At 47.6% G+C, this 119548-nt stretch overlaps 2 protein-coding genes and 1 pseudogene across 5 annotated transcripts in view; 1 reads left to right on the top strand and 2 right to left on the bottom strand.

The window, feature by feature from the left end:
* Positions 1-16888, top strand: part of Etfa (electron transfer flavoprotein alpha subunit) — a 70222-nt gene extending 53334 nt beyond the window's left edge. Inside the window, exons 10-12 of the mRNA XM_004628704.2 lie at positions 9314-9379; positions 12829-12909; positions 16632-16888. Coding sequence (XP_004628761.1) covers positions 9314-9379; positions 12829-12909; positions 16632-16670 — 186 coding nt within the window. The 3' untranslated portion in view covers positions 16671-16888. The remainder of the gene's footprint in view (positions 1-9313; positions 9380-12828; positions 12910-16631) is intronic.
* An 8226-nt stretch (positions 16889-25114) lies between these two features.
* Positions 25115-82572, bottom strand: Tmem266 (transmembrane protein 266). Of its 4 annotated transcripts, XM_004628703.2 has the most exons (11): positions 82505-82572; positions 74522-74654; positions 71446-71634; positions 58203-58357; positions 55471-55544; positions 49718-49774; positions 48452-48590; positions 45104-45219; positions 35425-35614; positions 27011-27073; positions 25115-26135 (listed from the first exon to the last, which is right to left on the bottom strand). In XM_004628703.2, exons 1-11 carry the CDS (start codon positions 82536-82538, stop codon positions 25555-25557), a joined length of 1731 nt encoding a protein of 576 aa, XP_004628760.2. In that variant the 5' UTR covers positions 82539-82572; the 3' UTR covers positions 25115-25554. The 4 variants fall into 4 exon arrangements, with proteins under 4 accessions (XP_004628760.2, XP_023568466.1, XP_023568468.1 ...); XM_023712698.1 differs by lacking the exons at positions 74522-74654; positions 82505-82572 and adding an exon at positions 59008-59415 and having other exon boundaries at positions 58309-58357; positions 71446-71524; XM_023712700.1 differs by lacking the exons at positions 74522-74654; positions 82505-82572 and having other exon boundaries at positions 58309-58357; positions 71446-71633.
* Positions 82573-117577: 35005 nt separating this feature from the next.
* Positions 117578-117678, bottom strand: LOC111816103 (annotated as a pseudogene).
* Positions 117679-119548: the final 1870 nt, after the last annotated feature.

Raw genomic sequence — 119548 nt, 5'->3', positions numbered from 1 at the left:
GGCTGGAGTGTTGTGGGGATCGAACTACAGCAACCTGAGGCTGACAGCTTTGTGGAAGCAGCCACTTAAACAACTGAGCTAAGGCCAGGCCCCCCCCTTTTTTATTTTTTTTAAACTGTCTTATTGAGACAGGTTTTTACTATGTGTTTCAGGCTGGCCTTGAACTCACAGTGATCCTCCTGCCTCAGTCTCTTAAGTGCTGGGATCACAGGTGTGTGCCACCATGCCACTTCCATTCATCTGTTGATGGATATTTCCATTGTGTTTTCCTTTTGGCCATTATGAATTATGCTGCTTTGAATATTTTCATACACATGTCTGTGTGAGCTTCTGCTGTCAGTTTTCTAGGATAGCCAAGAGTGGGAACTCGTGTGTCATTAGTCATTCTGTGCAGACCTTTTTGAAGAAGCACCAAACTTGTTGCTTTGTAGCTCTTATGAAGTTCTTGCCATAAAAATTATCTTAGTCATGTTAGATTAAATATGAAGAAAGACTATAAACATTGGCATAGCTCCTATTAATTTTTCTAAAGAGGCACCTTAGTAAGTGGTCAGAAAAAGACTTGCAAGTCAGGACCTTCAAGTCTAGAACCAGTTCTGTTTTTTGTGGCCTAAAGTTTTTCATTGATAAAATGGATTATGTACATAGCAGCAAAAGTTCCATAGAGTCCAAAATTTTAAAAAGTATATATAATTTAGCATATTTTGACTTGGATCAGTTAAGAAACTCACTGATAAAGGTTTTGATAGTCAAAACAAACTTTGCATTTCACTTGCTAAAGTACAAAGCTTTGTAATAGACTTGATAATATATCCAAGTATTTTGATATTATATACCTACATATTTCAGTGTGAATTAGCTGTCTGAAATAAGTTTGGCCAAGGATATACAATGCTCTATTTGGCTTTCTATCATATCAGGTATACATGAAGTATATTTCTTCACAATGAAAAATCTGTGAGGTAGTATAGATGCAAATGAGGTCAGTGCAGAGCATTTAATTGCAAAGTACAATTGAATGTTAAATATTTATTTAGTTTTGTAGTTCTGAAGACTGAGCCCAAGGCCATTGCACTCAGCCACAATACCTAATTCATTTTTGTAAAATTTTGAGAGTAGGTCTTGCAGAGTTACCAGGCTAGACTTGAATTTAGGATTTACCTGCCTCAGCCTATCACAATGCTGGGATCAGCCTCCCAGAATGCTGGAATATACGAATATGCGACTATCCTTAGCTTAAAATTGTATTTTAATGTGAACATATTCTTGGGAAAAAATTTAAAGCCAGTGTAATTGAAATCTGCAATTAGAAAATAGTACTAAAAGGTCAGGGGTCAAAAGTGCACTGAAAGTACTAAAAAGGTCACTTTTTTGGTATACATTTAAATTTTTGAATGGCATATCACAGCATAGTTAATATTTGTGTTTTTAGAAAAGTTACTTGTATTTGAACAACTGGTTTGTTGAAATAGACATAGTGGACCACACAGAAGTGGTATAAATACCCATCTGTTTTTATGGTATTATAACCAGGATATTTATGAAAAAAGACATAGATTGATCTCCTATAGCTCTGGAGAGAAAAGTACCTCTGGGGAGAAAAGGTGGGCTGCTATAAACAATATGGAGGGATTTTTGTCTGTGGCTGAACTTAGGGTTTCAGAGCATCTTAAACCATAAAGTCTACTGTATCTACATGTTATCTCTGGTGAGTAAGCACCATGCCTAACTCCAGAGCTATGATGTCTGCTCATGTGAAAAACTTTTGAGAGGCTCAGTGATGACTTAGCCTTTTCTTTCAAGTAAATCTGACTTCGCTTCTAGATGCTTTCCTTCAACAGTTTTTTTGGGACCAGGTACTTACTTCATTGCAAGCCAGGTCAGAATCTTTAACCAGGAAGTGTTAGCTACTTTTCAATACGGGTTTCATAAATTCAGACAAACAGGCATCATGAACAACAAAAACAGTGATTTCTGAATCCTCCCTGACCGTGCCACCTCCATGGCTCTGCACACCGAGTGCCTGCCACAGGATGGAGGGGGCAGGGTGTTATGACCAACGCATAAGCGTCTAGTAGAAGAGTACTATAAGGCTAAAGCACCTGTTTATCACCAGTGTTTATGGTAAGCCTGGATATAATGTATCAGTTCACAGTATTTCTAGTGACATAGGGTAAAGTATTAAAGTTGAAGTTCCTTTATAAATATAGAAATATTAGCCCTTCATTGAGCACATCTTATTTTAGGGATTTTTCCTCTAAAATAAATGTATTTGCTGGGATTTCAGTAGACCTGCACTTTGGTTGCAACACTACCAATACTGTAACCAAACTGAATTGTCTGGGGTATTGTGGAAAGAGTACCAAGTTAAAACACTTAGCCTCAGAAGCTGACCTTCTCTGAGGCAGAGAATGGTGGTTGTCAGGATCAGTGGAAATGGAGTGATGCTGTTGAAAGGGTACAGAATTTTGTTTGTGCAGGATGAATAGTCAAGGAGATGTAGTGTACATAATGCTGTGCTTTCTATTATGTGAAACGGGAATGATTTCCATGCTGTGGAGTTGTCCTGGTTATGTAAGATCACACAAAGAAACAGCAGTGTGGCTGCTGGCTCAGTTACACGTGCATAGATAGCACATGTAATTGTGGTGCAGGAAGCTGTCTTGACTCTTGCTGAAACAGGAGTCAGGCGTAATACAAGGGAGAATTGTATATAATCTCTGCTTTAAACCAAGAATGTGAGTGAAATCTTCCATTCATTAAAATGCAGTTTAGCCAGACTCCTGCTAAAGTTTCATAACACAGGCAGAATGCTGTTTGAGAAAAGAGCCTCGGATGGTTGTGCTCTGGGTTTTGGGGCCTCTTCCAAAAAGAAGCGTCTTAAGCACATCTTGGCAAACAGAGGAAATAGTTTGGCCTTTTAAATGAGCAGCAGGATGAAATACAGCAATATTAATGCACAGGAGGCTCGCAGTAATTAGAAAATATAGTTCAGTTAATCTTCACAAAGAGGCATTCATTATTTGCAACGATAAATTCATTTAACTCCTAACCTGGCATTTGTCCTATGTGTGTACATTATGTCTTAGCTGATAGCTGCTTAAGGTTGTGCTTCCAGTCTGTTGAGGAAGAAGACTGAGAAAGTATTTGCTCTTTGGTGGACTCTTGTCCTGTCTGAGGCAGCTTGGGCTGTTGTTTCCAAGCATGTAACATTGGATCTCGGAATTCTAATAACTACTTACAGGATGTGGTTTAAAATTTTTTCTTTAAAGAAATATGTTGCTTCATGTTCCTTTCCCAATTCCAACTTTATCTTGAGAAACTTGGTAGGAAAAATTAAAAATTTTTAAACCTGATTTTTTTTTTTTTTTTTTTTTTTTTTTTTTTTTTTAGAGAAGAAACAATATTGACTTCATTTTTCTGCTCCATATGCTCCAGGTCTAACTCTGCGCTCATATCCACATCTCATATAAACAAAAAGTAAATGTTTAAATCTCTCCACTCTACATTGTTTAAAGAAGAACAGATCTGAAGTTGCTATGCGCAGAATGCTGCTCCAACTCTAGAAAGAAGTGAATTTCGACTTTACATGTGTTTTTCTTTTTTTTTTTTAAATGTGGCCAGCTTGATATATCTTGATATCTGCATCTGGGCCATGTATCTGTGTGAAAATCACATAAGAGGTTTGTAAAAGCATTCATCTTGACTGCCTAGGCCAGTGCTGTCTAGGTACTTAGACAGAACCTACCTTAGCTTACTGATTTTCTCATCTGTATTTAAGGTTATAAATAAGTAATCACTTTAGGCACATCTAACATTTTAATGGACCGTACCTTTTTTGTTGTGTTAGTCCAGGTATTTTTAATTTCTGTTTTAATTTTTTGACTCAGATACATTTCGTTGATGGCTATTATGGATTGTTTCTAGACATGCCACCAAATCTCTTGTGGTCATAGGTTGGGTTTTTCAGAGGTGGCTGCATCTAGATTGTGTGATACTGGCATTGATTCATGGTGCAGTGCTAGGATTAAGGGCACTAGTATTAAGGGTATGAGCACTACCCAACTTTAGGGTGGGTAGCTTGCATAAGATACAAGGGACCAAAAGTGGCTTGTGACTTGCTTGTTTTTGCTGCTTTCTACCATGAACTATTTGTCTTCTGTGATGCTCCTGTCTTCTGTGATGCTCCTCTGCCATGCTGCCCTGCCTTGTAACTGGCTGACTGTGAAACCTCTATAAACCTCTACAAACTAGGAACCAAATAAAGCTTTCCTCCCCTAACCCTGGGTGTTGGGTATTTTGTCTCAGCAATGAGAAAAAGTAACTTAAGACAATGGTGAACCTTTTAGAACTTCAGTGATAGCAAACAGCACACGACAGCTTTTATGCCATAGGTTTGCCACCTTTGCATTAGGTGCTTATTTTAAGAATTTTGGTTTTTGAAGATAATTTTTCTAGGTTATTTTATAGTTGTAAGGAAGAGATGTGTAACTGGCTAGGAAACAAACTTTGGTATTTGAGAGTTGTTTCGCAGGGTATAAACTTAGATATCAAGCAGGAGTGCCTGCCTACTACTCCAACCCTCCCTCCCTGTGTATTGGATTTTCCTCAGCTCTGTGGCTGTCTCCTCAAGCTAGTTCCTGTTGGATCTCTTGGACTCTAATGCTTGTCTACTGCTGATTTTCCTTTTGGGCTCATTGAGTGTAAGCCGACCTGGAGATGGGCTTCTCCAGAACCAGTGCCCACATTATGTGTCTAGGTCCTGGTCAAGCCTTTCTGTGATCAGGTAGGGTATGTGCGACCCATCTCATAACCACAAGGCCATGCCTGGCTTTGGATGTGAAGTGTCTAAATGGAGATTATCTTCTTAAAATTAGTTTGCTTGTTTTACTTTGACATGATTACTAAAAATTTAAAATGGAACAGGCTCCTTATCAGTGCCTTCTATTGGCATCCCAGTGTTGACTGAAATGTTACCTGTGGTGGGGGAAGCTCCCTAGAGCTGTGCACTGTGCCCCTCCTGCTTTGGAAGTAGGGCTCATGATGACTGGCTAGAGTTCTGGAAAGACATGAGGCCTTCCTTCCAGTTTTCCTGACATTTCCAGGCATGTGCCTTGGTCATCCAGTCAGAGTCAGGAAGGAGGGCAAGGGCAGGAGCAGGGGACACCTGCTGCTGGACAACAAGGTGGAGACCTCATCTTCTTGCTCCCCAGCCCTGTGCACTGCTTAGGGAGCTGCAGCACAGGGGCAGAGCTCATCTGCTGTCTCACCATTGAATTGTAAGCTTGTTCAGGACAGGGAACAGAGATTTAGTCATCCCCCAATGCCTGTAGGGTGCAGCAACAATACCAACAACAGGAAATCAGCTCACCAATGTCACTGAACTGTGTCTGTTATGGCACAGTTAGAAAATTACAGGGGCATCTGGCTTCCCAACCCTTCAGATCCTTACAGTACCTCTCTTACTTAAGACAAGTTCCTGTACTGCCATCTGTTGGAGAGTATCATAATAGAACTGTAGGTCAGTAATGACTATTAAGATTGCTGCCTTCCTCCCTAATTGTCAGTGTACAACCTACTCAGCTGCCCGTGAGCGTCCTGAGACTGGGCCAGTGGGATGCGCAAATCAATATTTGAACAAATGTTCCCCATGAGAGAACAGATGCTGAGGACTGAAGCCTCAGCAGTGGCACTGTGAGGTTGGAATCACTGTCACTGTTTTCAGATGAGCTAGCAAGGCAGGGAAAAGTTAAATAACTGGCTGTCAGCTGGCTAAGCTGGACTCTGATCTAAGTGGGGAGCTTTTGGAGGGTGGCTTTTTAACCATAGCAATGCACCCCTCTGGCATCCCCACTAGGCCACGTCAGCTGTGACAGTGTCCGTCCAAGTTCAGTGTGGATCTCAGAGTTCTTCGCACAAGTGCATGGCCATCCTGTCTCTTAGGTTGTGGCAGTGGAAGATATTTATGTTCATTTCTCCAGCACTTGTTTGCCTGGGTGAGTGCCATGCTGCTGGCCGCTCCCTCCTGGGGCTACTCTCCCCCAGCTGCCCCCACTTTGACACCTGGACCTGTTCTGGTCCTGCCCTACTAGATTCCAGCCTTTGCCAGAGCTGGAGGATGGGCTCCAGGACTGCGTTCTCTTTCTGTGTCTGTTCCTTCTTTAATCCCACTCTTTCTGACTCCTTAATTGCCATCCTCCCCTCCAGCATCTTCTCTCATCTTTTCTGGCACTTATTTTACTGGTTTGGAAGGAAAGCGCCTCTGGCAAGGATTGTCTTGCTGTGTTTTGAAGCTGGTACCTAAGTGCTCCATAAATTAGCATCTGCAGAGAGTTCTGTATGTACTAATTATTACTATTGAAATACAAAAACACTTTCTAAATGTAGGCAGCATTCTGGGATATTAGTCTGTTTGCCTGTCTGTGCTTTTAAAAGGAAGGAGAAAGCCTCTCTTCCTGCCTGAGAGAAGCATCAGCCCTCAGCTGGGCAGCCCCAATCCCTGGGTTCCTCCTGGGTTCTTGTTTTTCTGCTTTTTTTTTTCTGAATTTTTATTCAGGGATCCATGTTTGTGAGGCAGTAAAATAGAGTCCTCTTGGTCACATGGACCCATCAGGGTTACTTACATAGTTGGAAAGGTAGTGATGGCCCAGAGTGCTTGCCCTTAGTTGGCTCTGACCCAGAATCTGTTATTTCCTTGGTGCAATGATGGTTAGGGTCAGTGGGATTTGTTTTGGGGGAGGGCAACAAGTTTAAAGTAGATGTGTTTATGTTGTGTTTATATTTACTGTCAGAGTGAATCTACATTTTTATTAGCATTTCAAGATGCAGATGGAGCTTTTAAGACTTGTGAATTTTCATGTGAATGTATGTCAGGAAGCCTCCTTAGAGACTATTGATCTTTTCCAGTGCTTGCTTACTAACCACCTAGAGTGGTTAGTAGTGGGGTTTCTGTGTATCTGAGTAACTTGCTCTAAGAATCTCTGTGTTCAAATGTGTTGGCCTGCTTCTCCTGAATGTGAGCTTCAGTTAGGACATACGCAGTAATACCTTGGCTCATGAATGCTTTTGTTTGCAAAAAAAGCAGTTGGCAAAATTTTGCTTCTGTTTGAGAGCTCTGCAGTGGTTGATGAATGTGAATTCAGCTACTTTGTCCAGAACCCTGGAAAAAATTAAGTTTGTGAACAGAGGTGCCACTATACCTGCATTTTAATGACTGTTTACAGATGAAACACTAGTCAGAATAAATTGAAATGACCTTACTGTTGTCAATTGAAGTTATCAGTACTTTTAATAGAAAATAGTGGTGCATCAGCAAAGGGAAAAAGAATGTCCATTTGTGAAAAGGTAGTCTGAGAATAGGGCCTCCCCATCTGTCCAGGTGTGAGCAGTCCTCGTGGACACAACAGACGCAACGGATATGTTCAGGGTCGTGTGTTAGCTTTGTATCCTCATCACTACATCATATTTCTGTACAGACCTTCCCACCCTCAGATAAGATCTCTAAACCGAATAAGATAGCTCTTAGCTATCTTAGGTCATTTGGGATAAGTGTAGAATAAGCAGAATCAGAAAACAGCTCATGTTTATGTGATTAACTGACTTTGGAGGCCAGACTTTTTCCTTTTCCTGGTAACAGAGGTACCCTGCTCTGGAAGCAGTGGGATATTTTATGCTTTCAGAGAGACGGCCAGGGATGCCCAACAGCATTTTGGGCAGAGTGGCAGGGTTCAGACTCCCAAGGGTCCTGTCTTTGCTTCCTTAGCTCTGGCTGCTTTTCAGAGCATCCCAATGAGCTTTTGAAAAAAATACCCACTGCTGGTGCTATTCTTGCTCTGCTGACAACTTGGGAAATGGAGGCCGCATGAGGGGAACTGACTTGTATATGGCCACATAGACTTAGGTGCTGTAGAAACTCCTGGTATGGGCAGGCCATGACATTACCCCAGGGTCCTGGTGGAGGTGCTCACTTTCTGTGGGGTGTGCTGCTGTTAATTAGGCCCAAGCAGTGCTGAGATAGGTAAAGCCCTGACCCTTTGGCTTTAAAAAACCTGCCATCTAAAGAAGGAAGGCAGTGTGACCCAGCCATTGCTCATGTGAAGAAGCCTTTGCTGTCAGTTGTCACAGAAGCACAGCATGCATCTGCTGCATGCCAAATGCACCTGCCCAAGCCAGGACACGTCGGTTGGGTGAAATGTGGGAAAGGCTTGCAGGTGAGGCTCTAATTACACCTGCTCAACAGAATACAGCAGGAAAGCTCTTTTAATTACACACTTGTTGAGTCAGTTTTCCATGGTAGTGTGTTTTAATTTTTAAACATAGGTACTCCAAAATTTTTAGATAAGGAGATGTAACAGGAGTCAATCATCATTCTGTTCTAATTACTGGGGACAGGAAAAGGTGCAAATGTTACCAGCAGCATTCACCAGAAACTGCAGTTGGGGCCTTTTGTTAGGTACTGGGCATTCTCAGTCCCTGCTTTTAAGAAGTATGTGTGTGGATGTGCCTGTGTGTTTGTCTGTAAAACTTCTTGACACTGATTCTCTGATTTGTATTTCTAGGCTTTCTATATAAGAAATTTAATAAATATATCCTATTTACCATTTTCACACATACCCTTTTATAAGAAGGCAAACAATATAGAATCTTTTTCTTTTTTATTTTATGTATTTAGTACAGGGTCTCACACACAGATCAGACGTGTGATCCTCCTGTTTTCAGTCTCCCAAGCACTGGGATTACAGGTGCGTGCCACCACGCTTAGTCTCAATGGCCTTCTCAGCCACCTGGGGAGCAGGGCCGGCACTGCAAGCCAGGTCGGGGAATAAACCTCGGTTCCTGCGGCTGCCTAATCAGGCTTTTTAATCGGCTGAGCTATCTGGCTGGCCTTCAGAATCTATTTTAATATGTTCAAGCATATATATTTATATACCAGAATATAATTGTGTGTGTGTGTGTGTGTGTGTGTGTGTGTATTGTGAACAGGTAGAATTGTGACATGATATCCAAGTGTGTGCCACAGGTGAAGAGTGCTATGTCACAGATAATCACTATAAAATATTTAGCTCAGGTTTGGTACATAGTATATACTCAATAATCCTCAATATTCATCTGCCTATTATTATAGCACCACTGGTGCAGGAATTCACTGAAGAAGATCTGGGTTCAGAACATTAGGAAAGAAAAAATAACTTAAGCAGTGCATATTGTACCTGCCTTACTTAGCATATCATTTGCCTAGAATTTAAACTGCTAATGGCAAACACTTAAAGTATTATATAGTATAAATATATGCTAATGTGGTCTCTTGTTTCAGGAACTTTATATTGCTGTTGGAATCTCTGGAGCCATCCAGCATTTAGCTGGGATGAAGGATAGCAAGGTAATTGTGCACAGTAGCATGATGCTAAGAGGGAAGGTTTTCACACTTTTAAATCTAGGCCTTGCTGAATGTCTCCATGTAGTTACCGCATACATAGTTGTACCTTGCATGTTCACATAGATCTGGAGCTGAAAGGAACAGAAGCTGTTCTTCATTCCTGCTGATGTTGGTGGGAGGTCGTGCTGTACTGGGGAAGCCTGACCTCAGCTCCCAGCTCTCAGCTCATGGCATGGCAGATCCTTCCTGCCCATCAGTTTGCCTGCCAAACACAAGTGTTGCATGATGGTCACCAGTGCTCCTTGAGCAAAGTGTGAGGCTTATACAATTTGATGAGGCCCTGACCATCTGACTGTTTAATGAGGCTCAGGTCCCATTCTCTGTTTGCTTCACTCTGGGTCCTCAAAGCCCTCATATGTCAGCAAAGCCCTCATATGTCAGCAGGGCCATTCTTCTGCATTACTACCAAAGTGTGACTGACACATCTGTGTTAGCACACCAGGCCATCTTAATACCTTAGTGATTGTCATAAGTGCACTGTGGACAAAATACTTGATTTTAACTCAGCCCTTGGACTACATCAAAAGTCCTGTGTAATGACTCCATGAACATATATTTCAGAATGTGACACAGTAGCTCATGCATAACAGTGTACAGTTTGAATTATGAACTTCTCTTTCATGAAGTCAGAGATGCCTCTGACACTCCTGCATTTATCTATTCAGATGGAAGCATGATATAAAGCATAATAAAACTTTTAACAGGTTTAACTTCTTGAAGAAATGCACGCACCACCTCTTCGTAACTTCTAAATGAATGGGTGCAAAGCCAGTCAGATTTCACAGTTGAGTGGCAGGTTCCTTTACTGAGCTCTGAAAACAGCATTGCCAATGGGGAAAATGTGGTTTATGCATTAAAAAAAAAAACCTTCCAACACCAGCAGCCTTAAAATATATTTTCAGCTAGACCAGCTCAGACACATCTAGAATTCTACTTCCTTAACTACAAGATTCTACATGTCAGGAAGATCTTGGTGAAAATTCTTTACCAAGGCCAACAAGATTAGAGTGTAGGAGTCAGACTTGATAGTGTGTAGGGAATCATTCAGGTCAGGAGTCCAGTGTTGGGGGATAATCCATGAAAATAAACTTCAACCAGCATTTGTTTCTCTAGTCACCAAATGTTCATTAAGTCCTTATATGAGGTGCCAGCATTGGTTAAATGAAGAAGGCTGCCCCTATGGTCTTGCGTGGGAGGCAGTTTCCAGTTATAATTTTGGTTGAGTTCTAAAATGGGATATTCAAATGGCTTGAGTCTGACAGTGGTATTACCTAGAAGCTACAATTTTAATTAGCACTGTGATAACACTGAAGAATGCAAGGTTTGATTGTTTATCAAATGAATCAATATAATGAAGGCATTGTTTGAACTGTATACATAATGGTATGACTGATTACAATGTGCATTTCAAAGCTCTGTTAGAAGTTTGAATTCACAAGGAACTACTGAGAACTCTAGAGTACAAGCAACATTTTATCATAATTATTTACAGTTGGTAATTCAGGAATATAATTTTAGTAATCCAAGAGGTCTGGGGAGATGGCTCAGTAGAAAAAAATGCTTCCCTGGCAAGCGCAAGGGCCCGAGTTCAAGTCCCTGTTCAGAAAAAGAAAAGAATAATAATAATAATTATTTTAGTAATCCAGAAAACTTTTTTTTTTTTTTTTTTTAATGCAACTTGCCTACAGTTATGTGCTGTCTTTTAAAATTAACTTTTGGAGGGCTGGCCTGATAGCTCAGTGAACTAAAGCGCCTGCTTAGGCAGAGCACAGGTGCTGGTGTTTGATCCTGGTGTGCCATGCCGGACCCGCCCCCAGGGTGCCCTGAGAGGGCGATTGAGACTGGGTGTGGTGGCACGACTGGGCGTGGTGGCACATGCCTGTGATCCCAGCGCTTTAGGAGGCTGAACACAGGAGCATTACTACTAATTCAATCTACATAGTGAGACCCTGTAGACCCAGTAGACCCTGTCCTAAATACATAAAAAATAATAAAATAAAATTAACTTTTGGGGATATAGCTCAGCAGCACAAGCACCTGCCTGGCAAGCACTGAGTTCAAGTCCCATGTACCTCCCAAAATAAAGTTAACTTTTATGTCATGAGATAAAAGCATTCAGATCAGGGCTGGCCAAATAGTTCAGCGGATTAAAGTGCCTGCAAGCAGGCGCATGGGCCAGGGGTTTGATCCCCGGGCCTGCTGTGCTGGTCCCACCGCCACGGCACACTGAGACAACAATTGAGATGGGGTGTGGTGGTGCTCGCCTTTAATCTCAGCACTTGGGAGGCTGTGAACAGGTGGATCACTGTGAGTCCAATCTAGTAGTGAGACCCTGAACACCCTGAGACCCTTCCCTAAAGTTAAAAAAAAAAAAAAAAAAAAGGCATTCAGATGAGTAAACTGTCAGGTATTTGACTAGGTGGCCTTGAGAAAAATCATTAACCATCATGTGTTCAGTCAGCTCTGCTTGGAACTGGGAAGCAGGCTGCACAGTCCCATAAAAGAAGCACCTCAGTGACAACACCCAGAGTTTAGGATGTTTGTCCTTAGGATGTTGAACATGAGCCTGGACCACACTGTGTTCTAGACTCAGATGTTGTGGCATAAATCTCTTTTAGGTTGTGTAGTCTGTTCTTTAGGTCAGACTACATCAAAGTGCCTTATGTATAACACTAGAGGTTTTCTCAAGATATACCAATGGGCAGAAATCTTCTAGAGATTCTAATGATCACAAGTCACTCTCAAAAACAGTAGTACATTTGAATCAAAACTTAACTTGGTGGTACTAGACATACCTATGTGGAATGCCAAACTGGTTTTCTTGTTCAACTGGTTTTTTTATTCTGTTAATAATCTGGCATAATTTCATATCTAAGACTAGTGTTCTAAGAGGTAAGATAACGGTTAGTTTCTAAAAGAGATATAGTAATTTGCTTATTTTGTTGCATATATTTGCTGCATACATAAGGAATAAAAAAAAAGATAGTTCTCTTTTAACAACGGGCTGACAAGACAGCACTTATATTCCCAGAACGTACCCAAGAAAGTAGCTCTGAAATAATAAGGGGATGGTGCAGGTGGAAGACAGAGTGGTTGGAACTACAAAGGCTATGATTTGTTACTTTGTTAATCTAAAATCTAACTTTTTTTCATGAATCGAGAGAACTTTTAAAAAATAATACTTAGCTTTTTACACTGAAATGGACTAGCAGTGAGTCGCAGCTAGTTTTACCATATTCTAAACTAGAAACTTCTAATGAATTTATCATATTGGCATGGAGGCATCAAAGTAATCTTATTTGGTAGACACATTAATAAGAGAGAGGTTAAAATTGAGCCATCAATCTGTGTTGGTGTTTTCTTCATAAAGCCATGCTCTTTTTATTTCACAGACAATTGTGGCTATTAATAAAGACCCAGAAGCTCCAATTTTCCAGGTGGCAGATTATGGAATAGTTGCAGATTTATTTAAGGTAAGCCAACTTTGAGAGACTTCTTACCTAGATTGTCTGTCATCCAAAGACCTCTTGGAGCTGTTGTGTCCCTGTGTGTGCTGTTATCATGCTGCACAGCTTTGACTGACTTAGGTTACCCTACTGTGTGGTAGGAATCCAGATTGTCTAAGATAGCAACCTGGCTCTGGCATCTCACATGACTCGAGTGCTATAAACTGGACCCCTACTTGGCAGACCACTGAGGAAATACTGTGGAGCTCCCCCACTGGCAGAGGGTGCTGAGCTCTTCAGAGAAGAACAGAACTCTGTCCAGGTTATTTGGCTCAGCAAAAATACTCTTACTCTGTTTGTGCTTGGACACTGAAGGCTGAAGGCTGTACTGGGGGATCCCTTAGGACAATGGAGGTGAACCTGTGGCACATATGCCACAGCAGGCATGCAGAGCCCTCTTTGTTTGCACTTGAGCCAGATTGTCTCAGCAACCTTGTATCAAATATTCAGATTCTTTGCAATAAATAAGTAGGCTTTGGGTGGCAGTTTGGGTACTTCGTCTCTGAATGTTTTGCTGTCACTGGCTTAGGAGAACACTTACTCCACAGTCCTCTACCTGATGCTTCCTTCACACTTGCCATCCATGAAGAAAGTCACCTGAGTCCTCTTGGCTCAATGAGCTGTAGGTGACACATACCTTGGAAGGTCCTCACTCATGACCTGGCCTGTACCTGGCCCTGCCAGCATTGATGGCTCATGTGAGAATTGACAATGCAAGTTGCCTCTGACCTAGAGAAGTGGGTTTGCTGAGTGAAGACCCCTGACAGAACCATGTTGAGTGGTGGCCTCCAGTGTGGCCTTGAAGGATGGAGGGAGGACCCTTCAGCTACTCAGAGGTGCTCAGTAAGGCTCAAGTTTCCTGGATCTTGTCTTGGGAAAAGTGTGGCCCCCTACCAGTGACCGGCTGTATGAAATATGGGTTCTGTTAGGTCTGCTGCTCCCGTTGTCTGGTGTGTAAGAGCAAGCAGCGTTGGCAGTCATAGGTCCCCTAGGTTACCCCAGTGGGAGAGGAAGCTGGTGTGGAAAAGAGCTTTTCTATATCTCTGCACAACAGTAACTGTTCTAGAAGCAAGGATTTATTTCTTATTAGGTGTAAAGAGAGGGGTAAATATTCTTACTTAAAAGTGAAATTAAGCTAGGTATGGTGAGAACCACAAATTCAAGCTCAGTCTGGGCAACTTAGTGGAACTTTAAAAAAAAAGTGTTGAAAAAGGGTGGGGATATAAGTCAGTGTGAAGGCCCTGGTTTCAAACCTCAGTCCTGAAAAAAAAGAAGGTGAAATTTAACACCTCCCCCCCAAGGATATACTGTCTTGAAATGTTTGCAAATAGGCATCTGCTGTAATTACTTTTTGGATATTTTAATAAACTTATGTTGTGCTCCCTTCAGCAGCATGTATCCTAATAAACTTACATAATTTTGTTTGTTTTGAAGTATGTATTTCTCTCTGCCTGTACACTCTGTTTTACAGCTCACATGAGAAACTTAAAAGATAAATCAAATCAATGAAGGTTAAGTGTTAGAAACTTAACACTTAGTGTCGTGTCGTCTGGTGGATGGTGTCTGCCTTTGGGGGAGCATCTTTGTAGTGGTTGCTGATGGTCTGGTGCCCCACACAATGCCTCCTGTACTAAAGGCAGCATGTATGTATGGGCATGTGCTCCACTATCTGAGTGAAAGAGAATCCAGAGGTTGCAAAGTAGAGAGGGATCTAAATAATCCAGTCAGCTGATTTCCATCTGAAGGTTCTAGAACTAGTTGTAGAGTTTTAGGAAGCCTACGCGTGACTACAGAGAGCCTGTGTGGACAGTGGCTGCCTCATTTTAAAATAGTTATGCCTAGGATCTTTTTTCTACATTGATGTTCTGAATTTTTCTAACCCATACTGGTCTTTTTGTATTTAGTACAGGGTCTACAGGGTCTCACTGTGTAGATCGGACTAGTAGCGATCCTCCTGTTTTCAGCCTCCCAAGTGCTGAGATTATAGGCACGGTCCACCACGCCCAGTCTCGGTCACCATCTCAGTCCTCCCCGGGGGCAGGGTCGGCATGGCACGCCAGGGATCAGCTGCTGCACTCTGCCTCAGCAGGCACTTTAGTTGCAGAGCTATCTGGCTGGCTCATACTGGTCTTTTTTTTTCCTCAAAACTCCTCAAAGTTTGGAGCATTTCATGCTCTTCTCATCCTCCTATACTGCAGAATAAAAGATGAATATTTTTTTATGGGTGACTTGTAGGCCTCTGTTTCTTTTTCCAGACTAGGAGCAGGTTTCTCTGTGGGTCAGAATCAGGCCTGAACCTTCTCAGGCCCACAGTGACAGAAACCATCTCTGCCTCCTCCTTTAGTACTTCCATGAGGAGGCACTATGTGAATTGAGTTCATCAAGCAGGGAGCTCTCTGTGGAGTATCCAGAAGAGAATAGAAACAAAATTCAAGTCTTTTTTACGGCTGGGCTACCAGACAGTGCACTGAAGCAAGCCTTTGTTTTCTCCGTAAGAAAGCTCTTGTGGCTTCCTTGGCAAGTCCAAGGTTGAGCTACTAAGCAGAATAAAATGATGGGTGAGAAGGGACCCTTGGTCCTCCCATGGGAACATGGCAGGAAGGAGTTCTGGAACCTTCTGGAAAAGAAACTGGGCTCCAGCCTATTTTTTGTGGCATGCACAGGTCCAACATGTTATGCGTGCGACTGGCGTGAGCTCATGGTCCCTCCACTGAGGAAGGCAGGGGACATGGTGCCAGCACTTAATGCCACCCCTGAGCAAATGCCTGTGGCTCCCTGGTAAACATGGGCCTTTTAATAGGCTGGAGACAAAGTGACATTCGGAAGAAACAACATGTCGACAATTTCCTTAATAAATTTTGTACGAGCACATTATTTCCACCTAATGGAAATGTAGCTCTCTTAAATAATTGAGAAGCTGCATTCAGCAGTGCCGAGTTCAGCGGGGATCTCCATGCACAAGGGCCGTCGGCAGCTCTGCAAAGCTGGGAAACTGATAGCGTACACAGGTGGCTGGGCCGGTGTTCTGGAGGCCCATGTGTCATTCCCCCATTGTCCCCTCTGTGGTCTGGGAAGTTACAAAGCAGTGCTGAACTACCCGCCAAGATGAACCATTGGGTTAGTAATCGATCATTTTTAGAGGAAAAGTGGACTCAGTTTCCCTTCTTGTGGTTTCTCGCTGGGAGTGCTTACAGCTGCCACACTTACCTCAGCCTTGCATTTAATGATGAGTGGTGATACAGAAGTGTCATGTTCACTTCTGTGTGCTGAATGACAGTGTGCTGAGAACACAGCCCAGGTCCTGTGGAACTCGGTGAGTGAACAGTGCGAGAAGTAGCCCCGGAGGCATTTGGCAGGGCCTGGCTGGCAGAGGGCTTAGGAGGGAACTGTGCAGGGGGTCGGGCGTGCAGGGCATGGGAAGGGTCCTGGGGAGAATACCAGGCCAGAAAGACTGCTTCTCTCAGCCAGGCCAGAAACAGCCCATTTCAGTGTATCTAGAAGAAGCGCCCCTGCCACAGCGCCCTGTGCTCAGGTGCTCTTGTCTCCCCTGGTTAAGGTGGGAGGGGACATAGTGGGGGACCTGGGCTCTGCAGTGAATGTCATCTTAGGCTCAGGTGCCCACCAAGCACTGCTTCCAACCTTAGGAAGGCAAATTCCTTGCTTAACTGTTGGTTGTTGTTCTTTTGTAGGTGGTTCCTGAAATGACTGAGCTATTAAAAAAAAAGTGAATCATGATTGTGCCTTAAGAAGAAAATCTGTGTGAAAGTATTCAGCTGAAGTCTGAAATTTATAAGTTGAGGGAAAAAAATCCTAACAGCAGCCAGAATACTTTCCAATGGGACTATAATTGTGTTTCTTTTTAATTATTTGTGGTCACAAATGGAGATTTTCTCATTCTGTAATAAGCTCTATAATAAAGCTTGCCACTACTTTGACATTGTCACAACTGTCAGAAATATGCTTAGTTTTTCTTTTTTCTTCACCTGCCTTGTTGTGGAAGGTGTATTTTAGGCAAGATTGTAAACCTAGAGTTCCCAGGAATAACTGTCCTAGTCCACTGGTGGTGGGTGAGGGATTAAGGCACAAGCTCAGACTTTGCAAGGCCCAGTTAATGTGACTGTTACTGCTCCGGTCCTTAGCATACTGCAGCTGACAGAAAACAGCAGCCCTGGCTCAAACCTGACTTCGCTGAGGATATTCAGTTGGCTTAAGGTAAATTTAATTTTCCTTTCATTTTAATGTATTGTCAGTTTTAAGGTTTTATGAGCTCTGTGTCCATAAAACAGGAGTGGGGAAGGAGAGGGAGCTAAACCTCATACACAAACAGTGTGACATTATGGCCACTAATGTTTAAAGCCCTGCCTTTGAGTGGCCATAGTCGGTGTCACCTCTGGCAACCTCTGTGTGCCCCAGGGCACAGCCAGGATCCACGTGGCACCAGGAGCTGTGGGCAAGTGGGATGTAGTTGGGAAGGCAAGAAGGGCACCTCTGGCCAGGATGGAGGGGACACAGGCAATGGCCAAGGTCCTAGGAGGGCAGCGGTGCACCTGGAGACTAGAGTGCAGATGTGACCCATCAAGGAGGGTCAGAGGAGTTTGGACATCTGGAGCCATGTCTGTGGACCCTTCATGTGAAGCACCTTTAGAAGTTGACCTTGGGTGTGTCACCCTCCTTTCAGTGACACAGGAAAGCAGCAAAGGGTCCTTTTTTGCAAGCAGTGCTGTGGGAATCCTGGAGCTCTAGGCCCTCAGGCAGTGTGACTGCTTGGCCCACCTTGATGTATGTTAGGGACATGGGCACAGAACAAACGAAGATGGCAGAAACCCGAGTTACATCAGGAAATTAATTCCTGTGTCTTTGGAGCTTTAACTGAGGGGCTCAGCTCACCCACGTGTCCTTCTCTCAGATGCTGCCATTAAAAGCAGAGGAACCATGGCAACATTGGAGCCTGCCAGCCCATAGCAGAAGGTGGCTGGCCTGGAGAGGGCATCCCAGCCAGTGGCCTTGTGTGGTTCCTTGTCCTGAGTTGCCCTGGTCAGTCTTCCTCCACTGCCTGTCCCCACTCCATTCAGCTGTCCCATTAGCCAGTGTTTCCAGGGTCAGCACAGCAAACACATAGCTTAGTGATGGGCGGTGCTCTGGGGCTGTGCTGCACTGGCCCTGGTGAGCACACGAGTGTGTACGCACAACCTACACTGGCTGTGCTATACACTTACAGCTGCCAGCATGGGAAGTTGTATACACTGTGTGATGGGAATTGTCCAGCTCCATTGTAACCTCGTGGGACCACTGTCACATGTGTGGTCCATCACTGAAGGCAACTCTTCCTTAGGCAGTGCTCTTGCCGTGTGCCTGGCACTGTTCAGCACTTTACATATTCAAAACCCTTCATAGCGGTCTAGGTTTGATGCCATTGTTCCTCCTGTTTTACAGATGGGGAAGAGAAATTCAAGGCTCAAAGAGATTCTGTAACTCACCTCCATTCTAAAGGCTTGTAAACAGGGTCCAGGATTTAAAGCCAGGAGCCCTGGCTCCACATCAGTGACACCTCCAAGTTATGGTTCTGCTTCATCTCAGCTCAAGGGCTGGGGGACTCACTGCATAGCAACCTCAGGGTCAGAATGACAGATGGGCGGTGCCTTCAGGACCCTGTAGGGAAGGAGAGTCATGGTGTAGTTTCCCAGGCAGGATCCCCTGCAACTCAGAAGTCCCCATTAGGTTCCCTGAGGATACACGTTCAAAGGGCAGTTGAGGAAGGGGAGGGCAAATTATTGAAATATAGTTTGCTAGAAGCAACAATTTATGGTACTGTAGTTTTTTTTGTTTTTGTTTTTGTTTTGTTTTGTTTTTTTTCCTGGAAAGCAAATGGGCAGTTTCTATGGTCCGTGCCCCACCTCTGGCCCTTGGGCTCTGCAAATAGTTGAGGGAGGAGATTAAGGCAGCCTGTTGCAATGTGTATGTTTCTTGCATTTCCTACCTGAGTTTTTGAGGCCTCTGGTTAACTTCACATAGTCTGTGGGGCATTTGGTGGCCTGGTTATTTTAGCAAACTCCCAAGAAGGTAGGACCATCTTGTGGAATAACAGCTCTCTGAGGGCAAAATGAATAATCCTGGGCCCAGCAATCCAGGGCAAGCCAGTTGCTTCCAAGGTGGCCTTGCCCAGCCTCCCTGCAGCTAGGCAGATGCCTGAGCATGTTTCCCTGGCTCCTGCGTACTCTCAGCAGCACTGTGGCAATGTGGCTTGCTATGTGGGTGGGAACTGGGGCAAATACCCTGGAGATTTGCCCTGGCCACTGCCTGGGGTAGCCTAGGTCTCCACAGGAGAGTGGTCTCCTGGCTGGGATCATGGGTGTTGAGACAGTTGCTGCTCACGTGGGTCCTTGAGGCCATGAGACAGGAGCAGGCTGGCACATAGGCTGAGGGTGGCAGTAGGTGGGGTAAGTGTGTAGAAGACATGGACAGCTAGGAGGACTTTTTCCTCAGGAACCAGGGGAAACTGCCTCCAGAAACAGTTGTACCTCAGAGGCTGGGCCAGCCATGGTACCTCAAGAACCACAGCATAGAGAGCTCTTGATCTGCAGGAAAAGCACATCAGCAGAACCGTACCATTTGTCTTTCTTGCATACTTCTTCCTAAAGCTTTCATGGTTGCTGCCCTTGTCTTCTGGGGAGCATGAGCAGATTCCAGTGGACAAGAGCACGTAGATGCTAACAAAGGAGGTCAGCAACCACCGCCCTGCACAGCTGTTTGGTCCTTGGGCATAGGGCATAGTGTTGAATTCTTAACTCATGAACTTCGGTATACTTTCTGCTCCTGTGTGTCACAGAGAAATGTGTCCAAGCCCAAGTGTTCCACAAGCAACTACTCGGCCTCCTGAGGCCCTGTGGTCTGTATGAGTGCCATGCTCCCTGGCCCTGGGAGCCCTTGTGTATCTGAGGAAGGCCCATCAGCAAACCTAGGGGGCAGCCTGTCCTAGTGTGTTCCCCATGATTGGGGGTAAGGAGGAGATGGATGTGATTAGAGGGCTGTGGCAGGAATCCTCTGGCTGGCTGCCTAGATGGATCTGGCTGGAAGCTCTTCATCTGTGCAATGGGTCCTGAGAGACCGGAGATGGGCCAGTGCCGTGGGTGTGGCTGGCAGAGAGCAAGGCTGCTTCTCCTGGGATAGTGAGGTAGCCGTGCTGCCGCCAGGCCTGGGCCAGGCCAGACATCCCCACCTTGGGTGTGCTTTGTGCTTTCACTCTTAAGAGAGATGGTCAGCCTGGTTGCATTCAGTGCTGTCCCTGCTGAGGGGTTTTGTTTTGGTTGACATTAGTTGGGCTGGAGAGACTGGGAACCCAGAAAACCCTATTGATTATAACAGATGGTTCTAGTTAGCTGGAGGCCTGACTGGCAGCCTTATAAATGCCCACGCTAAGTGACCTACAGCCATGATTTCAGATTGTTTTTTATCTTTGTGGGGAGCCCATGCAAAGACTTGCTGATCCTCCCTGGCTTAAGCAGCACATTCAAAAGCATCATCCCATCAGAGAGAAAGACTATGAGATGTTCAGGCATTGTGCCTGGGAGGAAAGGAAGCTATTGGCCCCAGATTACAAAGCAAGGTTAGAACTGGGGCACCTGTCCTGAGTCCTCCACGGGAGCATGGAGACACCAGGCCTAGCTGGCTGGTGGGCAGAGGCAGGGGATGTCTTGGCCTAGCCAAGCACAGAAGGTGCCATCAGAGTAGATGTATCCAGGGCAGGACGTGTGACAAAGCTCAAAAGTGCTCAGAAACAATAAATTCTGCTCTTTCTGGGGGGCCTGTGGAGACTGGATCCTAATTCCCAAGACGTCCCTGTCCTGCATCCTCCATTCTGAACTGCTCTGCTTAGGCAGCAGGGTCTTCGTCCTGTGCTGGGTGCAGTCCAGACACTACTCTGCAATCCTGGCACCCAGGCCCTTTTTAGCAGTGAAAGCAGAGGTAGGTCCCCTCATCCTGAGGCTTCGATGGTGTTGAGGAGGCTCCTGCAGTGCTTGGTACAAAGCACCCTGTAAATCCCAGGCCTGAAGACTCCTGTCCCATCTATCAGGGTGTTTAATGCCCTGACTAATCTCTGGGTAGTCAGTCCCATTTGCTTGTCTCAGGATGAGTAGGCAGCCTCTCCCTGTGCTGTGCCTGGGGCTCTGTGCAGAATTATGTTAGCTTGCAATAAATTAGCAGTAAATGTTCCATCATTTTCTTTGGATAATTAAATTAATTATTCAGGAGACAATACCAAACTTTTCAGTAGTGAAGCCAAAAGAAAAAAAGTGCAGAGTGGTGGTGGCTTCCCCACTGGTGGATGTGGGAAAGCAGGTTGGGGCCAGAACTAGGAGAGGGAGGGAAGGTTGGGAACAGAAGTGTTCCTTGCCTTACTTGTGTTTGCTGGTGGGCACTTGAGAGCCCAGTGGGCTCCAGAGCTGGCTGTGGGGTCCAGGCAGGGCACACACACACCCCACTATGCCTCCAGTCCTCCCCAAACCATAATTGTACCCCTCCTGGCCCTGCCCCGGAAGTGCTGAGTGCTGCCGCCGCACACCCTGGGTGTGTATTATTCATGAGGCTGCTTTCCAGGCCTCCCTAGACACATCCTCAGAGGGCTTTCCCTACCATTATGTCATTAGTGATCCCACAGCCTCTGGGCTGGGGCCCACAGGAACCATGCTCTTGTTGTGTGGGTGGGAGGGGCTCCTGGACTCTGCTGAAAGCCACAAAGCAGGTGGAAACAGCTGGGTTGAGGATCCAGCCAAGGCTGGGAGGCGCCCTGGGAGGGGACCTAAGCTCAGAGCCCTGAGGTGTCCATCTGACCCGGCTTTGGCTGGCTGAGCCCAGAGTGGCTGGCGGCCATGGTTAAGCAGCTCTGCACAGGTGTTGGGGGGCACAGTTGCGCTGCAGGCCTGGACCTCCTTCATCTGGGGCTCTGGCCCCATGTCCTTTCTTTAGAGGCAGGCAAGCAGAAGGAGCAGAGCTTGAGTCTCAGGATTCTGGTTCCGGGAAGGGAGTGTCTTGCAGGGAAAAGGGACTCATAGACTGAGGGCTGCATGAAAGGAGTGAACACCACATGGAGAGAAACCTAGGCCACAGCTGTGACCCATTCTAGGAGTCTGTGACAGCCCTGCCCCTCACTGACCCAAAAGTCAAGCCTTGGGGTAGAGGCCTGGTCCAGGGCTGGGCAGGACTCAAGCAGGGCGTCATGAGACCTCACTGCTCCTCGCTTGGGGGCGGCAGGCCAGGGATGCAGTGGTCTCCTCAGTAGCCACTGGGCATTCCTGGCCCAGAGCCATAGGACTGGGCAGGAGGCTGGGCCCTGAAGGCCAAGGGGTGGCACAGCCCATTTCTGTCTCTGGCTTCCCAGGCAGCCAGATCTGAATCACTGAACACAGTGTGGCATCGCTCCAGGTGGTCCTAGGTTTGAATCCTGCCCTGGCAGTTCATTAGTCCTGTGCCCTGGGCAAGTTACTGAATTAATCACTCTGTGCCTGTTTCCTCCCCAGCAAAGCAGAGAAAAGAGTGCTCACTTTGCAAGTCTCTGTTAGGGACAGTGAAGAGCATCTGTCACTGCAGGAAATGGGAGCCATTACTGCTTCTGCAGGAGGTGGCAACTGTTACCTCTGCCCTGTGGGACAGCCCAGATGGCTCCCCAGGGCCCTAGAGTGGCTCTCAGAAAGGTGGCTGGGTAGCAAGTGCTCAGGCCCCGTGCTCCAGACCCAGCTGTCCACTGGTCATCATTCCACTCCCGGCGATGATGCCCAGAGGAGCTGTGGAGCAGCAGCTTTTCTACTTGTGCCCCAGGCCCAGAAAACCAGGCCTGAGACCTGCACTGCAGTGGGGTCTGGCAAAGGAAGGGGAGCCAAGCCCACAGCAGGGGTGGCATGCTTCCTCCCTGTGCCCTTAGGGCTGGGTGGCTTCTCCTCTCTGGCACCCTCCCATAACTCCACAGCCAGGGTGCCAGGTCTCTCTAACAACTTGGCCTGCAGCCTGGCCTTTCCTCCAGTGCTGCCTCTACTCTGACCGTTCCCCTGCAGCTACCAGAGGACGAACAACTGCCCAGCCTGGTGAGCAGAGCCTTAGTGACCTTTTCCACACTGTCCCTGGCACCGCGTCTCCTCACAGTGCCCTGTCCCTCCCACCTGCCCCACCTCCCACGCTGTGGCTCCTGCATGCACTGTGGCGCTGCCATCCTTGCAACACTGCCATTGCTTTTAGTGCTTGACACCTGGCTTTAAGTCAGGGACCCCATCAAGATTCTCTGGTCATGTTTCCCAGAAGTGGGTCAGTTCTGCAGCTGTGTTGAAATGATAGTGTAAAAATTGCTTTCATAAATCACAGACTCAGAGGAGTAGATTCTACTGTTTGTTCTTTGAAGATCCTCCTCTCAAGGCTCCCTCTTCTTAGAGGTCTTAGGTGCTCACAAGCAGGTATCTTGTAGGTTGTGACTGCTGGGGATTCCACACAGAGAGGCAGGGCCACCTGTGACCTCTGTCTCCGTCCTCATCTAGTACATGCAGTCAGCAGTGAGAACAATTTGTAAGCACTCCCAGAAAAGTTGAGGTCTTATAAAACAAAACACAGCAAGCAAATGGAGAGGGAAAAACATGGAATCCTCTTAGCCCCTGTCCAGGTGGGGAAGCTGTGGGAGGGGCTGGAGACTCTGGCTTCCACCTGCCCTGGGGCTCCTCCCTGGAGCGTTGGCACTTGCAGAGATGTGTGCCCCCACCTCAGACTTGCTGGGAAGCCAGTGTGGCTCAGGAGCTGGGTGGGCACTCAGCGAAGAGGAGGTCCCCGCTCAGCTAGGCCTAGCTGGGGAAGACATTTTCTAGCCCTGTGGGTGTAGACTGCTAGTTATAGACAGGACCCTGCTGAGTCCTGTCCTGCAGATTGTAAGTCCAGCCCATCACAGGTCAAAAGCCAAGTGGTTGCTTTCTTCTGAGAGCCCCTGTGCAGGCCTGGGCTTGTTTCCCAGCCTTCCTCACTAGGCAGGTTCCTCACCCTCTCTGGCCTCCACAGGGGCTCAGGAGTGCAAGTGTGACCATGCTGCTGGTGACCTGGGCCCTTGGGACAATTGTGTACTTCTTGGTACACAGCTGCCCCATGCAGCTCTTCTAGCTTAAGAGTGGCCCAGTTGGAAAGAGCAACCCCTGACACCTTGTTGTGACAGCTGCTGATCTGACTCACTGGGAGGGTGCTCTGGGTCTGTACATAGACACTCCCTTCCCTCCTGCAGTCCAGTGTCTTCCAGAGTGGCAGTGCCCAGGCCTGTGGTCTGGGTTCTTCTTCCAGCAGGGGGTTGGCAGGGAAACAAGCTGGCCACCCTATGGAAAACCACACGGTTGGGGTGAGCCTGTGGGGACTTGGGAGTCAGGAAGAGAGCAGGCCTAGAGCAAAGGGAAGTGGGATACTCACATGTGGCCACCACCCAAAGTGGAGGCAGAAGGGACAGATGGGGAAGGAGGCTGGAGCCAGCTCACAAGTGCGTGAGCCTGGCTCGGGTTCCTCATTGGCAGCAGGACCCCACACACACATAAAAAGAAAAAACGGTCATAAACAAAACCACTCCACAGCTTCTAAATGGGGGAGGCCTAGCAGCCCAGAGACCAGAGGAGGGGGAACCAAGGCTTGGCCTGGTGAGCTGATGGTCAAGGATGGATACTTTGGGAGAATGGCCAGGTCCAAGATACTTCAGGGGGTACATAGGGCCAGGCCCCGTCCGTCCGTGTGTGTGTGTGTGTGTGTGTGTGTGTGTGTGTGTGTGTGTACTAGGTGGACCACACACCCCAGCAGGGACCCCAGGAGGAAGGAGGGCAGGTGTGAGCTAAGTGTGAGGTCCCCTGGGGTAGACTTGTAGAGGGCTGCCTGGGGGTCACCAGGGAGGACCGTCGAGCTTCCTGTCAGTGGGGACAGGTCCAGGGCCCCTCTACAAAGGCCTCAGAGCTGCAGGAGGAAGCTGGGCCCCCTGTGGGCTAGTCAGGCAGTGCTGGTCTTAGTGAGTCATTCTGGACAAAGCACCCAGGTAAAGAAAACCACATGGGTGTTTCAGTGCAGCTGGTTTTTATTATTAAAGCCGAGGTTGGAAAATGGCTGTTTCCCTACCCCCAGGGCCCCTGGTTCCAGACCTATCCTCTGTGTGAGAATGTGAAGACTAGGTTTGTCTTTAAGAGATCAGAACACACATGCCGTAAAGAGAATGGGGACAGATGGGGGAGGTGTGGTCCCCACCCAGGATGCTGGCAGGACCCTGGGTTGGGGCTGGGCCACCCCTGCTCACAGTGCTGTCCCCGAGAGTCTGGGGTGGGCATCAGGACGAAGGCCACAGTAGAGGCTGAGCTGGCCCGTGCTCTGCCCTGCGGAGGCTGGGCTGCCCGCTGGCTTTGTAGAAACGGCTAAAACCTGGCCATGAGCACCACCCTCCCGAGGGGAGGTGCGGCTCTGGGCCCTGAGGTCTGAGGCAAGTGACCTCCTGGCTTGGGTCACCTCCCTGGAGGCTGCAGCACCCTGAGGGAGGCCAGGTGGGAACCCTGCCCTGTGTGTGTCCCTCAGTGGCCTGGGTTCCGGGCAAGCTTTGAGATGGCTGTCTCCCTCTTCTCTGCAGGCTTAGGCCTCTGGGACCCTGTGCAGTGGATGCTCTTTGGATTCCAGGGACCTGAGCTTCTCCTCCAGCGCAGGGCCAGCAGGTGGGAAGTGCAGGACAGGTTGGATCTGCACCACAGCGAAGCTCTCCCGGTTCTTCCTGTTGAACAGACAGACCCTCCGCTCCAGCTCAGGGCTGGTGTGGCCTGAGCCTGCCACACTGGGCTGTGTGAGGGGTGCTGGGTCCAAGGCCTGCTGGGGAGGACAAGGGTCCTCAGAGAGGGAGGACACCAGGTCCTGGGCTGTTGGCTGCTGGGATGGCAGCGGTGGCAGGGCCAGGGTCGTGGGCTCTGAGGACAGCTCCTCCCGAGCCATGCTGCAGTCCGTGGAGGAGCCCAGCGTCTGGCTGCTGTTGCTCTGGGCCCTGGTCACTGAGCTGTGTGCAGAGTGGGAGGCGCTGTCTGAGGTGGCACTGGCGCAGGTGCTGTTGCCACCAAGCTTCAGGGGTGCGTCTACTGAGAAGAGGTCGGAGGAGATGTTGGGCTGGTGGATGTCTATGGCGGCTGTGGTGACCACACACACCCCTGGCTCTGGGACGCCGCTGTCTGCAAGACAGGAGGCCACGTGGTCAGTACTGGCCACAGTCTGCTGGCCCTTGGTGAGGGCAGCAGGCTTTGGCACTTTTGTTCTATGGATTCCAAAGCTCTGAGGGTCTAGGGAGGTGGGGACAGAGAAGGGTACAAGGATGGCTTTCTGAGGGTCCTAGAGGAAGGGGGTGGACAGCAACCTCAGAAGAACCCAGCTCTACCTCCCACCCCTGTTAGTTAAATAGTTGCTGAGCCCAGCTCCTGTCCACAGGCAAGCGGGCCTGGCAGCAGGCCTTGACAACCTTCTGTGGCCTTTGTGGCATATGTAAACCACTGAGAAGCCAGGCCTAGCCTAGTCCACTGTCTCTGGTGCTGTACTGGGACAAAGGTGACTGACTGGCTTCTGGGGATGGGTTGCTGGGCAGACAGTGAGCACCTGTGGGGCTCTAGGTGAGATCTTGGGCAGGGCCACAGATCTTGGGCGAGGTATGGGATGCTTTTGCCCCAGAGCTGCAGGGGAGTGGACAGGGGAGGTACTGAGCCTGGAACTAGCAGACTGGTTGGTAAGGCCTAATAGTCTTTAAAACAAGGGTCTGCTAGAAGTTAAGGGTTGTGAATCTCACATGGAAGGCCTACATTATCAGTAAAGAGAAATAAGATGCTAAAGTACTGGGTGCTAGTTTAAAACCCAGTCTTTCCCAGGAGTCAAAACCGCTAGGCCTCCCTGTGACTCCCCAGTGTAAGGAAACTTGAATCAGGAGTGACCGTCTGTCCTAGCCTTGGAAGCTTTCTTGTGGGTCAGTGATCAGGGGCTGCCCCCACAGACCTGGCCCCGGCACCCCACTCCACACACTTGCCTCTGCAGGTGCTGAGCCAAGCCCACCCACACTTACCGCTGCTGGGCCCATTGTAGTACTGGCTGATGTAGCTATTCATGTCATCGTTCACAGCTGCATCTGAAAGGCATGGACACAAGGACACAGAGACAGTTGTCAGTCTGAGAAGGGGCTGCAGCCAGGTCACACTCTCCAACCTCCTCCCACCCTGCAGCCAGGACCAGAGGCACCTGTCTCCCAGAAGGCCCTGCCAGGGACCCAGGGCCTGAGGCTGCAGCTGCCTGATAACCTGACCCGGGCAGGCTCTCTCCTGCTGTCCTCAGTTTCTCTGACTCTGAGGTGAGCCAGGAACAGCAGGACTTTCCCTGCCTAGATGCCTGTATCTCTGAATCTGTACTCAGGGTCCCAAGAAATGCTGCCCTCAGTGTGGGTGCCCTCAGGTCCTACTGGCAGGAACCTGTGGCCAGCCACAGGGGTTGGGGGGTGGGTCATGACAACACCTTGAGGCCTGGTCCTGCAGGGGGCTCTGGATTTCTGTCCCATAGAGGAAAGGTCCAAGTGGTGACAGGGATGTCCTCCCCTGCTGAGTCCCTACAGGCAGTGGGTGCACAGTAAAAAGCTAGGGAGGGAATAACAGATAAGAATGTGAAAAGCTGTCCAGGTCAAGGGAGGAGATGGAAACAGTCTAAAAGAAATACAAGAGGCTGAGGCAGAAAGGTTGCAAGTTCGAGCCCAGCCTAAGCAACTCTGTGATTTAGTGAGACCTTCCCTCAGAATAAAAAAAGGCTGGGGATGGAGCTCAAAGCAAAGGCCCTGAGTTTAATCCCCAGTACTTCAATAACAGAAAGAAAAAAGAAAAGAACTAAGGACATTTTTGTTCTTGTGACTAGGTGATTAAATGAATTGGTTGCTAAATGAAGAGCTGTAGGTAGTAAAGGAAATGGTCTAAGGAAATTCCAACCTGGCGACTTTGCTTTTATTTGGATAACTCTCGCATGCAGTACTATAACGTACAACAGAACATAAGGCCACAGTACTATTCTGTACAATCAGCACAGCTTAGAGTCCTGTATAAACAAGGTGCATTGTACCAAAAAAAGATACTGAGGTGCTATCAACAAGATACACAGAACTGTACAAAGCCCCAAAAGGACAGGTTGTGTGAGCAGCGGGTAGGTCGTAAGTCTTGGTCCTATGTCAGAAAAGTGAAAAACCAGACAGGTCGTTAAACAGGAATGTTTGTATTAGACATCATGTTGTCAATGAAAATGATATTTTTCTTAAGAACACATGTTGTCTAACTACATTTTAAAATAAAATACAGCAGCAACCAACAAATCATAGCATCTGGGTTCAGGCAATATGGATGGATCCTGCATATGTCAGAAAAGGCAGGAATAAAAATTATTCAGAAAACCCAGGAGGGATTCTGATATCTGGTATAGAAAGTGCTCAATGATTGTGACTGCAAAACAGATGCAATCCAAATATGATCTTCAGCAGATCGATGAAGCATCTATTCCTGTATTTCTCACACACCCTCTCCTGGCATCTTAGCAGCTTCTGTGAACTCTTCAAGGTTACAGTGATCAGAGTTGGTATTGCTGGAAGCTGTGTTTTGAATGTGAAATTTGGGCTCATTAAGGAAAGAGCTTCTGTAGGTCATTACAATGGACTGATGAAATGAAAATAGATAGTACTGGTAAGATATCACAGAAGCATGCCCTTGCTTACCTCAGAATCCCTGGAAATGGACAGCATTTTTTTTTTGGAGGGGGGTTGGCTCAGGCTCCTTAGGGGCAGGTCTGGGGATCAAACCTCGGTATCCAGCACCTGACTGAATTTGCATAAGCAGGGCTTAAACAACTGAGCTAATCAGCAGGCCCCACAAAAGTTGAGAAGGATTTTTTTTTTAATACCCTTGACAGTGCAGCTGGCATGGATGGAGCCCTGCTTTACCAGCCTCTGCAGTAAATATGTGGGAGGACAGAAAGACAATGTAGTGAAGGAGCAGACCAGCCAGGAGGGTTAGGCGAACATTAAACACATAAGACAATGACAGAGCCAAGAGTTTCCTGTGGCTCAGAAGTGTATACATAAAACCCTTGAGAAAACATGTGCTGCCCTATGAGAGAGTTCTATGTATCAAAAAGTTTCAAAGGTAACACCAGACTCTACAGAGTTTGCTTATATCTGAGAATTTATTTGCCTTCACATGAATCAGGTTAATTACCACCTGAGGAACTGTTGGAAGCCAATAGTTAGGAGTGAGCCCCCTAAAGACAGAGTACACTGATGGATTTTTCTGGCTTGCTGGCACAGCTCTTCTGCTGTATTGTATGTGACTGACAAGCCTCGAAGACCATGCACCAAAATCACTCTCCTCTGTATCAAAACAGGAAAACCATATATATTTTGGATTTTGAGGCTTTTTTTTTTTTTTTTGGTCTCAATATCCAAAAAAATCTCAGGTAGCTTATTTTCCTCCAGTATTTGGCATTATAGAAATCATACATATTTTGTGTTTATTTGTGCAGTATGCTTAGTGGCTGTGCTTAAAGTACAGTAGCTACCGGAGCTCCAGGTTAAATGACTGAGCGCCATTATGGAGGCTGCTAAATGAAGTCGCCAAATTGGTTGCTAAACCTGGAATTGTAGGTAGTAACTACATTGCAATATTCAGAACAAACAAATGGTCAAAGGGAATGTCAACTTGATGACTTTGCTTTTATTTGCATAACTCTTCATGCAGTACTGTAATGTATCACAACATGAAACTACAGAACTGTATAGTACAGTCAGCAAAACTACAGTACAAGGTATACTGTACAAAAAATTCTGAGGCTGTATCAATAAGATGTACAAAACTGTACCCCCCCCAAAAAAAATGGCTGAAGTCTGAGTACGTTCCCAAGTCCAAACAAGCTGCCTTCCTTTGCAAGTCGGAGCAGTTGCTAAACAGGCAGGTGTTAAAGGAGGAGGCCTGCATTGGAGTATCCTGGGAGGAGTGAGGTGGGGTAGCGAGGAGGAAAGCTACAATTCTGAGGGCCTGGGAGCAGAAAGAAAAAGCAGAGGAGGCTGAACTTCATTCTCAGGAGGGCTGCCATGCCCTGGGGGCAGTGAGATGTAGAGGGGCTGCTCTCATAAAGTCATGGGGAGCGTAGTGTGGAAGGCACCAGAGTTCAGGAAGGAAGATGAGGTGCAGCTCCCCATGGGGGCAATCGGCCTGAGGGACAGTGGGGGCAGGTGATGATCAGGAGGGTCCCAGCAAGCCCTGCAGAGGACAGGACAAGCACTCCAGGCTCCTATGGCAACCATCAGGCTGAGCTCGGGCCTACTCCCCAGCCCACCAGATCCCAGGGACAGAGAAGGCTCCAGACCCCAACTTCACCACACACAACCAAGTGCCCTCCTCAGCCTCCATCCCTGCCTGAAAGTGGGGGTAATGACACCCACACTCATAAGTCAGAGATGACAGGCACTCAGGAGCCAGTGCGTTAGACTCCTCTGGAAGGCAGGAGTTGCTCTAAGACTGTCCTAAACCCCAGCCTGCTCCTGGGCTTTGGAGGCACTGAGGTTGGCAGGAGTCGGACATGACCTTCCTGACACAGGATGCTACGGGGGCCTGTCCAGCTTATACTATGTGCATGTTCACAGGCTGGCTCTTGAAAGTGTTCTTGGCTTGTGCTCTCTCTGTGCTTGTGGTCAGGGGTGTGCCTGGCACTGGCTGCAGGGCGTGCCTAACCTCAGCCAGCAGCATTGCTTTGTAGGCACCATGATGGGTGCTGGAGATGCTGTCACCTTGTGGCTGCCCTGGTATGGCCACTCCCACTAGGTACAGGGTCAGGCAGTTACCTGGTCACTTGTTCTGGGTGGGCCTGGGCACTGCCACTAGCCAGTTGTAGGAGCCCTAGTAGATCCCATCCCCTCTGTAGGGCTGTTTTTCCATGTGCACTAGGGATGCACTGGGGAGGCATTGGCGGCCTTGTTGGGCTGGGCTAGGTGGTTTCACAGCTCTAGGAGGTGACACAGATGGGGGCAGGACGGGCATCTGAACCATCTCCCAGCCCCTAGTAGAGGTCACGAGCGGCTGCCTCTCCTCCGCGGTCCTCTCCACTCCTCCATGGCCTCTCCCCCATATCTGTTGTCTTCAGTGGCCCTCTGCACTGTGGCCCACACCCCCCTGGGGATGAAGCTCTGACTTAGTGCAAAGCAGTTCTGAGAAGGGGCTTAGAGGCAGCTTCTGTCCTCAGCCCTCAGGGAGGCTGGGAGGCTGCAGGAGCCTCTGCCTCAAGGGAGCACAGCAGAGACCCTGGGGTCTGCTCCATAGTGGACCCAGCCTTGAGCTTGTTGTCTGAACGGCCCGCTGTGTTTAGAGCTGCAGGGCCTGCCTTCCTTCTACCTTCCCTCTCTCCTGAGCTACCTCCATTACTGGGAGCCTCTGCCCAGCTGTGCCTTCCTGATTTCCAGGGTTCTTTTATGCTGAGGAGCTGAGGGAGGAGGAGGTGGAGGTGGACGCAGAGAAGGGAGCTGGTATTTATCTTTTGCCTTCCCCACTGCCCTGCAAAGCCTGGAAGTGGCCCACATGCTCCAGCAGTCCCTAGGGACTGCTCCTGGTGGGCGTCTGGGTCTCCTCTGCAGGCTCAGGGTGCAGGCTTATACTCCCCCATGAGGGCGTCTCCTCCCTCCATCCTGTGGGCAAGAAGAACCCTGGGCTTCAGTCTGAGGTGGGGCCCCCTGACGGCTTTCTGAGCTGGGGATCCAGTCTACTCCTGTCTCTGTGTTGTCTGTGTATTCAAAGTGCTCACGTCCTCATCCCAGCTGCTAATAAGAAAATAACCCAGCGACCTTCAGCCCAGACCTCTCTTGGGCAATGACCATTCTGGCCACTGTCCCTGGACGTCTACTGGATGACCTCCAGCCTCCTCTACCTCAACTATCTGCAATAGAACTTGGCTTCTCCCTCTCACCACATCCTCCACCTTGGCGACTGGCCCTCCTGTACCTGGGCAGGGCCCAAGCTGTTCCTCGGCACCTCCTTCCTTTCCCTACCAACACTCCAACTCCTGCGGAGTGTATGAGGACTCCAGGGGCCTTGGACCCTGTGTCCAGTCTTCAGCGGGCATCTGCCCCACTGGAGAGGCCCCTAGATTCTTCAGCCACACACGCCAGCCCTGTCCACCTCTGGCTCACCCAGGGCCTGTGTGTCTTCTTCTGGAACTGAAGCCTGGGCTGGCTCATGTCCTCACCCATGGAGCGGTTTCGGAGCCTCTGGGGCACCGCAATGGCGCCTTGCCCTGCTCCTGTCAAGGCCAAGCCCTGGTGCCAGCCCCGCTCCCTGCCCTGCCTGCTATGCCTGGCAGAAGAAAGGCTGGGGTGGGTGGACACAGGCTCCCTTGCGGCGGCGGCGGCTTCTCTGGACGCTGGCACAGTGTGGGGGACGCCAAGTTGGCGGTGATGGACGGGGGAGGCTGTGGCACGGGGGCTGTAACTCATAAGTTGTAAGAAAGCTTCAAGACTAATAAATTTGGGAGCGAAGTATTAATGACTACACAGGGGCACTGTGAACTTGGCAGGCCCCATAGCCTGGAACTCTGCAGCCCAGGTTTTAAAAATGATTTGTGCTGGAGCAAGTCTAAACAGAAGCGGCCGTGTCATCTGATGGGATGTGACTGCTGGCAGGGCTGAGACCAGAGCCGCTTCTCTTCGTGGGCTGGGCCAGCACCCCACCCTCCCACCAGTCCCCCACTGCCCTGCCTGAGCGACATGCCCCCGGGCTCCCCGACTGTCTCTCAGAGTGCAGGCTAATGCCCTGCTGCGCTGTGTTGGGCCTGAGCTTCAGAGCCAGCGCCAGTGCCGCCCTTTCTCACCCATAGCTGCTCTGGCAGTCATTTCTAACGTCATGAGACCCCTCCCTGCCCACAGCCAGGGCTACAGAGAGACCTATAGGGGCTGCCCTGAGTCCCTGGCCTACCAGAGGCTGCGAACCGTGTGCTCCTGCTGCCTGGGCTCTGCCCTCTGCCGTGGGGTCTTGGTGCTACTGCTCCAGGGGTGGCTGAAGTGACAGACGGGAACACATGTTGTATGACAGGAAATGGGAGACACTGGTAGATGTCACCAAGGAGGTAGCAGGAGCTGAGATGGGGTCCTAGGCCTTTGTAGCCACTCCCAAGGTGTGCGACTACACCTTATAGGAGGCCTCCAACCTGTGCCAGTGCCCTGGAGGATGAGGGGTCAGCACCAACCCAGTGACACTGGCTAGGAACACACAGTGAAGGTAGGCTGTGACCTGGACCCATGTTCTCCCTTTTCTTTCTGGGAGCTGTTCTTCCGGATGGCCTTGGCTGCTAAAGAGGAGCTGGGGGACCAGCAGTGACACCGCTCTGTTCGTGTGGGGCTGCGCAGAAGGCTTGGCTTTGTGCTCATGGCTCCCTGTGGGCCCAAATGTGGCACTTGGTGTCTAGTGTCTGTTGGTCACTGGATGAGGACAACACCCATGCTCTTTACCTCCCAGCCAGGGACTGTGATGGTAGACAGGAAGCTACTGCAGGGCAACTGTAAGAGCTCAGAGCCACAGAGCAAATGGCACCAGGCACTGGGGGCAAGACCAGGCTAGACTGGGTTCTCCTGTCCTTGGGAAGCTGGACCAGGTGGCACTGTGCCCACTTCCAGCAGGACTTTAGTGGGGCATCTACAGCCCCAGTCTGGGCCTCCAAAGCCAGCAGTAAGCTCTGCAGGAGATGACTGCTTACCAGGGGACATGTGATATCCCAGAGGCCTCTCTGTTCCTCACCAGTGATAGACTTTCAGGATCTGTGCAGGGAGCAGGTGATTTCAAGATCCATGCAAGAAGCAAGGCTAGGTGGGACTGGAGCTGGCCTAGAGAAGAGGCAGGACTGCAGCCAAGGCTGAGCAGGGGAGCATCGAGCTCTGCTCAGGAGTCTAAGCACAGGCTGTAGAGACAGGGGTCAGCAGAGTCATGGGGGACAGACAGCGACCCGGGGCAGTACTGCATGGATCTCAGTCCTGTGGCTCCCTGCCCTGGGCCTACAGCGCCCCCTCACCCCCCAAAATTGCATTTGGTTTAGAAACTCCTCTGAGAGATCACTAGAAGTCTGAGCTGCATAGTGAGACCCTGTACCAAATGAAGAAAAACGAAGGAAGGAAGGAAGGAAGGAAGGAAGGAAGGAAGGAAGGAAGGAAGGAAGGAGCTGCTGCTGCTGCTGCTGCTGCTGCTGCTCTGAGAGAGATCAGAACTCAGCAAGGACCTGGAGAGTTTTGCCCTAGGAAGCAGCCATGGCATGTAGGCGGTGTCCCCAGAAAGCAGTGTCTGGAGGCAGGAGATGGCCTGGGCTGCCACTCCTCTGCAGAAGAATCTTGCTGTGGGCAGAGCCCTTGCAGGAGGTGGCTGTGGGCAGAGGTCAGGCACCTGCTCTTAGGAGATGACTTATGACCCTGGCCTCCTGCCAGTCACAGCAGGGACTCTCATGGCAGCACAGGGCCTGGCACAGCAGCCCCTCCTGGCCCCAGCTTCTATGGTTCTTAGATCTGATGCTCTCTCAAGGCATCAGAATAGCAGCCTCTTATCCCCCAAGCCATCCACAGCTCCAGAGCTTTCTCAGGCCCATTGGCTCTGCACACTTCCTGGGAGGCAGAAGGGGCTCCAGTGTGGAGTCCATGTCACAGAAAGCCATACTGAAACCGAGGCGAGGCAAAGCCTCCCCACCTGATAAGCCTACATGGATGTGGCTGCTGCCCTAGCAATGGGACATAGCTGAAGGGGACATCACCATGGGTTCAAGCTGTAGTTTCTGGTCCCACTCGGCCCAGTACCACCATGTCCTGGCCATGTGGCCCTATGCAGTTCTCTAACCTGCCTGACAGGAGGGCTTGGTTTTGGCCGCATCACAGGCAAGGCTGACAAAATCCCAGTCCAGAAAGGCTGAATCTCCATGCCAATGCAGGGCATGCAGTTTGGAACAGATCTGAAACCTCTCCCTCTGAAGAGTGTCTTGCCTGGGTCATAGCCCCCATTGCATACCCTGTCTCCATTTGCTCCCATTGCAAAAGTTAGGCTGTGGGCTGTGGCTGGCCAAGGCCTGGCCCTGTCATTTGCTCCCTGGGATGCAGAGTCCAACAGAAATGTCCCAGTGTCTAGTCTGAAGCCTGGCACTAAGGTTCAGTAGTGATGAGCCATTGGGTGGCTTTCTGGGCAGCTTACCTGGGCCACCTCCCGGGGTGAGCAGACAAGGCACAGCCTGGACCCCCACACAAATGAAGCACAAGGGCCAAAGATCATTTCTAGTTGGGTCAGGGGTTCCAGACTCATTGTTCACGCTAAACTCTGCAAAGCAGACCTGAGGGCCCCAATCTGAGGTCCCCCAATTGTAGGCAGAAGAGGGGCCATGGCAGGTCCAGGACCAGGAACCCTGAGCTCTGGGGGCTTCACTGGACTGCAAGATTGGACTCACCTTGTGAGGGCCTGAGCTCCTCCACAATGCTCTCGGCAGCCGTCTCCTCATCCCACGCACCAGCCTCCACCACCTTGAAGCGGCTTCGTGGCTGGCTAAGCACGTGCGGGGCCTGTAGGGCAGCCTCCCGCTCCGCTGCCAGGTCCAGGTCCTGCTGTGCCAGGTGGGCGCGCAGCTGCCGGATCTCAAACTGCAAGAGGCAGAGGGACAGGTGAGTGTGCAGGAGGGATGGGGGACCTCAGTCTGATATGGGGCCTCTGGATGTGGGGAGGGATCACGGGGAGAGGGCTGGGTAGCCAAAGCCTGCACACTGTGCTTCTTAGAAATCCGCTGGTGCCACACACTCAGGGGACTGGACTTCAGGTCCCACATCTGGTCATGTGGCCTGAGACCTGCGCATTCCTTGGCTTTGTTTTCTTTGAGGATTTGGGCTGCTTGCTGAGGGCTTTGTAAAAAACCTGCAAACTTTTTACACATGGTTTATTTTTTGTTGGGAAAGCTTCTTACAAAGCCTTCCAGATGCCTCTCGGTTCATGGCTGAGACGGCTGCTCACACTCAGCTTTCCCAGAGATCTGGGTGTAGGCCGAGAGTGGGTTTGACATGGATGCCTCGCCATAGCTCAGAAAAGCCCTCGCTGCCACCTAGTGCCCCAAACAGGCGTTGCACTGCTCTGTGCAGGGGTGCAGAGGGCAGGGAGAGCAACAGCGGTCAGAGTGGGCTCCTCCCTTGGTTACTGCCGGCCATGATTCCAGAAGCTCGCTCAGCCCTGACCTCTCCTTGAATGCCACACTCGCTATCCCAGCTGCCTAATGGACAGTGCCACTCAGCTCAGGGAGGCTGCAAACAGCTAGGTCCACCTGGGTGCTCCGGGCCCCCCAACATGTTGGGACCACAGGAGTCCACCTCCTGTTAGCTGGAGCCACATACACAGCCGTCTGCCTTGCTTTCTGCCTTTCCCTTGCTCCAACAGCCAGTCTTTTCCCCCATGCAGCCCCAGCCCAAGTGCTTCTTCACGTCTCCCCACCTTTGCTGCCAGCTTGTGTCTCCTACTGTCATTCTCAGAAGCCAAACTCAGACCACTGCGGGCATTCCCACAGCTCAGCATCACCACTGCCTTGGGAGGAAGCCCGCACTCCTCACTGGTCCTGCCCATCCATCCAACATGCTCTGCTCCTCCTCCATTCCCGGCTTCCCCCTGCCCCACAGGGACACCAGACACGCAGTCTTGGGGCACTTCCTGTGCTGCTCCAGGACTTTCCCGACCCCAACTATGACAGACCCTCATACGCCAATGTGTCTGAATTCTGTGCCGTTTTTCCTACTTTCTGGTATTTTCATGCATTTTACAAAATGTCTATTTTAAGATAGTAGATGAATATACAACTTCCTAGTGCTGGGCTGACCAGGTGGAAAACAGGCATTAGCACTTTGCTGATGTCTGTGTCTCATGTGTGGTCTGGGGACTGCTCAGGTCAGGGTCATACCTGGGGCTGCCAGAGTAGAGCAGGGTCTGGGGTCCAGGGTCACACCATCACCACCATGAGGGGAAGGACTTTCACTGACCCATGCTTCTAGCTCCCTGCATCTCTCGCAGGCTCCTGCCTAACCCATTACCCATGTGCACAGCCCTGCAGTTCAATCACTGAACATGGGCTCCTCTTCTGACCATGCAGGTTTTAGAAAGGGCCTTAAGGTTTGTGAATGCTGAGAGCGGACTTTTAGCCATCCCACCCTGCCTCACACCATATCCTGTGTTCATCCTAGCAATGCTCAGGGGAAAATCAACCTCTCTCTCTCCCTACTGCTTTGTCTGTTTTCCTCAAGCCTCCTGAAAGCTCTGGTGACTGGACAAGAGACAGCTTCTTATCACTTATCCCTCCCTTTACTGTCATAAATGGAATTTGGGAAGGAGATCGGGTAACTATGAGTAGTTCTTTCCCCACTTTAAGTAAGGACTCTCTATGGGCTTGCTACATGCCTTTCACCACTGATAGTATGCTGAGGGAAAAAAGCCAGGTTCTTCCCAGTGCCTGCTAATCGCTGCAGGACCAGTATTCCCACTGTGGCTGACATTAAGCCACTAACGTGGAGTCATGGGCATTCTGGAGCAATGGGTGCAGCTGGCTCTCACTGGTGGCAGGAACACTGGCACATGTGCCACGCCTGCCCTCCAACAGAACGGGATAGCAACCTTGCCATGGTGTCACCTGGCATCCTGGAGGTGCTCAGGCCATGGTAAATGAGTGAAAAAAAGTCTTTTTTTCAGACTGAGCCTATCTCCAGCCTCAACCTGCCCCCCAACCCTGACCCAAAGCTGAGATAGAGACTGAATCTGATGCTGCTCAGACTGAACCCCAGCCACACGCAAAGTCCTGAGGCTGATCTCATGCGGGGCTCAGACCCTGGACCCTGCCAGCTCAGCACTTAATGGGGCTACTGGTCTCAAAGTGTGGGAGAGTGAGGCTGGCCTGTTCTGGGGTGACTCCTGTGCAGGAGGAGGAGAGGGTACATGCCACTCCTTGGTACCACAGCCTCTAGGTCCTTGAGGGCCCATGGAGCAAGGCCACTGAGCTCATCTAAGAGGCCTGAGAGTGTTGGGTCACTCCACTCCCTCTGGATAGGAAGTTTGTAGAGGAAGAGCCCCCTCCTGCCCAAGCTGATCTGAACTTCCCCTGGGCACCCTGGTCTGCTTTCTCTAAGGCCACGCGTCTGGGCCTGCTGGCCCAGCTAATGGCTTCCCGGGCCACTCTGAAGGGATGCATTATTGATGGCCTGAAATTGATACAGAGCTGCCCTAGAAAGTCCCACTGGAATTCAGGCCAGACATCTGGAGGCCGAGACTCGCCCAGCTCCAAGTCCACATGTGCACACAACGGCTCACACACAGACACAGGTTTCCAGATAAAGATGTGCTCTGACTCACTTGTTCAGTTACTGAGAAGATGGGTAGAGTCTTCAGGGGGCCACATGAAAACTCTGTTATGTATTTTGTCATGAAAACACATGCCCCAGCTTGAGGGTGATTCCTGGGTGGCCCTGGTACAGAGGAGGCATGGAATGTACTCAAGATGGGATCAGTAGATAAGAAGGATGGAGGGGTCTTCAGGGCCACACAGGCAGTGTATGTGGCCATGGCAAGGTGTCTGAAGAGCAAGAAGCCATGGAAATCCTCAGAGCTGGGTGGGTGGTAGAGGTGGTGGGTGGTGGCCCAGGGAACAGCTTGAAGGACCATGGTAGCCATAGAATAGAGACTGGACTGGATGGCCCAGGGTGGAGACAGTACAGGTGGGGAAGAGGAGGACCTAGGAGTGTGGCTGTTGGCAGGGAGCAGGGACTGAAACACAGTCAGAAAAAGAACAGCCTGCTTTGTGCACACAGTTTTACAAACTTCCTGTCTGGAGGCAGTGTAGTGGCCTAACACTTGGATGAAGGTCTTACCCTAAGAAATAGTGACTCACCAGAGGGGCACTGCAGCGGGGTCACCTGGCTCTCAGCTCTGATCACGTGGCTGGGGCAGCCCAGGGGTTCTCAGGATGTTCCAGGGAGGCGCTCAGAACCTGGCTCTGACTTCTAACCCTGGCCACACGTGCTTCTTGCTGCCATCTGAAGGGCTGCCAGGGGTCCCAGGAGGCTCGATGCTGATTAGAGGGAGCTGAGTTCTGGGGCGGGGGGGAAGGAGCCCTCTTAGCAGGGAGAGGGCAGGCAGAGGTGAGAACCCCATGTGCCTCTGCAGCAAAGCGGGGGACACAGCCAATGACTGGCTTCCAACCCAACGATCTTGTCAGGGGCTTCGTGATACCTAAGTGGACAATGACTTAGCAAACACCACAGAGCACTTTGGTGGCTGCAGGGCCAGGAAGGAGCAGGAGCTCCCCATGGGGTGGGGGAGCTGCAGGAGAGGCAGGGGTCTGAGCTGCTGCCTCTCCCTTCCCTGACTTTGGGTCTATCATTTAGATGTGTTGTCCAGCATGGCAAACAGCCTTGCTGAATTTTGGGTCTGAAACAGATTCAGTGCTGTCTCTGGGGTGGGGATGCCAATGCCAGGGGACACTTGGTGTCGTCTTGATGCCACCCCCTGCCTCCTGCGGGGATGTCTACTCATGGGACCAAGTCTTTAGAGAAAGCCAAATCCAGAGCTTCCGAAGTGGATCATCAGCATCATCTAGCATGGAATGTGAACCACCCACTCATGCAAGTAAGCAGGTAGAAATCATTGACTATAGAGATACAAAGCAATCAGTAGGAGCTAACCTACATAAATATTTTGCTGCAATTAAGAAAAAAATGTAAGAACGTCAAAGTAACTATGATTAATGTGTTAAAGGAAAATAAGGGAAAAGATGGACAAAATAAATGTAGCATTCCAGCAATGAATTAGAATCTCTGAGAGGAATCCAATGAAACTTTCAGAGCTTTCATATACAATATTTAAAATTAAGTACTCTACTGATGGGGGTGACAGCAGATTAGACATTATAGAAGACTGTTTTTCAACAGCCCAATAAATATATCAAAACTTACAGCCTGAAGAAAGAAGAGGGGGAACGAGGGAACAGAATAGGGTATAAGAGTGATAAGAGATGACATAGTTGGTCGGCTTGACACAGGCGTAAAGCCCCAGAAAAGAATGAAGAAATCTAATACAAGCAGTAAGTCCATCAATCTCAAGGCCAGGGGTGTGGTTCCATGCAAGGGTATGTGGGAGACCTTGGTCCAATCCCTAGAGTCAAAACAAAAGAAATCATGGCCCCAAACATCAGCTCATAGTTCAGAAGCTCAGACACTGACACCCTGAGCAGGTTGAACATGGATAAACTAAGACATGAGGAAGTCCCCACAGAATAGACACTCTACACCCAGGCTCCCTGGGAGAAGGCACAGGGGGCTTCAGTGATGGAAAGAAGCAAATTTTCCACCAGCCAACTTGACCTATTGGGAAAAAAAGTCCATCCCAGGCTGGGAAAGAATTCAAAGTGGAGACACAGCCTCACTAAATGCAAGTCATTAGCTAAGTATTTCTAATCGGATAACCGACCAGATGGGCTGGGGTCCACAGGGAAGCCCGAGGTGCGCATTACTGAAGTGGATCAGGCCCCTTCTACAGACAGTTTTTAATGCAGGGCCAAGTGGGCTGGGCCCATCGGAGGCTGGGGCCACACCCAGCACTTCTCTGCCTCTAATGGGCTGGGTGTGGAGTCCACTTGATACGGGTCTCGGTCCGATCAATGCACTCCTGGGCCAGAGCTCGATGGTATCTAATGCAATAGCAATAATTCTGCTCCATCCTATTAGTGCTGTCTACGCAGACTGCCCTGCCTTCCACCCCAGCTGCTTTTGAGATGGCGTCCAATGTTTATTTCCATTAGTTCCACCATTGTTGGTAACAATAAAAATCAAGAGGCAGTTGCAAACTCATGATTTAGGGCCAGGGTGAAGCTAAGACCACCCTTGGCCCCTTTCCATCCACTACGAAGATAGCTGGTAGTTGGCCATAAATTTAAATTATGGCAAAAGGATAACATAAGTTATTTCTCCGATGGCTAATTTTATCAACTAAATAGGCTTGTCATTAAAACTATCAGCTCTTTTACAAATCGCTTCCCATGTTAATTTTTTTTTTAAACCTCTTCCTACAGGGAAGATCCTGAATAATCCAGGTAACAAAGGCAACTGGGCTGACCTGGGACTTGTGGCCTTTGCCAAGAGCCAGTTCCCTGGGATCCCAGTGTGAGACCATCCTGGAGCCAGAATCTGTCCCCACTGTTTTCCTGCCGCACCTGCCCTGTTGCCCATTTCTGAGCTGTACCCCCAGCCTCCAAGGTGAGCCATTTTTGTGTATAAATGCTGATAGATGTTCTCTTGGGGTATAGAGATTGGGGATGTGGGTGAAAGGCTTCCTACCTACTAGGTTTGCTCTGACCCCAGCACCAGGGCACAAGGGCAGAGTCCTCACCCTCTGTCACATTCCTCTTCCAGACACCTGGTGAGCAGAGGTCAAGATTATTGCCTGTTTCTCCAGGAAACAGGCAAGGAGATGCACCCCAGGATGTGGTGGGGAGACTGCTCCTGCCACACGGGGATGGGGAGAAGGTGAGGAGGTCATGGTCCATTGGCCTGGTTTATGGATTAGACAATTGTGGAGGTGCCTTTCCTCTTCTAGGGCACAGGAAAGGCTCCTGTGGCATCTGGCCTGGCTACTGTGCAACTGAGCCTTGCTACTGAGATGGCAGAAGCCACGTTACCATGTCGGAGCTTGGCAGTATAGCCCGAGCCCAGCTCTCCACACCCCTTCCCTGCACACTAGCTGAATAAAGAAGACCCCATGGGAACAGTCTGGGGACAACAACATCCTCCCATGCAGCACTGTCACAGCCTGTCCTGGAATGAGCTGTGTGACAAATACACTCTTCTCATGTTTGGTGACCGAGATGGTCGGCGTCATCTGACATTGCTACTGGAGTTTCCCACCCTCAATTGTGCCTCATGCACAGATCCTGTTATGGTAAAAGGAAAGGAAGTTCTGAGTCTGTCCCCAGCCCTCTTGTGACAAACTGAACCTGGACAAGAACAGCCCCTCTACACCTCAGCCTTCTCATCTGTGGAGGGGCCCTCATCTGCCAGCTGGGACCACCAGACTCAGTGAGCTGAAGTATACGGCAGTGCAGGCTTGGCACTAGCTCACAGTCTCCACTCCCCTTGCCTGCTGAGAGCCCCCGGTGTGTACTACTTGGTTTAATGTGACCCTCACAACCTCTGCAGGAGGAGAGCTTTGTCTCCCTTTTTCCAAGGAGAAAGCTGCTACCTCCCAAGTCAGGGAATCCCCCCGACCCCATGGGTTCCTGGGTTCTACTGGCCTTCCCACAGGCTGGACCTCCCAGAGGCTGGGTTTCAAGATACCCTAGATGGGATCCCATCCCTTGGGATTTTGCCAACTGCCTTGGGGTAAAGGGTACTGATGATGGAGAACTCAACTTCCCTCTGTGCTTCCTGTGGGATTCAGAAGAGAAACGAAATTCCATAGCAGATCCATTCTGATCACATGATTTGGGACCTAACGCTATTAATGCTTAGAGGGCAAAGGGCAGGAAGTCCAGACACCCAGCAGTAGAACAAGATCCTGGGCCTGGACCCACATAAATCTCCTGAGTGGATTTCCAAGATGAGTTAGGATAACAGGATGTTGCACTGAATTAACCAGTATGTCCGAATAACTCTCGTTTGTGGAGCAGCCAGTACAGAGAGAAAGACACAGACAGACAGACAGACAGACAGAGACAGAGACAAAGACAGAGAGACAGAGACAGACAGACAGACAGACAGACAGACAGACAGACAGACAGAGACAGTGAGAAACACAGACAGAGAAAGTGAGAGACAAAGACAGTAAGACAGAGACAGAGACAGAGAGACAGAGACATGGAGGGAGAGGCAGGAAGCAGGGCAGGCAGGTAGGGAAACAGACCGACTGAAGGACAGCTACAACCAGCGTGATGATCTCTTAGGGAAGTTCTGGCTGAGATCCACACAGAGAACAAAAGAAATCTGAGAGGGAGGAAGTTCCAGATGCAGAATGAGATTTGGGACCTGAGGCTTCCTGTCTTACAGGGCAGCGGGCAGAATGGATAGAGATTGCATAGGGTGGCCAGGGCCTAGGGGAGGCTGGACTAACAGGGGAGACATCCTCCCTCCCTGGCCCTCCCTCTCTGTGTCCCTTGGAGGTAGTAATCTTGGGGCTGTGCACAGGGATCAGGGGAGAGCATGGAAATGAGAAGCAGTGAATCCCATCTCCCTTCCGGACAGAAGAGCCATGTGGCCCTAGGTGTCCTGCAGGAGACCCCACTGCCCTCCTAACTTCCAAGCTGCTCTGTGGCATTGGGCACACCACTCCCCTTCTCTGGGCCTACAATGCCCCCTTGGCCAATCCTGGCTCAGGCAGATGACCTCTAGGGGCCTTTCCTCTGCAGTGTGAGGTGTTCTGGTCACCACGGGTATGGCTGTTGGCAAGCAGCGTCTGTCAGGTGACACAGAAGACGAAATGTCCAAGATGTTCATGTCAACTGGCAAACATGTCAGCTAAGAGGAGTCTGCACAGCTGCCGAAGAGGCAACTTAACCTCTCTAAGCAGCAGTTACAGGGAAAACCTGACCAACACCAAACACTGCCTCCACCAGGAAAGACACCTGGATCCAGCCCAGGCTCCGAGAGCCCTGGAATGCCCTGTGCTCTTGGGTGAGTCTCCACCATGGGTATATGGGCCAGGCAGGTGTCATGTGGGCCTGGTGGGCAGGACAGATGAACACCTGATGACAGGGTTTATCACCTGCTATGTTTTACGTACAGCAGCCCCACCTGGTCCTGCCAGGGTTTTGTTATCATTCCATTTCCAGATGAGCAAGACTGAGGACACAGAGGTCCCAAAGCACAAGCGGCAGGGCTGGCTTGGGCCCTATTGTCCTTAAGGTCCATTACCATCCTGGGCTGCTCTCCAGCGGGATCTGGCCAGCCCTCCCACATGCCCAGGTGACTCACAAATCTGGTGTCAGCTCTGGACAGCAGCTCTCTGGTTTCCCTGCAGAGGCCTGAGGTCAGGCCTCCTCAGCAGCCCCCCCCCGGGGACCCAGCCCACCCCAAGCTTTCTGCTGTCTTAACGGGGATGACAGGCTTCAGGTGGTTTTTGAATCAGGATGGTTGGTTTGTGTACACCTCTTTTCCAGATGTCACTAGCAAGAGGGATCAGTCTGTATTTATTGGCTCTTTCCTGTGCAGAAGCACAGCAGCCCTCCTCTGGCCTGGCCCCCGGGGAAGGTAGCCACATGTGGGCAGCGACTGAGGGTATCAGGATGGGGTCACTGTGGAGACATGGGGATGGGCCTGCCACTAGCATTTCCTCCTTGGTCACCTGACATGTGTACTGCTGACAGGAGGCAAGAGGCAGGGTTGGCGCATCCCCTGCCGGTCAAGGAGGTGCACAGAGGCGAGGCGGCAGCAGCCTTCTCTTGCTCCCTGCACAGGCAGTGCGTTTGTTTTCCTATGTCAAGGTGCATCAGGATCCACCCCAGCCCCTAGCCGGATTCTGGATGCCACCCAGAGCTGTGTTCTGTTCTGGCCTTGACAGTCCCCTCTGCACAATCCCAATCCTTCAGCCCAGTGGTTGCTAAGTCTCTCCGGTCCCCTGCCCTCTCCTGCCTGTCCTTCAGTGTAGTCAGGAAGAACGAAAGCTCACACTGGAGTTGACACCTCCCTCCCGACTTCCAGCATGGTTTCTTCCCCAGATGAGGCCAGCCAGGGCCCTGTGCAGCCCCTCCAGCCCTCCTGCCGCCCACCCCAGGGGCACAGGCCTGGCCTCTGGCACCACACTGCTCAGGTCAGGGCCCTGTCAAGAGCCTGCACCCTGGCCTCTGTGCCGGACAAACCCCAGACAAGTGTGGCCTGGTGTTGATGGGCACAGTGGTGCTCCACAGCCCTCAGCAGACAGATCTGTGCCTTCTTGGGGACTGTGCCCCTGTGAGTGCCAGAGAATAGACAGATGACATGGCAACTCAGCCGGAATGACAAGGACTACGCCTGGGGCACCCTGGCCTCGTGCCCCTGTGTGCTGGTGTCCTGGGTTCTGGGAATCCCAGTGTCCCCACTGGGCTGCTCAGAATGGGCAGCAGAGCTGCACTGCATGTCACCTACCCCCTGCTCCTGGCAAATCTGCGTCAGCCTCTCCAGCTGCTCGTCCTGCATGACTTTGGCCTTCTCATACTGCTGGATGACCATCTCCATCTCTACCTTCACCGGCAGCACGTACGCTGGAAGACAGATAGCCATGAGGCACAGGCAGCCCCTGTGCGAGGTTCCCTGGGGATGGGGATAGGGTGGCCAGACACTTGGCGGCATGGGAAAGCACAAGGAGCTACAGTTGAACTCAGGCTGCTGGGGAGAACTTACTTGCAGGGACTTAATGTCAGCTGTTGTCACACCTTCCCAGGTAATGACTGCCCTACAGCCTCCTTTACAGCCACGAGTGGCAGGGGACACAACCTGGCCAGTGAGTGTAGCACAGAGGACCATGGCACCTGCCTTAGAGGAATCAGGGCAGTAAGGTGTGGTGGTGGGGACTGTCACATGTTGCTGGCATGTGGCCAAGATGGAGAGCAGCTTGGCAGCCCCTCAGCATAGAAACCTGTGTGGCCGCAGTGCAGCAGTCCTATGCCTAAGTGCCTGAGAGGACTGAAAACACAGCCCCGGGGTGGAGACAGCCCAAATCTCCTCTCACCACAGAGGGAACAGAGGAACACATGCCGAGGGAGCACGCACACACTCTAACAGCATTTGAGGGACAGATGCACGGGTGACACAGGTGGGCCCTGAGCACACTGCAATGAGTGCAAGAAGCCAGACCCCAAACCCCCTGGGTGGTGCAATTCTGTCTACAGGGCAGACCCACCATGGGCTGCTCTGCAGAGGTGGGAAGTGGACTGGATCCAGCCTGGAGCAGGGGACAAGAAGAGATGCTGGCGAGCTCCAGGGTATCTCCTGGGAGCTGACAGCGCTCTGCCCTTAGGTCTAGTGCTGGCTGCACAACTCTATTAATGTACTAGAACTCACTGAAGTGAGCACTGTAAATGAGTGGATTTCAGAGCACATGAAGTAATCTCAAGGAAGATATTAAGGACAAGGTGGCCTTGTATGCCAGTCTGACACAGAGACTGGGGCTGGACCCTGAGCTCCAGGGGACATCCCTACCCTGGGTCCTTACCAGGCTGTGGGAGGCAAGGAGAGGGTGAGACTGGAGTTGGACTAGGAAGGGTTCTGGCTGCATGGAAACTGCAGCAGGACCATGTCAAATATGAGCTGACCTCAGGCGCAGCATACCTGTGACACACCCCACTGCTGCTCTGCGAACTACAGCTCCTGAGCTGGCCAGAGACAGCCAAGATGAACCAGGTGGCAGCACCTGCCTAACCGATCCCCACAGACCTTTACAGGCCAGGAGTGCACCTGAGTTGGAACTGTTGCATCTCACATTCCAGCTGCCTGGAATAATGGCTTCCCCAGTCACTTCTGCGGCTACCATTGGGCTTGGGATGTGATGGTCGGCACTGTGGGAGCCATCTTAGACCCATGGCTCTGGGGCTGGAAGTGGCTTCCAAACAGCATGATCCAACACAAAGAGAAATGAAGCCAATGAAGGACACTGGGACGGGACAGAGGGACCTTGGATAAGACACGTTCCTGTTTTCCTGTGCATCACCTATATACTCATCTAACTCCCCTCCACCAACTCCTCTGTCTCTCACTGTTAATAAGTATCTGAGCAACTATCACCAGGGGAGAAATCAGTACTGCGACTGAGTTTCCATGTTAGGCTCCATGAGGAGGTGGAAAGACTGGGGCCTTGGAAGAGCAAAGGGCAGTGGCTATCACCTTCCTAGACAGAGAACTGTGAGGTCCCTGAGGCACAGGGAGGAACTACAATGCACAGTTCTTTCAGTTTCTGGAGATAACCTATCAAAACAAGCTGCTTCTCCACATAGATGGATGACAGACAGGCAGACAGACAAATGGCAGGCAACTGGGACTGTCCTCTTGTTCTTCACCATCTTCCTTTCTCCTCCTCCTCACATTGAAGATGTGATGGCTGGCACTGGAGCAGCCATCTTAGACCATGAGGTGACACTGAAAAGTAGGACATGAGTCTACAGCAGTGGTGGTGAACCTATGGCACACATATTGTTTTTCTTTGAAGACAAAATATGTTAATGTATGAGTTGTATTTTTTAAAAATAAAACCTCAACATTCACATCTAACAGCAATGTTGGCACTCTGTGATACACAAGTGGGTTTTAGGTTGCAGTTTGGGCACTAGTCTCTGAAAGGCTCACCATCACTGGTTTACAGTGACACAGCAGCAGGACAGGGATCCTACCCACTGGAGCTATGCCATATTACCACCTGCTGCTGCCGCTGCTGCTCATGTGAGAGAATTAAGCGGCTGCTTTAAGAATCCTAACTATAGCTGACATGTGCATGGTGAGGCGTGGAAGAGAACCTGGACTGTGAGTGTGGGGGCTCCTGAAATCTCCCAGGCAGCAGCATCCTGCTGTGTGTGGCAGTTCCCAGGCTCAGCCTCTAGGGGCTCCTTAGAAACCTCAGAGTGAGTCTCGCCCTCAAAATGATGGGCTCTCCCAGAGTGCCTGTTCCCCTCAGGCCACCTAGCCCATCCTGATCAATCCCCTCACACAGAGGGGAGACCCAGCCTCCTTAGTTCATGTGGACTTGAGGGCAGCGCGGCCTGACCTGTCTGGAGGCCCAATGGCTTGGCTCACACTCCTGAGGGACACCTGCCTGCTCACCGCAGTCTTCATGGTAAGGCTCCCGGCAGGGGTGCAGCGGGGAAGGGGCTGCACCAGGCTGTCAAAGCCCATTAGTGAGGGGTGTGGCTGTGCACAGCTGGCGGGAGGAGCCTGGACTGCTGGTCACTCATCTGCAGTGTGACCTTAGCTGTCCTTAGCTGTCCTGGCCTCAGTTTCCCAGTCTGTCAAAGGGAATAGGATAGATGGTCCTCCAGACAGAGCTGGAGCCCAGCACACAATGGTTCCACAATCCTGAATGAAGACTGAGTGGCAAAGTGCTAGGCAGAAACAAGACCAATGCTCTGAGTCTCCAGGTTGAGGTATGGGCTGGGCACAGGGGGAAGCTGCTTCAGGGGATGTACCTGGTACCCGCAGCCTGCCTGGCCCTCCCTGAGCAAGCACTGCGGAAGACACTTGGGCCACAGGGCTATCATTTAATGTAGGATTCAGACAAGGGGAGGGCACATGGTGGCTCTGGGCCCTTCTGCTCTCAGTCAATCTGCCTTGCACACTGGATAGGCTTTTGCAAAGGGAAAGAAAAGCTTGGAGTTATTGGGGCTGGACAGGTTGGACAGGCGGGGCCGGGCCTGGCTTTCCTCGTTCAGAGTCTCACTCACGTCCCCAACCCCTGGTCGCGGCTGCTACCATAGCCCTTGCCACCCCAAGGACCCCCAGGCCACTCACCATCAATCACTCTTTTCACCCGCCAGATCCGGAGCATGATGATAAGGCTGATGGCATCCCAGGGGCTCCGGGGTCCGTTGGCCACAGTGGATGCCACCATAGGGGCTAAGGACAGGATGATCACTGCCCCATCAAACACCTGTGGGATGAGGGGTGTTCAGAATTCTAGGACCAGAGAGAGCCAGGGCTGGGCTGGCATTGGGCTCAGGGCTTGCTCCCTGTGGGTAGCAGGCATCTGGGGCTTGTGTGCCACCTTGAACAGCATAGCCCCCAACCCCACAGAGACAGGGCAGGGGGCCTGACTGCACAGTGACATTCTGACTGACAGTGAAATTCTGGGCCCTGGACAATGAGTCTTGCCTGTGCATGCAGAACTATAGACATCACAGAGGCCAGCGTGCCTTGGCCCTGCCCACCACCATCAGCTCCTTCCAGCAGAGCAGAGCGCAGGCCCAGCCTGAGAAACACGGCTACAGTTTCCCTGCTCAGCTCCCTCACAGCTCGCTGCATCATATCAGAGTGGATCTATTTGTTTTTAAACGAATCTCAACAACTTTTCATATTGAGTTCAGAAAACCTTTTTTTTTTCTTTCTTTTCTTTTCTTTTCTTTTCTTTTTTTTTTTCCCAATGTTAGAGATAGAAGCCAGGGCTTTGTGGGCTAAGCACTTGTTCTACCACCAAGTTACATCCCCAGCCCAAGAATATATTGAAAAATGGTGTGGAACTTCAAGGAGAATTTTTTTTTTTTAAAAATTTTATTTATTTGTGTGTGTGTGTGTGTGTGTGTGTGTGTGGCCAGCTCAGCCCACCAGGGGGCGGGGCGGGCTGGCATGTGGTGCTGGGAGATTGAACCGCGGTCCCTGTGCTTGCTAAACTTGTCCTAAGTAGGTGCTTTAGACCACTAAGCCATCTCACCAGCCCCAAATATGACCAGCAAAGTTTTTTGGTTGTTTTTTTTTTTTTTGAGGAACCTGGGATTGAACTCGGGCCCTTGCGCTTGCCAGGGAAGTGCTTATTCCACTGAGCCATCTCCCCAGCCCCCTCAAGGAGAATTTCTTAGAGCACCCTCTGGCTAGAAACCAGGCCAGGGTAACCCTTCCCCACTTCCCTCTACCACATATGGCTGTCAGGCCTGGGATGGGGGCAGAGTGGAAAGGGCTGGCTTGGGGATGGGTTTCACCTTGGGATGGGCGTGACAGTGATGTCTGCCAGCTCCCAGGACATCTGGCCAGCGGTTAGGGGGTGGGTGGAACCTGGATCCTTACCTCTACTTTGTTTTCGATGTAGTCCCAGATTCCCAGTGCCACAATCCTCAGGACAGTCTGAGGAGAGAAGAAGAGCTTACTGGTTTCCAGTGTCGCCCTCGTCCCCTAAGCAGCGAAGAGTCCCTGCTCAGCCACATAGTAACACGCTCCTCAGCCCAGTGCTTTCCTCGTCCCCTCCATGGGTGTCCAGCTCCAGGCCTCTTGACCTACCTCTGTGCCAGGCCAGCTTTACTCAAAGTCCTTCACATCCAACCCCAGAAAGGGATCCTCAGGACCATGCTTTCCTCTCCAACACTGCCATTCACCTCTTCCCTCATGACACAAAATTACAGATCTTCAAACACTCAAACTCCTCTCCTTTGTCTCTGCATATGGTGAAGGCCAACAGCTGATGCCTCTCTTCTGTTCTACGGCATGGCCACCCAGCTGAAGACTACATTTCCCAGCCTTCCTTGCACCCCAGAGCAACCACAGGATGACGCTTGGGCCAATGCCCAGGTTGTACCCATGGGCTCTGCTATTTTTCCTGCTTTCTTTTCCCCAGAGGCTCACTGTGTGTGAGCAGTCCCAAGACATCTCTAACTGGGGAGGGCTGAGAAGGATACAGCATCCTGTTAGTTGCCAACTCTGAAACCTGTCCTCCTGTGACATTCATTAACTCTCCCATTTTAAGCTCCTGCCCTTAGGGTTTTGTTACAGCAGGATGGCCTGTGTGCTCTAGCAGGACACTGTCCCATCTTGTACTTCTGTCCCTAGCTCACTTCTGTGGGGCCTTCCCTATTACTCAGGCTCAGGGGGTGCCCTTTGCTTGGATCTGTGTGGACTTCAAGTTCCCACCCAGCTCCATACCCTGGTTTCTGGGGCCTGCAGGACACTGTCTGACCACTCCTTCTTATCCCTAGTCCCTAGCATGCTGTAGACACTGCATGGTGACACTGGTGACAGTGACAAATGCATGCATAGAGAAATCCCTCAGCACCATGGCCTCCAGGAGTGCCTTCCTCACTAGAAGGATGTCTCTCCACTGAAGATTCTAGAAGACCAGTCTCCTCTGACACTACTGCGTTTGTTTATGGTCCTTCCCTGAGCCATCACAACAGTTTCATACCCAACAGTGACCCTGTCCCTGGGGACCACCTTCTGAGCTCAGGGACACTGCAGAGCCCTTGGGTCACCACCTACCCACACTTAGATGCCAGAAGTGACCTGGCTGGTGACATCACTCTTCTCCTTAAAAGACTTGCCTGACTTCCACGAAGGACCAGGAGGAAGGGCCTGGTGGCAGGCAGTGATGATCTCTCTGAGAGGAATGTGGGCTGCCTGGCAGCCCCTCTATGGCCTCGCAGTCTCTGAATTGGCAGCCCACAGTAAGCTGTAGGAAAGCAGCCAGGCGGGGAGAGGTCTGGGTTGGGCCTGAGAGGCCCGTGGGTTACATACAGCTCAGTCCTGGACTGGCTGGGTGACCTTGGGCAAGTCAAATCCCAGCTGTGCCCTATGCTGGTTGCCCAGGATGCCTGAGGACTGCAGACATAAGACTTGTCCCCAGAGTGGCCCGCAAGTCTCCCTGCCATCTCCCCAAGGCTACTGCTTTGGGACCTCACTGTGCTGCCTGGTGTTGTGTGGCTTTGAGTTTCCCACATGTGACACTGCATGGGATCTGAGCAGGAAAGTAACTGTCCCCTAACAGCCCAACAAACACCCATCACACTGCAGTAATTTAGGGCTCGAGTGCATTCACAGAAAAACCCTCAACTCTGAATCTTTTCTATGGTAATGTTCATGGTCTTGTTCTCCTTACTAGTGTGTCCCCAAGTTCATTGACATAATGTTTTGATTTATTAAAAACATACTAGGGAAACAGCATTAATTCAGCTCTTCCCAAAGTCAGCTGGATGCCAGCACCCCGTGGCTTTGGTGTGACTGTCCCATCCCCATCTGACAAACGCATATACTGTTCTCAAATAAGCTGATGATGCCAAGGCCGTGTCTTGCCTTTTAGAATAAAAAATGGTGATGGTTTTAAAATGTCAGTAAATCAGTCCAAGGATGTCAATATAGATTAATTTAGAATTAGTGTATAAAACAGTGTTGCCGAGCACCACCAAAGCCATTTCTAGCCGGGTTTCACAGTATAAAATATATTAGTAACATTAAGCTTCAAAATTTGAAAGTCCATTGAAGGCAAGGCAAGGACATGCAAACTACATTGAAATTTCTCTGCTCCAAAGTGGCAGAGAAAGTTCGACCAGACGCACAGCCTCTCCCAGACAAAGGACAGGGAGCAGGTGGAGAAAGTGAGTGGTGTGTGCAAGTGAAAGATGGAAAAGCCTTAAAAACTGTGGGGAAGGTTCATTCACCCAGCACAGCCCCGGTGAGCATAGGTGTGGGCTAAGGAAGACGAGGACGTGGTGGCCGGGGGGACTGTCCTCGCAGGCCATAGCCTGAGCTTGGGCCCTTCAGAGTAAGGGCCCAGGGCTGGTATATTGGTCCCACTTGTGCCCCCTCTGTGTTAGGGAGCTGGGGTGCCCCATCCAGGACACACCCCTGCTGGAACATTGACTTTTGGAAACCAGGCACGTCCTGCAGTGTCTAGGAAACAGTTATAATAAATCAACTGTGGGGTTCCCTGAATCCTCTCCGCCATCTCCACCACTTTACACCTTGACACTCGTTTTCAAATAACTTCTGCGCACGCTCCTGGGTCCAGTCAAGGAGAAGCTTCTGGCAGTGTCACTGCAGGCTGGCTCTGATGCCAGCCCCCTGGAGGCAGGTAGCACAGGCTGAGGACCTGGAGCCTGCTCGGCAAGGCTGACCCTGTGAATCCTGACCCATCTCTGTCTTCCCAGTCTTCAGGCTCAGCCTGCAGGGTAACAGGGAAGCCTCCGTCCCCCGATGGAGGGCTTATCTGGGACTCAATTCTCTTATGCACTCTGAAATTTGGAGGGTAGGGGTTGGGGGATCTCTCCTGAAGCCCATAGGGAAGGAAGGCACAGAGAGGAGCAGTGACTGCCCAAGATTGTACAAGTGACTGCCCAAGATTGTACAGTTTGACCACTCGGGTGGTCAAGCTGGCTCCCTCAGGCAAGCACTGCATGGAAGCCAGCTCATCCTCATCTTTGAGAGCATAAAGTACGGTGCCAGGCCCTCACCTCCCCTTTGAGGTGGCTCCCAGGGCTCCTGAAGGACATGCCACACCCTGAGGATCCCATATAGGCCAACTGTCTCCTCCTCTTTAAGGAACAGCCAGTGGCCTGAGCAGTTCCACATTCCACAGTGGGGGATGCCACCCCAGGGCCTGTCCTAGTGGGCCCTGCCATGAGGTGACCCAGCCTCAGCCAGGAGGTTCCAGAGTTCTGGTGGCCCTGGCTCCAGTTCCAAGTGGCCAGTTAGGCTGGGTCTCTGCAAGGGGTGGTGCACTTTGCAACTGTTTTCAACTTGTCCTCGGATCCCACAGCTCTGCTTGCTCTGGGGCTGCAGGCCACATATCAGGGTGGGACCCCGCCTGATCAAGCACAGGAGGGCCGAGGCCTCTGTAGTACCCACTCTCACTGTGGACCCTGCTGGCCAAGAAGCACAGCCTGGCTGCTCTGAGAAGTGCCCGTGTCTACCACAGTGGCCAGCTGGAGCCCAAGCCAGCCTCTCCCTCCCTGTGGACCCAGCACTGTGCTCTGGGGCTGGACACACAGCAGCTTTCTTCCCTCAGCTGCCTGCACAGCTCTGGGATGGGTGAGGGTCACATCCAGCTTCCTCTGAAGTTCCCATAGAACTTTGGGGGCTTTTTACATGCTCTATGCCTCTGTTTCCCAACCTGTCCTGCACCCGAGGCTGTCCCAAGGCTCTGCTGATAGGGTGTAGAACACTGCTCAGGGCCAGAGCAAGGGCTCTGGGGCAGCAGGGGGCTCTGGGAAGTGACTTCCTGGATGATGCCAAAACACAGCGGCTCACTAGGCCCAAGAAGGGACCAACCAAGCCTGGCTCTCGGCCACTTAGTGGAGCAGGCACCAGCAAAAGAAGGGCCTGGATCGGAACAGCAACCTCCACATCCCCAGGTGAGGAGGGAGGCTGGTCGTTCTGGAGCCACAGTCAAACCTGCTTTCTCCATTCCTGGCTCTGGTCTTGGTCTTTCCCAGATGCTCCCTTCTCCTGAGCTGCTGGCTTCAGGCCCACAGCAGGAAATCAGGGATGAGGAGGCAGAGCTGAGTCAAGCAGGGGCTGTAACTGGCTGTGCAACCCACGCTGCGCCCCTCTGTGGGGTGGTTTTACAAGGTCCCCTGTGGCATGATGCCTGCCGAGGGGTGCTGGCCCCTGCACTTCCTGCTGGCAGTGTCCCCATCACTGTGAGCAGCACAAGCAGCTCATACATTTCCAAATCCTAGGAGTGGGGACACTGGGGCTTGGTCCTCCTGGTGCTGGTGAGGCTGCCAGGCCCTGAGCTCACTGTGCTCCTTGTTCACAGTGGCCTGGGCACTGGCAGAGGCAGGGATGCCTGCTGCTCATGCCAGGATCCAGCTCACTTTTGCCTTCTCCATAAGGCCCTGCCCTTCTCCCCAGCTCCTGTGCCCAGCTCTCTAGCTGAGCCTGCGGGGAGCTCCAGGCCCTTCCCCATGTCGGGGGATGCGTGAGGGGCACTGTCTGTGATTCCTGTGCACAGGGCCTCAACTGTTTCAGGTGGTTTGTCTCCGGCAGTGACAGGAAGGGGATGCCAAATTAACGCTGGGTAATAAATTCTGCCAAAGCCAATAAAACCAAAGCAGAGGGATGGGGGGAAAGAACTGCAGCAACTGATTAAACATTTTTGTTGGCAGCCACAGACGCACTGTGCATTTTCCAAGGTTTGCACACCAGAGCCATCTGGCCCAGACCCTGAGTCTGTGGAATGAGATCCCAGGGTGCAGAGACGGGTGCGGGAGAGCAGGACCCCATGGGGGCATCAGGCCAGGAGCAGGCACATTGCTTTGGGGGCAGCAAGCTGGTTGAGGAGCTTCCCAGAGGACAATGTGGGACATGTTCCTACTGCCTGAACCCCAGGCCCAGGATAGCCAACTTCAAGGGGTCAGGAAGCAGGGCCCAGGAAGGCAATATTCTAGAATGCCTGCTCTATTCCACATTCAAAATTCTGAGCTCCAGGCTCCAAGCCCAATCCTCTCCTCTATTTGTAGGGAGAGGGCCAGCAGACCTATAGATCAGCAGGAGCTGCCCACAGGAGGGCTGGGAGCCTCTAGCTAGCTTCTATGATGTGCAAGACATCCACGTCCTAGGTTACCACTTGGGAAACACACCCTCTGCCCACCCCACCCCAGGGAACATCTCGGCCTCACCTGTCCCCTCTGCCCAGCCCCAAGAGCACATCCTCTGCCCTCTGCCTCCTTGGTCCTGTGGGTCAGGCCACTGAACTCTCACTGCTTCTCTCCTTCAGCTCCCTGGGCTTCAGCCTCACCTGCTGTTTGCTCCTTGCTGGGCACCAACCACTCCTGCTCCTCAAAGTCACACTCAGTCTCCCCTCACAGTGCCATGGCCACCCTCACCCAGATCCCATCTGCTTATCCTCTGGGTCTCCTCTTAGCAAGTGACCCTGCTCAGAATCAACCTTGCAGCAGGAAAGGCCCAGCTCCTCCCCGAGCAATTCCAATGGCAGTACTGCCTGCAGCACAGGGGCCAGCAGAAGCCCTGCCACCAAGACATGTGTAGGAAGCAAAGCTTGGCTTCCCGTCGGGAACCGCCCTGTGGGGCTCACAGCCTGAGCCCTCACCTACCTCTGAGAAGAACACCGAGAGGATGACCAGGCTGACCCAGTGAATGACGCCGGCAAACTGCAATGCACTGGAAACTGCAAAGAACAGCAAGGGCTGGCTTTAGGAGTAAGGAACTGGACGTGTGGGTACTGAGCAGACCTCTGGGACACTCTGATGTGGGAGTAGTAAGCCTGGGTGACAGTGGGTCAGACAACAGGGCAGCCCTAACTGTCTGCAAGGAGGTGGTGACAGGCTTGTGTTTAGTGGTGCTATTCATTCTTGTAGCAAAGCTTGGGCCTGTAGGACAGGAGGGGACTCATGCCAAGCAGTCTCAGTGAGGCCTGAGGAGCTCCACCCCACAACTCAGTCACCCCAAGTGCTGCATGTGACCAGTGGGCTCCAGGGCAGCTTGTCCTGATTTCTTATCCCAAGAACTGAGTGGTAGAGACAGCAGTACCCAAGGGTGTACTGGAGATGACTGGAGGAGCCTGGAAAGGGGAGCAGGAAGTGGGGTGACCATGGCAAGGCTGAGGCTGGGTAGTCTAGGATGCCCCTCCCTTTCAGGCCTCCAGCAGGAATGAGGGTGCTGTTGGCTTCTGCCAGTGCCCACCTCACCTCATTCCAGCCGTGCTGGGACTTGTAAACTGTCTCTGCTAGGCCTTTTTAATTGATCCCTAGCAGGGCAGTTTCCCAGCAAGGAGGCCAAAGCAGGGTGATGGGGCCAGGAAGAAAGCTGGGTGAGCTTTGAGGGGAAGGGTGCTCCCCAGAGCACAGAGATTGGAGGGCATGCTGGGGCGGGGACAGGGGTGCCGCTTCAAAATGACCTGAGCTGTCTCCCTAGCGAGCTTGCTGGGGCTGCTCCTCAGAATGCCCAGGGCCGTCCATAAGAAGAATCTGGAGCCTTTCCCTGCATTCTGGGACATGCAGTCCCAGGGCTGGGTGAAACCCAGGCCTTCAAGTGAATTCAAGCTGGGGGAGGCTGGGGCCCCTTGGCTTTGGGCCCCACTGACCCTTGGAGAAGGAGCCCCAGAGATGCTAGGGATCCCTCCCACCCTGAGCCCCATGAATACCAGCAGGAACCAAGGGGCGGAGGCTTGGGTGACTCCGCAAAGACCTCCGGATGATTCTGAAAACATAAAATCTCTCCCCATTATTTCTCAAATGAATTCCTGTGCCTTTTTTTATGGTTTGCTTTAGAAGAGCAATAAATCTCTGATTGTGCGTTTTATGGAATTTAAGATGCCTTTTATGAGCTGCTATTGGATCTCCCACCAAAATCAATCTCCTCGATACTTAATTTTAAGCAAAATTCCAGCGTCGGCTGGGTTCTTAGTTCTACTCGATGGCTGTCACAACCTGAGTGGCCAAGGACCCCGACGGCAATCCACCGTAAGGGAAGAAAGGCCCCGTTATGGTCAGACCTCATAAAAAGGAGACAGTAAGGACGAGTGGGAGGGAAAGTCTACAGCATGGCTTAATTGAAGACAGGTTGAGTATAAAACCAGTACCGGTCACTTTATGCTGGAAGATATTTTAATTGGAACCAAGGGGTCCTCAGCCGCATAAAACCCAACTAGGTTTATCAGACAAAAGCAATTCTGTGTCTGCTGTCACCCTCTCCTGGAGAACCAGGAGGTGGTGTGACTTGGGGGGATGCCTCACAGCCCCCGAGCATGGAGGACCCTGAAGAGGAATCAGGGTGCTGGAGCATATGAGCCCATGGTAACCACATGGGCTTGGGGGTGGCAGAATCTATAGTTCTGGATTTTGACAACGGCAGGAAAGGAAATCTCTCTGGAGCCAATAATGACACTTTTAAAAAAGTCTGCACCTGAATGCTCCACTTCCTAGTCAAGGAGCTGGGGGAGTAGAACCACTCACTCCTCCAGAGACCCTTGGTCCCCAGCCCCCGTAGCACTGAACAGGTCAGTAAGGGAGGTGACAGGATGGGCCTTCCCTTCTCACAGCTATACTTCCAAGAGACAACTTGGGTAGAAGAGGCAGTCGACAAGCTTCCTGCTGCCACACACATCTGGCTCCCATAAACATGGAACTGGGATGAACCCCAAGAATACCATCAATGTGAGAGAACTGGCCAAGCAGATACATAGACTGGTGGCTGGAAGCTTCCCTCCAATTCCTGTGACATAGGGCACGTCTCCAGCTCTAACCTCAATTTGCTCTGTCTAGTAAATGGGACTGTACAATCCTGCCATCATGCAGGGCAGCTGGTGGGACAAATGTGTTGAAAAGCAAAAACTATGGCAATGTATGTAAATAACACTGCCAACTTATAGCTGGTGTATAGACAAAGGCTCTTAGCAGCTTTGTGGTTGCTGTCATCATTCATTATGGTAAGGCCATGTGTCTACACATGGGAGTACCCTTTAAGCTACAAAAAATTCCAATCTGGAAAATTCCAAGTGGGAACAGTAAAAAAATGTGCACAGGGGTCCCCAACATTTTTTTTTTTATCTCATCAGTTTCTGCTTATGGTATACAGGGGGAGGAAAGTGAAGAGGCCACATTGGGCAGAAAGGGGATGCTGATTCTGGGTGACAGAGGAGCTGCCAGATGAGTCCCTCCCCAATGGCCATCCATCCCCATGAATCAGGGGACCAGTGGCTCAGCCATGGCATCAGGTGGGGGGCCCCTTGCAGCCTGCCTGTTGGGGACCCCTGATGGTTGAGGATAGATGCACAGTGAATATCGACATCATACGTATTCGCATAGGTATCTCTCTTGCTACTCACACTGGAGAAGCTTTATATCTATTAGAAGTTCCAGAGTCAGGAGAATCACCACCAATATTACACAGGCTACCAGGAAACTGTTGAGACTTGCACTGAGCAAAAATACCTGCCACACGGCTGCTCTCTTCCCACAGCATGGCTTCAGCCAGTTAGACCTGCAGGGACAAAAGCAGGAGAGGAGCGCTGAGGGTGATGGGCACCCAGGCAGATCCCATGCAGCTCTACCTCATGCCCACTGGCCTCTCTCCTCCTGACTTCCCAGGCTCTTAGCTTCATGATGAGCCACTACTGTATTTAGGAGATGAAAGGGTAGAATCAAATGCATCCTGGGAAGGGGACTTGCATTCTGAGTTCTGGGGAGACCCTGAACTCAGTGACCTTGCATACTCATAAGCAGACATAAGGTAGGTCCTGGAAGACAGACTCCTTCCTGAACAGGGTTCAAAGTGGGGATGGAAGCTCAGGGCTGGTCAGGTCCCTTGGGCATTCGGTCCTCTCTCTTTTGGGGACACAGTGGCACCTTTGAGGGAGTAGGGAAGAGGGATGACAGTGCTGAGGTCACCTTGCTGACCAGGTTCAGGTATGAGCTAGACTGCCTCTTCCTTGTATGAGGAAGGGTGGGGCATCCTGGAGAGGCTGAGACAGAGCCAGCCAGTAATTCTTTACTTCTGGCTGTGCCTTCAGCTCCCTGGGGCCATGTGTGAAGGCCTCCACCAGTCTAGTACACTGCCTCTCTGTCCTAAAGCAGGGCTGGTGATCCTAGCTCACAGGGTCATTAAGAGCTGGATGAGAGAACACATCTGACCTGTTGAGCAGAGTGGCTGAAATGGCTTGATGACAATGATGATGAGGGTGGCGGTGATGAAGATGATGGTGATGAAGATGGCGATGATGGCGACAGAGTCTGATAGCTCCTGCCCTTGGCCATCACTTGGCCGGCAGAGGGAACCCGTCTGTGGCAGCCTGCAACCATGGGGCCCAGTGTCCACCTCCTGCAGTGCCGGGGGGTATCACTGGGCTGGGAGGGCAGCTCCCCTCTCCCCAAGGAAGGCCATGAGTGTTCCAGGTCAAGGTTTCTTCCTGGCAGTCCATCCTGGGGGAAGGCATAGGACGGAGCTCACAGCTCTTCAAGAACCTGGCGGGAAAGTGGGCTTGTTCAAGTCTTTCTGGATTCCCTTTACTACTCACAGGAATGCAGGCCCTGGCCTTGGCTCTGTGGGAACAGAGAGACAGGGGTTCAGCCCCTAGACTCAGGAAGCTGGGCCCAGGAAGAGAGACAGGAGGATTTTGATAGGTGATGGAGCAAGAAGAGGTTGCTTTGGATGCAGGCAGTTGATAGAAGCCCTTACATGGCCTGAGAGTAAGAGCCGAGGGATGAGGGCCCTGGCTGGGTCAGAAGAGAGGGCTTTTACAAAGAGACCTATAGATTTCAGGGAGAAGCCCATCCTCCTCGCTCCTGGTAGATGGCTTTCAAAGAGCATGAGGAACATTTTTTCCTGTTTTCTCCCAGGCTCCTGTGGGCTGACCCATGAGCAAGAGGCCACCAGGTTAACCTCAAGCTGCCACCATAGGAGCTGATTCACCATATAAGCACGGGACTTCCAAATAAGTTCTAGTTTCAGATAAATTAGTATGACTGTCCCAAACAATGCACAGAATACACTTAAATGTAATCTGTTATGTATCTGAAATTTCAGTTTAATCAGGTATCCTGTCCTCTTATTTGCTGAATCTGGGCCCTAACCTCTGAGCTAAGGGTCTCAGAGAAGCCATGTGAAGACGATGGATTTGGTCAGAAGGATGCAGTTAGAACCACAGACCTGCTCAAGGAGTCAAGGTGAGCGAAGGAAAGCCTGTGAGAGGCCACCTGTAGCAGTGCACAGTGGGCCGGATGGGGTTGAAGAGGCCTCACCACCCACTTAGGGGCATGGCCTGTGCCTTCTGCTCATGGCCTGGAGGCTGAGGCCGAGGCTGCTGCCGCCCTGCAGGCCAACACTTGAGAGAGCTTCTGTGTGTGCACCAGAGACCTTCGAATGTGAGACTCTTGGTGACTCTAGTCCCTTGGCCGCCTCTTTCTCCTGATTCACTTCTTGCTTCACTGCCCCGCCCCACTTCTCTCCCTTAGCTGTATCTTTCACACCTGAGGCCCTGCCTCTGGCAGGCTCCCACTTGTGGAAGCTTGGTGACTTCTTCCTGTGACCACATTGTTTCTTCAGGACTTTCAGCCAGTCCAGTCCCATGTCCTCCCAGAAGACCCCTCCAGTGTCTGTAACCTTTACAGTGGTGCCATTTTGCTGTCATTTGAAATTGGAACCTTTTGGTGGCTCCGGGCAGAGAGGCTCAGCCTTATCGCAATGGCTGTCTACCCAGATGGAGTCCTGTCTGGAGTGGGAACAGAAGGCCTCACCCAAGGTTCACAGAGGCAAGGAGCACTTGAACCTTCTTCAAAACACTGCTCATTCTCCCGCAAAAGCAGAGCCCGAGGGGGAGGGGAAGGACACAAAGCATTCTGTCCAGTAGCCGTATTTCTGCCTGTTTCTTCCCTGCAGGCAGGAGATTTAGTCTCCTGCCTGCAAGTTCAGCCCACACTGCTGCTTGAACATTAGCACGCTGACTTCTCTTTTCTTTTGACAGAATGAATCTGTCTGTCTGTCTATCTATCTATCTATCTATCTATCTATCTATCTATCTATCTATCTAATTTCTTGTGACGATTTCTCGTTATGTTGCCCAGGCTGGTCTTTAGCTCCCAGGCTTAAGTTATCCTCCTGCCTCAGCCTCCCAAGTAATTAGGTCTACTGGTGTGTACTTCCATGCCCAGTATTTCCTCTTGTTTTGAAAAGACACAGGCAGGTGTGGGGCGTCACTTGTGATTCTGAAGCCAGCCACTGGGTGGCCACACCCTGATGCCCAAGCCAGGGAGAGTAACAGGCAGGTGTCTGATTTACAAACAAGTCAGACACAGGCCTAGAAGTCACATGAACATGGGAAGCCCACCATGGTAGAGGGCATGGTGGTTAAGAAGCAACAAGAAGAGGCAGCTCTCAGGCTTTTAGGCAGTGTACACTTCGTGGGGGAGACAGTCACACTGGGAGCAGCCCACAGGGACAAAGCAGAGAAGGTAGACAGGTAGAGGGGTCAGGATGTAAAGGGGGAATTTTAAGGAAGACAGCAGGAGTCAGCCTCACCAAGAAAGTGACCTTTGAGAAAGTGGAAAGCGTGAGGTGTGTGGGAACATGGGGTGGGCAATCCAGGGAAGGCTAACCCAAGCAAGGATGGTGACTGAAATTCTACTCCACCTATGGAATGGGAACAGGAGCTGGCCTGGGTGTGTGCATCCCTCAACCACTCCCACCAGGGCACTGTGCTTGGAGGAACTGATGAGGCACCCAGAGGTCACCAAGGCAGCTGCAGTATCAGGCCTTGGGGCTCTGGTCCTGTTACTTTCCACCTGTGCCAGCTTGGATGTCCTTCCTCTACCTGCCTGGCCTCTGGCTACCAGCCTCTAGCTGTACCAGCTGGAAGTGAGCCCACAAAGCTCCAGTCCCAGAACTTCAAGGGCTGTGCCTTGCGTCACACTCTTGGTGCACTCACCCCTTTGCCAAGGGACCCCAAGGCAACATGCACAGCTATGGAGGCCCATGCAGATGGAGAAGACACCAAGGAAGACATCAGGCCAGGAGCTGAGAGTGTCAGGGATGCCACAGTGTGGGGATGGCCACCTTGGGTAGGGGCAGGATCAGCACCCAGGTTGGCAGATCTCAGCTCAGGCTGTGAGTAGAGCCATCCAACACCTAGGCTGCAGGTCAGATCCCTAAACCGCGAGTATGGGGCAGGATGCAGGCTTGTGCCCCAAAACACCCTGAGGCGATTCCTGTGTGTCATCTGGATCCAGAGCCACTGTCCCCAGCCTTGGTAGCTGGAGGGCTCTGAGGACCAAGGCACTCAAGACTGTGGGAACTGTGGGAGCTAGCACTCCTCACCTACGCATGAGAGGCTGCCCTTCACTAAAACTCCACCTGATGAAGAGAAGCCAGCACTCCAGGTGGCACAGGAGGCTGACACTCAGCAGGTGAGTAGGGTGCAGGAAGGGGGATGGATGCAGGAGATGAGCTGTGGGGTCCCAGGGCCTCTGCCAGCCTGGGGTGGTACAGGGCTGTGTGCATCCCTAGGGGACCCAGAAAGCCCAGCGCTGTCAGCTTCTCCTGGATCCACAGAAACAAGGCAGAGCTGCTGTACTGTTGCAGGGACACAGACCTAGGGGCCCAGGATGGCGTATTGGAGGATGGTTGGGGATGTGGGTAGTGGTGCCAAGGTTGCAGGTTTTCTGGCTGACCCAGTGTTTGGAAATCCCAAGCTGCTAATAAGATTCCTTCTAAAACTCAAATGACTCAGGCATTCTTAGGAGATGACATCTTAACAGCAAAAAAGAAGGTGTCATTTCCAAAAATCCTTATATAGTTAACTAGCACCTCGACCTTCGTGGGACCTAGGGCAACCCAGATCGGCCCGTTTCTTCGAGGTACTTTTCTCCTCAGTATGACCCTAAGCACCTGGCTGACTTGAGTGGTGCTGTGCTGTGGTGTCCACCAGAGGGCAGGCGTCTCCAGGTTTTAACCAGGAGGGCACAGCTCTGGGGCTACCTGGGTGGCCAAGGTCCACACATACCAGTGGCCAGATGGTGCTGCACGGCAGGCGGACAAGTGGTTCTGCCAAGCAGTCCTGAGACTTCAGGGACATCCGGGTGGAAGACAGGCCGAAAAGCTTTGCTGCTCCTGCTGTCTACTGTCAGCTGGACAAATGAAAGCTTAGGAGGGCTCATTCTGGAATATGGAAATGGTCCTGCAACCTGGCCTGTCCCTCTCCAATATCCAGCCATGCTCAGAAGAGCCCTGCTGTGGACAGGGGTGGCCACACTGACTTTGCCAGTGTGGACCTGGGCCCTCGGAGATGGCTGGGACCTTCTTAGTATCCGCCAATGAGCTTGCATGCCATGGGGAATCATGGTGTCCCCAGATGAGGCACAGATCATCACAGAAAGCCAGGAGATACCAGGAGATCCTGTACCCCAAGCCAGGATTGTCACTCTCAGCTCTTCCAAAGACAGGAGCCCAGGGAAGTTCAAGAAGCCTGGGAGCTGCATGGCAGCCACAGCTGTGATGACATCAGCTCTGGCCTGCCTGTCACTGGGCTGCTTCCAGGAAGCAGAGCTCCCTGATATTTCCTAAAACAATGGCCTCTACCCCAAAATGCAGACAATCACAGTAGGCTTCCAGGCCCTCCAAATCTCACAGGTATCTCTTTTTTCCTTTTTGCAGGAGTAGAGATTGAACACCAGGGTTTTCCCAATGGGCTACATCCTTACTCCTTTCTACTTTTTTTTTTTTAAATTTTGAGACAGGATCTCACTAACTCACTAAGATGATCCAGCTAGGTTTGAACTCAACCCTCCTGTCTCAGTCTCCCTAAAGGACTGGGATCACAGGTATGTACCACCTCACCTAGCCCAGGTAGAACATCTGAGGAGACTTGGACTCCAGGTTAAAGCCCCAGGATGGAGTGCACTGTGGCCCCTCTTGCCTAGACATTCCAATTCTATGATTCTGAATTCTCCATTACGGGGATCTTGGCTGAAAATGGTGGTTTTAATGATCAACAGTATAAGCTGGGCCCACTTTCTTCTCTTCACTGTATTTATCCTGCAAGATTCAAAGTATTTTTGGAGAAGCCTATGCAGCTGACTCTAATCTAACTTCTCTCACTGGAGTGGCCTTTATTTTTTTATTTTTTGCAGTACTGGAGCTTGAGCCCAGAACTTCACGTATTTGAGGCAAATATTCTACCACTGATATATAGCCTCAGTCCATTTTATTTTGTAGGGGGCCTGGCCCTAGCTCAGTCCTTTCAATGGCTGCTTCCACAAAGCTGTCAGCCTCAGGTTCCTGGAGTTCAAACCTCACAACTCTCCCGCTGGCCAAAAGTGCCCTGAAGGCATTTGAGGAAGGAAAAAAAAAAAAAAAAAAAACTTATTCCATTTTATTTTGTAATCAGTCTCCCTAAATAGCCCAGGCTGCCCTTGTACTTGCAATTCTCCTGCCTCAGCCTCCTAAGTAGCTGAGATTCCAGGCATGAGCTACCATACCCAACTTAGGCTTCAGGTTTATTAACAGATGTTTACGTGACATATACTGGGTATCAGAAGCTGTTCTATGCACTTAAAAATGTTAAGTTGAACTCAGTAGTTACCAAAATGTCCTAGCTGGGTGTGGTGTGAGGCAGGAGAGGCACAAGTTTGTGTCCTGCTTGGGCAATTTAGTTGCTTAATGAGACTGTCTTAAAATAAAAAAATGAAAAAGGGCTGGGGACATTGCTGAGCATGAAAGCCTTGGATCAAGACCCCTGGCGTCACGAAACAAAACCAAAAAAGAGAAAGAAAAAAAGGCAAGGCATTCTGCTTTTCCTGCAGAAATGCAGACGTTCCCATTTGTTCAGCTGTGGTGGCAAATGAGTGTCTCCAAACGACAGCCCCACAGTGACCGGATGCTGTGAGCCCTCTTTGAGTCTTAACTTTCCTAATCACCAAATCAGGGATCCTGAACTCCGCAGGGTGTTGGGAAGGCTTGAACTACTGAAAACTGCACATCCAGGGCACAGCACATAGTTTACCACCGGGCATCTGTGGCAGTGATGATTCCGACTCACAGATGGTAGGGAGCTACGGGTCCATCTCCAGGAAGCCTCATGTGCCCCCCACTCACTTCATACCCAGTCAGAGTGGACCCCTAGTGCCATGCACTGTGCCCAGGGGACATGGGTGGAGGGGGCCCTGTCCTCACGGAGCCTGTAGCTCCCTGAGCAAAGAACTCTGGGTCCTGGGCCACTTAAAAAGCAAGATAAGGTGGCAGGTGAAGGAGGCGGGGGAACAAGTGCACACGTGTGGCCTCTCCAGCAAGCGCACAACCCAGCCTGTGAGACCTCTGTGAATGTCTGGGGCTGGTGGAGGTCCTTCTCACCACTGAGGGGGAATCAGAACAGCTTCCCTTTTACTGCTCTCTGCTACAGGAGCCAGTCGAAGCACTGCACACAGACCCCAAAACATGCATGCATGCTTCATGCGAGAAGAAGTGACTCTCATGCCTCCTAGGGAAGCGAATAAACACGGACCCCAGGCAGGCAGTTTCAGTTCTGTGGCTGAGGTAAATGTCCCTACAGCTGACACTTGCTCACCCGAGGGCTTCAAGCTTCTTGCATCCTTGGAAATGTCAACTCTGGGAGCAACAGCGGGGTATGGGGGCAAGCACACTGCAGGGACTGCCACTCTACTTGGCATTTGACTGAGCCTCCTGGGGAGATGCCAGCCAGCACACACTATGGCTGGCTGTCCTTATGGGGAACCAAAGGCACCCTCCACACCATGATAGAGGGTTGTAGAGGTAGGATGTGGTCAGCAGTGGCTTCCACACACACGGCAAGTGCTCTAAGCTTGACTTAGGGTGATGTGAGCTACTGACTGAGAGCTGAAGCCCTGTCTTGAGTTTGCTCATTCCGACGCAGCCTGGGGATTTGCCTTGTGCTGTGCCACAGGGACCTGGCTTCCTACTCTATGGGGACAGATGGCTACACTCTGCAGGGAAACCCTGCCCCTAAGGGAGTCTCCTGGGTTGGCTGAGGTTTGGCTGCCCTCTCTCAGTCATGCTCTCTTCACCTCTTTGGCCAAACTCTGGATCCCAGGTGCTTGCATAGATAAATGAAGCCTCCATATCAGACTCCATGAATTCAGCTCACTTTCAGGGGTCAGGGGCTGTCAGTGTCCTTCCTTCAGGGGGCTGTGATCAGAGGCGCGCTGCTGCCATCTAGTGGCCCCGAAGGCTGAAACCCTGCCTGAGCCTTGGAGTCAGGGATGACAATGCTTCCCTGAGAAATGGATCTGTAAATTTACTGCCTTATTAATCGATGAAAAACCTTTGAGATTCCTGGACCACTGGCAAGTGGGATGGCTTGTGTTTACCCCTAAAAATATATGGGATGTCATGGATTTGTAGGGCCAGTTGTGGTACAGGGACAGCTATGATATTGGAAGAAGGGTGGTGCTTTCTTACAGATAAATTTCACTGGCATCAGAAAATGACTGCATGAAGCTCCACATCTCCTCTACCCTTAGAGAAAAAGTAATGTAAAAGATTTCATAAATCCTGTAATAGATAACCTCAGGTTTCACAGTGGTTGGGCATGGCTGGGGTGGGGGGTGTGTACTTGTTAACCCTGAACCTCAAAAGACTTTTCTTTCTTCTAACAGGACACTAGGCTTTTGATAGTGGAAGCCAGTATTTTCTGAGGCCAAGCTCGTTTATTTCATTTTTCTTTTGTTTTTCTTTTTTTGTATTTTAGGGAAGGGTGTTCAGGGTCTCACTACTAGATCAGACTTGGAGTGATTTACCTGTTTATAGCCTCCCAAGAGCTGGGATTACACAGCGTGCCACCACGCCCAGTCTCAATTGCCATTTCAGCACATCCCGGGGGCGGGACTGGCACGGCAGGCCTGGGGATCACACCCCTGGCCTCTGTGCCTGCTTGCAGGTACTTTAATCCACTGAGCTACTTGGCCAGCCCTGGTTCATTTCTTTTAGTTTGATTTTGTGGGGGGAGGGGGGCTACAAAGCGAATCAGCCATAGACCCCAGCCTTGACATCTAGGCATGGGAAATCCAGTCTTCCCTCTCCATGTGGCTTCCTTGACCTCACAGACTGGCAATCGCTTCTCTCCTGGGAAACGGACCCCCCTTCCAATCATTAAGTCAATGCAGCACTCCCATTCACTCACTCATTCATTTACCCAATATTCCCTCCACTTCTGTCTGGGGGAGCTCCTGGTCCCAGCACCTCGGATAGAGTAGAACCCAGGGTCACTCTTTGATGCAGTGACAGGTGTCAGCAGGGGGCTATTGGACCTCTGAGGGGAGCCCCAGCCTGAGCAGGGTGGGGGACAGAGGCTCATGCAGGAAGAGGTCTTAGGTCAGACAGTCCAGGATGAGAGACAGAAGTTCAGGTCTGTGGCTCACAGGTTCCTGTGTTCCCGAGCACACTTATCCCACCATTTCAGTCACTTTCTGAAGCAGGTATAGAAGTTCTCTTTTAAGAGTGTCTTTAGTTGTGCTGCTGTTGCTGCCTTTAGGGCCTGAACTGATTCTAAACATTTACCTTTCATGGATATTTTGAGTCTGGGGAAGACCCAGAAGGCACAGAGAGCCAGATCCGCTGAATAAAGTGGATGAGAACACAGCATTATGTTTGCACAAGCCTTTCCATTCAATGGCACTCAGCAGCAGTATTCACTGTATTTTTGATCATATTGCATAAAGGCACAAAAGAAGACTTCCAGAACTGCTTCAGAAAGTGGCAAGAATCAAGTGAAAGAATTAAGATGGTAAGAATAATAGAAGAAAGTCTTCAGAGGGGATCAAACTTTCCCCAAGTGCTCAAGTGTACAATGAGGGGTGGGTGAGGCTGTAGCTGATGGAAGGAGGGTCCTCAGGCTGGGACTAGAAAGTTTGAATGAATTTAAGATCTTGTGCTGTATTGAAGGCTATCAATGGAGAGTTGACTCTTAAAGGCTGTGGTGCATGGTGGGTGACTGATTCTCCCATATCCACACTACCCATATCCCACTGGGTAACAGCAATGCATTTTGGGAAATGCTACAACTCAAGGAGCAGGCCTGATTGGCCTGTGGAACTTTCCTGTATCCCTTGCCATCTAACTCAATTCTAGTCAATGAGACTTCTGGGAAAATTCCTAGTTTCTCTCAAGAGGATGAGAGGCTGTCACTCTCTCCTGATAGGCATGAATGAGGAAAGACGTAGACTGAATACTACAGACAGCTCTCTTACGGCAGTAGCTACCAGTTTCAAATGTTGAAGAAAGGATAATATAAAGATCCTAGCAGATGATTATTTGCCCTTGAGGAGGACGGAGGACAGTTCCTACGGCTTGGAGGAGTCTGAAGTAGATGGAGAAATGAATGGGAGCAGCGAATGAGAAATAGTAGATATTGATGAGGCTCCCAAGAAGTTTGGCTGCAAAGAGAGGCAGATGGTGGGGGCCTCTGGAGATGTGGCGCTGAGGGAAGACACGAGAGCCTCAGGTGTGCAATGAGGTGGGTGAGGCTGTAGCTGATGGAGGGAGGGTCCTCAGCTTGGGAGGGGGTGGGACAGAGCTCAGGAGATGGGACAGGACCTGAGGGGTGTGGTACAACCACTTGGGACTGTCCCTGTTCTCAAAGGGAAGGAGAAGGTCATCTGCTGAGGGCAAGAGAGGACTGAGGAAATGGAAATGATGATAAAGAGCCACCAGGACTCTCCAGGATCACCAAGGAGACATAAACCTAGAGCTGGAAATCAAACCAAGCTGGCGAGGCTAGGGAAGCACCAGCTTTTCAGCCTCCCTGCACCCTTGAACAGCACAACTGTAAAGGAATAGGGTAGACTTTGGGTAGCTGTTGGTGGGGTGGGCTGTTAGGTAGGTGAATTCAAGGACAAAGGGATCCCGGGAGAGCCAAGGAGGCTGACTGAGGCTGCACTCATCTGGGGCTGGGAGCTAAGCAGTGAGGGTGACTGCTCCTCCTCACATCACAAGGTTCACAGGGACAGGTCCAGAGTACACTGACACCCCCAATGGCCTCCCACCTGTCCAATAATGGAGAATAACAGGTGTCAGGGAAGCTGCGGGGAGTGGAACACTGTGTGCAGCAGTGAGGAGGGAAAACAGTGCAGCTACTGTGGAAAAAAACAGTGAGGTGGGGCCTTGAGAGAGTAAAAGCAGAACTGCCACAGGATCCAGCGAGTCCACTGCAGGGTGAGTATCTCCAAGAAGTGAAAATGGGGTCTTCAGAAGATATTTGTGTATCTGTTCATAGTGGCATCTATCATATAGCTAAAATGTGGAAGAAATCCAAGTGTTCATGGACAGATGAATGGGCAGGCAAAAACATGGTATACACAGACGATGGAATATTTGAAAAGGAAGGACATACTACAGCATTGACGAACCATGAGGACATTATTCTTATTGAAATAAGCCCATCACAAAAAAGGCGAATGCAGTATGAGTTTATAGGTATGAGATGCCCACAGTAGTCAAATTCAAAGGCAGGAAGCAGAAAGGCAGATGCCAGGGACTAGAGGAGGGTGATGGACACAGAGTTGGTTGGTTAATACATTCAGAATTTCTATTCTGCAAGGTGAGACTTGTAGAGACCAATGGCAGTGACGACTGAAGGGATCTAATACCTCATGAGAAGTATATGCTGAAAACTGGAGAAGACAGTAAATGTTGCTGTATATATTTAACTACAACTTGAACATTTAAACACACACACACACACACACACACGGAAGCTAAAGGCATCCATTCAGTGGAGCGGCCTGGTCATGGTAGTCACCCGGTGTGGTGAATGTAGGTTATCTAGAATCACGACTGCGACACTATAAGGGTCAAGTGATAAATGGAAGCCCAGGACACTGTCTGGATCAGCGGCCAGAAGATGAGGCCGTTCCTAGCTCTGTGACTGTGTAACTTAAGCAGGTTCCTTGTACCCTGGGTACTTGTGACACCTTCCTTTCTAAAGTCTCCTTCAGCCCTAAGAGTCTCAGCATCAGGGCTAGCTCCAGGGACAGGCACTTAGAGAAAGGCCCCTTCTCATGCTGTCCCTGAGGGCTGATCCTTACCCACAGTCTGCTCATCTTTCCTGGGTGTGACTGCTTGCACTGAGATCATGGAGAGCACGGACTCTTCACTTTGGGTCCAGTGCTCCAGAAAGGACCAGCAAATAATGCCCAGAGTCAAGAAGCCGGAGGAGCAGGGTGCTGCCTTCTATAGCTTTGTTTGCCTGGTTTCTCTTGCCTGCATCTGGCCTGCTCTCAGTTCCTCCAGGAAGTACTCCTGCTGCCAGCTCGGTCCCTTGACTCTGTTTTTGTTGGGCCCCAAGCAGCAGCCTTACTTGGGTTCAGGTTGAGCCTGGGCCTTGGGGCCTCGCAGGCTCTGCATGGTACTTACTGACTAGAAGAAACTTCAGAGGCAAATGAGATGGGCAGGAGGGGTCCCCATGGAAGAGGTGCCCCAGTATGGTCACTTTCAGTGTGGTCCCATGCAGAGGAGAGGTGGACCTCACTCTGACCACAATCTCTCAATGCCACTGGACAATGGACTGGAAAGGGCCCAAGGTGTGGCTTGCTGTGTCTGACCACCAGAGTGCAATGGCTGGGGTCTCCTGGGGGTGCAGAGATGGACATTATAAACTGGAGTCCAAGAAGACAGTTACAGAGCAAAGCAAAGCATGGGTCCTGACACCTGGGCTACACACGAGGCCTAAATCTAGCCTTAACCCTGACCTATCCCTACCCTGGCTCAATCCCACCCTTACCCCAATCCTACCTGTAGCCCTACCCCTACCCTTACTCCTAGCCCTAACTCTATTCCTACTATCACACCTAATCCTCATCTTACCTGTAACCCTAAGCCTAAACCCAGGGCCGCAAGCTGGCGGGGATGAGGTAAGTTGGCTCTGTCATTAGACAGGTGGGACAGTGCCCTGGGCTGCTCTGCCATCCTGCTGACTCTGTGCCCGAGGCTCCAGACATACTACGCTCTTAGAGCAAACCACCAGGGCATTGTTTCTGCAAGCAAAGGCATGCAGGGTGTCTATCTTGGAAGGAGAGAGGCCCTTGGGCCCTGAGCACAGGGAATCCAACCTCTCTAAGTTTTAGCTAAGACTTGTTTGCTGCTAAAGTACCCAGCAACCCTTTGTGTTTATACCCAAAACATCCAGCATGTTTCAAAATGTTTATAGACACCTGACAGGGTCACCCAGGCCAGTTCCCAAGGCCCTGGCCTGAGTTGCAATGATGTGTTTAAGTCAGAAGTCTGGGCTGCTGTGTGACCCTAAGGCTTGTGCCTATCTCTGGTCTCTGAATTTCTACATCCCTTTGGATCTCCTGGTTCCCAAGCATACTAAGAGGGATTATTCTGTCCCTAAAACAAATTTTATGCTTCTCTGAGTTTCAAGCAACTGTCACCTAAGGCAAGATACTGTGGCAGTGACAGTGGTCTGTGCCCAAAACTTCTTGAGCAGGCTGATGTGGGCCCCTGGTCCCAGCTATTCAGCACCTCCAGTCTCTGTGATGCCTCTCAGGAGGGCCCCAGGATGACTCGGGAGCCACCCAAGTGCTGCTCCATGGCCTGAAGCCTACCCTTCTCTTTGGTATTCCTCGTCAAGATTCGACAGGAGCTGTGAGCCCGCTGTAGACAGGTCGACGGCAGCAAGGGGCAAGTCCCGATAGGCAAAGTTGGCCAGCTGCACAGGAGCGAGGCTCTTGGTTTCTTCCTCAACTTGTTGGGAGATGATCTCAACTTCAGAAATTCTTCCTTCAGTGGCAGGCCTGGAGGGACAACAGGAAGGAGTGGGTCCCAGAGTGAAATGCTGCTTTGGTTTCTTGAAGGGAGAAAGAAGCACTAGAATCTGCTGTGCTGGGAAGTTACAAGGTTGTCACACATGTCCCACTGGTATCCCCAGGACTGGACCAATGCCCTGACGAGTGCCCTCTTCATGAGTGCCCCTGGGCATTTAGGATTCTGGATCACTGCATTCTACTCTGGAGCAGATACTTCTACATCACCTCATGGTCCATTGAGGACCTTGCATGCCTGTCAACTGTCACACAATGGGGAAAGAAGTTGCTACTCATCACTGGGTACTAGGAGTCTAATTAGAGAGGTGGAGGGACCTCAGCTGCCTTGGATGGGGAGGACATCTGGAGTTGCTATTAGAACTGGTCCTACCAGGTTGTCCTTTTTAAGGGTGGAGTAGAAAGTGGAGTTCATTTGATCAGATGTCTGAAGCATCCTAGATCTCTTCTTATGTCACTGCAGGATCACCCTGGACATTGAAAATAACCCACAACTCTCCTGGCCCTACAAGAAATCCCAGCCAGCCAGTCAGGGGCAGTGCCACTTCCTGAATACTAGGGATACTTGGCAGTCTGTAGAGACACTGTTGGCAGTTGCTGCTGACAATGTAGATGAGATTGGGTGTACTCAGGGTGAGGTGGCCCTAGAGCACTGACGTTTGAACAGGGTGGGAGGATACTCTCTCTGCAGTGTATTTAACATTGCACACAGTGTTAAGCAGGTTGTCCTACTACGATATCTAAACCCTGGTTGGGTAACTGCTTTTACTCCCTGCTATCTTTGGTCCTCCCACAATTCTCTACCCCATCTCCTGTAGAATCTGGGCTTCAGTCTTGTTCCTCTGGCCAGACATTGAGCCTTAGAAAAGACAATAGCATGCATGGGCAAGAGAAAAATTTAAATATTTGAAGGAACATCTTGGGTTGGTGTCCTGTGTAACAAGAGGTCGGGTCTGACACGGAGGCAGCAGTGCAGTGTGCTGAAAAAGGTCAGCGCCAGTGCCAGAGCCACCTTCTGTGGGGCTCCTCCTTGGCCTCAGTTTCTCTGAGTTAAACTCAAAAAAGTTAATATAGGCGGCCTGGGTGACAGTTCTCATCTTATTATGGTATGAGATGGATAGAATTTTGGAGCAGTGGCAGAGCAGCGCTGGAGCAGCAAGCCCTTCAGGGGGATTGGGGACCTCTACGAAGGGATTGGGGACCTCTACAGCCAAAGCTTTTCTAACCACCACTGAAACCTAACCCATAACACTTCAAGCCAGTTCTCAAGGACACTCTGAGCTGAATATATCTATTTTTTTCTCTCTTGGATTATCCAGATAATGGAGAGGAAAATGGAGTTTTTATTTGAGTGCCACAGGGGGCTGCCTAGTCTATCTGACTTTACTAAGCAATTCCCAGTGGCCCACATCTTGTTTGTAGGCCTCAGTTAAACCTTTGCTTTTTGCTACCTGTCAGGCGTAGATAATAGCACTCATCATTGTGTGACATTTACAAAGTGACTCAAGATCCTCAGACAGAACAGAGGATGTGCAGCTTCTGAATTGCTCAACAATTGATAGAAAAGTGTGGGTGTTTATGGGGGGAATCCCAGATCCTCTAGAGATTTCCTAAAAGGCACAAGTTGGGTTGAATGTGTTCTCTTTTCTTGGCGACTGTTCAGAGAAACAAGGAATTTCTGAACTGAATAAACAGATCACTCTGATCAGTGGGGAGCTCAAGGAGGGCTGGAGAAAGTTTCTGAGCTTAACAAAATATGGTTCTGAGAAGCACAGAACAAGTTATTTCTGCCTTCCTAACTTTCTGGCCTCCTGGTCACTTTTTGCCAACAGCCATGGTTTCCCAACTCTACTGCCAGTCATATAGCTATTTCCACAGAGAGACAAGGTCTCCATTTCTCAGAATGAAGGTTCCACAGTTCATGGTTTAAGTATCCTCTTGGATGAGGATCAGCATGGTTAAAAATGTATTTATTAATAGTTCCGGTCCTTGCTCCTCCTGGAACGTAGGCCTTTGCCATGTGACTTTGCTGCTCCCTCATTGGCATGAAGAGCTGTTTTAAAACCCTTGAGTCTGTTTCCAGTCACATGACTTGTCTTGGCCAATGGGATGTTGGTGAATATGATGTTCTCAGGGTTCTTGAACCCCCATGTCAAATCAGAGGGGTTTGACATGGTTATGGAAGGAAGAGCAGACAGAGTCCAGTCTCATCTAGATCTGCTGACCGCCAGCCCAGCCTCTCCTCAATGGGACCCCAGATGAGATCAGCAGAGCTATTTAGATGGTTAGTCAAGATATGCGAATGACAGTTACCGTTGTCTGCTACTGAGGCCGGTTGTCCCCAAGCACTACACTGGTCATATGGATTCATTATGCATCAGCTAAGTAGCCAGGCCGAGGGGCCTAGGGTAAGAGAAGCCAGGGGAGTATGGTATTATAGATGGACTGTCATTCTCATTTTAGTAATATTGTTGCCAAAGGGTTTCAAAGCACAAAATAAATTAAAAACTGGCTACACCATGCTGGTACTTGGAAGGTGAAGTACTTGGTCCACAGACAGTACTTGTCTTTGGTTTGGGGAACTGCAAGCAAGACTCCCTTAAGAGCTCTACCCCAGGTTTCACAGAACTTTCTTTTAAAAATCATGTCATGTTTTAAGTTTCCTTGCAATTCCTGCTTGGTTCACTCATTCCAGGTACTTCCTGAAGTTCTGAGTCTTGGTTTTGAAAGATTCTTCCCATTTTTCTGACCTCTTGCTAAAGGAACTGTGCATAATAGTTGCCTGAATCAGCAGGACCTTTTCTTGTGGCAGACTGATGGTGACATTCCCACTGCACAGGGCTGGTCCCAGGATACTCACTGTGGATCTGTCATGTTGAAAGGTGCCACCAGAGCCATGGGTTTCCTGATGTCTAGCGGGGCTGAGCTGTCCAAAAGCCCGCTGTCAGCATTTCCAAGAGTAGTTTCCACAAGACTCGTACCAAAATAGTGCCCTGAAAACAAAAATAGGAATTTATTACCTTCAGATGCAATCCAAAGTTCTCCTAAGCACATCTAAAATTAGAAATTTCTCCCACTTTTCCACACAGTAATGTTGAATAAATTCTTCCAATAATCCATATGGGAATAACAATGGGTATGGCTTTTTTTTTTCTAAGAGACAAGATGGAACCAGAGTGAAAAAAATAATTTCCTTTCCTCCCTCCCTCCCCTTTTCCCTTTCCTTCTCTTTTCTCTTTTACTTTCCTTCTCTTTCTTTCTCCTTCCCTTCCTTTTTCAGCATTACCAGGGATGGAACCCAGGGCCTTTATATTATGCTACATCACCAGGCCTTTAAAAAATTAGTTTTTAATTTTGAGATGACAGTTTGCTAATTTGCCCAGGATGGCTCTGAACTTGCAATACTCCTTCCTCAACCTCCTGCACTGCTATGATTACAGGCATGTGCCAACACACCCAGCTCAAAAGTCAGTTCAAAGTGACTTTTCTGTGTCACACAGTGATACAGGAAGGGGAAAGTTAGATCCTCAGTTTTCTGATTTCTTATCCACAGCACTTTCTGCCAAGCTGCTGTGGTCCCAAACCCAGCATAACTCATCTGTCTTTATTTTTCTAGGCTTTACTCTGTGCCTCTCAACTGGGTCTTCAATGAGAGGCAGCAGAGAAGCTACAAGGATGAGGAAGTCTGAATCAGATTTCCATACTTACCCTTCTGCTCTCAGCTTTCCCACCTGTAAAATGGTGACAATAAGAGAATCCAGTGGCACAGTGCATATAAGGAACTTAGAATAGGACTTCAAACATGCCAAGTACAACACCAGTGCTGGCTTTCATTACCCTAAGTATGATGTTTTCTAAACTAAAACTGCACAGAATGTTGAACCTGGGCACATCCCAAAGCATCCAAATGGTTGAATATAAGATTGTGACCTGAAGTCTGATCTAGGTAATGGAATATCCTCTTTCAACCAACCCAGTGGTACCATTTGAGAAAGTCCCTTGGAGATGGCACAACCCAGCAGACAAAGCGACAGAGCCTGGTGTAGACGGCTGTGAACAAGTCTTAGGGAGGTGACTAGAAGGAAGGCGCAACCCTTCTGTAAGCTGATTCTATCACAAACTGCTGCTTCTCTAAGAAGCCAATGTAAGTAAAGCCCTTTCTTCATTCAGCTTGGAGGGACAGTTCAGCTAGGGAGACAAGGACAAATGGGCAGTTTGCACAGGCAAATCGCTTCAGGCTGCAAAAGCCCATGAGATGGAATGTCAACGTGCCAAGCTCTGTGTAATGCACAGCAAGAGTACAAACTAATGATGGTGGAAGAATCTGGGAAGGTCTGAGTTTGCAGCCATTGAGAAAATGACAGGAAAATCAGAAACCACTTAATACAGAAAGCAACCAACCATTTCTACACCAGAGTTTTAGAGGAGTGAGGATAAAAAAAGCATAGAGTTAAAACAACACCAAGGAGAATTTGGCCTTCATAACCATTTTGCCTTGCTTCAGTGGACCTCAAGACAGGGGGTCTAAACATTAAAAACAGAGCTCTTCTATGTGGGGTTCAGGATTGTGTGCTAACTATAGAGTAAACACTATACAACTGTCCGTCCTACAATGCAGATTTAACCAGTCTCGTTTTTGTTGTTGTTGTTCTTGTCATACATTCACAAGTTAGCAAAGTCTTCCTGGTATTAAGATGGGTCATGTACATCGTCTAATCTCAACAGACAGTAATGCTAGGACTGAGGTTCAGGACTGGAGGACAGGCGGGCAATGTTCCCTTCCCATATTAAGATATGTCTTAAAAATCTGTGTTCCCAATTAGTATTTGATACATGACATTAGGCACTAGCCCTGAGGAGGGCTCAATAGAAGGTCTTGCATTCATGGATCTTCCAGTTTATCTGAGCAGGTTTAAAACACAAAAAACTCCAAAATTTTTGTTCCCCTTAAATAGCAAGGAACAAACAAAAACTGATAAACCTATACTTAAAAATAATAAATATGAGCTACTACATTAATATTATAGCCAACATAAAACACACTGAGTAGAAATAAAAATGATAAAAAAAAGTATTAATTTCATGTTTAGGGAGGAAAATTTCAAATATATACAATTTTAAGGAATTACGTAATAGACCTCCAGTTCTCCACCACCCAACTCCAATAGTTATCAGCTCTTCACAGTTTTTTTTTCTCCATATCCCTGACCAATCCCTAACCTTCATGCTTATTTTGAAAAAAATCCTAGGTATCACCTCATTCATCTATAAATATTCAGTATGCAGCTCTAAGAAGGACTTCTGATGAGAGACAACCACAGGACTGTCATCACCCTCAAGTCAACTGTAGTTTCTTAATACCATTAAATATCCAAACCTTGTTCCCTGTTTGTCCTGTAATCATGTAAATGTTTGTTCAGTCTGAACCCAAAGTCCACAGATTAGGACCGGTTAACATGACCCTTGAGTCTCATTTAATCCACAGGATTTCCCTCCTATCCCGTTTTCTCAGGTATTACATTGGAAAAATGGATCTCACAGTTTTCCATGGTCTGAATGGTAGTGTTCAACATGTTCTTCTGTCCCCCGTGTTTCTTGTAAAGTCTACACAGACTTTAGATTCAAGTTCATTTTATGTTGGCAAAACTTTATGGGTGGTGTCACAAATATGTTCTTGGGTTCCTTTCATGACACTGACAGCCACTGATGATCTTGTTCTAGATCCATTTATTCCCTAAAGTTTGCAAAATGGTGACACATTAAGTTCATCATTTTTTATTAATAAATAGCTGTAAAGACAAACTTTCACCAGTGATTTGACTAGCCTAGGGAAAGAAGTGTAAAGGCTTAATGTCTTTTTTTAATTACTGGTTTTCATAATGATGACTCAAAATCTCATCACCTTCCAAAGTGATTGGTGAAGTGTCTGCTGTTGTTGCACAGCACCCTGGATTCCTTCACTCAGTCTCTGAGGGACATGGGGAACAGAGTCCCTGGAAGTGGCAGCAGTTTCCTAGAAAGGAAACATGGATATTGGGAGGACACGACTGGCCTTTCCAGCACAAGGGCAAAGCTAAGGAGTGGATGAGGATAAGGTCATCTTTAGATATTTCAGTAATGAGTAACTGCTTCTGCTGGAGGTTTGATTCCTAACAAGCAGCACAGTGTAGAATGCTACCTTAACATAATGGGACTGCTTAGCCTGGATGTTATTTAAAAATAATATTTCCCAAACAAAGCCACCCCCAGAACACTAGGCTAGCACAAAGCAGGTGTCGTCTAGCGCTCTATAAATGAACATCTGAAATACAAACCTTCTGCCTCATCAACCTGGTAAAAGGCAAAGAGAAAACCTGTTTTGGATTTTCTGGTCAGGTAGAGAGGCTGCTTTAGAGATGTGACTAAAATCCTAGTGTCTTCTACCTATGTCTCATGCATCTCTACTAATATCATGTTTTCTTGCTGCATCCAGATCTGCAAAGTTTGATTGTCCTCAGCTGGTGTCCTTGGGATTTGCAGGTGGACAAAGCTGCAATTCAGTTCCGCTGTCCCTAGGAGCCCCTAGCTCTGTTCCTCACCCCTTACTCATCTGATGGCCCTTCATATACACTGCCTGCATTCATGGCCACCTCACTGTTTTCCATGTTTGCCTTTACTCAGACCTTTTGGGAGATACAGATTAATTCATATGCTACACTGCATAAACGTGAGCAGAATGCAGAGGTGGAGCCTGAGATATGTCAGTTCTCCCATGTTTCTGACAACAGCCACTGCATGTGACTCTAAATCTGTCACTCTTAAATCTTCTCATCCACCGTGCTCTCTGGGCTGCGTATTAGAAACTATACTTCTGGGTCCCTCCACGAAGTTTCTAATGGAGTACAACTAGGGTGGGCATCTGAAAGTTGATCTATCAAATTTAGAGGATGCCAATCGGTTGAGGCATAGACCACATTCTGATGTGTGAACTGGAAGGTTTATAGGAGGTGAAGTAGGTATTTGCACCCTTTGTAAAGAAAGTTAAGTGGCTACAAAGCTACTTGAGTAGAATTAGCAGAACCAATGGCCAGGCTGTGGAACCAGAGAGGTGAGGCCTATTAGGAGTGCTTTTGTTTGTGCAACACAGAAGGCCTCAGGGAAACTGAAGCTATGAAGGTTGCTACTATGCTTCCTAGATCAGGGACTGAGGAAAGAGGGTCTGGCAACTAGAGCTATGGCCAAAGGATACCATCAAGGTACAGTTTTTTCACTCAGCTTTCCTGAGAATGACTGACACACCGAAGTTACATATATTTAAAGCACAAAACATGTTTTGAGCTTCATGGAGTGGTCATGCCTATAACCTTGCTATTCAGGAGGCTGAGGTGAGAGGATTGCCTGAGCCTAGAAGTTAGGAGCCTGGGCAACACAGCAGGACTAGGTCTCAAAAACAAATGTGGAGGGCTGGCCAGATAGCTCAGTGGATTAAAGCACCTGCTTAGGCAGATGCAGGGGCCAGGGGTTCGATCCCTGTCCTGTGGTGCCAGTCCTGCCCCCGGGGCACACTGAGACACGATTGAGACTGGGCGTGGTGGTGCACACCTGTAATCCCAGCACTTGGGAGGCTGAACACAGGAAGATCACTGAGTCTGATCTGTGGAGTGAGACCCTATAGTCCCTGTACTAAATACAAAAACAAACAAATAAAAAACAAAACAAACAAGCAAACAGAAAACAAATGTGAAGGACCTCTAGGAAGATAATAGAGCAGTTAAGTAGCAACAAATCAGTCTCTCTGAGATCTGGAACCAGGAAAATAATAAGCTAGGAGAGAAAAGGAGGGAAGTAGAACATTGAGATCCAGGAACAGGAAGGATCTGGCGGAAAGCTATAGCCTGCAGAGAAACTGGAGACAGAACATAATGCAGAAAAAGGAATGGGCAATCTGTACTTCCTCCCTGATCCCTTGCTAACCGCTTATGAGAAAGGCAGATTCTACAGAAAACAGTGAAAAGTGTGTGTGTGTGTGTGTGTGTGTGTGTGTGTGTTGTGTGTGTGTTGTGTGTGTGTTGTCTCCAAAAACTTTCAGGGAAAAATGCAGTATTGGCAAGGACTGTGGATGCTGTGAACTGCAAGACCTGAAGGGAGACTCCAGCCCAGGAACCTGCTGCACCCCCTGAAGTGAGTGCTCCAACGCATACCAGGGAGGGGCCAGATTGAGCCCGGATGTGGAGCAGCTGTGAGTTGGCTTTATTTCAAGACTTCCAGTTTTATATTCCTTCAGAAACTGAGTGAGAGTCAGCCACAGGAGGCAGCAATAGTCAGGCCGGCAAGAAACATGCATACTGTTTAAAGCTAAAGGACAAGGCTCCACCAGAGGCCAGGATCAGCCTGAAGCAGCCTGAATCTGAAAGCCCTGGCGCTAGAGTGCCCACACTCCCACCATGCTCCACTGCCTGCTCTGTGGTGACTGTGTTCAGCACAGTCTGGGACTCCTTTCTTTGTCTCCCAGCAAGAGCAGAGATGTATCTTGGATTGAACATTACCCCAAAATTGTATCCTGTAAGATAACCACAAATTTGAAATCACAGAGAAATTCTTTGTTTCTTCTTGCTCATTTGGTTGGGTTTATTTATTTTTGTTTCTTAAAGTGTAAGCATTGTTTCAGCTTTTTTGTTTGTCTCTTTCTTTTTTTCACTTCTTATTCACCGTTTTCCTGGGGCTTCAGTGATCTTTTGCCCCCTGCATCGCTTTTAATCTCTCTTGGTTTTTTCTCTATTTTTCCTCTTCTTTTAAATTTTTCTTTGTATTTATTTTAATTCTCTATATTATTCTCTTTCTTTTTTTTCATCTTACCTTTATCTAATTCTACAGATATCTTTTTTTTTTTTTTTTTTTTTGCGGAACTGGGGATTGAACTCAGGCCCTTGCACTTGCCAGGGAAGCGCTTATTCCACTGAGCCATCTCCCCAGTCCCAAAAGGCACTTTTTTTTTTTTTTTTTCCTTGTGGAACCAGGGATTGAACTCAGGCCCTTGTGCTTGCCAGGGAAGCGCTTATTCCACTGAGCCATCTCCCCAGCCCCATACTACAGATATCTTTCTACTCCATAAGATCTTTCGTATCACTTTCCTCTTTTTTCTTACATCACAGAGTTTAAGGTTTCAAAGATTTACTCTTGCATTCCTCCCTCCGAAACTATGTTTAATAGTGTAACTGTAAACTTTTGTTAATCCTTTGATACTTGACTCTGTAAAATTATCACTGAACTATTTCTACCAGTAGCAAAGATACAGCTATCATATTTAGTACATATTAGCTATAAGTCAATACCTTGGTTGCCTTAATGTTTACAGCATAATTGCCAACTTTTCCTCTAGGACTAAAAGTGGTACACAATTGGCTTTTATGGTATGTTAACATCTAACTTGTATTGACGGACACTACTGTAGCTGATTTGCTTGAATTAACAGGGTCACATCCTTGTTGTTATTTCTTTGTAAGCCAACACTCAGATTACCTTAGTGATATTAATAGTATGAGGGTACATTCCTGGAGAACTTGGATGGTGGGCTAACAACATTGTATCCTCATCTCTTAAACTGACCAACATATTCAAATAATATATATTTGCCTTTCTGTGTCTGGCTTATTTCACTCAGGGAAATGTCCTCAGGTTTCAACTATCTTGTTGCAAATGCCAGAATTTCCTTTGAATGGCTGCATAATATTCCAATGTATATACCTCACATTTTCTTTATTCATCAATCTGTTGATGGAGACAGCGAAAGTTTGGATCTTACGCATCTCCTGAAGACCCCTCAAGGCCTGATCTGCAAGGTGTCACTACGGGAAGACTGTGAAGCCTTTAACTGGGGTTGGGGTGTCTTTATGTCATAAGGGGAGGGCCCTCAAGGAGGATGTGGGATTCCAGCCCCTTCTTTTTTCTTTCTTTTGCTCCTTGGACACAAGGAGAGTAGTTTTGCACTGTGACACCTCACCAGTGCTATCAGGCCTCCTTCTGCGGAGGCTAAAAGTGATGGATCTTTATTATCATGGACTCAAACCTCCAAGAACATGAACCAAAACAAGCTTTTTATAGAAAACTAACTCACCCAGTGACTTAAATTGTATTTACATCTTGGCTATGTAGAATTATACTGCAATGAGCATGGGTCATAGCTCTCACACTGAGATAGTGATTTTATTCCCTTTGGATATATACCCAAGAAGGCTTGCCTTTGGCTCTCCATTCTGTCCCACTGGTCTCTGTATCTATGCTTGTGTAATACTGCTTGGATTATTAATTTATACTATAATTTTACAGCCAGAAGTGTGCCACCTCCACCTTTGTTTTTCTGTATCAAGACTGCTTTGGCTACTGGGATCCCTGTGGGTCCACATGAGTTTTAGAATTGCTTTTTTGTACTTCTGTAAAAATCCAATGGAATTTTGATAAGGATGATGTTGAATGTTTAGTTGGCTTTGGAGAGTATGGGCATTTTCACAATATTAATTCTTCTAATCCAATATGAGATATCTTTTCATTTGTGTCCACTTCCTTCATCAATGTTTCATAGTTTTCAATATATATAGAAGCAAAGTTGTTTTTATCCTTCCATGAAGTGCATTTCTTGTGCTTGTTGCCCCATGGTTATAGAACGGCTGCTGTAGCTCTAGCTTGTACACCCTCATACCAGCTCCCAAATATAAATTCTCCTCATTAAGATTTGATCTTTTATTCAGTAGTCATTATCTTTCTACACTTTTTCCAGATACCTCTTTGGGCAGAGCTGGGCTACATAGTCATAAGGCTGCAAAAGGGACTGGAAGTTCTATGATAGCCAATACCAGTCATAACTCACCCCTTGGGTATGGGCATATTGTTTCCACAATCATAGTCTCAGTTCTCTTAAGCAAGGAAGCAGCAGGAAGAGGCTTTTGCATAGGTAGCTGGTGGCTGCCAGAGCAGGTTTGAACACTTCTCATCCAGTCCCAAGGCTCAGCTAAGCTTCCTGGCCCTTTAAAAAAGACTGGCGAACGTTGGCAAGTGGCTGATAGGAAATGTGAAAGATGTGGTATCAAAAAACCTTGGGGTTCTTTTACTTGGAGATAGAATTCTATACATGTCAGGTTCCGCTTTGATATCATAAAGCCTGCTGCAAAATCCAGTAGAGAAACTACTGGGCTAGAGATCTTTCCTGGATATGATGTTCATATCCCCAGGAGGGGAAGGCTATGACTTTTGCATAAGATTGGAGGTTTCTGTACAACAGCACAAGGTCATGCTTGCTGGTGCCTTGACCCATTAATACCTTGCTCCACGAACAGAGCTAAAATGAATAAAATCCATCATGCACCCAAGAGTTCTCCCATTTCAACCTCAAGTCTGCTGCAAAATTCTTGGCTGCAGATCTACTGAGTGGGCAGACAACCCACAGTGGCTCTCTTTTCTGGGTGCATTGGGGTCTCCTGGGGGGTCCAGTTAATTTTCTGCTGTCTAATCTTCTTCACTGATGTAGCAAGGCAATCTGTCAATTGCTACTGGTCTCATAAAGCATGGAAAATACACAGCAAAAGTAGATCAAATCATCTAAAACTACCCAGGTATTCTGAAAGGAAAATCAAGAGGACCATCATCATAATTCTTCCCCTGCCTTCAATATCTTTTCTCAAATGCTGAGCCTCTTTAAATTCCACCCGACCCCTCACCTCACCACACCAGTATACTTCCCTATACTGGGCATACCATGTGGCCTTGCTGGGATAAAAGGGTTCCTTGGCACAGGGCCTCTGGCTGGCCCTGGCAGGAAGGGATGCCTTCCAGAGAGTATTTCAGCCCCAATCTGATGTCATTTTCGGCCCCAATCTGATGTCACTTTTCTTCCAGAATTCTGCAGGGCTTCTGGCAAACTCAAAGAACCCTAACATAAGAAACCACAAATAGTGAGCTGGGGCTGCAATGGCAGCCTTATCATCTTCAACCCTCCTCCACCCCTGCTGTAAAAGCCATCTTCCAAGCTCCTTACAACTCTCCAAGGAAATCTTTTGATGTAAGTGATGCTCACTGAAGTATGTGAGGAATCCAGAGTTAATTAACTTCATAGTTGAATTCCATATGGCACAAGGTAAATGACTATTTTTGGGTAAAAGTCCTCTGTAATCATTACTTTTCACACTGCATATGGTTAAATTGTAACAGTGACACTACTTCTTAGTGACTGCATTTATGTCACCTTTGTCATTCAACTTCTCACTGACCTTTCACCGGGTCACTGGGCATGGCCACCTGATGTGGTTTATCCCTAGATGACTGTAAACGTGACGACACTTTCCTTGATGGTTGTCTCAGCCATGGCTATCAACTGCCACATGCTCCCGAGAGCCTTGAGTAAGCTCATCCCAGACCACAAGAGCTGCCCCGTGGTGCCCAGTCTACATTCCTGACTCAGACTCACGAGTTAAACAGACCTCACGAGTTCTTGGTTTGTTTAAAAATCATTCTCCAGTCATGCATTAGCACCTTCTCTGTTCTAGGTACTACAGTGAACACTGAGGTTATCGAGATAAATGAGATGGGGTGACAGCACTAAGGAAACTCGTGGGTTAGTGTTGGAGACAGATATGCAGATAGAAATGCAAATCGAGGACGTGAAAGTAACAAAGAACTACAAAGGGATGTTTTGTAGCTGGCAGGTACAATCTTCCTTTTCCTTCAGCCATCTGCTAAGGAAAAATTTGTTTTTTCTAAGCCCACTGAGTTTGAGGGTAGTTTTTTATGTGGTATTACTGTGCAGTAAATCATAGATACTTTATAAATGAGTGTCTACTACAATAATACAAAGATACATACTTTCAAATGCTGGATCTCTTTCCACCCTCCACTTTACCCCTCTGTGTGTCCTCTCTTGAGATACCTATGTCAATATGCAAGTACTGAAATCCTGACTCAGAACTGTGTAAGCAGGCACTCTTACATATATGCTAATTTTTGTGGGTTTGTGTTCAAATAACAAAATCCAGCCTATAAATTTGCTTTTATCCCTTAAGAAGATATAACTGGATCTCCTTTCCAATCAGTAGATACTGGTTTATGTTTTCCTAATTTCTTAATTGACACATATATACATATAAACATTTGTAACTTTATCTGAAATAGCTATCATAAAATGTGTGTTTTAGTGAAATCTGTTTTTTCTTTTTCTTTTTAAATTTTTATTTATTTATTTGATATAGGGTCTCACTATGCAGCTTGCTCTTTTAGTGATCCTCCTGTCTCAGCCTCCGCAGCACTGGGGTTATAGGTGTGCGCCACTATGCCCAGAATGGCACGTGGTACCAGGCAGGTGCTTAGACCGCTGAGCTATCTCCCCAATCCTGAAGTCTGTTTTTTCTTTTGTATCTGCTTCTTGATTGTCTGACTTTGTTGCCCTCCTCAATATATGTATATGTTATGTATATCTTTTTCCGTGGGCTCATAAATTTATAAATAAATATTTTATCGTTTATATTGCTGAAATGTGTATTATTCATGCTTAATAGGTTTTGGGTTCTCCTGTTCAATAACATCTTGTAAAAATGCCCCTCACTGAAGTCATATAGGAAAACTCTAATAATTTTTTTTTTGGTACCAAACTCAGGACCTTGCACCTGCCAGGCGCTTATGCCACTGAGCTATCTCTCTGGCTCTCTAATCTATTCCATTATTAATCACTGCATTATATTCCAGAGTGTGGAGCTCTGTAATTTAGGTAAGTTTTCCTGCTCATACTCAATTTATTTTTAGACTTTTGAGGGGGGCACTGTAAAAAATGCTTGTATATATTGTATTACATATGTCCTGGTATTTTTACTTATATGGATTCCCCGTAGTGCCATTACTGGGCTAAATAAAAGTATGCATTTTAAACTTTAATGCTTGAGACAAAATTGCTTCCCAGAGGGCTTGTACAAATTTGCACTCTATAGCAAAGTGTGAAAGTTCCCCTTCAGAGGAGATTCTTAATCACAAGCTGCTGGAGGTAGATGTGGACCAGATTTATCCAGATATCTGCTGAACTGCACCCTCTGCCCCATAAAGCACTAAAGCAAAAATCAGAAAAATGGAGGATAATGGAAAAGCCCAAAATAGTAACCTATCCTTAAACCAAAAATTTTAAATTGCTTTAATCACAATATTGCCATGAATTGTTTAATAGGAACCTATTTTCTTTCTTGTGTCATAAACCCTAACTCCTCAAACTAAGCCTGTGCTTGTACCAATCCTTGGGTTTCCTTGAAGGATCTTCTTGTCCCTGAATCCCAGGACTTACAAACTGAGAAAAGAGTGGGTGGAAACACTGCAAGCTTAAATGTCATGGAGTTCTGACCAACTAGATCAAATTTATTACCATGGAGAGGGGTTTTAGAAGAGTTATTTTCTTAGAGCAACAAGCACTTTGATGATGAAAATCTCACTAGAAACTCTAAGAAGGTGGCACCAGAATTTCCTGGACTTGTCCTGTAGGCTCACCTGTCCTCACTCCCAGGAAGGAAAGCCCATCTCTGTTCACAGGTGGCAGGTCCTGACATAGTGGACAGGATCAAACAATGGCCACTGTCTCATTTTAACTCCACTGACATGATGCCCTTTGACACCAGGAAGAACCAGTTTGAATTTGGACTTAGGGAAACACTGTTCAGCGGCAGTTCTCTGTGGAGTCATATCTTCCTGGAAGCCACTGACTCAGAGTTATCCCCTCTCTCTGATGGCTCTGTGTGAGTCCGATGTTGTATGGAACTCTCATGGAAGGCTGGAGAGATCTCATTTCCTTCTGAACATCAATTCTTCCTGAAGAGTAAAGTCTGGAAAAAAAGCCAGCCAAGGAGCCCTGTTTCCTTAAGCAGCCAGGTGACAGACCCCTGAGAAACAGTAGCCTGACTACTGCACTCCACACCACCTCTACTTTCTCCTTTACCATCTTGCTTAAGAATCACACACCACCTAGCCTCAGTCCCTCCAGTTTTCCCCACCCACCCTCCCATGCACTCACCACCATCCCCAGCTTCTTTGTCTCTGGGCATGAATCTACCCATACAGCACCCATATCCTTATCTGTTCTCCATCCAGAACAAATTGCAGATGTGTCCCCACCGGGCTTACATTCAGTGCTGCACAGACAGGAAAACCACACTCAGACCCAGCCGCCAGAACACAGCACAGGCTTTCTTTCCAAGTGATGTGGACAGCATGGGAGGGTGTGTGCAGAGGCAAACCCCTCTGTCAGAGCCAGTTTTGCCACCAGTAACAACACATCTGGCTGACGCACCTCAGGCACTTCATTGAGTTTCCCTTCACTTTGGTAAGTGATGGAGCAGGGCAACATGTGAGGATTTTTTTCCCCCCCTGCGGAACCAAGGATTGAACTCAGGTCCTTGCGCTTGCCAGGGAAGCACTTACTCCCCTGAGCCATCTCCCAGGCTCCTGGAATTTTTGCTGTTATCACATTTCCTTGTCTCTAAGAAGCCATCAATATGAGGTGGCAGTCCACTTAATAAGAGCTTGTCAATAGAAAAGACTTATACACTGTCACATTAAATTTATACATCAAGTGTAAGATCCTGACCGTTTCAATAATGCAGAAATATGGAAACAGGTGCTTGATTCCAACAGCCTCTAACCCAATCTCACTGCTTCCACCTGGGAACAAATGGGAGGCGCCTCCCTTCTCTCACACTCATGTTAGTTGTCCCCTCTCAGGGTATGGATCACCTTTCTGCCTATGTTCTAATGGCTTACACTTATGTGCCACCCACTTTTGACAAAACATTTCTCTGGGTCAGAGTTTACAACCAGCAAATTAAAAAAGCAAACTCTCAGGCATATTTCACCTGTCAGATTTAGCAAAGCAGTTTCCTGAAAACTAACATAAGGCCCTTCGGTGGCCTCAGGAGTGTGCTTCCTGCACTCAGAAAGTGTTCTTCGGTAGTGCATCAAGCTCCTCAGACAGGGCAACACAATCCCTGCACTGCTGAAGACAGCCCCATGGAGCAGCCACCCGTGGCCAGGGTGTAAGGTCATCTCCATGCCTAAGGAGAAGCATGGCTGGGCATCCTGTTTTGGAATTCAGTAGTACATTTAAAAAATTACTGGATGCAGACCAAAATTAGAGAAAAAGGAGGGCTACAAGGAAAGCCAACATTTTGGCCCTAGTCTTCTAAGGTCAATTAAGACTCAGGACATACGAGAACTTGTACTGTAACGTCATGTACCTCGGTAGTGTCCCAAATTTTCTGATCAAGAAGATTATGGGGCCAAAGAGGAAAGAGATTGATGACGTAGAGTGTGCCTAAGGAGAGTCACATGGGGAGAAGACACTCTCTCAAGCTTTCACAGAGAGCACATTGGCCAAGCAATGGCCGTGACTCATCCACATGGCTGCACTGACAAAGGTTCTACAATCTGAGGTACAGGATCTCAGGATAAATCCTGAGGGCATTTCACTGACCTTCTCAGACCAAAAAGCTACAACTCTTGTTGCATAGGTCCTGCTTTACCTTGGTCTTAACCATCCAGTAGAAAAGTATGAAGATGAAATATAGGAAATAAATCCATGCTGTTAAGTTGAGCTGTGGGGGACTCAGGTCAATAATTTCTGACATTGCCAGTTAAACAGAAGACCCAATGCTATTATGGGCTACTGGACTCTTTTAGGATATTTTTCTGAGTTTACACACCTATAATATTCAATAACGGAACTTAGAAAAAATGGGGTGTGCCTATGAATGTCCATTTTGTATCTGTGTATTCAAAGTGGTTGGGATAGATATATAGTTGCATTCTCTTAATGAATAGAATGATTTGTTCTAATGGTGTTTGTAAATAGGATCACAAGTCCACATCTTGTACAGCAATTAACCACTAAGAAGAATATATGCAGTGTATTATTTGTTGAAACTGTACTTCTGATTGGACTTGAAACTGTCTCATTGCTATCTGTTTATCAATAAAACTTTGAAAAAAAATTACTGGATTTTATTTTTTTATGGATAATTTAAGCTTTCAGAAAAATCAATTAGAAAATTATTAAGGGGGCATGCCTCCTTCTATCCCTCACGCCCCCTTCTCTGTCCACTCTGGTTTCCTCTATTATTAACCTCTTACCCTGTTATGTCATATTTGTTAAGGTTGACCTATCAATATCAATGCTTTATTACTAAAGTCCCTGGTTTATATGAGGGCTTACTTGTCACACTGCTCAGTTCTATGGGTTGTGACAGATCTATAATGTCAGGTGTCTACCATCACAGTATCACACAGAATTAATGTGCTTGCTCCAAAAATCACAAATATCACCTATTCACCCCTATCAACTGCCCTCTTCATCTCAAACTGTCTGGCATCCCCATCTTTCTGAATCTATACCTTTGCATTACAACTTAGTAATCTTCCTATCTCTTCATGGGTCAACAGGTCATGACTTTTCGTTGCTGACCGATACTGCACTGAAAGGGTATGTTATGGCTACTTCCAGTTTCTGGCAATTATTTTTCTTTATTTTTTATGTATTTGGTACAGGGTCTCACTATGCAGCTTGAATTCGTAGTGATCCTCCTGTTTTCAGCCTCCCCAGTGCTGGGATTACAGGCGAGTGCCACCACACCAGGTCTTGGTGGCTGGCTCAGTGTTCCCAGGGGGAGAGCTTGTGAGGCATGTGATGCCGGGGACTGAATCCCAGTCCCTGTGCTTGCCTAAGCAGGTACTTAGTATGCTGAGCTATCTCGCTGGCCCTAGTTTCTGGCAATTATGCGGAAAGCAGTTCTAAATATGTGCAGCTTTTTGTATGGACATAGTGTTCAACTCATTTTGGATAAATAACAAGAAGTATGATAGCTGGATCTTATGTTAAGACTATGTTTAGTCTTGTATGAAACTGCCAGGCTATCTTCCAAAATGACTACCATTTTGAATTTGTACCCACAGTCTATGAGCATTCCTGTTGCTTGCACTGTTGATATTCTAGATTTTAACTGTTTTAATAAGAGCATAACAGTATCTCATTATCTTAATTTACATTTCTAGGATAAGTGAATATTGAGCACCTTATATAATTATTTAACAAATGTATATTACTTTGGAAAAGTGTCTCTTCAGATCTTTCCCCCACTTTTTAATTAGGCTATTCATTTCCTTATGGACACCAGTCCTTTATTAGATCTGTGTTTTACAAGTTTTTTTTTCCCTAGGTTATTTTTTTTTTCTTTTTTCTTTCACCATTTTAACCTTTGGAAAATGGCTACTGTACCACAGCAGACAGACTTGTGCTGTCTTTGGCCACCAGTATTTCCTGGGTAACCCCACTTGCCAGGATACACTTCTGGACTTTGCTGTGATCAGTGCATCATCTGAATCCAAGTCACTAACAAGAAACACTGATGTGTAACTCAAATTAAAATCTGCCATTAGACTGGGCATGGTGGCACATGCCTGTAAACTCAGCATTTGGGAGGCTGAAAATAGGAGGATCACTACAAGTTTGATCTGTGTATGAGACCCTGAAGACCCTATACTAGATACATTTAAGAAAAGAATTTAAAAAAATCTGCCATTGCCACTTTTGAAGTGTGCCAGGAAGTGTGTAACCACTGTTGAGCATGTACAACCTTTCAATATGTTCAATTATTATTGCTACATTTTTTATCATCTTAGTGCATTTATTCAACAAATCCTAGAGCCCTTGGAGGCACTGGGTACTGGTTGCAGCTCCTTCCTTGAACAGTAGTTACACTTTTCTCTCAACTCCTGAATAGAGCCAGAAATGACTCAGCCTAGACCTTTGGGGACCTTGTTAACTTCAGGGTATAAGATTTTCTCTTTCATCTTCACCTTGTCCCTCAGGGTCTGGTAGCTGTTGAAGTTTTACCCCACTGTACCTCTCTCCAATCTCAGGGTACCTAGCATAAAGAGACTTGGAAGCATCCCAGCCCTAGCTGATGTACCTTCCATAGGAGGGGCCACTGGGAGAGCCATTGGAGAGTGAGATTCATCCTGGCTCCCAACAGTTGAATTGGAAGAGGGGATATTAACACAATAGTCTGTGATGCATGCCAAAGAATTCTGTAGGTAGTAAATGCAGTCAGTATTGTAGCAGCCTTGTTCTGTAGCTTTACCTCTCCAACACGCACATCAATTTCACTACTAGCAAAAGCAGACAGGGATGGATTACAGCCTTGTGTTCCACAGTGTGGTCCCTGGGCTGCAGCATCACCAGGGAATTTTTTAGAAATGCAGATTCTCTAGCCCCAGGCCCAGTGAGCCAGAAATCTTGTATGAAAAAGATCCATAGGGCATCTGTAGGACATCACAGTTTGACAAGCACTAGGATATGTGACCTTTAAATCCCTTTTCAGTTCTAAGCATTGATGATCTAAAGCACTGATTATGAACCCATCAAGAAGAGGCTGCTCAGTGGTACCTGGGAAGGTTCTGACTCACTGGGCCCTGAGCAAGCCCGAGGCTGCCTCCATAACCCAGCTTCAGTGCCAGGCATCAGGCATGGCAGGCAGCCACTGGCTGCTGCTCAGTGTGACCCTCCTGGAGAGTCGTGCTGCCCTCCTGCCAGGGAAATAACTTGCATTGTCACGACAGAGCATGACCCTGAGATGGAGGCTGGGGGTGGTGGCTCTGTGCAGAGAGCTTTGCTCATCTATGTGGGCCTCACTCTGAGGCCTGAACAATTCATCCCATAGCCAGGCCCAGCTTCTCTGCACTTGCCCCTGCCCCTAACCCCTTTAGGTCACCGAGAAGCCAGAGCAGAAGAAGGAAGGGAATTAACCAGAAAGATTCATGGCACATCTGAGGCTGTGAACATGAGGAGGAGGCATCTGCTAAGATCTGTCCCTCTAACTACAAGAAAGCTTCAGACATCAGACTTCTAGGTTTCTTGGAGTGATCAATTATCTGACTGAGACATGGAACAAGAGCATCTAGCAAGGTGGTTCTAGGCCCAGACTTCCCTCTTTTAAGTGATCTTCTCTTCTCCCCTCTGGATGTCAAGGCCACTCCTGTACAATGAACCCGAATTAATTCAAATAGTTAAGCCCCTAGGACAGACCTGAAAATGACTGGGTTCTGGGAACAACTGAAAAAGTTATGAAGCTGACAGTTCAAATACTTTTCTAAAGAACTTTCTGGTTTGAATAGTCTATTTTAAGCATAGGCTTTGGAGTCAGACTTGAGGTGCAGATCTCAGCTTTGTAATATATCAGTCGGATTCAAGCAACTCAGATCCTAGTTTTCCATCTAGAAAATGGGCTAACAGTTCCTTCTTCATGAGTGTGCTTTGAGGATCAGAAAGGAAGTGCAAAGCACCTCCCAGGACTCAGTGAAGTCGCTTCGGGAACACTGACCTGGTGCCCTGTGTGAGCTACAAACTTTAAAGCAGAAGAGTCCTAAGCCATATATGGGCCCTGGGCACCTGATAGGGACCTCATACAGCTGCGTATGACATATGTGTAAAGTACACACTGCACACAAAGATCTAGTATGAATTTTAAAACACAAGCTATCACTAGTAATTTTTTATATTTGATTACATATCAAAATGATAATATTCTGGATATGCTAGCAAAATTGAAATCAATTTATTGGTTTCTTTTTACTTTTTAAATGTGGCACTAGAAGATATGAAATTGCATACATGGCTTCAGTTGTATTTTCATCAGACAAGGCTGGTCCAGTAATGAAGCAGAGTGTGTCTACTGTCCTTGTGTTTTATGAGTGTACAGATTATTGGAAGGTTATATTCTCACTTGAATCATACCCAAAGGGAGCCTCCTGGGAGGGCGGGGGAGGAACTGGCAGGAAGGAGAAAGGAAGATGACATGCTAACTACAGTTCATGATAGTAATATATAGTGGATACTTGAATATGGCCAAAAGTCAATTTTAAGTGTTCTCACCACAAAACAAGTACGTTAAATAGTACACGTTACACAGCCATTCTGCAATATATGCAAGTTTCAAAATGTCATATCTATATCATAAATATATATATAGTATCTGTGAAGTAAAAACAAGGAAGAGGAAAAGTAGGAGGTCCTGGGGGCTTGTGGAAAGTGTGAAGGAGGAGATCATGGGTAGGGAGAGGGCCATCTCTATGGGTTGTACACAATTTGATACTGGTCTATGAGTCTCCCATCATGTCTTGCACAGGGTGGGCACCTGGTGACTGATTCTTTGTAGGGGATGGGGCTGGTGGGCCAAAGGGAGACACAGGAACAACACAGAGGGAGGTAAACACAGACAGATTGTGGGGAAAGAGCTTGGCCCAATGAACTAGGTGGCTTGTGAGCCTGAGAACCAACAGGAGAGAGGTTGGCTAGACTAGTAGCAGCTTAGCATGGTGAGGCCACCTTTGATCTTTCCTCCCTGTTGAGGGCTCATGTTCTTATGGGCAGACCTTCCTGTGCACAGTGTGACTGGAATGAGACTGGCATTTACACCACAGGAGACTGTGATGTACACACATCAGCAGACCTAAACACTTAGTTCCACAAATGCCTTTATCTCTCATCCATCCAAACATTTTCTGAGTCCCTGGCTGGTCCCCTATTCCATACCAGCTATGAAGGCTACAGAGCTAATTGAGATATCACCCTGTATCATCACTGATCAGACTGGGCAAACCACAGCCTGCAGGCCAAGTTCAGCCCCACTGCCCACTTTGGGAAAGTGTCTTATTGGAACACAGCCATACCCAATCCTTAAGTATTACCTGCCTGCTTCTGTAGTACAGTGGCAAACTGCCTACAGTGGCAGGCTATGGCCCACAAAACTGAAAACATTCGCGACCTAACCCTTTGCAGAAAATGTCTGTTGACTCCTACCTCAGAGTAAAATGCGTAGAAGAAAGAAAGGACATATGATGAGATTACTTCCACAGAGGGATGATGAAGTCAGGAAGACACCAGGGAGGAGGAAGGGAGCAAGGTTCCAAGGACACTATGAAGTGGGTACCCTGAGTAGCGTCCTTGAGGACCATGAGGGACTAAGACAGTAAAGGGAACTTCCAAGAAGAAACAACTGCACACGTGAACACACAGAGAAAAATGGAGAATTCTAGAAGTTGGTTTTGGACAAATACCAACCTCAAGCAGGCCTTGTGTACAGCCCAGAAATCCTAACCTGCCCCCGACTCTCCTTTTCTGGAAGTCTACTTACACCTTCTCCTTTCTTCTCACACTCCAACACCTCTGTTCATTCTCAGATGATGCTCTTCTTCTTTCCCTAGGGAATCGAGGCAATCACAAGCAAAATCCCACATGCTCCCCACTCACAGCAGCCCTCCATCTGTGAATGAATCATCTGCATTCTCATCCAGGACCATCCTTTGCTTGGGGATCAGGTCTCATCCATGCTCCCAGGCTTGGGGACACAGTTCTCTCACTTGTCCTCCTTTGCTCCTGCATCACCCATTTCTCCTCCATCAGCCTAGTGAATCCCTCCCCTGTCAACACATTTTGCTCCAGCACACAGAAATCTACCTTTTCTACTATTTTCCTCTTCCTTCACAGGCCACCTCTCCATTTCTCCTCAACTTCCAAATGTTCATTTGTTTTCCACCCTTCCCCCAGCAAAGTCTCCAAATGTATCCACGTTAGCCATTAAAACTTCCTGGGGTAATGGAACTGCTCTAGAGCTGTGCTGCCCAATATGGTAGCCCTTGACCATATGTGGTTATGGAACACCTGAAATGTGACCATGGAACCAGTTAAATATTATTTTATTTCAAATTTAAAGAGCCACACATGGCTGGTGGTTATTTTAGTAGACAGTACAGGGATACATGCTGATGACTCTCAAATATGCACATCTTTCCTGTCCTATATGTTAATGCACTTTACTCCAGGCCTGTGGATCCAACTGCACCCTGGACATCTCCATGAAGATGTGTAACTGCCCCTACACAGGCTTTCCTACCTCACTAAATGACAATGCCCTTCCAGTTGCTCAGCCAGTGGGCCTTGGCATCATCCCTGACTGCTCCCTTCATGCCCACATCCAGTCTGTTACAGATCTGTCAACTCTACCCTCAGAATACGTCCCAAAGCTGATTGTTTCTCACCACCCACTCATCCAGTCCAGGCCCTATTATTACTCAGCTGGATGGTTGCACCAGACTCCTAGTCAGCCCTCATTTCTACTTTCACTCATCTTCCACATAGCACAAGTTCCTTGAAAACCAAAGTCAGGTAAGTCATTAAACTGCTTTCCACTGTTGGTGGCGTCTGCTGGCCAGTGTGATGATATCAAGGTTCTGGGCCCTTCCCTGCCACATCTCCCATCACTCTCCTTCTGCTCCCCTCCCTGGCCACACTGATCCCACTGTCCATACACACACTGAGCACACTCCCTCTCCTGGTTCCTTCCCTACCTAGAATGGTCTTCTTTAAGGAGTCCATGGCTTGTATCTTATCATCTTTTCAGCTCTCTGCTCCAATGTGACCTTAATAACAAATATTTATGAGGTCAAAAAATATTTTCTGAGTGAAGAATGGGCATAGAAGAGTAGTGGAAAGTGGAGAGGTAGATGGCTCATGGAAGAGACCAAGGGCCCAATCCTAAGGGTTTGCATGTGGATGGACAATCACGGAAGGTCACCCAGTGCCCTCCAGCCCAGGTGGCTTCCCTTGGCACTGTTAATGTTCCTGAACCTCATTACTGTGCAGGAGGATGAAGGCAGAATGCTCACCTGCTTCTAGGTGGAAAAACTGCTCTTCACTATTGGCAGGGCTCAAGTGGTTCCCAAGTGGCTCCAGCCCCATAGAAGGTGCCCTAACACACTGCAGTCTGATCCCAAGCCCTGCTTCTGCCTACAATCTATGTGTGTGGAGGGTCAGGGCTCATAAGTGACCAGTCCTCAGGGTGTCTGTCCCCTTGCTTCCTGCAAAGGGGAGCAGATCTCAGCCTGGAGCCCCTAGAAGCAGCAAGATTTAATCTTTTTTTTTTTTTTTTTTTTTTTTTTTTTGTGGAACCGGGAATTGAACTCAGGCCCTCGTGCTTGCCAGGCAAGCGCTTATTCTACTGAGCCATCTCCCCAGCCCCAGGATTTATTTTTTCTAGGTCCTGGAGAGACATTTTTCACTAGTGGGGTCAGGGCATTTTTGTACCAGAAGAGGCCTTGGTCATATCCAGGGGCTGCCCTGACCACTGCACTGTATGGCAAAAGACACCAAGATCCAGAGCCAGGAGGTAATGCCTACAAGTTGCTATAGGGTTCATGCCTGAGCCAGGAGTGAACCTGGGTCCTGTCTCTTTCACCATGATGCTGCCTTCAACACAGTGTTCCCCAGATGTGTTTCTCTTAGCAAATATCAGATGAGCCCCATTGTTTGGTTTCATCCAATTGCTGGTTCCTGAGTCCTAGCCTGCACTGTAACATTATAGAAACAGCCTAGGCCAGCAGTTCCTCCTTCAAGTCTTAACCTCTGTGCCTGTAAATAAGGTTCTGATCCTGATCCTTATTCAGAAGATGGAAATTAAAGGACTACTGTAGTTGTTGTGGTAACCCTGAAGCCCTTTTGCACCAGATACTTCAGCTGCTTGACCTCCCTCAGTGATGGTTGCTAAGTTTCAGCTCTGTTGCTGACCAACCATGTGATTCTGGGAAAGTCACTAATCCACTCACCCATCGACCCATCCACCCATCCACCCACCCACCCACCCACCCACCCATCCATCCATCCACCCACCCACCCATCCACCCATCCATCCACCCATCCATCCATTTATCATATACTAACATCCAAAACAAATTGTGCCACCTTACACTACTATATATAAACTAAGGCTATTAAAAGAAAAATAAAAGCTCAAAACCACTGTTTTAGTTAGAAATAGAAAATACAGAAAAAATTCAAAGTAAGCTTTGGACATACATTATACTGCCTTGGTGATTAGTAAAAACTACTAAAAAAAATCCTAAACTGATATAGCTATGACAGCTGGACATAACATTTGATTACGGGCTTCTGAGTCTTTTCTATGCCCTGCCCTCAGTTACCTCTGCTATACTGTAAATTAATGGGGTTGAACTTAATGATCCAAAATCCATTTTAAGACCCCGATTCGGTGATCCTGTCTTTGTCTGTTTCCTTCCCTTCTCTGAGCAGCAAAATGACTCACACACAGATATAGCTAAGCTGTATCTTTCAAGCACTGACTGAGTGGCTACCACAGGCAGGGCATGGTGCCAAGGTCTTGGAGATGAGCCGGGAAGACCTGACAAAGCTTGTCCTCAAGGCCTTTTCAAGGGCAAGTGAAGTGAAGTCAGAAGCTAAGAGGGCATCGAAGTGCTTTGGGTACCCAGAGCACAGTGAAGAAATTGTTTCACAGCACTGTGAAGGAAGGGGAGGGTTTTTCAGTTCTGAAAGCAATCTATGCACACATTGATAACAATAAATGGTTTCAGAGGCCCAGAAAACAAGGGAAAGCAAAAATCATCCTCTCAGTCTCCCCTACCTCTAGTCCTAGAGTTCCCACACAGGCAACCCACTTTAACACCTTGTCTTGCCTCCTGCCCCTCTAGGATGGATGCAGGATGCAGTTTCCAGCACCCACACCCCTCTCTGGCTCTCTGTATTTCTCTGGGGGGGGGGAGGCAGGATGGTGGAGTTTACATGTAAGTTCAGGGTGCCAACCCCATTGCTATTTTCTAGCTGCATGACACTGAACATTTTCCCACCCCTCAGTGTTCTTATCTGGAAAATGGGTATAACACAGCACCTGACCTATAGCATTGTCATGAATTCACTAACCTGCTAACGGCTTAGAATAATGACTAGGACATAGTGCGCATGTAGTGAAGCTTAACTATTATATCGTCAATAACCTTCTCAACATTACAGCTTTGATGAGCTGTACCAATACTTTTCTATGTGTCAAGGTTTAATTTAGACTCCATACTGAACCTCTATGGAGTTTGCACACTTTGCAAAACTACTCATAAATTGAGCCCAAAGATTGAAGACCACTAAACAGCACTAAGATCATATTCAATTCAGAATCATGCAGTGATTAAATCATGACAGAAATATAGGTATTATTGCACTCTGCCCACATTATTATTAGAAGCAGGAAGTTACTCCATCACATTGCTTAAAATCATGCTGCTTTAATTTTCTTCATATTTGGCTCATAATTTCTTATACAAGTTCTTCTTCCTCTGAGATTTCTCACTGCTTTCTTCTTACAGAAAGGTAAGATCATCACGATCCTTAATTTTCCTGCTAAGTGATCCTTTTCAGAAATATTATGCCCAGTGGTCCTCCTGGCCTGGTTCTGTTTTTTCTCAGCTCCCGTATGTCTCTTTTTGTTGGATTCTTCCTCAACATTGCCTTGCTGGAGTATATCAAGTAGGTTTTTTTTCCCAGGAAATTTTACGGGAAGGAAATTTTCTGAGTCTTTGTGTAACTGAAAGTGATTTTATTTTGCATATTGCTTTTTCTCCTTCTCCTTTAACATTGTGGCTTCCGCTGCCCTTTAATAAAAATGTTAATAAATGACTATCACATCTAGTAGACACTTCTAATCCTACTTATTTTTGAAGAATTTGATATTATTGATAACCTTGTAGTTCTCGAAACTTTCTTTTTTCTCCCTGGCTCTCGGAAAATCACACATCCTGTTCTTTTTCTCCCTCTCCTTTTCTTTCCATGGAGCTTTCACCTTCTCTTCACAACCAGTTGATACTGATAGTCTTTAATGTCCTATCTCTGCCCACTGATGATCTTTCTCTACATGGGTTTTCTGAAATAGCTTGTCTACCACCATGGTTTCAGTCACCATCTACCTGCTGAAAAAGCATACTAACTAAATGTCACATCAAAATTATGCAATTAGTCTGTCCAGCTCTTAATTTACTAGCTTACCTCCACCCAAGACCTGTTTTCACCTCTGTGGTTGTTTTGGTTCATGAAGTTACCGACCACGCAAATACTCCTATTTAAGAACTGTGGCTCATCCACCTCCTTTGTCTCTTTCATATCCCCTAACCAGTTGCCATATCCTTTCAAATCTTTATCAGAAATGCCTTTGGGACTTCATAATCTTCTCTATTCTCACTGCTCCCTTAATCTGGATCCCATTATTTCTCATTGGAAAACTGAAATAGCCTCCTAACTGGCCCCTCTGTATCTAGCATCTCCTGTCCATCTGTCCCTTGTTCAGGCTCTCTTCCAAAACATTACACGTGAACATATCTTTTTTCCACTTAAAGATCAAGCTGGCTCCCTACTGCTCACAAGATCAATACAACACTTTGAGATATTGTTCTTCCCACTTACAATTCCAACTCCTTCCCTCACCTCCAACCTCCTTCTACAACTTTAGCCAGACTTCTGAGAAGGAAAACACTTTTTCACCGAGTACATTATGGCTTCAAAATTTTTTTTTTATTTTGAGACAGGAACCCACTAAACTGCCCAAAGTGGCCTCAAACTAGTGATTTTCCTGCCTCAGCTACCTAAGTAGCTAGGATTACAGGCATACACCACTTATATGCCGAGAAAACACTATGATTTTTGTATTTACTGTTTCATTCCTTACTTCTCCAGGGCTGACTGCTCACTGACATCATCTCAAATGTAAGCCAAAGGCCTCATGTGTTTGGAAGGTGACTAGATCATGGGGTGCTACATGTATCCATGGATTCATCCATTGATGAGTTCAGTAGCCGAAGTGTGCTGTCAGCAGCTGGGGCTTGCTTGCAGACAGGTCACCTGGGGTGCAGCCTGGAAAAGTGTCCTCAGCTCTTCCCTTCTTTCACTGCTTACAGCTGCCATGATTTGGCCAGCTCTCCCCCACCTTGGGCCCCTTCAGTTTCAGAGCCAGCCAACCATGGACTGAGTGTGCAAAAACCAAGAGCCAAACTAAACCTCCTCTTTAAATTGTGAGTGTTGGGTATTTTGTCCCAAGAACAGGAAGGTTACTAATATGTTGGTAGCAATTTTTATTCAACTTTAATATGGCCAAGAGTTTCCATCTCCCTCTCTAACTGTCCTGTCAGCTCCTTGGACCTAGGTGTGACTTGGTTTTTACTTATTGATATTCTCAGTACATAGCCAGGTCTCACAACTAGACGTGGTACCTCAATAGATGCTGGGGGATAAAAGAATATAGAACCTCAGGAACTGATTCTGTCTAAGGAGCAGGAAGAGGAGGCTTGAGGAGTGTGACAAGGACCTATTAGAGTTACAAAATCTGAAGGATGCTGAGCTCAGGGAGATCACTGGTGGACTGCTGCAGGGAGGTTATAGCAGATGAGGCTGTGGAGAGCTACCAATCCTGAGGTCTGTGGTCACCTGCAGGATAAACATTTCAGTAGCAGGAGGAGGGAGTCAGTGAAACTGATGGGTTTGAGGAGTGGGAGTGAGGAGGAAACTGTTCTTTCTAACCGGACTTTTATGGCATTTGACATCAGCCCCTCTGCATTTCCCAAATTGCTTTCCCTTTCTCTGGCTTTTATGATGGGACATTTTAACATCTTGGATTCCAGCAAGGGCTCCTGCTCTCTCTTGCCCTTTAAATGTCAAGGTTTCCAGAATTCTGTTTTTAGCTCCTGTTTCTATTTAATCCACCTATTTCCCCTTTCATGGTGGTTTCAATGATGCCTCCTTTCTCATGATCCTCTCGTTTTCTCTCTAGCCCAGGGCCCTCTGAGCCAAAGCTAGTTTTGCCCACTGGACACATAAATGCTCCAAAGACACCTTAACCTCAACCTTTCTGACACTCAACTTATCTCGCACCACCAAAAACATACCCCTAAAATTTTCTTCTTTACCAACTATATAGACATGATGACCAAAGTTTCCCAACCTTTTCCTCTTATTTAGGACTTCTAAAATCTTGTCTATTCTGTCACTTCAATAATCCAGAAATGTATGTAGGCATGGTAGTGGTGCACATCTATAATCCTAGCACTCAGGAGGCTGAGGCAAGAGGATTACTGCAAGTCTGAGACCAGCCTGGGCTACATGAGTTTAAGGCCAGCCTGAACTACATAGCAAGACAAAGCAAAAACAAAAACAAAAAACAAAAACAAAAAAAAAAACCCAAAAACGTCATAAATGTGTTTTTCTAAACTCTTTTTCTAACCTCACTATTACTACTGAGGTTCTGGTTGCCGTATTTCTTTTCTTTCTTTTTTTTCTTTTTCTTTTTTTTCTTTTCTTTTCTTTTTTTTTGTGGAACTGGGGATTGAACTCAGGCCCTTGTACTTGCCAGGGAAGCACTTATTCTACTGAGCCATTTCCCTGGCCCCCTGGTTGCAATATTTCTAAAATGCATTATCACAATCTCTCCAAGTCAACTTTCAACTCCGTCTACCATTCTCTACATTGCTTCCAAAGAAGTGTTTTCTCTAGTCTAACTTTTTTAAAAAAAATTTGACATACCAGGCCAGGAATATAGCTCAGCAGTGCAGTGTCAGCCTAGCAAGTGTGAGGTCCTGAGTTTAATTCCAGTACATTCTACTCCCCAAAAATAAATATAATTTGCATACAGACACATTATAAATGTAGTTTGATGGGTGTGAACAGAACCATCAACCCATCAAGATTTAAAACATTTCTTTCACCAAAAGTTTCCTCATGACATTTTATAGTCAGAGCTCTGATGCCCAGACAAGTGCTACCCTGATTTCTCACCACAGATTCATTCTCACCTGTGCTTGAACTGTATATAAGTGGTACCTATGATAAGGATTACCTTGTGGCTGGATTCTTTAGCTCAATATAGTATTTGTGAGATTCATCTTAAGCTTTTGCATTTTTCAGTAGTCTGATACTGTATGAGTATACAGAACTATAGTTACCTTTTCCCTTCATCTGATGGGAAAATCCAATTATTTCCAGTTTTGACTCTTACAAAAAGTAGGCATGAACACTTTTTGAGTAAGTCTTTTGGATATATATATTTAATTCTTTTGGGTAAAATCTAGGTAGAGCTGCTAGTCTACAAAATAACTTTTCTTGAGGGTACCAAGAATCAAACATAGGACTTCATACTTGCCAGGCAAGCACTGCCCTGCTTAGCTATACCCCTGGCCCCTGTAAAATACATTTATGTTTAACTTTATAAGAAACTGCCAACTAGCATTCCAGAGTGCTTATCCCATTTTATAACATCAGCAGCCATGTATGAGACTTCCAGTTGCCCAACATGGTATTTTTTTTTTCTGAAGTGTAAATATGATCATACTATTTCTTTAACTGAAACTCCTCTCCCTGGCTCCTTCCAGAAAAGTCTCAATTCCAGAGGACACAGGCCAAGTCTTCCATTATCTGGGTTCCAGTTTGTCAGTCTTCATTTTCCTCTTTTTCTATAAGCTCCCTTTACTCCAGTGAGACGTCCTTCACTCAGATCTCTAACTCATGTATTCTTTCCCATCTCTGTGTAAGTCCTTCCCTCTGCCAGAATGCCATTTTTTCCTTATTTGTATAGCTAACGCCTACTCACCTCCTCAGAGGTGTTTGCTGATTACTTCACACCCGCACCCTCACACCTATGAGTTAATTGCTGCTATTTTGTGCTTCCCATCATTCAAGGATTCTGCCATAATAGTCTTCTCAAAGCATTAGAGTATATTATTTTCCTCTATTTGACCAGGTCTTAGAAGACATACTCTATCTCTTTCCCTTTCTTTTGCCACTGAGTGATGCTAGTCTACTATCAGACAGCTACCTACTAGGAGATATGTACAGGATAGTGAAATAGAACTGCTTTGATCTATGCTCCCAGAGCTTAGGGTGGCGTGGAAAGACAATGAATTAAATGTACTTTTTAGTGGAGAGTCAGAAACTACATTAAGTGCTCTGGCAAAGAGAGTGGTGGACCTACCAGTCTGGGGGAAAAACCTGACCTAAACAGGTGTAGAGGTGAGGGCCTGGCAAGATCCCCTGAGGAAAGAATTCTTCAGCTAGGATTTAAAGGATACATAAGAGTTAATCAGGTGAAGAATGCTCCTTCCCTGTGGTGGGAGTGGACATGGGATGGTGGAAGACACTGAAATTCAGCTGGAGAGACTGGAAAAGAGGGAATGAGGAGCCTCACATGAGGAAGAGAGCAGGAGGCCAAATGATGCTAAGGATTTGGTTGTCACTTGGTTTGAGGCCATGGAACAGACAGAACTGGAGGTATTGTCCTAGGTCCACAACTGGTAGCCCTCCAAGCCAGTCACTGTGTCTATGGGTCATCATGCATAATACACATCATTGATTAATAAGTTTTGCAAGTGTTCAAGAAGCTTGATGGCTAAAGAGAAGAGAGCTACATGTAGCATCTTGAGTTGGATGCATCTTGAGTTGAGGGTAAAATGTTTTTTGTTGAGAGAAATGCAGCTAATGGAGAAAAGATAAAATTTTTATATATAGTTCTGACCTAGATTGGAAGGGATGGAAGTATAATACAAAGATGACTGGTTTTGAGAAGAACAATTCCTCCTCCAAAGTAAAAGAATAGAGTGGATGATGGGGAAAGCACTAGAGGAAAATACTATCTATTAGGAGAAATGTTACAGCAGGCGGTCTAGAGGACACTGTCCTGAATCTGCACGGTGCTGTCAGATGGCCACTCTTTCTTGGCAGTGCCATGGACAGTACCTGTGATACCAGGGACAGATTTAAAGAGCAGTGATCATGCAACTGGCCATTTTGGACACTTTCATGTATATTTATTGTCTCACTAAACATTTGTAACTCTTCCAAGTGCATGGGGTTAGCCCCAATCTATGGTTTAGGGACACAGGTTCAGGGAGGTTAAGAATTTTGCTCACACCCACCCTGGCAGTGAATGGCTGACCTGGAATTGGAACCTGGTCCACTGGGCTCCACTGCGAGGAGCCATGGAAGTGTAGAACCCAGTCATTTGGTTCCCTTCTCTCAGGTTTTAAATGTTTTGCTCCAGTATGGCTGAACTGTCATCTTAAGTGAATCAAGGCACAATGCAAGGTGGTAAAGATGGTTTTGCTTATGTAGCAATAGCTCATCATCACTGGCCTATAGGGTTTAAGTTGCATAATGTGTAAATAAAATGAGAAATAAACCAGCTTGAGGATGTAGAATACTCAGAATAGGACACAATACAGTAACCTATCTTTCCATGGGATGTGTTCCAAGACTTCTAGTCAATGCCTGAAACCAGAGACATTAATCAAACTGTATCTGCTATGCTTTTCACTACACAGATAGACCCAGATAAACATTTGCTTCTCATTTAAAGGAAGCACTGTATGGCTTCTCTTTGGCACACCTGAATTGATAGCATCAGTACTTCTGTGCTAGAGATCCATTAAGTAAAATAAGGGTAATTTGGGCACAGTACTGAGACATTGGGACAGCAATTCTGATAACCTAGATGGTTCCTGAGTGGACTTCTGAGTTCAAAACACAAATGTCAAGATGTAATAACTTGGGTTGTAACCATAGAGATTACAGGTAGACCATATTTAAAAGAGAAATCTGTCCCAGAAGGAGAAAAGACAGCTTTGGAACAATCCCCTGTGTCCACAGAGAGCTACAAAGCTATGAAGGCTCTGGGCCAGGAGACAGGTGGCCAGAGCAGCAAGGAGCAGCGGGTGGGCCAGGGACTGGCTCCATAGTGAGAACAGTGCTGCAGGAGGAGTCACAGAGGAGGGCAGGAGAACTCGTGGCCCAGTAGTTGATCTAATGTGGAACGGCACCTTCAGGGATCTTAAAAGGAGATAGGCTGTGCTTCCCTGAACTGGTGGGGTGGCTTTTTGATTCTTACCAAGGATCCTGATGCTGTATGGTAGTTCTTGCACTTACAAATTAAGGACAGTTTAGACTGCTGTAGTTGACCATTTATTCTGCCACCTTCAAGTTTCACTCCAACCATGACATTTTTCCAACCTTGATTTTAGTGGGTTAAATTGCACCCCCATCCTCCCAGATACATGCCCAGTCAGAACTTCAGAATGTGACCTTATTTAGAAAGACTGTTTTTGTAGGGGTGATTGGTTTAAGAAAAAGGCATACTGCCTAGCCATGTTAGCATACGGCGGTAATCCTAGCTACTCAGTAGGCCAAGGCAGGATGATTGCAAGCTAGAAACTAGGCTGGGCAACTTAGCAAGACATTGTCTCACAATAAAATTTAAAAACATTAAGAGCTGGGCATATAGCTCCATAGTAGAGCATCTCCATAGCATGCATAAGGACTTGGTTGAATTCTTAGAAGTGTAAAAAAAGGGGAGTCAGGGTCATACTAGATTAAGGTGGGGCTAAGACTGAATGAAGAGTGTCTTTATGAGAAATGGAAGAGAAGAAAAAAGAAACCATAAGAACAAAGAGGCAAAAACTGGCATTTTTTCTGCCAAAGGCCAGCTTGACTGAGAGATGCTAGGATGGACACCTCCCCCTGCTGCCCCAAGAATGTGGGGATGAGGAAAGGGACCCTGCCAACACCTTAATTTTGGACTTTTCTGTCCCAGAACTGTGAAAGAATACATTTCTGTTGTTTTACACAACTAGATTTTACTACCTAGCGTGTGGCCCAATGTCCTCTCTTTCAGCAACCACAGGAAATCTTGGAACAGAGGAGCAAGGCTGTTCCAACTCTCAGGTCTCCCTCATTTAAGTGCCAGGACAATATTCCCAAGCAGACTTGTATGCTGGATTTTGAATTGAGGCAGAAGTGTGATGGCCTTCAGGTGGCACAGAAAGCTCAATGGTGACGTCAGCCAGTATCTGGAAGACCTCAAGGCTGCACATCAAAGTCTCCTTGTGCAGCCAGTGAGTGTTGAGATGTAGCTCCTAGCTGTGGCAATCTCAAGGTCAAGTCCACCTCAGTAAGGCCAGCTGAGCCACACTATTCATATTACAAGAAAAAAAATGAGGATGCACATTTTGTTTTATCAGTCTGGGTGTAAACAAGCAACCTTTTTCTGCTACCCAAAATGTTCATCCTAACTAGGATTAGAGGTCCTATTGAACCCAGCTATTCCCCTCCTGGGTATTTTTCCAAAAGAACTAAAAACTATACCACACCCATGATATATATGTACACTCATGTTTATAGCAGTGCAATATGTCATGACTAAATCTTGGAAACAACCCAAATGCCCATCAACTGAGGAATGGATTTTTTAAAATGTGGTATTTTTATATAGTGGAGTATTACTCAGCTATAAAAAGATAAACTCGAGGCTTTTTATAGGTAAATGATGCAGCTAGAGTGTGTCTTTTTTTTTTTTTTTTTTTTTTTTCCGGAACTTGGGATTGAACTCAGGCCCTTGTGCTCGCCAGGGTAGTGCTTATTCTACTGAGCCATCTCCCTGGCCCTAGATGCAACTAGAGACCATATTTATAAGTAAAATAAATCAGACCTCATGTGTAAACATTGTATTGTTTCCCTAGTATAAGAACTTGAAAGAGTAACTAACATCTGAAAGGTACAATAGATACTGTGAAAGGGAAAGAAACTGTTCAAAGGGAGGGAACAACTGGGATAAGGGAAAGGAAAAAAGAAAAAGTATATATGTAAATACATAGGCTAGCCTAGATAATTGTTCTGCTGATTTCTGCTGGTCTATTGAAAGAAGCAGTTAATGCTTAATTTTTATCTCCTTTTTAATTTTTTATAAGTTTTTGACCAATTTTGCATGCTTATATCTGATAATCTGAACAACTAATTTGAAAACAGCAATATGCAATATAACAACCATTGTTGAATTCCTATCATTTTGCTTAGTGAAATTCTGTGTTTCCAACATTTTGTTGTATTTTTACTATTTTTTATTCTCTTTTTTAAAACAGTGCTTATGCTCACTATCAGGGATCCTGGGTTGGATACCTGACTGGTGATTGTAAGTCAGGAAGAATAAAAGCAAAGAGATAGAACCCTGAAGAACTCCATCCAGGCCACAGAGAGGCCCACTGACTGGCTTACCCACTGCACTGCAGCCAAGCATGGTCTCCAGCACTAGAATTCATGCCCTCCAGAATCCATGGCATTTGTTGCAAACACATACTTCTGGTTCATTTTTTTATGTGCTCAGGAGCCAACTGCTCTACTTCCATCTACACCTATTCTTTAAAAGGGGTGTTAAATAACTGCTCCTTGATTACAATGATGTTCTGAACTTTGCTCCCTAATATCACAAAGCAGTCACCTTGACTAAGGTATTGGGTTCTTCTGAGTCCAAATTTACAATGTTTATCCCCGTAAGAATGCATATACCACTTGTATTAACTTCCTATGACTTCTCTGAAAGTTACCACAGACATGGTGTCTTACAAGAACAGAAATTTATTCTCTCATAGTTCTGGAGGCCACGATTCCCAAACCAAGGTGACAGCAGGGCTGGGATCCATCCTTCAAAGACTCTAGGGAGGATATGTCCCAGATTTTTCTTACTTCTGATCATTTCCAACTTATCGGCTGGTGGCTGCATCATTCCCATCTCTGTCTCCATGGTCACACTGTTGTCCTCTACTCTATGTGCGTAAACTCTGCCTTTCCTAGGACACTTGTGATGGCATTTATGGCCCAGCAGATAGTCCAGAATTATCTTCTCATCTCAAGATCCTTAATTTATTTTCATCTACAAACTCTTTCTCAAATAAGGTAGCATCCACAAGCTCCAGAGATTTGGCATCCTTTCTTTTGGGATTGTCTGTTTTTGGCTCACTACATTACTCTTGGTGGATTTTGAAGACCTGGAGCTTACCTGTTTTGATATACCCTCAGTGTCTCATCCATGAATGAAAACGAACAGGTAAATTTAGGAATCAAATTCAAGACCTGTGCTTGCCAGGCAGGCACTTACGCCACTGAGCTATATCCCTGGCCCCAATTTTGGGAATCTTATTTTTGAATTCAAGTCATCTTAGCACCATTAGTGTTAGTACACCACTAACATTCCTCTAACAGAAAATGATGAACACCACAGATCCCTCAAACACATGAATGGGCTTCATGTGTGCATGGTTTAGTGTGAACTACCTCTGACAATGGCAATATCAATTGTGATTACATTCTATATTATCTTTATGAGTGTAAGGGGCAGCTTGGGTGTTCATACCAAAACAAGACCATCCTTTATCCTGAAGCAAGACAAAACCACTCACTTTCTTGGAGAGTCCAAGATAAGACAGTACTTTGGATCAACTGATTTAGAAGACCAGATTACCATCTCCTAGAAGCCAAAGTTTAAAGGAAAAGTTCTTGGATATAACTGGCAAAACAGCCAGGAAATGGGAAAGGTGCTTTTCTGTCTAGAAATAAGCACTGATCACCAGGGAGGAAAGTTTAGGGGCTCAAAGAGCCAACTTCTTCTCACCGGCAGAATTTAGTGAGGAATCTGTGTAGACAAAACACAGCCCCAATTTCAAAATGTATGGGAATGTAAGAGAACAGAATTCCAAGAACCTAAAGTCTTAGACTTGAAATTACTGAGCTAATCTTAGTCTCTTACCCCGTTTAGAGTGTAGAGGCTCTTGCGTGATTCATTCTAGTTACTCTCAGTTCATAGAAATGTGTGAGGCACACAAAAAGTGAATATGTGATCAGCTGAATTATTGATGCAATAAATATAGGAAAACTGACTTAGGAATCTCTAAGTAGCCATAGCAACAGGAAGACACAGACTTTGGTATCTGAAGCTTCATCTCTAATACTAAGTTGTGGCCTTGAAGCTTCTAAATGCAATGGACAACTTCATAGCCACTTTACATACAACTGATCATACAATGCCTTCTGAAACACATCACTCCTGGGCTTTCAAGAGACCATACCAACTGGTTTTCTCTCCACTTCATTGGATGTTCCTTTCTAGTTTCTTTTGCTAGGTCTTCCCTTGACCTCTGAAGATCTCATTACTTTAACCTCTGGATCATCTATGCTTTCTTCTATAGCCTAGGTGAGCTTGTTTAATCTAATGGCTTAAAATAACATCTGTGTGTGCTGTTTAGAATTTCTATCTATAGCCCCATCTTCTCCTCTGAACTCCAGATGTGTGCATCCGGCAGCCTGTTTGACATCTTCAATTAGATCCCTAATAGACTGTAAAATGTAACATGATTGAAACAGAACTCTTTATTTCTCCCACTTAAGATCTGCTCCTCCTTAATCTCCACCTCAATAAATGGCAACTTCACCCTTACAGTTGTTCAGCCTAAAAATCTTTTTTTCTTTCTTTCCTTTTTTTTTTTTTTTTTTTTTTTTTTTTGTATTCAGAACAGTGTGTACAGCGGCTCACTGCATAGATCAGACTGATAGTGATCCTTCTGTTTACAGCCTCCCAAGTCTGGGATTATAGGCACGCACCACCAGGTGGGGCCAGCACACCAGGCTTGGGGATCAAACTCCTGGCCCCTGCATCTGTCTAAGCAGGCACTTTAATTTACTGAGCTATTTGGCCAGCCCAAAGTGTGATGTTACAAATCTGTAATTGTTTCTAATTGGGGGCAGGGCTGGTACAGCATGTGGTGCTGGGGATGGAACCTTGGTCCCTGAACACTTGCCTAAGAAGGTGCTTTAGACCACTGAGCTATCTCGCTGGCCCTCAACCTAAAAATCTTAAAGTCAACTTAACTCTTTTTTTTTCTCCCACCCCACACTCAACCCATTAGCAAATTCCATGGGCTCTACCTTTAAATTATGTCAGCCAGAATCTACCCACTTGCCCCCATATTCACTGACAGCACCCTATTCCAGACCCCTACCTTTATGTCGACCACTGAGTCTCCCAACTGCCTGCTCTTCCTTTGCTTTCCTACACCTTGAAATCAATCCCATATTGCTACCACATCACATCATGTCAGCCTTTTGCCCTCAACACTCTAACGGTGTTCTTTTCCTAAATACTATGAAATTCAAGTTCTCACTGTGGTCAACAAGGCCCTTTCCAGTTTTATTTTCTACACCCTTAATTCCCGCATTCTCATTACTCAGGCCCCTTGGCTGGCCTCACCAAGTTACTAAACTGAAAACATAAGACAAAAACTAAAGCCTATTATAAAATATAACACAAAGAGGTGATCTGAGACATTGTGCACTTGAGTGTATAACTGTAAAGGTGTTCTGTGTTTTTTTTTTTTTTTATTTTCTGTATTTTAGGGAAGGGTCCACAGGGTGTTCAGGGTCTCACTACTAGATTGGACTCCTAGTGATCCTCCTGTTTACAGCCTCCCAAGAGCTGGAATACCAATTGCCAGCTCAGCATGCTCCAGGGGTGGGGCTGGCATGGCAGGCCTGAGGATCAAACCCCTGGCCCCTGCGCCTGCTTGCAGGTGCTTTATTCCGCTGAGCTATCTGGCCGGCCCTGAGTTCTGTGTTTAATGAGTACAAAGTTTCAGTTTTGCAAGATGAAAAGGGTTCTGGATGGCTGTGATGGTTGCATATTAATGTGTATGTATTATTTAAACTTTAAAAAAGTCTTTTATTTATTTATATATTTGGTACAGGGTCTTGCTAGGCAGTTGGGACTTGTACTGATCCTCCTGTTTCAAGCTTCCCCAGCACTGGGATTACAGGTGTGTGCCACATCTGGTTTTGAGGACAGCACAATGCGCCTGGGGTTCCGAGGCCAGCATGGCATGCAGTACCAGGATTAAACCTGGGTCCTTGTGCTTGCCAGGACGGTGTTTAAACTGCCAAACTATCTCCCCAGCCCTGTGCTATTTAATACTACTGAATTATACACTTAAAATGGTAAAGTTTATTATATGTATTTTACCAGACTTAAAGATAATTTAAAATCATTTAAGCACATACATAAAATAAGTCTGAAGGGCAGATGCTATGGCCAACAGTTTCTCTATAGGTAGTAGGATAACAGACAATCTTGTTACAAAAGAGTATTTCTAATCTGTCTATCTTATGTGAAATTTATTATGTTACATAATAAAAATACATATAAAGTGGCATATGAAATCTACACCTAGTATGGCAATAATATTTGATTACACACAAAATTTAGACGCTAACTGTGTCACTAGCTATGGGCCACTGAGAGTAGTCAATTTCAAGGGACTCACCTCCAGAGCAACTGGACAAGAAGCTTTATGTTAAATATGGGAGCATTCAGGATCTTGAATACAGACTCAGTGGAGCATTCAGGTGCTACCTGTCTGACACAGGCCAATCACACCACCAAGGAACAAGCTGTCATAAAATTCTATCTTTCTAAGATGTCATTTGATAATGTGGCATCTCTTGACATAGACCAAACTACAGAGCTGCCTACAGTGTATAATTAAGGGTTTCAGATAGACTTGGGTTTTCACCTGCCAAATGCCATTCATCTATGCTTGACTGTTCCAAAAAATATATATAACCAAAGTGCAATTTGTAAAGCTAGTTCACAGTGTGAATTATTTTTTCCTACCACTTTAAGGCTCTGCAAAGTTTGAGGCATAGATCAATTATTCTGGTAACCAAATCGCAAAGCCCTGTCTCATCACCAGATAGCAGACAATGTCAGAACCCAGAAAAGCAAAGTCACACTCCTAGTTTGTGAGAGAGCTAAGATTAGACTCCAGAAATCTCAATGCCTTCATCTAGAGCTCTAAAACTTAGAATACAATGGAAATAAAGTGAATACAATAAAGCAAGTCATAAGAATTTTCATTTTCCCAAAAATATTTATACCATGCTGTAGTCTATCAGTTGCACAATACGTTGCATAGATACATTCTATTCTACAATATATATAAAACAATGTACAAACTTCAATTTAAAATACTATATTGCTAAAAACAGTTAATGATCATCTGAGTTTTGGTGCCAATACACATGATACATGCATAGTTGCCATTAACCTTCAATTTGTACAAAATGCAGCTTCTGTGACATACAATAAAGCAGAGTACAATCAAGCAAAGTATCTTTGGAAACGGAGAGGAGCCAGTAACAGTCTGAATGCAGCTACAACTGGAAATGGCTTTATTTCCCTCTGCCTTTAGCTTCAAACTGGCCCTGTTGGTATCCTTTGTCCTGACCTTTGGTGACAACTCTGACAGTCTCTCTATCTTTCTCATTACTCACAATTTCAAGAACCACTTCACCTGAGGCTAATTTTTAGGTGTTTAGAAAAAAAAAATCTGGTCTAACCCTAAATCTTCAACTTCATTTCTGGCTCCAAGCTCCTCTGGTCTTGGCTTAGCCAGACCCACAGGCTAAATGGTCCACAGACCATAGCTCTGGTGCTTCTGGAGGCCTTGCAGGCATCTCCAGAGGGTCTGAGCCAGGGGCTCCTGAATCTCCCTCTCCTGTACTGGGAGAAAGGGGCAGGTCTTGCTCTTCCCTGCTCTACCCAGGGAATCAACCCTCCTTGAATGTCTCGTCTTTCCTCACACAGGCTTCTGGTGGGCAATGGTCCCCAGATCAACCCTTTTCCTAAGTCTGGGGGAGCTGTGCTAGCTGTGCTTTATCAGAAAGCAGAACTACTCATCACTGGACATCTTCATAGCATACTGTGAGAGGTACCCTGAATAGGGTAGTACAAGGAGACATTTCTCTCTCCAAGAAAGAGAGTGGCAGGGGAGACCCTGGGATGTTCCATGGACTGCTGGCAGGGAAGGCTACCCCAAGACCACTTCTTTACCCTGTGGACTGCCAGGAAAGACTGAGTGTAGCTTCCTCCCAGGGATCAGCCCCTTCCTTCCTTCCAGGGCCCAATGTCCCCATCTGTAACACTGGGGGATGAGAACTATTTGTCGTTTGGACTGCCTAGTGCTGGAGCACCTCTCCTTTTGAAGGAATCTCAAGGTAGGTGGCTGTCATTATGCCCTGTCCTCTACTCTGGAAGCCCCAGGACAGAAGGTCTATTATGTAGCCCCAGCATGGGAATGTGGCCTGGGCTTCCCAAAAGCTGTGGGATCCTTCACAAAGGTGTAGAAGTCTCACTATACTGGGAGGAGAAATCTCAGGGTATGGCAGCACCATGGGCCTAGCGTCCAGGGCACTCCTGCTGCTGCACCACCATGCTTCTTTTCTGAGCTGTCTCTCCAACACCTTACGATTCTGTGGAAACGCCATGTTCTTCTGTCATGAATATGCTGACTTATCTCACAATCTCCATGACAATTCCTTTCTTCTTTGTATCCCCCTATACTGTGGCCCAGAAAGTAAAGTACTTGAATTCTCAAATGCAACAGTGGCAAGAACTGGTCATGTGATATGGTTCTGGTTAATGACATAAAAATATATATTCCTTTCTCAAATATGAATTAAAATTTCTACTGTGTGTGAAGTGTAATACTAAAAGCTGAAGATATTTTCAAAGCATAAATCCCAGCAATAGTCCCTGAGTAATTTGGTTGGGCTCCCTGCCCCAGTGAGGGTGGTTTAGGTTGCAATCCCTTGCCTTCCCGCCAGAGAAGGAGGGGCCAAGTGGGAAAGGACTAGGGGACCCATGGGGACTGTAGGGATGAAAACTCAGAAGTCAACACACACTGGGAAGGGACAGGGACTAATGGGAACTCCATTTCAGGGGCCTTCACCATGAGGAGGAGTTGAGTTTATTGGGAAGATACAGGCACATCTAAGCAGGAAGTCACAACAGTCAAAGGTGACATCTAGCTCCTCCTCTCCCCATTTCACAAATGAGGAAATGGAGGCATAGAGGGTTGAATGGCTCAATGTTACAGTTAGCCCACGCTCTGCTTTTTGGCAAAGGCAGGAGGGTGAGAGGGCAGAAGAGAGACAAACAGATACAATGGGAAGGAGCTGCCAAGAGAGCATTTCAGGGAGAGGAAGAATCCAAGGGGTCAGATGCTGCTGAGCCATCAGGAACGAAATCTGAGAGATGGCCACTGGATTTGTGATGAGGCTGTCACTGATGACCTTTGCGAGTTGTGTTTCAGTAGAGGGGAAGGGATGAGCAATCTTGGCAGAGCACAAAGTGGGGAGTGATATCAGATAGAGCCCTTGGGAGCCCTGGCAGTGAAAAGACTGGGAGAGCTCGGGAAAATTTTTCAGGAGTTTCTTCTGAGCATCTTCCAAAATAATGGAATATTTTATTTGAGGGATTGCAGTATGTTTCTCCCCTTTCCTTAGTCTTCATAAACAAAAGCAATGCATTTTAGCAATCCTGGTAAAGAGACTTAGCACGAATCGTAGAAGCTGTGCTTTTGTTTTTTGTTTTAAGTGCCATGTTACATTTAGGTAAGATGCAAAGATTTTACTATTTGGAGAGAAACTGGTTTTTTTTCAGCTGGGGATTGAACTCAGATCCTTGCGTTTGCCAGTCAAGTGCTTATCCTACTGAGCCATCTCCCCGGCCCCTGGAGAGAAACTGTTAGGGAAAAAGGTTGTGAGGGCTCATAGAATGCACTGGCTGGACACAACGGCAGCTGTCACTACAGCGAGGTCTTGAGGGAACCCTGCAGGAGAGAACTTCCTCGGTCTTGTGCTGATCCAAAGGAAAGTGGCAAAAGCATTGCACGCATTACACCCTGACATGGAATCCAGCTAGTGCTTCTAAACACTTGGGCTGAAAACACAAAACTTAAAAAAAAAACTCTTCGTTTAATGAGCAGTGGGAACTGGAGGTAGGGGCCTCTGTCTTAGCTCCTGGATGATCCCTACTCCACATCAAAAGCAGTTTTAGGGAGGCTGTGTTTTGAGGGCAAAATTCCACAGTGATGGATAATTCAGCCCATAGAGTACAGCAATTTAATTACAGCCACCAGGAAAATGGGAGGAGGAGAGAAAGAGGGGAACAAAGAGGAAGAAAGTAGGGGAAGGGAGAGGAGAAAGGCAGGAAGGGGGAGGATGTTAATCCATGCCTCAGGAGCAGTTCTGCCAAGACTTCCTGTAACAGCTAACTTCCTCCCATGTTCCAGTGTATTCCTGTCTGAAGTTCTAAGACTGAATGAGTTTCCAAAGTTCTTATGATTTTGCTGCAGCTTAATGACACTATCACAAACTACAGACTTATGGAAGACATGGGGACAGGGTCTGGGACTGCTTAGGCTAAAGGAACCTCAGACAGTGGTGCTCTTGGTGACTGCTGACAGCCTAGGTTGGTACTGGCACAGGTGTTGAAACTTTAGGAATCCAGAAATCCATTGTGGGCGGTGCATGATTAACCCACTGGGGTGAAACACACACACACACACACACACACACACACACACACACACAGAAGAAACCACAGCTTCTCCTTTTTTTCCTTTCTACCCAGGCACTGGGAAAGCTGGCAGTACTACAGCGACCCAGAGCCTCCCCCTTTGGTTTTTCAAACACATCACGTACCCTGAGTAGGGGCAGATCTTCACTACAGTCTCTTCCCAACGTAGATGACTTTCTTTCCATCTTTCTATCGGGGAGGTAGGTCCACAAAATAAGATCATCTTCCTGGTTCTCCTTCACGTTTCTTAATATTTTCCCCCAAAAAACATTAAGGATGGATAAAACCTTCCAGCACTTGCTGCAGGTAACAGTAAGGGCTAACAAAGCAGGTGGTGTGGGAGTCAGGGGCTGGAAGGATTTAGGATGACACAGTGACTGTCAGTTCTTATCCTATGGTGGAGACAAGCAAAGCCCCTGTTTAGGGGGCATTCATCTTATGGAGGGCATGGATAAGGAACTTAGAAACACCTGAATGCAGCACAATGGACACAGCTAGGCAGGGAGGATGGGTAGGAACAGATGGGGGAGTGGGGCTCTGAAGGGTGGGTTCACTCTCAAGCCAAGCCTACAAGAGGAACAAGAAAAAACCATACAGACATGAGCAAAACAAAGCATCTTGGGAGAAACCTGCTAGTGCTAAGGCCTTCAGGCAGGGGATGGCAAAGGGGCCAGGGAACTCAAAGAAGAGAATGTATCCTTCTGCAATCAGGGCAGCAAAAGGGACAGAGCTGGAGTTTGAGCCAGGCTGACCTGGACTCTCAGCTCTGCTCTGGCATTGCATCCTCCTCTCATCTATAAACAACTGGCCACAAAAGTTCATTGCAAAGGGTGTGGAATGTGACTCTACTTCCCACAGGATATACATCATACACCAGGTCCTATCCACCACCAGTCTTTCCCTCTTTGCCTGGTTACCGGGCTCCTATCTATTGCCCATTGTGGTAAAATAAAAAATGTTTAAAGCAGGACATTCCTGGTCCTCCAAAAGATCCAACTTGCATCACACCAAGTGCAAGAACAGCCTTCATCTAAACAGAGTACTGTACCATTGACAAATGTAACATTTTAATATCTGCTTTCAAAAATCTGGAGGAATCTACACTGTACTGCTCATAGTGGTCATCACTGAGGGCTAAGGTTACCAAAGATTTTGACCACTGACTTTCAACATTTTTAATTTTGAAATGTTTGAAGATTCTACAAGGAGCACAGAACATGTTCAGAAGCAGAAATCACAACACAGGCTCCTGTGGATGCACAGGAATTGACCTGCTAGCTGGCGTCAGTACTGTGTCAGTGTTGTGTATCCCCCAGCCCATACCTCACTGAAGGCACTGGGTGTGATCAACTGTGAGAATTCCACAGCTCTTCTGTGGGGAAGACTGAGCAGACAGAGGTTCAAAGGCAGAGTGAGGGCCCTCAAATAACACCCAGGCCAAAGGAGAAGGTCCTGGGAAGAATGAAGCCTGAGATGGCCTTTGACCATCATCTACACAGTGGACTCTGTTTAAAAGGGGGCAGAGGGCTGGGGAGATATCTGAGTGGCATAAGTGCCTGCCTGGCAAGTGCAAGGTCCCGAGGAAAGAGGTGGGAACAGAAAGTGAACTACTCTCCAAATAAAATGAAAATTTCTCATGGCTGCCACCAAGGATTGAAATAGAAACAGATGAAAATCAAGTATTTCAAAGTAGGCTAACTGTGAACTTCTTTCGTGATTTGAGACTGTCAATATTGAAAAAAACATTTTTTTTTTTTTGAGACAGGATCTTGCTATGTAATATAGCCTGGCTTTGAACTCACAGCAATCCCCCTGCCTCAGCCTCCTACATATTCCGATTACAAGCATGCATTAGCATGCTCAGCCCCCAAAATTTCATCTTAGAGAATATTACATTAAGGAATACGATGAGAAAAAAAAAAAAACTACATTTCACAGTTAAGAAGGTTATAAGGTTAGGCAAGGGAACACAGATATTCCTGTTCCCAGGGTCTCAATGGATCAAAATGTACATTATAACCAATGAGTTCTACAGCTTAGAAAACTTTGAGTTCTCTCTTCCCCTCCAAAAATATACTTCAGTTGAGGGGAATAAAAAATAATGCTTAAGCATCCATAATGGCCCACACGGAATCTCCCACTTTAAAAATACATTTCAAGGGGAGGAAATGTAAGTATAGAAACATTTTTAAATTCCCTGAGTTGGCCTTTGTACCAAAAGGGGTGCCTGGCTCTATATTAAACAAAACCCTGTTGGAATGGGAGGCAGTGGAGTAGACATTTATTACCTGCAATTTTATGACATTCCCGACTGGAGAGGAGAGTAATATTTCCCACAGGAAAACTCATTTTTTTGGGAGGAATCAAGCAACATTTCTCTTTGCTTTCTGCTCTTTCCCAGTACAGTATGATCAGGATTCCACTTGCGTTTACATGATCATAGGCTGGAAATCTCCAGGGCAAAAAAATTCCACCTCAGCACTTCCATCTGCACTGGGTGATGCACTCTTCCATAGCTGAGTGTTTTCTGATTTCCACGAGTCAAGAGTGCCATACATAGTGCTTTACTGTCAACAGAACACAGTTCTGTATAACAGAAAAGGTAAAGTCCCAGGTACTCTAAAAGTCACATTGCCCAAGAAAGAAAAGAACCCAGAGCTTGTTAGAATTTGTAACAGACAATCTTATATTTCCTACTTAATAGTACTCATCAGTTGATAATTAAAAACTATACTTTCAATAGGATGTGCTTTTCAAATAATTTCTTGTGCCATATTTACCTGTGATGTACTTATCTTTCTTTTTCTTAAAATACGGAATGCTTCATGAATTTGTGTCACCCTTGCGCATGGGCCACGCTAATATCTTTATCATTCCAATTTTAGGATATGTGCTTCAAAGTGAGCAAAGCTACGGTATATCTTCCTCACCACTATCTCAACCAGCACCTGGTATACTTTCTTATAACAATGTATTTGCCAAAAAAGTATTAAATACACATCCACGGTTGAACACAAACACATTCCAATAAATTTGGATGAACAACCGATACAACTGTAGAGATGAGATTGTGGTCCACGGGTGGTCTGGATTCTTTCACCCCATTAAGGCACACTGGTGAATGTGTGATAGTGTTGTTGTGATGACTGGCAGTGGAACCAGGACAGTTCATGTAGGAGAGTTCAACAGAAGGCTGTCTTAGACCGCTTTTTAAAAAAACAGGCCTAGTTATCTTTTCAAAAAAATTCTACATGGACCCATTCTGAAACAACAGTTTTTCTTAGCGGAAAACCACAAAAAAGTTGGTGTGGAATCAGTGAAAAGGAAAACCACATCCAAGCTGGTGTGCTCATGCATAAACTTGCATACTAGGGTTAAAGGCTGTCCTCCCTTCTCCCCAGCTCAGTAACCACATGCAGTTGAGGCTGCATCCTTACCTTGTCCCTGACAGTGTGACCTTGGGCAAGTCAATTAACCTTTCTGTTTTAGCAACCTCACCTTTGATGTGGGGGTTACAGGTTGTGCTGAAAACTCAGGCAGATCATGGGCAAACACCTTTAACTCAGCAACTGCTATACAGAACCACCCCCATCCTTACATGTTGCACTAAGATCCAGCCTCCATACTCCAACATCTTGTAATAACTGTTCGACTCTATGCTTCTAGCTTTTACTGTCCTTTTTGTCACAGTACTTGGGGGGAAGAAACAGATAAGCAGTTATAGACATGGCACTTTTCTGTTCCTCAACATAAGGTGAAGAGCAGGGGAAATAGGTAACACATGCCTAAAGGAAATTCAGTCCTTAGGATTCAATGTTACAGGTATGCATATGGAGTAAAAACATCGTATTATTTCAGCGTGTGGCATCTAAAGCAACACATCATGGATTTTATTTTAAAAATAAGAAAGCCAAGCAGCATTAAAAAGGATAGCATGTCCCCACATGGGCCTATCACGGTCCCAAACTGGGGACCGGCATCGGGTGGAGTATGGGGCTTTCCTGGGGTCAGACTTCCAACAGGTGGCTAGTTTTTGTCATCTTCAAATGCAAAATCTTAATGTGTTCGATTGAATATGTAAGTCTCTGGGATTTTGTTCAAGGCCCCTCTTGGGAATTCAGGGAGGCAATTTTCTGGGTCTAAACCTCCCTGGCAAGTTAGCAAGCAGAGACCTGTCTGCAGCTTTCACTTGTTTCCTGAACAAGGTTCTGGCCTGACGCTGAGAACTCACCCTTCTTTCCAGCCAGCCCAGCCTGCCCTGCCGCTAGACGCTTTCATCAGCCCTGGGAATCCACCAGGTCTGGAAGTGGTCACGACACACCAAACCACAGATCCCCGGAGTGCGGGATTTCCACCTCTCCACCGCGTCTGAAAACTGAACACTGGCGCCTGCTTGTCCTACTGCAATGGGATTCCCCAGCAGCACCCCCCCCCCACCGCTTGCATGATTTATTAATAAATGCAAGATGGCACACGGAGGCAAAGCACAGGAGGCATCAGCAGCTGGGCCCGACCCAGGGCAGTTTGTAAAAAATAAATAAGAAGCATGTGACCAGCAACGGGTCCTGGGGCTGTATCGAAGCCCCGGTCTGCCCCGCGCACGCACCCCGAGGGCTCCTGCCAGGGGATGAAGGTCAGGGGTAGACCCCGTCCCAGGCGCGCAACCCGCACCACGCACCGGAGAGAACACTTACCTGCTGCGGCTGGCGTCCGCTGCGCCCGGCCGGCCAGCTCCGCTCAGCTTCTCGCTGCCTCCGCCCCCCGCCCGCCTGCAGCCC

This window comes from Octodon degus, unplaced genomic scaffold (genome assembly GCF_000260255.1).
Source record: "Octodon degus isolate 3935 unplaced genomic scaffold, OctDeg1.0 scaffold00026, whole genome shotgun sequence".
Taxonomy (NCBI): domain Eukaryota; kingdom Metazoa; phylum Chordata; class Mammalia; order Rodentia; family Octodontidae; genus Octodon; species Octodon degus.
The sequence above is the reverse complement of the archived record's forward strand: the minus strand, read 5'-3'. Positions and strand labels throughout refer to the sequence as shown.

Coding starts and splice junctions, on each gene's coding strand:
- Tmem266 (XM_004628703.2), bottom strand. CDS start 82,538: ATGATTGTGGAAACAATATGCCCATACCCAAGGG. Junction 48,591..49,717: donor ACATCGAAAACAAAGTAGAG/GTAAGGATCCAG, acceptor CTCATCCCACAG/GTGTTTGATGGGGCAGTGAT. Junction 35,615..45,103: donor AGATTTGCCAGGAGCAGGGG/GTAGGTGACATG, acceptor TGCCTCTTGCAG/TTTGAGATCCGGCAGCTGCG.